General features: G+C 50.7%; 48 protein-coding genes across 48 annotated transcripts; 24 read left to right on the top strand and 24 right to left on the bottom strand.

Annotated features, from left to right (window-relative positions):
• Positions 1-2,211: 2,211 nt before the first annotated feature.
• ColSpa_12420 (uncharacterized protein) lies at positions 2,212-2,558 on the bottom strand (the record flags this gene model as incomplete). Its single annotated transcript, XM_049278632.1, has 3 exons — positions 2,212-2,242; positions 2,306-2,405; positions 2,465-2,558. The coding sequence occupies 3 exons, from the start codon at positions 2,556-2,558 to the stop codon at positions 2,212-2,214; spliced, it is 225 nt and encodes a 74-aa protein (XP_049134589.1).
• A 2,180-nt stretch (positions 2,559-4,738) lies between these two features.
• Positions 4,739-8,293, bottom strand: ColSpa_12419 (ankyrin-1; the record flags this gene model as incomplete). Its single annotated transcript, XM_049278631.1, has 1 exon — positions 4,739-8,293. The coding sequence occupies one exon, from the start codon at positions 8,291-8,293 to the stop codon at positions 4,739-4,741; it is 3,555 nt and encodes a 1,184-aa protein (XP_049134588.1).
• Positions 8,294-10,995: 2,702 nt separating this feature from the next.
• ColSpa_12418 (uncharacterized protein) lies at positions 10,996-12,248 on the bottom strand (the record flags this gene model as incomplete). The annotated part of the gene is made up of 2 exons (XM_049278630.1): positions 10,996-12,047; positions 12,161-12,248. The coding sequence occupies 2 exons, from the start codon at positions 12,246-12,248 to the stop codon at positions 10,996-10,998; spliced, it is 1,140 nt and encodes a 379-aa protein (XP_049134587.1).
• A 1,530-nt stretch (positions 12,249-13,778) lies between these two features.
• Positions 13,779-14,264, top strand: ColSpa_12417 (uncharacterized protein; the record flags this gene model as incomplete). The annotated part of the gene is made up of 1 exon (XM_049278629.1): positions 13,779-14,264. The coding sequence occupies one exon, from the start codon at positions 13,779-13,781 to the stop codon at positions 14,262-14,264; it is 486 nt and encodes a 161-aa protein (XP_049134586.1).
• Positions 14,265-14,736: 472 nt separating this feature from the next.
• Positions 14,737-15,638, bottom strand: ColSpa_12416 (uncharacterized protein; the record flags this gene model as incomplete). Its single annotated transcript, XM_049278628.1, has 2 exons — positions 14,737-15,155; positions 15,245-15,638. The coding sequence occupies 2 exons, from the start codon at positions 15,636-15,638 to the stop codon at positions 14,737-14,739; spliced, it is 813 nt and encodes a 270-aa protein (XP_049134585.1).
• Positions 15,639-17,126: 1,488 nt separating this feature from the next.
• On the top strand, positions 17,127-19,660 carry ColSpa_12415 (uncharacterized protein; the record flags this gene model as incomplete). Its single annotated transcript, XM_049278627.1, has 7 exons — positions 17,127-17,217; positions 17,296-17,897; positions 17,946-18,002; positions 18,078-18,439; positions 18,520-19,027; positions 19,201-19,284; positions 19,502-19,660. The coding sequence occupies 7 exons, from the start codon at positions 17,127-17,129 to the stop codon at positions 19,658-19,660; spliced, it is 1,863 nt and encodes a 620-aa protein (XP_049134584.1).
• Positions 19,661-21,607: 1,947 nt separating this feature from the next.
• Positions 21,608-22,405, top strand: ColSpa_12414 (uncharacterized protein; the record flags this gene model as incomplete). The annotated part of the gene is made up of 1 exon (XM_049278626.1): positions 21,608-22,405. The coding sequence occupies one exon, from the start codon at positions 21,608-21,610 to the stop codon at positions 22,403-22,405; it is 798 nt and encodes a 265-aa protein (XP_049134583.1).
• Positions 22,406-23,656: 1,251 nt separating this feature from the next.
• ColSpa_12413 (uncharacterized protein) lies at positions 23,657-24,376 on the top strand (the record flags this gene model as incomplete). The annotated part of the gene is made up of 2 exons (XM_049278625.1): positions 23,657-23,699; positions 23,721-24,376. 2 exons carry the CDS (start codon positions 23,657-23,659, stop codon positions 24,374-24,376), a joined length of 699 nt encoding a protein of 232 aa, XP_049134582.1.
• A 3,369-nt stretch (positions 24,377-27,745) lies between these two features.
• ColSpa_12412 (polyketide synthase-nonribosomal peptide synthetase) lies at positions 27,746-28,045 on the top strand (the record flags this gene model as incomplete). Its single annotated transcript, XM_049278624.1, has 1 exon — positions 27,746-28,045. One exon carries the CDS (start codon positions 27,746-27,748, stop codon positions 28,043-28,045), a length of 300 nt encoding a protein of 99 aa, XP_049134581.1.
• Positions 28,046-28,922: 877 nt separating this feature from the next.
• ColSpa_12411 (uncharacterized protein) lies at positions 28,923-29,483 on the bottom strand (the record flags this gene model as incomplete). The annotated part of the gene is made up of 1 exon (XM_049278623.1): positions 28,923-29,483. One exon carries the CDS (start codon positions 29,481-29,483, stop codon positions 28,923-28,925), a length of 561 nt encoding a protein of 186 aa, XP_049134580.1.
• Positions 29,484-33,266: 3,783 nt separating this feature from the next.
• ColSpa_12410 (uncharacterized protein) lies at positions 33,267-33,971 on the bottom strand (the record flags this gene model as incomplete). Its single annotated transcript, XM_049278622.1, has 1 exon — positions 33,267-33,971. One exon carries the CDS (start codon positions 33,969-33,971, stop codon positions 33,267-33,269), a length of 705 nt encoding a protein of 234 aa, XP_049134579.1.
• Positions 33,972-37,946: 3,975 nt separating this feature from the next.
• On the top strand, positions 37,947-38,463 carry ColSpa_12409 (uncharacterized protein; the record flags this gene model as incomplete). The annotated part of the gene is made up of 2 exons (XM_049278621.1): positions 37,947-38,308; positions 38,400-38,463. 2 exons carry the CDS (start codon positions 37,947-37,949, stop codon positions 38,461-38,463), a joined length of 426 nt encoding a protein of 141 aa, XP_049134578.1.
• A 121-nt stretch (positions 38,464-38,584) lies between these two features.
• On the top strand, positions 38,585-39,772 carry ColSpa_12408 (uncharacterized protein; the record flags this gene model as incomplete). Its single annotated transcript, XM_049278620.1, has 2 exons — positions 38,585-39,321; positions 39,406-39,772. 2 exons carry the CDS (start codon positions 38,585-38,587, stop codon positions 39,770-39,772), a joined length of 1,104 nt encoding a protein of 367 aa, XP_049134577.1.
• A 1,643-nt stretch (positions 39,773-41,415) lies between these two features.
• Positions 41,416-42,138, bottom strand: ColSpa_12407 (uncharacterized protein; the record flags this gene model as incomplete). Its single annotated transcript, XM_049278619.1, has 3 exons — positions 41,416-41,513; positions 41,592-41,866; positions 41,948-42,138. The coding sequence occupies 3 exons, from the start codon at positions 42,136-42,138 to the stop codon at positions 41,416-41,418; spliced, it is 564 nt and encodes a 187-aa protein (XP_049134576.1).
• A 2,361-nt stretch (positions 42,139-44,499) lies between these two features.
• ColSpa_12406 (arginase) lies at positions 44,500-45,641 on the bottom strand (the record flags this gene model as incomplete). The annotated part of the gene is made up of 3 exons (XM_049278618.1): positions 44,500-44,812; positions 44,892-45,475; positions 45,558-45,641. The coding sequence occupies 3 exons, from the start codon at positions 45,639-45,641 to the stop codon at positions 44,500-44,502; spliced, it is 981 nt and encodes a 326-aa protein (XP_049134575.1).
• Positions 45,642-45,716: 75 nt separating this feature from the next.
• Positions 45,717-46,094, bottom strand: ColSpa_12405 (uncharacterized protein; the record flags this gene model as incomplete). Its single annotated transcript, XM_049278617.1, has 1 exon — positions 45,717-46,094. The coding sequence occupies one exon, from the start codon at positions 46,092-46,094 to the stop codon at positions 45,717-45,719; it is 378 nt and encodes a 125-aa protein (XP_049134574.1).
• A 2,229-nt stretch (positions 46,095-48,323) lies between these two features.
• On the bottom strand, positions 48,324-50,415 carry ColSpa_12404 (beta-1,2-xylosyltransferase 1; the record flags this gene model as incomplete). Its single annotated transcript, XM_049278616.1, has 3 exons — positions 48,324-48,888; positions 48,921-49,419; positions 49,500-50,415. 3 exons carry the CDS (start codon positions 50,413-50,415, stop codon positions 48,324-48,326), a joined length of 1,980 nt encoding a protein of 659 aa, XP_049134573.1.
• A 6,841-nt stretch (positions 50,416-57,256) lies between these two features.
• On the bottom strand, positions 57,257-57,940 carry ColSpa_12403 (putative isochorismatase family protein YddQ; the record flags this gene model as incomplete). The annotated part of the gene is made up of 1 exon (XM_049278615.1): positions 57,257-57,940. The coding sequence occupies one exon, from the start codon at positions 57,938-57,940 to the stop codon at positions 57,257-57,259; it is 684 nt and encodes a 227-aa protein (XP_049134572.1).
• Positions 57,941-59,240: 1,300 nt separating this feature from the next.
• Positions 59,241-60,862, top strand: ColSpa_12402 (putative sterigmatocystin biosynthesis P450 monooxygenase stcF; the record flags this gene model as incomplete). The annotated part of the gene is made up of 4 exons (XM_049278614.1): positions 59,241-59,294; positions 59,317-59,917; positions 59,958-60,549; positions 60,601-60,862. The coding sequence occupies 4 exons, from the start codon at positions 59,241-59,243 to the stop codon at positions 60,860-60,862; spliced, it is 1,509 nt and encodes a 502-aa protein (XP_049134571.1).
• Positions 60,863-63,293: 2,431 nt separating this feature from the next.
• On the top strand, positions 63,294-63,758 carry ColSpa_12401 (uncharacterized protein; the record flags this gene model as incomplete). Its single annotated transcript, XM_049278613.1, has 2 exons — positions 63,294-63,489; positions 63,556-63,758. The coding sequence occupies 2 exons, from the start codon at positions 63,294-63,296 to the stop codon at positions 63,756-63,758; spliced, it is 399 nt and encodes a 132-aa protein (XP_049134570.1).
• Positions 63,759-64,305: 547 nt separating this feature from the next.
• Positions 64,306-66,518, bottom strand: ColSpa_12400 (diaminopropionate ammonia-lyase; the record flags this gene model as incomplete). Its single annotated transcript, XM_049278612.1, has 2 exons — positions 64,306-65,348; positions 65,411-66,518. The coding sequence occupies 2 exons, from the start codon at positions 66,516-66,518 to the stop codon at positions 64,306-64,308; spliced, it is 2,151 nt and encodes a 716-aa protein (XP_049134569.1).
• Positions 66,519-67,089: 571 nt separating this feature from the next.
• ColSpa_12399 (putative isomerase YraM) lies at positions 67,090-68,010 on the top strand (the record flags this gene model as incomplete). Its single annotated transcript, XM_049278611.1, has 1 exon — positions 67,090-68,010. One exon carries the CDS (start codon positions 67,090-67,092, stop codon positions 68,008-68,010), a length of 921 nt encoding a protein of 306 aa, XP_049134568.1.
• Positions 68,011-68,128: 118 nt separating this feature from the next.
• ColSpa_12398 (xyloglucanase) lies at positions 68,129-68,972 on the bottom strand (the record flags this gene model as incomplete). Its single annotated transcript, XM_049278610.1, has 2 exons — positions 68,129-68,544; positions 68,603-68,972. 2 exons carry the CDS (start codon positions 68,970-68,972, stop codon positions 68,129-68,131), a joined length of 786 nt encoding a protein of 261 aa, XP_049134567.1.
• A 1,770-nt stretch (positions 68,973-70,742) lies between these two features.
• ColSpa_12397 (zinc-type alcohol dehydrogenase-like protein) lies at positions 70,743-71,859 on the top strand (the record flags this gene model as incomplete). Its single annotated transcript, XM_049278609.1, has 2 exons — positions 70,743-70,916; positions 70,972-71,859. The coding sequence occupies 2 exons, from the start codon at positions 70,743-70,745 to the stop codon at positions 71,857-71,859; spliced, it is 1,062 nt and encodes a 353-aa protein (XP_049134566.1).
• Positions 71,860-72,219: 360 nt separating this feature from the next.
• ColSpa_12396 (uncharacterized protein) lies at positions 72,220-72,510 on the bottom strand (the record flags this gene model as incomplete). Its single annotated transcript, XM_049278608.1, has 1 exon — positions 72,220-72,510. The coding sequence occupies one exon, from the start codon at positions 72,508-72,510 to the stop codon at positions 72,220-72,222; it is 291 nt and encodes a 96-aa protein (XP_049134565.1).
• A 1,527-nt stretch (positions 72,511-74,037) lies between these two features.
• Positions 74,038-75,305, top strand: ColSpa_12395 (uncharacterized protein; the record flags this gene model as incomplete). Its single annotated transcript, XM_049278607.1, has 2 exons — positions 74,038-74,090; positions 74,399-75,305. The coding sequence occupies 2 exons, from the start codon at positions 74,038-74,040 to the stop codon at positions 75,303-75,305; spliced, it is 960 nt and encodes a 319-aa protein (XP_049134564.1).
• Positions 75,306-76,242: 937 nt separating this feature from the next.
• ColSpa_12394 (protein RTM1) lies at positions 76,243-77,219 on the top strand (the record flags this gene model as incomplete). Its single annotated transcript, XM_049278606.1, has 2 exons — positions 76,243-76,411; positions 76,522-77,219. 2 exons carry the CDS (start codon positions 76,243-76,245, stop codon positions 77,217-77,219), a joined length of 867 nt encoding a protein of 288 aa, XP_049134563.1.
• Positions 77,220-77,631: 412 nt separating this feature from the next.
• On the bottom strand, positions 77,632-78,264 carry ColSpa_12393 (uncharacterized protein; the record flags this gene model as incomplete). The annotated part of the gene is made up of 2 exons (XM_049278605.1): positions 77,632-78,169; positions 78,239-78,264. 2 exons carry the CDS (start codon positions 78,262-78,264, stop codon positions 77,632-77,634), a joined length of 564 nt encoding a protein of 187 aa, XP_049134562.1.
• Positions 78,265-79,570: 1,306 nt separating this feature from the next.
• On the top strand, positions 79,571-81,243 carry ColSpa_12392 (FAD-dependent monooxygenase yanF; the record flags this gene model as incomplete). The annotated part of the gene is made up of 3 exons (XM_049278604.1): positions 79,571-79,681; positions 79,742-80,667; positions 80,733-81,243. The coding sequence occupies 3 exons, from the start codon at positions 79,571-79,573 to the stop codon at positions 81,241-81,243; spliced, it is 1,548 nt and encodes a 515-aa protein (XP_049134561.1).
• A 2,188-nt stretch (positions 81,244-83,431) lies between these two features.
• On the top strand, positions 83,432-84,827 carry ColSpa_12391 (putative alpha-glucuronidase A; the record flags this gene model as incomplete). Its single annotated transcript, XM_049278603.1, has 4 exons — positions 83,432-83,512; positions 83,583-84,230; positions 84,309-84,494; positions 84,516-84,827. 4 exons carry the CDS (start codon positions 83,432-83,434, stop codon positions 84,825-84,827), a joined length of 1,227 nt encoding a protein of 408 aa, XP_049134560.1.
• A 429-nt stretch (positions 84,828-85,256) lies between these two features.
• Positions 85,257-88,670, bottom strand: ColSpa_12390 (sodium- and chloride-dependent GABA transporter 1; the record flags this gene model as incomplete). Its single annotated transcript, XM_049278602.1, has 4 exons — positions 85,257-86,306; positions 86,361-88,041; positions 88,101-88,366; positions 88,416-88,670. 4 exons carry the CDS (start codon positions 88,668-88,670, stop codon positions 85,257-85,259), a joined length of 3,252 nt encoding a protein of 1,083 aa, XP_049134559.1.
• A 1,865-nt stretch (positions 88,671-90,535) lies between these two features.
• On the bottom strand, positions 90,536-92,635 carry ColSpa_12389 (uncharacterized protein; the record flags this gene model as incomplete). Its single annotated transcript, XM_049278601.1, has 1 exon — positions 90,536-92,635. The coding sequence occupies one exon, from the start codon at positions 92,633-92,635 to the stop codon at positions 90,536-90,538; it is 2,100 nt and encodes a 699-aa protein (XP_049134558.1).
• A 482-nt stretch (positions 92,636-93,117) lies between these two features.
• ColSpa_12388 (aspyridones efflux protein apdF) lies at positions 93,118-93,848 on the bottom strand (the record flags this gene model as incomplete). Its single annotated transcript, XM_049278600.1, has 2 exons — positions 93,118-93,675; positions 93,723-93,848. 2 exons carry the CDS (start codon positions 93,846-93,848, stop codon positions 93,118-93,120), a joined length of 684 nt encoding a protein of 227 aa, XP_049134557.1.
• Positions 93,849-95,292: 1,444 nt separating this feature from the next.
• ColSpa_12387 (uncharacterized protein) lies at positions 95,293-96,504 on the bottom strand (the record flags this gene model as incomplete). The annotated part of the gene is made up of 4 exons (XM_049278599.1): positions 95,293-95,422; positions 95,477-95,899; positions 95,955-96,164; positions 96,215-96,504. The coding sequence occupies 4 exons, from the start codon at positions 96,502-96,504 to the stop codon at positions 95,293-95,295; spliced, it is 1,053 nt and encodes a 350-aa protein (XP_049134556.1).
• A 1,280-nt stretch (positions 96,505-97,784) lies between these two features.
• ColSpa_12386 (zinc-type alcohol dehydrogenase-like protein) lies at positions 97,785-99,183 on the top strand (the record flags this gene model as incomplete). The annotated part of the gene is made up of 4 exons (XM_049278598.1): positions 97,785-97,801; positions 97,840-98,899; positions 98,949-99,018; positions 99,077-99,183. The coding sequence occupies 4 exons, from the start codon at positions 97,785-97,787 to the stop codon at positions 99,181-99,183; spliced, it is 1,254 nt and encodes a 417-aa protein (XP_049134555.1).
• Positions 99,184-100,149: 966 nt separating this feature from the next.
• On the top strand, positions 100,150-102,024 carry ColSpa_12385 (uncharacterized protein; the record flags this gene model as incomplete). The annotated part of the gene is made up of 1 exon (XM_049278597.1): positions 100,150-102,024. One exon carries the CDS (start codon positions 100,150-100,152, stop codon positions 102,022-102,024), a length of 1,875 nt encoding a protein of 624 aa, XP_049134554.1.
• A 4,722-nt stretch (positions 102,025-106,746) lies between these two features.
• ColSpa_12384 (cytochrome P450 monooxygenase azaI) lies at positions 106,747-107,559 on the bottom strand (the record flags this gene model as incomplete). Its single annotated transcript, XM_049278596.1, has 1 exon — positions 106,747-107,559. The coding sequence occupies one exon, from the start codon at positions 107,557-107,559 to the stop codon at positions 106,747-106,749; it is 813 nt and encodes a 270-aa protein (XP_049134553.1).
• A 20-nt stretch (positions 107,560-107,579) lies between these two features.
• Positions 107,580-108,266, bottom strand: ColSpa_12383 (putative sterigmatocystin biosynthesis P450 monooxygenase STCB; the record flags this gene model as incomplete). Its single annotated transcript, XM_049278595.1, has 2 exons — positions 107,580-108,133; positions 108,242-108,266. The coding sequence occupies 2 exons, from the start codon at positions 108,264-108,266 to the stop codon at positions 107,580-107,582; spliced, it is 579 nt and encodes a 192-aa protein (XP_049134552.1).
• A 422-nt stretch (positions 108,267-108,688) lies between these two features.
• ColSpa_12382 (meiotically up-regulated gene 14 protein) lies at positions 108,689-109,617 on the top strand (the record flags this gene model as incomplete). Its single annotated transcript, XM_049278594.1, has 2 exons — positions 108,689-109,480; positions 109,567-109,617. The coding sequence occupies 2 exons, from the start codon at positions 108,689-108,691 to the stop codon at positions 109,615-109,617; spliced, it is 843 nt and encodes a 280-aa protein (XP_049134551.1).
• A 2,979-nt stretch (positions 109,618-112,596) lies between these two features.
• On the bottom strand, positions 112,597-114,336 carry ColSpa_12381 (lactose permease; the record flags this gene model as incomplete). Its single annotated transcript, XM_049278593.1, has 4 exons — positions 112,597-112,828; positions 112,883-112,963; positions 113,016-114,103; positions 114,196-114,336. The coding sequence occupies 4 exons, from the start codon at positions 114,334-114,336 to the stop codon at positions 112,597-112,599; spliced, it is 1,542 nt and encodes a 513-aa protein (XP_049134550.1).
• An 828-nt stretch (positions 114,337-115,164) lies between these two features.
• ColSpa_12380 (uncharacterized protein) lies at positions 115,165-115,944 on the top strand (the record flags this gene model as incomplete). The annotated part of the gene is made up of 1 exon (XM_049278592.1): positions 115,165-115,944. One exon carries the CDS (start codon positions 115,165-115,167, stop codon positions 115,942-115,944), a length of 780 nt encoding a protein of 259 aa, XP_049134549.1.
• A 248-nt stretch (positions 115,945-116,192) lies between these two features.
• On the top strand, positions 116,193-116,549 carry ColSpa_12379 (uncharacterized protein; the record flags this gene model as incomplete). The annotated part of the gene is made up of 2 exons (XM_049278591.1): positions 116,193-116,228; positions 116,304-116,549. The coding sequence occupies 2 exons, from the start codon at positions 116,193-116,195 to the stop codon at positions 116,547-116,549; spliced, it is 282 nt and encodes a 93-aa protein (XP_049134548.1).
• Positions 116,550-117,515: 966 nt separating this feature from the next.
• On the top strand, positions 117,516-118,346 carry ColSpa_12378 (versicolorin reductase; the record flags this gene model as incomplete). The annotated part of the gene is made up of 4 exons (XM_049278590.1): positions 117,516-117,825; positions 117,882-118,015; positions 118,092-118,199; positions 118,254-118,346. 4 exons carry the CDS (start codon positions 117,516-117,518, stop codon positions 118,344-118,346), a joined length of 645 nt encoding a protein of 214 aa, XP_049134547.1.
• Positions 118,347-125,292: 6,946 nt separating this feature from the next.
• On the top strand, positions 125,293-127,147 carry ColSpa_12377 (protein STB5; the record flags this gene model as incomplete). Its single annotated transcript, XM_049278589.1, has 5 exons — positions 125,293-126,006; positions 126,057-126,117; positions 126,188-126,308; positions 126,362-126,422; positions 126,470-127,147. The coding sequence occupies 5 exons, from the start codon at positions 125,293-125,295 to the stop codon at positions 127,145-127,147; spliced, it is 1,635 nt and encodes a 544-aa protein (XP_049134546.1).
• A 409-nt stretch (positions 127,148-127,556) lies between these two features.
• On the bottom strand, positions 127,557-128,015 carry ColSpa_12376 (RutC family protein; the record flags this gene model as incomplete). Its single annotated transcript, XM_049278588.1, has 1 exon — positions 127,557-128,015. The coding sequence occupies one exon, from the start codon at positions 128,013-128,015 to the stop codon at positions 127,557-127,559; it is 459 nt and encodes a 152-aa protein (XP_049134545.1).
• A 515-nt stretch (positions 128,016-128,530) lies between these two features.
• ColSpa_12375 (ribokinase) lies at positions 128,531-129,727 on the top strand (the record flags this gene model as incomplete). Its single annotated transcript, XM_049278587.1, has 1 exon — positions 128,531-129,727. The coding sequence occupies one exon, from the start codon at positions 128,531-128,533 to the stop codon at positions 129,725-129,727; it is 1,197 nt and encodes a 398-aa protein (XP_049134544.1).
• Positions 129,728-130,377: 650 nt separating this feature from the next.
• ColSpa_12374 (homoserine O-acetyltransferase) lies at positions 130,378-131,382 on the top strand (the record flags this gene model as incomplete). The annotated part of the gene is made up of 1 exon (XM_049278586.1): positions 130,378-131,382. One exon carries the CDS (start codon positions 130,378-130,380, stop codon positions 131,380-131,382), a length of 1,005 nt encoding a protein of 334 aa, XP_049134543.1.
• A 44-nt stretch (positions 131,383-131,426) lies between these two features.
• Positions 131,427-133,162, bottom strand: ColSpa_12373 (amidase; the record flags this gene model as incomplete). Its single annotated transcript, XM_049278585.1, has 2 exons — positions 131,427-133,080; positions 133,128-133,162. 2 exons carry the CDS (start codon positions 133,160-133,162, stop codon positions 131,427-131,429), a joined length of 1,689 nt encoding a protein of 562 aa, XP_049134542.1.
• Positions 133,163-133,206: the final 44 nt, after the last annotated feature.

Raw genomic sequence — 133,206 nt, 5'->3', positions numbered from 1 at the left:
GGGAAGGTACAACGATACACTCAGCCAGTCCGAGGAAAATAGAAACAAAAAGGGACACTCGCGAATTTTTTGCTGGAATGACTAGGTAGAAGGATTTGCGTGGATGCTACACAAACCTGCAGCTTGATTGGGGATTATGATCGAGGCCAGACACGACCTGGAAGCCACGCAACGGAGGTGTCGTTGCGCTCGGTCCCTTTGGATTTGTCCAAGCATTCGGCGCCCATGTTTTTTGTTTTTTTCCCGTTCGCTTTCTTTCTTGCTACGTACTCTCGCTTTTTCGTTGTCGGGTCCCCGTCAAAAAAACAATGACTGGCTATCCCGGGAGATGCGCTCGAAAGTGGCACCTCGAACAGCAACGGGCAGCAGATTTTCCCCCTGGCCCCCCTGGCCCCCCCTGGGCATCCGCGTAGCTTCGACCACTAACCGTCTTTGTCGGGCGTCCTGGAGCCACCAAAAAAAGCCCAGGCTACTCACTACTGGTCTCCGTCGGCAACCCCTGTTTTCCGGTGTCTCTCGTTGCTGTGACACCCAAGCTGGATCGGGACTGCCAAGTGGAGGAAGCTCTTGCTGTGTGAATCGTGCGTTTATCGTGCGGAGTATGCGTTCCTGTCTCGCTCCTTCTCTCTCTCTCTCTCTATCTGTCTTCGCTCTCACACAAACAATCACTCACTTGTGGCTACGGGCAGCGACGGTGGCCGCCATGGCGCATGCCGAAAAGAACCAACGGCCAATGACGGAGCTCGCCATGGCTCCCGGGGCCGGATGTCGCTGTGTTGCACCTTCCCCTGATCTGCCCGTCCTGCCGCAAACGGGCACGCTGCACGCCATTGGCCGAGTGGGTCCTTCCCCTTCTTCGTCTTTCAGCCCGTCAGCTCCCTTCCCTCCTGAGCTTGTCGATTATTAGTGTACATGGTAAGTTAGTGCTCGCCCCGACAGACTCCATCCGATCCGCGAGATGCAGGAGATAGGGGCGTCGCCGTCCACTGCACACCTCGAATGAATCAATGTCAACCTGCCAGCTGCCGAATGCACGCGCAGAGGAGAGGCAGTTCATCCCCTTTTCACCTGTCGGTCCAAACTCAATTCCCACGCCCGTCTTCCGTATCGCACGTTATTCGAGCAGCTCTCTCCAATGAGGTGCCGCATGCCATCTGCCGCGCAGGATTCTTCCCAGCCAGCCCGGAGCTTCACGATAATTGCGTGGCGCGCAGTCAGCTAGGACGAACAGGCTTTGGGGCATCGTTCCCCAGCCTGCTCTTCTGACATTGCCACAAGTTTGATCCGACATTGTCCATCTCGATCCTTATCTCTGGGACTCGGTTGGTCAATTGAAAGCATCTTTTATGAGTGCCAATTGTTCCCATCAGACTAGACATCTTGGCTCAAGCACATCATAAGAGAGGAACGAGATAAAAAGAGTAGACAAGTACGATGCTATTCTGGTGATTCCTCACCAAGTATCTGTCAGAACGGTACCCCGCAATGCCCTGAAGATATGGTTACCTACATGAACCGGCCCTCCCTGAACAGCTTGTGGGCGCGCAATGTCGACATGATGACGGACCCCCCGGGCAGTTCATCCGGCCGCCATGTCCCAGCAACTGCACCCCATCCACGTGCTCCTACGTCTGAGAGTTGAACATGTACCCCATTCTTTACTGGCTGGCCTCGACGGACTAGGTACCGTTCCGAAGGTACCTCACAAATGGACTAGCCATGCTGCCATCAGACTCTGGGTTTGCCTTTGCACACGGCATAATGGAAATTCCGTGCGTGCGCGTCACTCGAATACGCCATTTCTTCGTTGGTTTCGTGATAGCTTATCCCGCCGAGATGCAGCCGCCAGTCTCATAGAGAGATTGGCCATGCTTGAACACACCTCGGGATATGAGACTTTGATGAATTGACTTCATTAGTAGCAAGACCACGAATCATGCATGAAATCTGACTTCTGGACAGTGTTCGCTTCTCCTCGAGTTTGATGACCAGCCATCACATGCCCCTTTCCGCGAGAGCAATGGATCCGAGTGTCGAAGAATCACGAATAGCCACAGAACATCACGCTGGACATATTTCACCAACGAGTCAAAATTATTGAAGTACAAATGGTTCATTAAATTGTGTAGTTCTATGCTACAGCATCATCGCTCATGATACTATTCCCATGTCTTCGTAATAACAATCATATCCGATACATTATTGGCACACTTAGTTGGAGATCTTGGAGTTGACCTTGGATCTGTAGTCGCAAGCATGGTTAGCAAACCATCGCGGGCATATCGTGGAGCAGGGAAGCACATACCCGGTGACCTTCTCGTAGAGACCGCGGGCACCGTCGGTGATCTTCTCGTCGGTGCTGGGGTTGAAGTCGTGGCCGGCCTTCTTGGAGCCAAAGTCGAAGGCTAAGGTTCGTTGTCAATATCGAGTCCTCAGTTATCCCTCTGAGCACAACACAACTCACCCTTGTCAAGGGGGTCCTGCTTCTGCTGACCGGCAGCAGCGGCGTTGTTGGTGTTGCCCTTGCTTCCGCTGGCGAGGTTCTTGAGCTGATCCATTTTGAAATGTGGTTGTTTGTTGGTGGTAAAGGTAAAAAAGTTTGTATTGTAGTTGTGAATGAGCTTGATGTTCTGTCCTTCTACACTATTTCTGCCGAGGAATTATTCACTCTTTATATACACCTTTCACCAGGGCCAAGCTTTCCATCATCCCGGAGCGCAGGCAGGTCGAACGAAGCTTGCAAGGCGACCCCTCCCCCGCTTTCCCCATCAAAGCTTCCCACCATGACCTAATCCCGCCGCCATGTGTGACGGTTGCACACAGCCCCCCACCCCAAAGCCCGCAAATTCCCAGTTTCGGATGCGAAAAGACAGACGAGGTCCCCTACGTCATCGACCGTCAACGCCTCCGGCACTTCTGCATCGCCCACCCTCCAGGGACCAACAATCCCAATGGAACGCACATCGTAAGGGGGACCTGCCTGAGCGGCGATCCCTCGTTGGTCGGGCTCGGCCCCACCCAACGACGCAATCTGCGCTGGGCTGTCAGATAAGAACGAGACCAAGCGACCCAAGCTCCGACGGCGAGCAAAACAAGCTTCGTGGGACTGGAAACCGGTCTGGAGCTTCGCCGCCCGTCATAGGGGGTTTCTAGTTCTGGTTCCTGATAGACCGTGCATTGCACTGGTCTCCTCACGAGAGGCGAACATGTCGTCCAAGCCGCCGAGTCCTCAAGGTCCCCGAGCTTACGTCTAAGAAAAGAAACAGGGTGCCAAGAAAGAGGGGTCTTCGCACATTCGTGCCCTTCTCCCGAGATCATCGAGAGATCCTTGGCGGAGAGCTAGACGAGAACGGTGTACACCGCACCCGTACCGGGAGGCGTAGAGCATGCATCGGGCAGTTGATAGTCGCTGGATCTGGCGGCGACGAAGCCGAAGCAAGCACATCATTGCCGATGCTCGACGCCCGCTCCCTCAGATTGGACGGCATCCACCGGGACGAACGCATGGTTGGGGGAGCCGACGAATGATCGGTCCGCATTTTCTAGGATCCGAGACTCGGGCTACGTCAGACAGGCATGGGGACGGGCTCCCGGCGCATGGTCGCATGCGAGGCTTCGGTGGGCTGGGCCTTATCGCCGTGCTAGCGGGGAACCGGGACCAACATGTGACGATGATCATGACGACGGATTCGGCAGTCAAGGAGGATGTGAAGAGACTCTGGGAAAAGAACAACTTCTCCAATGTTTCGGACCTGGGTTGCCCATAGCAAGACCAGGCGCTTTTGAGGTAAGAATAAATCCACTGTACTGCCTTTGTGAACGCCATGACAGAGAAATTTGCAGCCAAATCAATAAATTCTCGCAAAATCTCCGGGCGTTGGTGAGAAGCAGAGGTCACGAAAATCAACAAGGTCAGCTTGAAAGAGAGAAAGGTCTACTTGATGGTGGAGCGGTCTCCATTGCGTCTGCTGGAAAGCCTTTCGTCGATGCTAGTGGTAGTGATAGATGATGTGATCGAACCTGATGTACCAGAACTCTTGTGCTGTATGGCTCTCGGAAGCGTGCAGGGTGATCAGGAGTATAGTGAGCGGTGCGGTGCAGTGAGCAACCACAAACTCCCTCTATAGCTACGCAAGATGCATTCAGCCAATCGCGAATCAGCTATCTTGATCAGGTCAAACCTGACATGATCAAGCTTGCCCGCGACGCAATGAGTAAAGCAGAGACCCCCAGGGTTCTTGTGTAGTTATAATCAGGGTGTTAGTCATCGCGAAAGACAGAAAGGATGTTCCCTTACTTCTCTCTTAGGACAGAAAAGTCGGTTAAGCGTGTGTTGATTGCCCAAGTCTAATCTAGGCTTCCCAAGCTAAAGAGGTTTCTATCTATGTCCCTGACCAGATTGTGCTTAGCTAAGAAACAAAAGAAAGCAACGCAAAGACCACCCCGATGGAAGCAGAAAACCCTGCCCCGTTCCACTATTCCGTCAAACACCTGCGCCAGTACACTTGGGATTGTTGATCGATATGGGCTATGTCTTTGGTGGTAAACCCTTCCAGTCGGGCCTGGTCGACATGGCGGTGCTCGTAAAGTAAGTCTTGCACGTATCCCATAGGTAAACCCGCCCAAAGCGCAATCTCGAGATGCCGCAGCCGCATGATCGCAGATTCCGTAGCAAGACGGTATGTTAAATTGCTTGATTTTTGGTCCTATAACTTTCGTTTGCAAAAATCGTCTAAGATCATGCCAAAGGAAGACAAAACAGTGCGTGAAGCCCTAACAAGTCGTGATCTTCGACGTAATCAATGTCGGTCACAAAGTTGTCGAAATCGTTTGCTGGAGTCAACCAAAACGCCTGAAAAGCCAGGCTGGCTTTGATCATGTCTGGTATTTGACTTCCACCCTGAAGTAATACCTTGACCACTCGAAGGTGAGATTTCTGCATAGCCCACACCAGTGGCGTGTAACAATCCTGGTCTTGTGAATTGATGTCCACCATATTGTTCTCAAGGAGCAATTGCACAATATCTGTATGTCCTTTACTAGCGGCCCACGAGAGTGCTGTACGGCCGTTCTTATCGCGAGAATCTGGATTCAAGCTCGCTTGGAACAAAAGGAGACGAACCGCATCCTCATGGCCCCCTCTTGCGGCCCATATAATTGGCGTGGCACCATTAATATCCTTTGAATTCGCGTCGACACCATACTCAGGGAACTTATTTGCTGCAAGGTCGTCGTCAGTTGGTACAGCAGGTGGCTTCGTCGTTTGTTGGTAAATGTTCCCAGACTGCCCGTTGTCAGAGTTACAGGTTGGCGGTGTCCGTACGTCGTTACGTATTGCTGTAATACCCATTCGCAAGTCGAGAAAAGTTCTAAGAACAGCAATTTGACCCTCTCCAGCTGCCCACGACAGCGGCGATCGACCGTGCCCGTCTCTTGAATCGACGTCGACCTTTCCTGTGTTGATGAGTGTGTTCACTACGTTGTCGTGACCGTATTCAGCTGCCCACGACAGCGGCGATCGACCGCGCCAGTCTCTTGAATCGACGTCGACCTTTCCTTTGTTGATGATTGTCTCGATAAGCAATTGATGGCCTCCTAACGAAGCTGCTTGTAGAGGGTTAACATGTATGCCGCCCTGGATGTTGGCATCTGCTCCCTTGTCGAGAAGCATCTGGACGATCTCTGTGTATCCTCCGTATGAAGCGGCCTGAAGAGCGTTGCCGTACTTGCCGCCCTGTGCGTTGACGTCTGCGCCCTTGCTAAGGAGCATCTGGACGGTCTCTCTGTGGCCTTCTAATGAAGCAGCTTGAAGAGCATTGCCGCACTCACCACCCTGGACGTTGACATCTGCTCCCTTGTCGAGAAGTAATCTAACTACTTCAAAATGGCCGCTGTCTGATGCTGAGGTGAGGGGCGTCCATCCTTTCTTATCAGCGACTGTGATGTCTGCTCCTTTGTCGAGAAGTAATCTAACTACCTCAAAATGGCCGCTGTCTGATGCTGAGTTTAGGGGCGTCCATCCGTCCTTATTAGCAACTGTGATGTCTGCTCCCTTGTCGAGAAGCAACCTGACTACCTCAAGATGGCCGTTAGTTGATGCTGAGTTAAGGGGCGTCCATCCGTCCTTTTGAGCAACTGTGATGTCTGCTCCCTTGTCGAGAAGCAACCTAACAACCTCGAGATGGCCGTTAGTTGATGCTGAGTTAAGGGGCGTCCATCCGTCCTTTTGAGCAACTGTGATGTCTGCTCCCTTGTCGAGAAGCAACCTAACTACCTCAAGATGGCCGTTAGTTGATGCTGAGTTAAGGGGCGTCCATCCGTCCTTTTGAGCAACTGTGATGTCTGCTCCCTTGTCGAGAAGCAACCTAACAACCTCAAGATGGCCGTTAGTTGATGCTGAGTTTAGGGGCGTCCATCCTTTCTTATCAGCGACTGTGATGTCTGCTCCCTTGTCGAGAAGCAACCTGACTACCTCAAGATGGCCGTTAGTTGATGCTGAGTTAAGGGGCGTCCATCCGTCCTTTTGAGCAACTGTGATGTCTGCTCCCTTGTCGAGAAGTAATCTAACTACCTCAAGATGGCCGCTGTCTGATGCTGAGTTTAGGGGCGTCCATCCGCCCTTATTAGCAACTGTGATGTCTGCTCCCTTGTCGAGAAGCAACCTAACAACCTCAAGATGGCCGTCAGATGATGCTAAATTAAGGGGCGTCCATCCATCTTTATCAGAAATGGTAGTATTAGCTCCTTTGCCAACGAGCAGCTTAACCATCTCACTATGGCCATTTTGCGATGATGCATGCATTGGCGTTTGTCCAGTTTCATTTGTGACAGTGGCGTCGGCCCCTCTCTCGAGAAGTAGCCTGGCAACCTCGACATGGCCATTCTCTGATGCTAGATGAATCGGCGTACAGCCATCATCATCTGCAATGGTGACACTGGCCCCTCTCTCGAGAAGTAGCCTGGCCACCTCGATCTGTCCATAGTAAGATGCCACATGCATTGGAGTTCCTCCGCCTTTGTTTGCGACGTTTACATCGGCCCCTTTCTCGAGTAGTAGCTTGGCCACTTCGATATTGCCACCCTGCGATCCCGCGTGTATTGGAGTGTCTCCATGTTTGTTTGCGACGTTGAAATCGGCCCCTTTCTCGAGAAGCAGCTTAACCAGCTCAATATGTCCATGGTAAGATGCCACCTGCACTGGAGTTCCTCCGCCTTTGTTTGCGACGTTTACATCGGCCCCTTTCTCGAGTAGTAGCTTGGCCACTTCGATATTGCCACCCTGCGATGCCGCGTGTATTGGAGTCCATCCATCTTTGTCTGCGATAGTCGTTTGGGCTCCTTCTTCGAGGAGCACAGCCGCAATGTCTGAAGCGCCATTGGAACAAGCTTCAAAAAGTGCCGAGCTTCCAAAGCTGGCAGTCTCATTCACATTACAGCCTTGCTCCCTGACAAGGTCAATGACCAGATTTACTAGTTGAAGACTCACAGCGTAGTATAAAGGGCCAGGTTGCTCTATCTCTGCCAACACAGGTTCTTCTTCCACATGTTCTGATTCCACCATCGTCCTCCATGCAACCCAATTTGGGTTGCTTCTGCTAAAGAATCGGACAACAAGCCTAGAAGTTTCTATATCGTCACTGTAACCAGACTTCATGTGGTGATGCCAAGAAGTGGCGGCGTAATTGCGGAAAGACACACCGTTGGGAACTGGCGATTCGAGAGTGTTGTCGTTCCAGACTCGGGAGAAGCTGATGTAGTGAAGACAAGCCTTGGCAAGCAATGTGTTTTGTAATTTCTCGTGGGATGCTTGCAGGTGCTCGTTCTGCTGAAGCCAACTCGGCGGTGGGAGGTTGGATAGAAGGTATTCACGGACAGTGAAATGTACCAGATACACCGTCTGTTGGCTTATGGAAGAGTCTGATGATTCACTTCGAATCTCTAAGAGAGGGCTGCAAAGACCAACGATTTCACTTTCGACATAATCCTCGTCCACAGCGTCAGGGAGATCGTCCAGTGGCAAGTCTTCGACATCGTCAATAAGCGCGGCTTCGGTAATTTCGCAAACCTTGAGTGGCCGAATTGCGAAAGCCGCCCAGCGCAGGAGAGCACACGCGCGCAATCTCTTCTGCTCTCCGTACTGAGTAATGTTAGTCCAAGTCTGATCGTAGAGACGATCAAGTCCGGTAGGGCTCTCTTTGATGGCCTGTTGGAGTTGTTTCTTGTTCATGCCTTTTCTCAGAGATTCCTCGTGCAGCTTAAGCCAGAGAAATTGCCCGTCGCACCGCTCGGTCATTGCTTCAGACAGTAACGACCGGACATCATCGCCTTTTTTTGGCAGCTTCCTGTCGACAATGTCCCTGGAAAGGGCAGCGGTGTCCTGACGTACATCACTGGGTGATATCCTGTGCTCTGCGAAGCCCTTAAGCGCAGTGTCTGTCAGGGCTTGACGGATCATGGGCTCGTTGCGGCTTACTAGGAGGACTCTGGTGCTCGTTCCAGCGATAGTGTCCGTAACAGAGCGAAGGAACGCCGTGACCGAGTCGCTTAAAGTATCCCGAGAAGTACATTCGTCCAATCCATCAATCACACAGATACACCCAGGAATAATTTGGAGCAGCCTCGCGAAAATCGTCATGGACGTTGCGCGTGTCGCGACTGAGTCCACATCTGCCTCCCACCTCTCACGGATGTATTCGAACGCGTCCGTGTTGTAAGACATAAGCTGAGAGATCCATGATCGTATGGCCAAGAAAGGGTCGTCGCGGGTCTCTTGGTCGGACGAAAAGAAGAAGTGAGCTACGGGTGTTTGGAAGGTAGAGGAAAGGTGCTCGACAATGCGGGCACAGAGTACCGTTTTCCCAAATCCTGGTGGTCCGTTGATCCATAGCAGTTTTGCATTCGTGCACCCTGAGGCAGCCCATTGTATAAATGCTGGTTGGGAAAAGATCCAGTCACAGGTGCCCGTTAGTCTTCTCTGAAGGGAATTATGGTAGAGTTCGTTCGGGAGGCGGTGGCCTAGCCACGAGTGGATTCCCTGTCGTGTTTCGGCTTCATGATGTTAGCTCCAGACTGAGAAGTACTAGGTTGGCCCTTGCCTCGAATCTCCCCTCGAACTCGCGCCAGGACTTGCTGCCACTCGGAAGACCAACCATGGTCTGAGGATGATCCTTGTCATGGTTAGTGGAAGAGTTTCGACCATGCTCGGAATACCTACCTAACACATTCATGAACGCGTCCGTCGACGCTGTGTCTTGTTTGTGTACTAGTCGCGTATCTTGTGCGGCGACTGGTGGCACAAGGTTATGCAATTCCTGCACTAGCCTTCCGAACAAGTCGACCTGCTCTATACGTTCTGCTCTGCCTCGAAGTGACCAATCCAGCTTCCAGCGTCTCGACTCAGGCGGCGCGCCATGACAGGTCCGCAACTGGTGCGAGCCCGACAAGTCGTCGCCTCGGGCGACGACTTGTTTTGGGCGCCGTAGCATCGCATCGCCGTCATCGCAGATAAATTTGATGATATCCCGTAAGAGGGCACTTACGGCTGCAGATATGGCTCTATTATCCAGCGCCTGATGATGGTTGTCCGACAGTCTCCCATGTTCAATCCCAACAGCGCGACCCCATTGCTCGAAGCGAGCCTTGACAGCGTTGAATAAGGTGTCTTGCACGCGTGCATCAGCCCGGGATGATCGATACGATTGCACCTTATCGATAGCCTCTAGGCAAGAGCTAAAAAGACCGGCGAGGCCAATGATACCGGCGGCCAAGCCAACAGGCTCCATGGTAGTGTATTGTCGGTATGACGAGTTGCGTCGATTAAGGGTTGTGATTCTTGTCATAAGCAGCACACGGCCCATGTTTAGGTTTAAAGGTGGTTGTTGAAGACACTCCTAAAAACCTGGGCCCGGCGGGCTGGTGCAAGGCGACTTCGAGGGTTGGTGGAAGAACCCCGCGCTGCGCAGCCACGTGCACGTCGTGGCTGCCTCACTCAGCATAAAACAACAGGCCATAGAGAGTACCATCACTTTCGTGGAGAAGGATTGGTTCGCGGACCTTCGTGCAGCACCTCTAATGCTCAGCAATACGACAAATCGAACCGAGTGGAGCATCTTCTCATCAACTGCCAATCGACGCCATTTCGGCCAAGGGTGATGGAGAGACCTGGGAGGAAGGAATTCCATTCTCAGGCAAAATCAGGCTGCAGCAGCAGCTGTCGCTGACCCGAGGTCTGGTGAGTATGGCCTTATCATCACCGAACCAAGCCAGTAAGAGCGAGGATACCAAGCACCACTAGCCATGTGCAAGAATATGATTGGTAGCCTGCTACGGCGGGTTGCCGCTCCTAGCTACCCTGTGTTGCTTGTTCACCTCTTCAGACATTGTGCAGGCACCAGAAGCAATAGAAAGTGAGCTAATGCCAAGGTGTACGCTGATTGGTACTTTAGTAGGCTGTTGTGACACAATTGTGCCTCCTGTATAAGCGTTTAGTGTATAAGCACGATTAATGTCACAGTGTGTAGTCCGGATACGGCTGCTGCGGCTGCTGGGCGACGTCCGCGTTAGGCCTTAGGTGTGAATATTGTAGTGTAGAGGGTGAATACCTATCTAAACTGTTGAAGTAAGCAATGCAGCAGTCTAACCTGGTCGAAAGTGGGACAGTGTGGGTGATTGTTAAGTTTATACCTTCGACGGGTTTGTCAAGTTAAGTCAGTTAACAAGATATCCCTTGTTGTAATTATCAATTCTATGTGTCTTTGGACAATTCCCCTAATCTGCCGACTTGCCTTTTTGCTCGGTGATAAATTTATAAGTCATTATATTTTGCATGTTTGGCTAACGAAGTCCGTCCCAGGTACGCATTCGACATTCGCCCAGATTACCCTACTTTGATCAGGGTTAGGCTGCCACCTTGCCTAATTCTGTCATGCCCACGTAACAGATATAAATACGTACTGTGTATTAGTTATTTAGTACAGGATGTGCCGGATTGGCAATCTAAACAACAATTTGCACTGCTATACTTGTAGCTGTTGCAATCATGTGGCCAAGCAACAAGAGCCATGCGGTAAGCTTGCTCTGCTCCTTTTTATTCTCCTCAAGTTCCCCCAAAAGTTTCCTCTTTTCTTCTTCAGTGTCTCGTAACTCCTTCCGACGCTTGTCGTTCTGTTCCGATTCTGTCTTGTCCCCTAACTCTTCTAGTAGTGAATCATACTTGTTTGCGTTTGCTTCAATCGCTGCCTCCTTCCTCTCTGCGGCTAGCTTTGCCCTTTCCAACTCGTCCCTGAGCCGTGATATCTCCCGACGGTACTTTTCCCTGTTTTCATCATGCAATTGGGCGAGGCTCACTTGCATGGCCTTTTGCCCTTCTTCGATGAGGCGCTGCTGATTCTCGAGCTCTTTCCTTTGCTCGCGCAGGGCCGTCTGCCACTCGAAGTCCTGTTCGTCCATGGCAATCCTGTTTTCATCGCGTAAACTCTGCAGTTGCTTTTCAAACATGTCGCGAATCTTGTTCAGCTCGCGGTCCACCTCTTGACCTGCCGCAGTACGCTCCAAACGCTTCTTTTCATCGACGAGCTCGCGCTGAATCTGCAGCGTGGCAGGGCCGTGTGTTTGCCTCTCCGACATGAGCAGGTCGATGACCTCAAGTGCCGAACCGCGGTTATGCCACCGCCGGACAGGGCTCCCCCTCGCGGCCATTTCGGCCCAGAAGCCACCATCGCCAATCAACTCGTGCTCCCGCCGTTTCGCCACGCAAAATTCCTCCTTGGACCACATGCTCGTGGTCAGAACAACGTGCCTGTACGCGTTCTCGCCACAGAGCTCCTTGAACATGCGCAGGTTCCGGAGAGCCGAGCCCGTCATGCGGTTGTCGGATATGCGATGCAGGTAAATGATGCCCGCAAGCTTCTTGCCGTCCTTGTACATCTTGGACATGCGGGCGGCAATCTCACGCAGCACCTCCGTGTCGGCAGAAAAAGTGTCATCGAAACCCGGCGTGTCAAGGAGCTCGATCCGACCATAGATTTCATGATCGAAGTGGTAGGCGGCTGTAAGCTTCGTTTCTGTCCCACGATAGCTCCGAGTCAGAGTACGCACGCCAAACAACCAACACAAAAAAAAACAAGAGAAGAGACAAACAACATGGCCCTGCGCTACGTACCAGACTTCAGGGTATGGCCTATGATGACGTTGTTGCTGCTGGCAAGCTCGGATATGAAGGTGCTCTTCCCGGCCCCCGTCACGCCCATTACTGCAATGACGGGCCTAGTAGTGAGTTAAACAATGGTGAAATATATAATTTGTGAGTCACTGGGAGGGCAAGTATTACCAATCATCGCCTGGTCCCTCATAGACGATGGGAGTACCGATGCTTGCTAATTCTTGCGTTGAACGCATGTTGATGTTTGGTGTCAAATGTTGTCGCAGTGTTGTTGACTCTTCTGTCCTGCATGATGCATCCCTCCACGTATGATCTGGCGGGGCTTGCCCAGTAAATATATCAGCTTTAATCTCAATTGGTTTCCTACTTCTGACAGCCTGCCGACCTTGCACATGCAAGCTACAAGCGAGTCTCACCCAGGTCTCTTGGGTATCTCCATTGACAAACCGCTGTTGCCATCAGGCTACGTTTCCGTCTTTACCTGCCCTGCCTGCTTACAGCAGCCAAAATTAGGACCCACCACCCATCTCTTTGAACACAGTATCGTTACAAAAGTATGACAGCATCATCTGCTCAGCAATCCCTATTCCTCGAATTCACTCCCTAGGTGTACGCCACGGACTTTTCCCCCACCCCATCAAGGATGCCGGCCAGCATGAGATGCGGCACGGTAATTTCCATACGGAGATAGCTTACTGCAGAGTCACCCAGGATGTATCCGAGCCTTGCCTTGATATAGCTCACCTGAAGTGCCTCCTTTGACTGATCCTAGAGACAAGGCTTATCAATTGGAGGGTCGGTCGTGTCAGCTGCATCCCGGAGCCTTGTACAACCCTCCTGCACGCCTTTCTATGGGGTCGAAGCCAATGAGATAAGCCGGCACGGTTGCATGGTGCTTTATCCGAAGGACTTTGAAGGCTGATTTGGATTCCGGGCGCTAATTATACTTGATTTCATCATGGTTATGCGGGTTGTCCTCCCTTGTCAGCCCCATGTAACTAGGTACTAGACGGAACCAATATCTCGAGACACAATTTGCCGTCGTTACAAGGCTGGGCAAGAGTTAGCAACTCACATCAAGACGGCAGATGGAGCTGACAGATGATCTTACGGAAATGGTAATAGCAGCGTGGCTGGGTTGGATTCTATTGGCACACAGCCTGCGAAGAGGCCATCGGGGGCGGGTTCTTGGGATAGAGGCGCGGCCGAGACCCCGTTGGCCCCCCCAAATATCCGTTGTTGCCTTGTCTTTATTAGGTCCTTGAACGTAATTGAAAACTCCAAGACGTATCGGTCATGGTCAGCATTCTTCGAGCTGATGGTTTCTTAGATAGGCAGGTAGGTAAGCACAACAAGTACTCAAAACCTCAGTACTAGTGAGTACATCTAGAAAAGGTTTTGCCGGGACTGTAGTTTCACCGACCGCTGCCTGAGACGTACGTATTCGTCCTCACCTTAGCTATACGCTTGCTGAGTGGTCTACTATATACAGGCACGCCACACACTTGTACCCCTCGACATTTTCATAGCCTGAAAGTGACCATTGTTAGTGTTGCTTTGTTGTCCTTTTCCGCAAATAAGTTCTCGCCTCTCTCTCCCCCGGCCTGCAGCTAAGAAAATGCCCTCCACTACAATGAAATCAGTACCCAGCCGCTTCCCCTTCATCGAGGCATTCTCACAGGCTGTCTCTTCTCAGGAGAGATCCGGCCAGCGCGCAAGCACGCTCATACCCGCAAAGGTTCTGGTCAACCTCTCTGGCAATGTCCACCGCGACCTCAACTACGTCTCCCGGCTGCAGGAGGACGTAGATGAGACGCTCAAAAGCTGCTCCCAGTACCACACGACCTGGATTCAAGAGGTGCGCCGCGACGCATCCCAGGCCCTGCTCGACTTCAACTCATACCTCGAGCACAAGATGCCCGCCAGCAACAACGGCGGCGCGCCTCTCAAAATCACAAAAGTAATAAAGAACAACAAAAAGATGGCAAGTCTCGAGAGAGAGTTGAGTGCCGCGCATGCCGGCCTGGTGGGTATTATGGGCTTTTTGCAGATGCTAGGGCTGAAGAGCGGAAAGTTGTTGCTCGATCCCACTCAGGCCCTATAAGGATTGAAGACGAGTTTTTTTTTGGTAGTAGAATAAGATATTGAGTTTATATGTTTCATTGAAAATGAGAAGACGTAGGGGAAGCGACAATTTATTTTCCCTGGGGAGAGGTCATAACAGTTACCTTAATTCATAATCAGTGGATCAGATTGAATAAGTCTTGTCCGTTCTCTCTCTTTTCTCTCCATGTATATCACACAAAACCCTCTTTCCCCCTTTACTTTTCTTCTTCAATGGGTAACTTGGCACTCCACTTTTATGAGAAATTACAAGACAAAGAAGGATGTTTGTGCAAGTTGGAGGAAAACTATGAATGAAAAAAGGGGAATATCCTTTACTTATTATTGACATATGGGCACAAAACAGAGAGTAGATTACTACAGATGAGGCCCGATTAACAATGCGTGTTAAGTAATAACTCAGAAAGGCAAGTTGTGGACTTGTTTCGTAGACAGTAGCGACAAGAGAAGCATTAAGCACGAACGGGCTGGACAATGACAGTCTCGTGCTTCGGCTCTTTTGAACCCGGCTGTATCCTCCGCTGTATGATGCCGGGAAACACAACCAACGTTTTCTCGGATGACCGATCACGCAGCTCGCCACTGGGTTGCCAAAAGAATCTCGTGGGGTTGCTCTGCTCAAACATGTGCAATCCCAACAGGGTGCCCTTGGCGACGACGTCTACCAGCGGGTGGGCCTCGCTGGCTGCCTCGGGCTCGGAACGACGGAGAAGCAGCGGATCAAGAGCGTCGTGAATCGTCTTTGCTGTCTCCTGAATGGAAGGGAACAAGGTACTGGTCGCTAATGAGGCAGCGGTGGATGTCTGGCACGTCGTCGATACCAGGTTCATTGTCATGGCACGCCAGATATTCTGCATAAGGGGCACGTTGGCTAGATGAAGAGAAGATTAGCTTTTAGTGGGCATACTTGAGAAAAACGGGGGATAGCTTAAGGTCGAAATGCAGCAACACAAAACTTACGATTCTGCTTTCCCCCAGTCACAATCTCATGGTATGTTCGTAAGATGTCCTTGGGAAGCAGGCTTGTCTCGGCAGCGGTCTCGGGATCGACTCTATTGGCGATTATACGAGCGATCAACATACGCATCGCGTTATACCGGTTTGTTTTGTCGCGTAACAGACGGTGCCAGGGTGCGTCATGTCCAGCCAGTACGCTCAGCTGCTCGGCCGCAAGAAAGGGTTTACCGCGAGCCCTACTCAGGTCAATGATGAGATCCGCATGGTTTTCGAGGTAGTTTTTGATGCTGATGTTCCACTGCAAAGCTTCTTGCTCGAACTGGGTATGCGTAATAGGCGCTGGGAGCTTTTCCACCAAACGCGTCAAGCTGTTGGATGACGATGGCGCTAAAGGCATGACGCCGCCAACAGCTTGGTTTCGGCTGCTATTATGGCGTCGTGCGTATCGTTTGAAGCAGAATACTCCTAAGGCCAGAGCAAGAAGGGCGCCGGCAAAGAGACAACCAAACGCCAGACCGACCGCCGGGCCCGTTGTCAGTCCTGAATCGCCAGAAGAGGTGCAGTTGGAGCCTCCGGTAGGAGCACAGGATGGTGTTGTTGACGCAGATTCTGAAGTAGAAACCACCGTGGAGTTTGAAGCAATTGTCGACGTGGCAATTGATGATATAGAACTCCTTGTGGAAGTTGGTAGTGGAAAGGCACTCAATGTCAACAAGCCACCTGCCGCATTGAATTCCTGAACAAATGAATCATTGGCAAGGCCGCCAGTGGGTGGAATTGCAATCTTGTGGTTAGGATCGCTAGTTGATGCAGCATCGTTCAATTTAAAAAAAAGAATGCACGATGGCATTATCGTTGCCGTCGGTGTGGAAGTTGTCGGTGCATCGGCTCTTAATTCCAGGTGGCCACCTGTTGCGCCCCAGCTCGTAACAAATGGAGTGGCAGGGTCTGATATTGTGCGGGTAGTATTAATCGATTTATCATACAATGTAAAAGAAATAATGCAGGATAGAGCTGCCATCGTCGTCGTCGTCGTCGTCATTGTCGACACCTTGGCCGATCTGGGCTCGGAGATTGTTGCAGAGATAGGATTTCAACGATGAAAGCAAGATGTGTGCCAAAGGAACAACCAAGCCGGGACACCAGAAGAGCGCGAGACTCGGGGGATCCAAGACTCCCCTTTCATCAGCAAGGCAAAGCCATGATGATCAGGCTGGCCATTCACCATCCTTACATGTTTGCAAAAGAAAAAAAAGCCAAAAAACTATGTTTCTAGGGTACATGCATATCCATGCCAAGCAGCTGACATGGGCTAGATGGGGAGCCTGCATCTTGTCCCTACCTCTATGTATGGAGTATCAATATTCCTACCTCTTCTCTGTTCCTCTGTCACTGATACCATCTCCTGGTAGTAGCATCACCAACTTGAGTAACATTTTCGCCCCCTCCCAACTCCCCTCACTCATTTGCTATAGTCAATCCTCTGCTCGATAACGGTATGGCTCGAAGCTACCTCATGACATTGTCAGTAAGCCCGATTGACCTGACGAGCAGTCGAGTACCCACATGTACTTCCGTTGCACCCACTGATTCTCAGTATGATGCCCCTGTCATGTTACCATTCCCATTCTGCCGCAAGTGCCCATGCACCTGAGTTCATACAAGATACGAGACTTTACTGACCTCTAGGTATTGTTAAATAATCTTTGTGCCTAAATCCTTTGCAAGGAGAGCTCTGATTACGCGCGCACCTCTACCAGTTCACTAAGCAGACATTCTAGCCTTCAAAGGCGGATAGCTGTCTGTTCATGCGCTGCCTCTGATATTACCAGCTTCCTTTTGAATCCCTCACAGGTGTAGGAGAGCCGCAGATCCAAACCACACCATGGAAATCATGGAACGATTCCATTGGCCGCGGCGTTTACACGAGGACCGTGCTCCCGATGTCATTGTTGGCATAGATGTCGGAATGTGCTGTGCGTAATACTAAACCCCCTCCTCATCATCACAACAAGCCAGAGCTAATTCATAGTGTTGTCGTTTCACATCAACAGTCACCAAGGTTGCCTACACGATTAGACAGGATGACAGTTTTGGTGTCATCAAAGCGATTCAAAACTGGCCGAAAATGGGCGGTGAAGAGGATGAGGCAAACTATGTGCCCACCTTGTTGGGTTACGAAAAGGGCCACGACATCATGCAAGATGCCCCTCAATTTGTTGGATTTCCCCGCAAGGAGGACAAAAAAAACCCAGACTTGAAGTTCTACGAGTGGTTCAAGAAGGACTTCCCCGCCAACCTCTCATCCAAGGACCGTGACCCTCCACCGTTTTGGCCAAGGATTTCTGATGATACCGAGACCCATGTTCTCTACCGAACCTTCCTTGCCGAACTGTACGCGTCCATAGAGTCAGTCCTATCCCCAATGCTGCAGAGGATTGGGATGGACTGGAACCATGCGCAAATCGAGTTTATATTCAGCGTGCCGGCTACCTGGAATCGACCCAATGAAACCTTGGGCATGGTTGCCGACAGTCTAATGATGGTTGCCAAAGAAGCCAGATTCGAAGGTGAGAAGCGCGTGGTCAAGATTGGAATGACAGAGCCTGAGGCTGCTGCGGCGTTTGCTCTCGCCACGCATGAAGATTTAGTACAGGTTAGTCGTCCCAAAATCAGAACATTACAAGTAATGAGCCAACATTAGGGGAACGTGCAGAGCGGAAAGACTATCTTGATAGTTGACGCCGGCGGTGGCACCACGGTCAGTAGCTAATCCTTTTTTTCCGGAAATTCTTCCTGATTGTTGGAATCTCTTCTGACAGACACCATCATTTAGGATCTCTGCCTGCTCAAGATGGAACAGTCCCAAGGCAAGCAGTTTGAGATGGACCCATTGAGTGCCCCTATGGGAGAAGACTTGGGCGCCACCCATATCGATCGCGGCTTCGAGGATCTGGCCGTGAAAAAGCTGACATGTCTTCACGACGAAGCGAAGATACAGAAAGTGTGGAATTTCAAAGAGATGGCTCGAAAGATGCGAGATTCGCCTGAATTCGAAAACTTCAAGGGGCTGTTGAATCTGGACAAAGCCAGAAGCGACCAATTCTTCACGGTGCCACTACCGCAATCTTGTGCCAACGACATGCCTCAGCACACACAAGTCTATGGGGTAGTCAATGCGTCGATGAAATTCAAGTGGTCAGTGATGCTACTGGACATCCTCCACTCTTTTTCTTCTTTTTCCCAGTCCAAGAACTAACCAAGAGCGATCTTCACAGGAGCGAGCTAGCCACAATCTTCGACACGGTCATCCAAGACCGACAAGTCGTCCGGAAAGGTCGGCCTGAAACGTTGCCGGGTTTGAATAAGCTGATCCAGCGAGCGCGAGACGAGTTGCGGTATCGCGGCAATAATCATGGTGGCTCCAGGTCACCGAACAATGACCCAGACGACGTTTCGGTTATCCTGATGTCTGGAGGTCTCGGCCGATCCGAGTACATCACGCAGAGAATCACCGAATATCTTTCTTACCAAGAGGACACCTTAGGCCCAGTGCCAGAAGTGCGCATCATTGGGGAACCGCAGTTGTGTGTATGCAAAGGCCTGCTGAAGAACAGGCTCTACACTATCTTTCGGACGCAGAGGTGCAACGGCAACTACGGCATATTAGAATACAAACCGTACAAAAAGTTTTACCCGACGCATTTTATAGCCAACCAAGCCAACCATGTGAAGAAAATTGGAGGCAGTCGATACAAGGAAGAAGTCAAGTGGTTAATCCAAAAGGTAAGTAAATGTTTGGTGCGGTGCATTTCTCGCCCCTCTTTGATCTCTCTCTTTTGCTCACACATACTCACTGGAGCTTCAGGGTGACAAAATTGGCGAGGAGCCTGTCAGGTATACCTGTTTCTTGGAACAGTTCCGCGAAAATAACGAAAAGCCGCACGTTACACTCATAGTCTCGGAAGACTCAAGAGGCCAGCGGTTTCCCAGTCATGGCAAGACACGTCCATATCCAAATCCCGGAGGGTGCGAAGCTGGGAGTAATTCATTGCTAACCAGCGTGTCATTCTAACCAGACGACTTTCTCTGCAAAATCGAGTTTCACAAACCACTAGATTACAATCCAAGAGTGAAGAAACTTTACTGTGAGGTAGAGCTGATATTCAATGTCGCATCTCTTAGGGTGAACTGCTGTCAGTCATTTCTTGCCTAGATATATTGCGTATGTTTTTGCCATTGACTAACCAAGACATCTAGGGTCACCAAGTGAGCCGGGTCAGCGGACACTTGTTGGGAAATACAACGGAGATTACGGTCACTTCAAAACGCGAGAGTCCAGATGATGGTCACTTTGCGGATCAGGTATGGGCAAATTTCGAGTTCATGACGCAATGGACGTTTGCGGTGGTGTACTGATAGCCTCTTCCGCGCTGGTGGGGGACTGTTGCTATTACTGGTAGGTGAATAACATTATGACCTGTTCTCTTGACTACATCGACCGCAAAGCCCAATGTCCGATAGTCCATCGATACGTAGGGCGAGAAACCTGGCATGGCGACTCTGAGAGTTTCTCCGATTTAAAGTGCCGTCAAGATAAGGAAACAATAGGGTGTAAGATTAGAGAGTGATCTGACATTCTTTAAGATCCCCCCCCCCCCCAAAAAAAAACGAACCCCTGTCATCCAGATGCATTGGCCGTTTGGTGATGAACCGATCAGGCTAGTAATGAAACCAGCAAAAGAAAATATAAGCGAAAACACTCACTTGATATGACATGGAGGAGGCTGGCTTGGAGCGTGGTAGTCTTGGCTCTCATTACCCCTGTGCAGGCGGCTCCATGAGGTCTTGCTTAGTTACTTGATTGGTTTTTCTATCAGCATGCGGTACTATTTACGGTGTACTGCGCGTATCTTAAGCATTCAATCATTGGAGGATCCGGCCTTCTCGATATAGTTGTCACGGAGCAGATGCAGCGGACATGAATCCTGAGATGGACATATCCATGTACCTCCCTACTTCTATTTTTAATCCATAGACTCCCTGGCCTCTGGCTCACCGGATGGAGATTAGCTCCGTCAGGCATACTGGTGCTCACCCTCCATTTCATGGTCTCGGTACTCAATTGGAGCCCCGTGACTCAGTCAACACCAAAATAAATTGTCCGTATGCCGACTACGATTGGCCAGCCTGATTCCAGCAACCTTCCTAGCCCCTAGATACGGAGTAAGAGCTAAGTCTGCCGGAGAGCCTGCTGGCGACTATTCCTCAATCACCTTGTCACCGAGCTGTACATTGCTACATGCCCGCCGTCGTGACAGAATCTTAGGGGGTAGTTTGACCGGACATCAGCGCAGAGGTATGTGGTGTTCAACATATTTACATCACACCTATGTACAGTTCGCAATGAGGTTGGTCGGTGTTACTATGTAACACTAGAGTCCCGCCACACTTTTCTTAGTACGCGATTATGCTGTAATTCTCTGCAATCTAAGCCTAGACGCCAAGGAAATCTTTGTTTCTGTCTTACCTGGCAAGTAATCTTGTTTGGTACCCTTTGTGCAGACTCTCAGTAGTGCAGGTGCTCTTTGCTATGTCTAAGGATCCCCCGGCGTCAAACACACACACACATACACACACACACGACTCCCTTTCCTCGACAAACCAGCGATAGTAGACTTGGGTAGTAAACCATTATCCTGGGTTTACATTGTCGCCATTTTATTGCAAAGACCCTTTTGCCTTTCTTTCATTGCTTGTGCACCTGTTCAAAGTGACCATGGAAGAGGTCAGTTCGAGAATAGAGGACGACAACCTTTCGCAATCGAGTCCGCCCACCGAAACGGATCTATCGTCAGTTCGCAATGGCCATGAGCCTAGAGAAACAGACATATTTTTGGCCGTGTTCGGAGTGACTGGGGTCGGGAAGAGCTCTTTCATTTCCCACCTCACTACTGACAAGAGCAAGCCCGAGGTCGGACATAAACTGGATTCATGTGAGTCCAAGCAGTCAATACAGTTCTACCATCATTCTACCTGTAATCACAAAAAGTCTGATGTGTTGTAATCCCATATCAAGGTACACAGGATGTGAAAGTCTACCAGTACGCCTATTCTGCCACTTGCAACATCTATCTCATCGATACTCCTGGTTTCGACGACACATACAGGACAGACAAGAGTGTCCTACGGTCCTTGGTGGCTTGGCTTTCTTTAACTTACAAGAACAACATCCGTCTTCACGGTATTCTTTACTTGCATCGCATCACCGATGTGCGAATGCAAGGCTCCGCCAAAAGCAGTGTGACTCTATTTCGCCAGCTGTGCGGAGCTGACAACCTCAATCGCGTTGTTCTTGTGACCACCATGTGGGACAAACTCGACGACGTCAAGGTCGGCGTGTCAAGGGAAAAGGAACTTGTCGAAAACAAAGAGTTTTGGGGCTGCATGGTGGAGAGAGGAAGCCAAGTTCAGCGACACTATGACACTGTTGAGTCTGCCCGAAAACTGATCGACATCTTCCTTTCGCATGACCATGAACAGTCAGATGGACCTCCACCGCAAATTGAGCTGGCAATCCAACGCGAGATGGTGGATCAACACAAGGTTCTCGAAAGCACCTCGGCCGGACGAGAAGTGTGCAACAAACTGAACGAAGAGGAAGCAGAAATCGAGACCTGCATTGCGGAATACCATGCGGAAATGCACCAAATACGGGAAGAAAGAGGCCTCAACATGCTTCAAGAGCTTGAAGATCTCGAGAAGCAGATCAGTGTTGCCAAGAGGAAGAGTGAAAGAATTTTACATCACAGGCAGGCCGAGATGAAAAAGTCAATGGAGACACTGATAAGGGATAATTTCGACCAAGATGACCTGGAGCCGGTGGAGGAGAAGAAGAAGAGGCTCGATGAGGAATACGTTGCAGGGGATCCCGATACACAATCTTACTACGCTGGGGGCCCGACATCCACAAGCACAAGCACACGCAATAGTCAAAGCAGCAATCGGTCCAGCCTCCCTAGTCTTGATCGAGTCGTTTCTCCAGACGCCTCACAAGTAATGGGACAACGGTGGTCTAAACGGGACCAGAAGGATATTAGCGTCAGCATGAGTCTACGGGGCAAGTATTGCTCCCTCATTGGCCCTGCGTACAGCAAGTCGTGAGTTCCCACCATGTTGCATCACTTTGTACTACCCGTATCTTCTTCTTCCTTCCTTCCTTTCTTCCTTTCTTTCTTCATGTTATTTCATTTGAGCATTCTTACCTTGTTTTCAAAACTTCAGTGGACAAGAAGCAGCTGACAATATGACCAAAGATATCTTCCACCATCCACAAGAAATAGTGTGGTGAGGTTGCAAGAATCGAAGAGCATTCAAATGATGAATATCGTCCTTGGAGAAAAGTCATCATACTACACCCATTACCACCAAGGAAGGGTATTCAGAAAATGCTTCTGTGAGTACTCTTTAGATACCATCTTGTTGTGCCCCTCCCGGAGAACGGATCTTGGGAGCATTCCATCTCTAAGCTAACGCAACTTCGGTAACAGACCACGGATCGCTACGAAACACGTATCCTGAACTCTACAGCTTCATCGGCAGGGATAGCAACACCAGCTGCCCTACTGGAATCTCCTTAGGTCCTCAGGGAAGTTACTTCATCAACGTGGCCGGCAGAAAGTCCATGCATTGCCACCCCAACGCAATCCTACCTGAAAACCGTTCTACTCAAGACATTAGACGACTATGGTGGGGTGTTGACGGATCATACATCCTGGAGTGGGAAGACGACCAGCTCCACTGGCAGTTATGCGGAAATTACGGCGGTCTCGAGAGCGTATTATTGGAAAGAGAGCATTGTAGGATCAAGGTCAGTACTTGCCTCGCATCGGTATAACACCCACATATGTCGTGACTATAGGCTGACAAATAACGATGGGGTATGGAAATTAATAGGAATTGGCTCTGGACATTGAAAACCCTAACGCTTTTGCGCTCATTACGACGGAGGGGTTGATTGTTAATGAGGGCTCGGCCAACGTGGTTTACAGTTCTTTTGGGGAGTTTGCAACGCAGCATTTCGGATCTAGAATGATAAATGGGGGCAACTATCAAGTCAACAGCCAGACTACACCATATGTCTACGAGTTGCCTTAAGTGAGTTATGTTTATAGAGACGTCACCTGTTCTCAATAGCACATGTATGGGAAAGTTTAACTGCGTGGCCAGCGGCAAGGTGAAATGGGATATACCCCTCGTTGTGGCTGAGTAGCTGACCCTGCCTTGCCAAGGTAGGCAGGCCGATGGTAGGCGAGGAAGCTCGAAGCTGCGTTGACCGTGTTCATGGTCAGTTTCTTGAAAGTACCTTAGAGGCGAGATTCTCGGCGGATCTTTGCCTGTGGTGAACCGAAAGAAATGTTCTTCCTTGCGGGAAGGAGCTCCCCAGAAGAGGACCTACGTTCCCGTCCCTAGTAATAAGATCTGGTGCCTGAGCAGTACCTACCTACCTTGGTAGCCACGGCCGACTGCAGCAAGACCAGCGGCTACCCCAACTGGAACGCCTGGGTGGGCAGTGCCGTTTCTCCCCACGCCGTGTCTGCTAAGCCGAACTCCAGGGAGGACCAGGTGTGCGTGGAAGGCACCGGGCCGCTTCCTGGGTTCGCGAGACTCTGTGAGTTCACCTGTGGCTATGGATACTGCACGCCGGGAGCCTGTCACTGCACTAAGCTCGGCGACCAGGTTGACAGACCAACGTGGGAGGGCATCGATGCTTTCCCTGCGGCCGGGAAGACCAGCGACTACCAGGGTCTCTGTCAGAACGCATGCAACTGGGGCTACTGCCCTTCTGTGTACTGCGATACTACACAGCATCCAACCGTCGTCGCCACCTTCTCCCCGTTCCTGCCCGGAACCTGCACTCGAGGCGAGGCTATGAGCACGTCTCCTTACTTTGACGACCTCTGCGCCTTCTCGTGCGCTCACGGGTTCTGTCCCATCGCTGTGTGCTACTGCTCTGCCCAAGGCGCCTTGGACCTGCTGGAACCCACAAGCGCCAGCGGTGCGAGAACCGTCGATGGAGCGCCCGAAGACCATGGTCTCTGCGCCTTCGCCTGTGCCCGTGGACACTGTCCTTGATTGTGCGCCTCTGGCGACAGCCACCCGGGTTTCTAATACACAGTGTCAAAGCTACGCGCTTAATGCCACCCTTCCTGTCATGAGCTCTTGAACTTCCTGTACCTTCGGTATTCCAGCATCATGGGCAAAGGATTCTGGTCTCTGTGCCTCGGCACGCTGTCTTTTTGCCAGAGACCAGTTGACTGAGATACAGGCCGGCAGATGTATGTCTCTGTGCGTTGGTCTAGCCGACCTGTGGCGAGCGAGAACAGGCTTCTTCAGGTCTGATCATCTCGTCTCAAAGTAGGGCGCAGGGCAAGAAGAAAGAGGGCGTGGGGGGCCGTATGAAGACATCGGGCGGATGACGCCGGGAATCAAGTCGTGACGTTCCGGTGCCTCTGCAGCCGCGTCGTGAGAACGGATGTAGCCAGAGCCCCATGGCCAAGTACGTGAATGCGGAGATCGTTTCTAGCATTATCAAAGGAAATTGACGCCGCGCCTTTATAAGACATTGTAGTCAACAAGCTCGCTGCAATCACTCAATGTGTCCTTTTGGGAAGATAATATATTGATTTTTATACCTCCTTAGTTTGTGATATACATCTACGCTAGCGTGGTCTCATGCTTTCAGAGTGTTTTCAGACTAAGCAGCTCACATCAAACAAACCCCTCCGTTTCTAATAGGAATAACATGCCTACAATGACTAATTCTAAGCACAGAGTAGGAAGGCATCGCTTTAACAACATTTAGTTCCTAGGGCGTCACAGCCATTCTCACAGATCTTTATTTTATTCATAGATTAGCAAACACTACCAGTACATAATTTGAGAAGATTTTCAATGTACTTACTCTGCAAAAGTTGGTAGACTCAGGTGGCTGGGTGATACCAGCGCAAATTGCCCGCTTCTCCAATTGCTCTGAGGCGGGAGCAGCCGCTGCGAATTGCACAAGGCATGCGGTAGAGAGAATAAGGATGTTCTTGAAAGAGACCATTCTGGAGGGGAGGACTTTTTGAAGTTGCGTTTTGGCTGTTATTGTAGTGATGGAAGGGTGTGAGAGGGTAGACAGAGGGATCAGCTATCCGAGATGGAAGTCTTCGTTGGTATATATAGGCAACACTATAGCATAGAGAATATAACATGCGTCTAGAGTCTAGTTGTCTTCAACTATGCTCCATATCTTCGTGAAACTACCATGACTAAATGGTGAAACTGTTGATATATTCGCTGCTACGTAACGGTAAACTTTAATCCCGAATCACCATGTCCATCTATAGACCAAGGGTATAAACTTTAATACCAAACCGGCGGTCTTTTCTTAAGGGGGCGTGCTAGTCGACCCAAACTCCGAACATTGTCTCATATGCACTGCATATTGATTACCCAGTACTAGTGCTCGAATCCTTGGTCAGAATATGGTTTTCGACTAACGAAGCGTGCTCAGAGAAGAGCTCGCCACACCGCCGCCCTTATAAATGCTACTATTGTGCAAAGGCGTAGGCCCACGCCGCTCATTCCTCCGCTCGGCTACTATACTATTTGTCAGATGGCGATCCTGTGTGCCCTTCTTGTGTTGACAGCATCTAGGCACCGCAAGTACCCTCTTCAGATACTTTTCCCAAAGCACGGGGAAAAGGGTTTTCAAAGCTGTCGTCAACCCTGAAAAAAAATTTGAGGATGTCATGGAACGAATTAAATTTAAGCAGATGGAAGTCGAAAGAACGGCGCAAATTACTAGCATGGAAATCTAAACTCGTACCTCTACGCGTGTGCAAGATCTAATCTCTATGCTCAGCAGCTTGGCGGTCCAGTTGGAGATGGCGAACTCTAAACTAGCAAGTTTGAGTGGCCATTCCGAGGCAGTCATGATTCAACGTAGGGAGACCTTGAGCGAAGCAATCATCTCTACAATGGGACCAAAACAGCGTGCGATTAGACAGCCAGAGCGCTTTGACAATCTCAAAGTCAAGGATAAAATTGCTCAATACGACTGACTGTCATCCGTTCGTTACAAACTTTATCATCTTACTGAGTCTCGAGGCCGGATGATTGACTCAAGAAAGTGACTTTTTTAGCGGCCCGAGTTATCCGGTACTTTTTGGCTACACGGACCACCAGGCTGCGGCAAAACCAAACTCGCGTGAGTCTCCAAGTTGTTTTGAAATTGGAGCCACTACTAGTGAAACTGTCGTATGCGTGGTTGGCCGCCTGATGCGTACAGTGACATTACGACGACAGGTCGGCCGTCATTGACTTTGACCGAGCACGGGCGAAAGCGCGGGCTCATCACCCCGTGTTCACCATCGCGTCGTACGGCCACTCCGGCAGCCCACCGGCAACGACGGCATCGACGACAACAAGTGCTGGCCCAGCGGCATCGTCGCCGCCGGCTCGGGCTTCTCCCCGCTAACGTACGATGCCAACTACGACACACACCTCATGCCGTACAGGTACGATCAGGCGTACGTGCAGGGCGCCAACGGGTCGTGAGCGTGCGACACTGTCTCTCGTTTTTCCTTTCCTGGGTGGAAATGCTTAGGGTTAGGCATCCGATACAACCTGAAAGCTATTAACTTAACAAGGATTGATATTTCTAGTTGCACGAGGACCAAGCGCGCGAGGCGCTGGCTCCATGCTTTTGGGGTTCGAGTTCGTTGGCACGTCCACTGATATAGCACGTCGATAATTACGTTTTGGTGCTGACCAAGACACGGGCGTGTCGCCAGTGACACTACTTACTCCCTCTCCTCCAGCCTCCTTTGCCTCTCAGCCAAGAGGGTGGTTTTCCGCACTCTGGGTTTGCACCGTGAAATTCACATAAGGTGTGGTCGCAGCCTATGAGATTGCTGACAGGCTGCCAGTTGTCTTCGTGGTTGCTTCTCCATTGGAGGTGGTAGTGCCATCGGCCGTTTTCCTCTTTTGCGTAATCCAGCATCTTTTCGAAATGCCATTCTTCTTGTTCCCGGTCGTCTGTGTTGTTGGTTCTTACCAGTTCTTTTCTTTCATTGGCCAGAATATCTTGTCTCATGCGTTCTCAGCTGTGGATCCCCGCGTTGCGTGGCCTGGCTGACGTGGAATGTATTGTTGAATTTCACGCTCTTAAGCAACAGGAAGGTAATGCATAGCTACTTGCTTTCATCACTTTACATGGGCCTTCCTATTTTAGTTCAAGTTTCTTTATTAGACAACCGGTCTTAATATTGATTATATCTACTAACAGTCTACCCCTTATTTGATACTTTAGTGGATTGTCCTGGCAGTAGTTTTTGTTTTGTTTGTATGAGTCCTTAGATAGTTTTAACTTAGCCTTTCACTAATTAATACTAGACTTAAACCAACTTACAATTGGACTGCCCGTCTGGATGCAACCCCAAGCACCGCCCCTTGGACATGGCACGCCAAGACGACGACGAAGCCTCCTGGGACCTCTTGTACACCTTGCTCGGCTACTCGCGCAAGCTGCAAGCCGTGCCTGTGTCTGAGAATCTCTGGGGTTGTCTCGACCTCGTCGCCGTTTACAACGTCAGCAACGACATCATCCAGATGGTGTACGACAACAAACTCTGCGCGAACGATGGTGGCGTCTCCTACGTCCACCATACAGGCAATATAGTCATGCCCATCGACAAGATGAAGGAGTTCTTTGAGGAGTGCGGCTATACGCACCTCTTCGAGAAGCTGCCTATTTAGGAGTGGGCGCGCCGCGCCGAGCTTGTGAGTATGCGTCCCGCGGTGGCGGCTGTCTTTGATACCGTGCCCTGCCTATCGCGCGCTCTTTGCTTCCCGCGCTTCGTCAATACCTAACGGCCATCTGAGGGGCAGGACGGGTGTATGTTGCTTATAAGAATTGTAGCTGTGGCGGTCTTGTGTCGCCTGTCTGGGGTAAGGGATGTAAGAGCTGTGGGAGGAGCCCTTGCGTATGGTTCTCGCCTACCAGAGTTAGAGCAATCAGCCTAAATGTGGCGGCTGACATGATGCAGCGCCGTGATACTTCCCCCGCCTTTAACTCGGCTGTTTGCAGCAGGCAGGCATACCAGAGCGCCCGCCGCGTATCTAGTCCATCTTAAGTCTCGATGAGTCGTATTCCAGCATCAATCATTGTTTTAATTATTGTAAACCGTTGAATAGTTGAGTAGCGTGGAGAACTCTATGTATGTACAAGACTTAATTTAGTGTAGGGAATGGCATTAACGATATCATAAAACAGGAAGCAACACGACGATCGACAGCAGATAGGTGTGTTATAGTTGGATCTTTAGGCTTTGGGGAGCTACATATATATATCAGTGTACAAAAGGAAAATATGCAAATCGCTAGTTCATAATTTAAGATGGTATCTATCAACGTAATAACCTAACTCCGACGAAATCGAGAAGCCTGCCACAAGCTGATTGTCAATGCTACTCAATCTTACCTGAATAGCACTTATGTCCGTCATCATGGATTATCCAGATACCGCCAAAGAAAGTTGTGTCATCATTAAACAGTAGCATATCCGCAGCTAGGACGAAAATCTTCAAGGTGTTTACCCTAGACTTTCCGTCCGTCTAAATAAGGCTAACTACTGTTAAGCTTCATCGCCTTTAATCGCCTTGTCACTCGCTGCTCCAACGTCTTTTCGACCAGCTGCTCCAGCTGTTTTCTTGCATGCGTTGGGGACATCTGGCGGCGCCGAAGTGGTGCCGACAGCCTTGGCGGCTGCAGCCTGCACGGCGCCCTCATTGCCGATCGCGTCCTGTCCAACAGGGGCTGGGCAGCGAGCTGCATTGATCTTGGCCAGATTGGCCTGTAGATTCTGCGGGTTCGCAACGGTATCGTTGATCGCGGGGCCAATGATGTTGAATTGGGCATTAAGGGCTTGCGCGGCTGCCTTGCCCTTGGCGTCAAGCTGGACATCCGCCTGTAAGGCATTGCTCGAGTCCCCCTCGTTCTGCGCGGCTACGAAAGCAGTCGCGGCGGCCTTGCTGATATCCGCGTTGCTCTTTAGCTGGCCGGCGGTGTCGACAAAGTTATTCACTACCTTGATGTCACCGAGCCACTGGTTGATGGTACCGAGAACCTTAGTTTGGAGGGCCGCGTTGACTGTGTTGTTGGCGTTGTGCGCTTTCTTAGCAGCGGGACTAGCCATGGCTGAAGCGGCCAGGACCACGGAAAACAGAGCGTAATGCATCTTAATGAGCAAGCTGGGCACAAGAAACAGCTTAAAGTTACTAGCGAAGGACAAACTAGGACCAGCCACAGCAAGATCTGCAGAAGAATTGACAAATAACAAACTGGGCGCCTGGCCGTAAGGGAGAAAATGAGTAAATGACAGGAAGAAGGAAAATTGGTTGGAATGAAGCAAACGAGATGTAAGGTCAATCCGGGACGGGGATTTCCACGTTATATCTTTCGCAAGTGTGCCTCAATTTTAAGTTTGTTCGGCAACGAAGTTGCCGATATAGAGTTTCAGTCATGGGTGTCGTCTGAAACTTTTAGACGACTCCATACACTAGACAGAAACTTTAAGACGACTCCATACACTAGACAAGAGCTTTCAGACGACTCCATACACTAGGCATCCCTGCTTCAGGGGATAGAAGAAGTGCTTCCTGACTTATCCAGTATTAGCCTATTTGCAGTGTTGTATCTGAAGGTTTTAGGTGTGTTTCCTAGCCTTCACTGCTATCTATCCCGAGTCTATCAAGCACGCCCCCTTAACACTATAAAGTTGTTTGAGCCTAGGTACCTGGGCCTTTGCATTATGACGTTCCCTACAGTGGGCAATACTCATCCCATTGTAGGAAGATATGGCTCCGCGCGTCCCCAAGTAGGATTGCGCTGTTCACAAGTCATGCTCTAGTTTCAGTTGTCCCTGAATACAACACAGCGCTTAAGAGCAACAATTCAATGAGTGCTGTAATACCGTAGAGTTTGATTATTAATACTGTAACCAGCCTCGGCGCGCCTAGAGGCGTCAATAACGCTAAATCAAATGATCCGCCGGGCCCGAATTGCAACACGTGGGTTGGACGCGCGAGCATACAGGCAGTTCGTCTGTAAGGTTCTTTCGAACAGTCGCAACAAATACCACCAGAGTTGCATCGAAGCTGCTCTTGCGTATACTAGCCGGTCTTTGGCTCGTGCCGCAGAATACTGTCACCTTTCAGGGAGGGAAATAGGTAGGAAAACGACTTGAATATTTCCGTGCGAGATCGCCTGTGCTAAATCGCAGAAATACATGTGCCATTATGAGTCTCAGGTGCAGCCAGATCACCCGCTGCCTTAAGGTTATAGGAACAGGCTATATTCTTTTAGGTTCCTTGCTAGTAGAATAAGATATAAAAATTGAAACAGACAAGACACATACAGAAATACTAGTTTTATATAACTTGGAGAGTAATCTATAGCATAGCTAAGAACTAGTCTAATATAGTAATACTAACTAGTTTAAAAACTCTACTATTTAGGTGCTACCTTTTATTTTATAATTTTACTTCACGAGTTATACCCTAGACATAATTTAAGAATGTACTACTGTTGGAATAGAGATTTGCACGCATTCGTACGTATCCAAGCGGTAATGCCACCTGTACATTAGTCAGCAGAATCCAGCCTATATAATAGCTAGATCTGTGAGATACCTAGGACTTAGAACATCATCGGCAACAAATACAGTGACGGTTAACCCCTATTATCGTGTGCCTCCAGCAGCGCGCGAGCTATTCCGACAACTACTCTTCTCAAGGGAGGACCTGAGACGAGAGGTAGATAATGAAAATTGCGGCGAGGTTCTGCTTTACACCGACTACGGCTTTCCCGGCTCAACATCTAGACTGCCGATCAATAATAACTGCGTTTGCATTAACATAGTACTCGGGTTCCAGAATTGTAAAAAGAAGGCCGACTCATCGATGCACCCCCATGACAAGATTTTCAGGTTAATGCTGAGGTTCATATGTCTGCCTCGGCCTGAGCTTTATAACGGATGCACACGATTGCGCCGTCCAAGTAGAAGAAAATGATTTTGCAAGGCAGTGCATGTACCAAGATACCTACGAAACATCACCAAGCTTGTCCTAGGTTTAGATCATGACGCCCCAACTGAATTGCGTGTACGCCTAGATATTCTCCCCTATATTCCGCTGCCAGCCAAAGACTCGTCATCATTCTCCCGCAGTCCCAAGTCATCAACAAGGTACGTCATGATAGTACTGCTGTGCCATACTTTGGCAAGGCGTATGAGAATATTCGTCGGCTTTGCACCGCGTTCAACGAGCCATTTGATCAATTGCGGGCTGTCACACCGGGTGGCGCGTTCAATCTGATACACAAAGGGATCAGTCAAATTTCTTATCTGAATGCATAGATAACATATCATACCAGAGTGCCTTGGCCACAAAGGGACCCTGAGGTATTGATGTCTAGGCCTAGGCCAAGGAGCGGTCCAAGCGTATCATATTGCTTCTTCTCAACTGGACGGCGGCCGCACAAAGGAAAGACGTTATCCAAAGGAAGAAGTAATACAAGGCCGTGGTCGCTCTCGTTGGCGGAGAATGTGGCGTGTAGATCAGCCCCAGAGTCCAGTAAGAGACGGTTCATTTCAGGCGCTGCAGTCGTCGCCGCACAGTGAAGGAGTGAAGGAATCGTAAGGATGTGTCCTTACTTCCAAGCCGGCGCCAAGAGCCAGGAGAAAGCCAACAATATGGCGATGCCCCTCTATAACAGCGACATGCCGAGGCGCGCGGCGGTCGCTGTAGCCTGGGGTGTGTAGTGCGTTGAGGTTGAGGTCCGGGTGGTCATGGAACGCTGTCTCCTAAGCAGCCAGGTCACCAGCTTCGCAAGCTTGGTAAAATGAGGCCAGTGCGGGATGTTCTGTGTCGTCATGCTACGCGTCATCTTCCGCCGCCATGGTCGTTCTGATCAAAAGGTATGTCGTGATGCAGGGTAGGTTTTCAATCCAGCGTGTTTGCTCGGTAATGCTGGCACTTATGTTGGGAGTTGGCGCTAGGCGGTTGGTTGACCTGCAAGATCCCATCCCATGGAACAAGCCAAGCCACCGAAGTCACAACTGTCCCTTGTTCGTTGGCTCTCCAGAAAGCCTTGGGGGCCGTCGGTTCTGTTGTTGGGGGCGATTTGGGCTAAGACTAACCTGACATTATATGTCATTAGAGGAAGCTGGGTTGGCTATAGGGGTCTTGAACGTCTCGAAGGCCGCCAGTCCAGGAATTCGCGTGGTCGTACTATAACCTGCATCGACTCCCGTCATCACAGAGGGTCGAGCTGTGTCTCATGGTGTTGAGGGTATCGGCATCGGCTTCCTCCTCCTCTCTTAGACAAAGAGTTGTATGACAAGGCGCGTGCCGTCTAGGAAAATGATGCATGTGACATGTGTCGGCGTCCAGCCGAAGTTGAAGGCATTTTTGCCGGTGTGTTTACGGCACTGAATTTAGTTGTTGCGATTCGGTTGGCAACGTAGATGGGGCCCGGGAATAGATGGTCAAAATCGCATGCGAATCGGCGTTGAAGTCCTTGAATGGGGACCTGTTCTCTACCCTTTAGTTGGTCGTCTGCCAGCCTGCGAGTAATATACTTGGAACTGTTCTCAGGTTGGACAGCTGACATTGGAGAAAGTTCAGGGGCCCAGCTCACTTTTAGAGAGGTTAGGCGCATCGGAAACAAAACCACGTAAACAACATTGCGAAATAGTAGTAAGAGACAAATGAAGATTTTCGTTGTTGAATACGGAGCTAGCTAGATTGAAGAGAGTCTTCAAGTTGGTGAAAGAAATAAAATCGGCCCCTTTACAACATTCGCTTTTGACTAGGCTCGGCAACTTCAACCAGACATACCGAGAACACCTCGAACAACCAAAATGCTTAGGTGCGCAAAGAACTGATAGGCGATCTACGGCGCCGACCCCAGTAGTTCTTTACTGCTTGAGCAGGACAAAGTGAACAATGTAGCCCTGAACAATACGGGTGGTTTGGGCGGCAGGCCCAGTGAGGCCGTTGTAGGTGGTGGTGGTGACGTTGATAAGCTGGGGGTTCTGGCCCTCACCGGTGGGAAGCTGGGCCCAGCGGAAGGTGTAGGAAATGACGCCGTTGTGGACAGTGGCGTTGACGAGTCTGAGGAACTCCTCGTTGAATGTGGGTACAACGGAGATCTTTGAATCCCCCTCGGCCTTGGCAATGATAGCTGTGAAGGTGGTCTCACGATCGGCGGGCAGGAAGATGTTGATGGGGGTGAGGACGCTGCCGATGGGAACGCTCTGGACCTTGAGATCAGTGGTGAAGTCTACGCCAGTGGCGGGGGCGACGCCCTCGAGTCCGGTGTACTTGATCTCAACAGTTTTGATGCCGTCGGCGGTGACGACAGAGACGCTCTTGTTGTTGAAATGAGGGATAGGGAGAGAAATGGGAAACTTGGTCGTGACATCCTCGGAAAGTTGCTTCCCCACCGGGCCAGGGCCACCAGGAAACCCCTGGAGAGAGAACTCGAGGCCACCGACGAAGCCCTCGACACGCTCGAAATGGGCTCCGATAGGTAAACCAGAGACCTGAGCCGTGAGAACGAGCTGGCGAATGTTGCTATCGTAGACAGCGCCGAGCTTTGATGCAGAAAGGAGGGAAGCCATTGTAGAGGTTTGGAGTTGGAAATTGAGAGAGGGAAATTGAGTGGGATATTGAGGTTTGTTAGAGATGAAGAAAAGTGAAGAATCTGATGGTGATGATGAGGAAAAGACGAACAACCCAGCGGGAACATCTAAAGCTTTTATACAAATGGGTCTGGAGGGTAGACGTGATAAGTCTTCCTGCTTGATCACTCAAGGCCATTCAGCCGCGTCCGAATTCGGATTGGAACATCACGGAAGAACCAAAAACATGCCATAACTGCCCACCACTGCCGCAGCTGAAGATGGACATTGCCATTGGCATGCTGGCTGGCAGATTACCTGCCTACAACAGTTGAATGCAGTTCAGAAAAAAACGCTCTAGACTTTGCCTTCTGCTCCTGTCACAAACTAATGGCCCTCGAGCTGAGAATTACAATACCTAGCTGGCGTACGGTGAAGATTGTAGTAAGATTTGCGATACATGCCTTTCTGTACTTCACCACGATGAGTGCTAAGATATCTTTCAACTCTGCGAGTCTGCAGGTTCTCCCTGTACTGGTAAATTTAGATGATATGTGCTGTCTATTTTTCATAATCTTATCAGCTTTCCATCACGAATAACCGCAAAATCTGGGAGCCATTGTCACCGCTATGGCGGCAAAGTTCTTCTGGCATCAAACTGGAGCAGTACAGCTGACGGTATTCGCTAATGACGGCTTTACTGCTTTTAACACACACAGTTATGGAATATGTGGCTGGCTCAAAGACTGTGAAGGGAAACACCGCTTCGTTCCACAACCAATAGTCAGCAGACGTGGCTTAGCAGCGAGCATGAAGCTCAAGCAACGACTAGCGTTCCCGTACTCCATCACGGGCTATGAATTACGAAAGAAACACAGCCCGAAAACCTTACATCGTCTGGTGGTAGCGCTTGGAGTGGAAAATAACCCACGGGACCAACCATGATGGCGTTCTGAGGCGACATTCCTCCAGCTGTCGCCATCTCTCCCTGCGCCAGGACGGGTTGCTAGGGCGGCCTACCTTCAGCTGCAGTCATTAGCGCATTGCATCTATGGCCACCAGTGCCGCCTCTTAATCGAGAACATTTCAAACATCTTACACGGAGGTTAGCTTGTGTCACACCATGGGGCCATGTGGGCCGGCGGAGGAATGAGGAAGGGTGCTCCCGCGGCAGGCCGCTGGCATGGTGCCGAATGAACGCCGCACGCGGCATCTTAAGGTTTGAGACATTGCGACGGGCGCCATCCAGCCGCAAAATCGCTCTCGGCCACGCGAGCTTTCAAGGCTCATGATTGAGAGACATGTGTTGAAACGGGAATAGTTTGCTTGCAATAACGCCATCCAAGTGGGAATGTAAGGGTCCAGCTTCACACACGATCACGTCTTGATGGGTTGTTTGTCACCTCGGTAGATTTTCCCAGCTCTCAGCCAGCTGGATGATTCGAGAGGACGATATCTCCTGTACATACTGGGTTGCTTCGTGACAGAGGACCATGAGTCCTCCAGTTGGAGAAAGCCACGATGCTTCTCTACCCTGATTACGACTATGAACGGTGTTATGTCATTTGGTTGCCCAATTATGTGGATGTATGGCGCAAAAAAACTGTGAGACAATGTTTTGATCGAAACAAGTCATATGATGCGTGGAAATGATGACTAAAGGGAAGCATGCCAACTACTGAGATGGATTGCATCAATACTTTCAACGCCAACAACATCCAATTTGCTGTTTTTCTCGAGGAGCTTAACATCAACACCGTCGCACTTAGTTCAAAGCACATGCATCAATGTACATCTGGGATTACTTCCATCACATATCCATGTAAGTTAAGAAGATTACTTCCCATATCCGCTTTACCTACTCGAGCACATCATCAGGCACATCGATATCGTTCATACCCACATCCGCATCCGCATCCTTTGTCATCAATAATACCATTACTGCTGTCGTCATTAGTAGCAGACGCCCTTAGTCAAGTATTCATAATACTCAAAGGACGAACACTTCTAAGCTAGGGAATGCTGAGAATAGAAGTGTATGTTCTGGTTGTAGGAACTTGATTGCGTGCACCTTGGCGATAATCACGTCTTGAAGTACTTTGTAGATTGAAATCCAAGTTAGGAATCTTCCGAACCATATCCCAAGAAACTAGTCACTCTGCGTATTCAACGTGATGCTGTTCAACATTATTTAGGCATGCACCTTGATTTCAAGCTGCTCTAAGTAAAGCGAGACCAGCTCTTAGTTTTGCCCAGAATACTCGTCAAAGTACGCTCGTCTGTTTCCCAGACGGCATTCTATCAAAAATCATGCTGCCACTGGACAAGGCCGATTTGTATACGATGCGTTAGGTATTATACACATTGTGGCACATCTATCACGATCGACATTTATCAAAGATCTTTCTCAAGGCGACTTCCCACACAACGAGACCACCACAACACACGCAAGACAGAAGGAATTCTGCAGTGAATGTTTTCAAGAATGAGACTCAGTATCTCGCAAGCACCGAGTGTTTCCTCTGAGGAGCAAGATGTCTTACTCCTGCTGCAACATATCGCATTGTCGACTACAATTATCCCTATAGCAGCCTCAAACCCCATCTAGACATCTTCGATGTATCATATCCAAGGCAAACCGTTGTACATGTGAGTGATTTTTCTGTAGATTGCCGTCTACAGTGCGTTAAAGTGGCCAATCAATTGCTTGCCGACCGCGACGCACCTCTGATCGGCAATCGCTGCGTGTCAAACTTCATCAAAGGACAACCGCAGCTTCAGACGTCCGCTCGACCTAGAAGAGACTAGTGAGGGTCGGATCAGTAGTTGAGTCGGTGAGGATTAGCGAATACCTGGTGCTGTATGCCTTTTTGTGTTCCTGATACTTTGGTTTCATTTACTGGCGCCGTTATATCCTTGAGCGATGAGACCTCGTCCCGTGGGACGGGGGTTGGGTCCCTTGCCAAAAACCCTTGAGAGCTAGATGACAAATACTTCTAGAGCGAAAGCCCCAACTGCAGCAAGGCTACTGACATTGCATTATGTCACGAATCTCCCTTCTCTCAATATAGGTCCACAGCACTGTTGACGTACTTGACCGCCGGATAGAGAGTCTCCGGATTGGGAGCCTCAAACCCCTAGAGCGAGAAGAACTACCACAGAATAGATTTTCAATGCCTCGAGAGCAATTGTGCCGCACCTAGTGTGCTTGGGAGCTACATGGCGCCGGTGACGCAGTTTCCTCCACCACTGGGCACCTCCACGAGGCAAACACAACAGATATGAACTGATGGCAGAAATTCTTCTAAAACATTTGTAATAAGATCGGACTAGGATTACAATCCCGCTTGAAAAGTGGCACAGCATGCCAAGATGCAGTCCCCTGGCCAATTTTCGTATCTGTAATCAGCCGTAAGCAAGGCTGCAGAAGGAAGTTTGCTTCACGCGACAATCAAATAGGAAGACACGATCTTTTTGTATTTTTGACAGGAAATCCTTTGAGGACAACAGTAGCTAGCAGGATCAGAGCTTTAGAACTACGGATACAAGTAACTTCCAGCTATAACACATTTAAGTACGGCATTGATGTGGTAATCCTTACATGCCCATACTTGTCACCTACATCTTTAATGCGCATAGGCACCTACGGCTCTACTGATAGCAATAACAAGCCCTTGTATGGGTAAAATGCGGCTTTAGGTACGGTTCAGGGGTCTTATGCATAAGGTTATCGCATACATGCATGTGTAGAAGCCCAGCGCACCTTCTCCGCCTCAGCCCGGTCCCGACTCGAACAGATAAGAAGGCCTTGCTGCCATTTGTTCACCCGGCACTCGGGCATTGCACGCTCATACTCAGCGACATTCTGGCAAAGATCCCGCGTGCCACCTTCACAAGTCAGTCGCCATGTCAGCCTCGGAGAAGGAGGGGGCGTTGAAAAGCCAACAACTATATGTTTGGAAGGCTCCGTTCACAATGTGCCTCAGTATGATGGGCGGGGTCGGCTTTGCAGTCAGTCATCACTGCTTCTACAGGAGCCTGGCCGGAACGCAGCTCTCGCCAGAAACCTACCACGCCTTCGGGGCGGTGGGCGGCGCCACCAGCCAGCAGCTTAACATCGCGCTGGGGACGCTGTTGGCTTCCATGTCCAAGATTCTCCTCAGCATGGCCGTGTCCACGGCGCAAGAGCAGCATGCGTGGAGCGTTATCAAGGCCCGTCCTTCGAAGCTTCGTTCGATTGACGGCTTGTTGGCTTCCAAGTCTAATGTTCTGAGCATTTTGGATGCCAGGCTCTGGCTGCGTTACCCACTTTCCATGTTCTTGTCGCTTCTCTTCTGGTAAGTAATTGACTCAAGAAGTGTTTCTGCCCAAAATCTTGTCCTGACTGGAAACCTAGGCTTCTCCCGTTTGCTCCTCTTCTCACTCCAGCCACCCTGACCGTCAAGGCAATTGTAGCGAGGAGTGTAATAACTGGACCAGTTCCCAGTATTAGATTCGACAGTGGGACTTTTGCACGGTTCAGAGATGGTTTACGTACCACAAGCTACACGGGACCTAGTGATGGAGTCAGAAGGGCAGCAGTAAGCTCCCTTATATCAGGCATGATCATCCCGATGGCTTCCATCCACAGCAACGCGAGCTGGAGTCTGGATTTCGAAGGCCCAGCCCTCCAGTGCTCTGCTTTGGGTGCAGATGACGAGCTACGCATCAACGTTACCGAATCAGCAGCCGAACTTTGTTGGGGTTCTGGTTATTGCTACCAGTACATGTACTGGATGCCGGGATCAACCATAGATCTTTCACCCTTCCAGCCGGATATGAACGGATCCACCAGGGACGATATTCATGGGCCTCGGGATGCCCCGATCTCTTTATACGTTGCCGTAAAGAACGGGCAGTTTACTTACCCCGACTTTGTTTTCGATTCGTTCACGAGATGCATCTTGTACAGCGCCTCGTACCATAGCGAGTTCAATTATCGATCCGGAGTCCAGGACATTAAGACCGTAACGACATTGAACAAGCCAAACGACCCTTGGTTCCCGACCATAGCTTCCATGTCGAGTTTTGAAGACATAACGAGGTTCAGAAACGGCGTTGGCGTCCCCTTCCAAGCGGTCACGAATGCGTTCTCCTCCATGCTGGTTGGAAGCGTACATATTTATCGTGGTGCTCAGGGAGCCCCGCAAGTCATTCAGACACAGGTGGGCATGACAACTCTGGCAAAAGATTTGGGGTTCTTTGAAAACCAGACCAGCAATCAACCAGAAGGCGGTCACGAAATTCCCACGTTCCTGGAGGAAATGTTTCGCAACATCACCTTGAGTCTAATGTCGCAAGCCGAACTGAAGTAAGTTACCCGCTGAGTGAGCTGTAAAATGCAAAATGCTATGGAAATCGGCCCTGGGGACTATCAACTGACAACATTGGGCAGTCCAGCCGAGCCGATCCAAGCCGACATCGAGACGCACGCGTACCAGAATATCTACATTTACTCGGCCACTGCCCTGTGGATAGCCTACGGGGTCGCCATGGGAATCACTTTCTTGTCCATTACGATCGGGACGTGGGCTGTAGCCGCCGCAGGCTCTTCGTATAGTAGCAAGTTCTCGACGATCCTGCGCCTTGCCTTCAACGTCCACCTGTCCGAGTATCTCGAGCTTCGGGACACTGGCGGGGAAGACCCGCTACCGGATCGGCTGGAAAACACAATTGTTGTCTTTCCCTCGCGGAATGTAAAGGGCGGGGAAGGGAGAGGCTCACTGTTGGGTAATAATGAAGAGGGGCCATCAGAGCTTTAGTGAAGTCAGTGGGAAAGGCTTTTGTCCTTGAGTACTCTTGACAAGTCGTTGTTGTTCTTGTAATATTCAATGCCGGGGCGATAATCCCTACTGAGGGCAAAGGGCGCTTGTCGTTCTATCTGCGAGCTTCTACTAGTCTTCCTTGACTTGACACACACACACACGCAGGTAGACTAGGGAATTCACACATGGTTTAATCAGCCCAGTGAGCGCGCCGACCAGATCTTCCGCCTTCAATCTCTTGGTTCCAGTTCTTTGAGTCAGCCCGGGTCCAGCTTTGTAGCTGGACCTGGGCTGATTTTTGAAAGTCTTGAAGGGCAGTAATCAACGCACATTTCTGTTCTGTCTTGTTCCCAAGACGCTGTAGAGCTTTGGGTATCCTCAATAAGCGCGTAGATCTTGCGATGGGTCTCTCCTCAACCAAGAGGGGCATGAAGTTGATCCGTTCACGCGATGCATCTTGCAACGCACCTCACACCACACCGAGTTCAGTTATCGATCCAGAGTCTAGGAATCTAGGATCATAAACTCTCCTGATTTGATGACGCACGTGGTTTTGTTAGTTCCCTAATTGATATTCCCGTTTCAGCTATATTAATTAAAATCGTAAGCCACGTAGATGATCAAGTGAGCTTTCCCTGAAATAGCAGTCTATCTTGCTATAACCGTTGGCCATTATCTAGTGTACAAAGTCAAATTCTATTGTTGGTATTTCTAGTGGCTATTCAATAACCGCAACTAACGTGGAACAGAAAATCATTGGTGGGGTTGCAGTTTCAACAAGACTCGTCATCTTAACCAGTCAAAGGCTAGTAACCTGAGATTCAGCTTCTGTTGGATGAAAAACCTGTGTGTGCGGTTCTTTGATTCTTGACTTTAGTTGTTTCCGAGATCCACAACCATCGGTCAAATCATCCAGAAGTCGTCTCTTTCACTGTTGCAGCCAGCTTGAAATGAACCACCTCCCCAAACACACTTATAGCCCAATAGAACGCTCACAAGACACGCAACAATGCTTACTAAATCCATCGTCGCCATCGCCGCTCTGTCACAACATGCAATCACTGTCTCTGCCCAGTCGCCCCTGTGTGAAGGAGCCATCGCGGGTGGTGGCTGTCCGTCAGGGCTAACTACGTCAACGGTATAAGTCGCAGCCCTGATTTCATAATTTGAATAGGCGTTTCTCCATACCATATATGCCCTCTACTCACGTTATGGCTTGAATCCAGTGTGATAAAAGTAGTGGTAGGGCGTGCTGGGATGATGAAAACGTTGATGAGGATTGCCGTACGGATGGCAGTCAAACGTACCTCTACTGTTACAAGACGCAGGAGCATAATTGCAAACAGCAGGACGGATTGAGGAAGGCATCAGAGGAGCAAAAAGCAAGGGTGGCACCAAATCAAGTCTGTACAACAAGCCATGGAATGAATTCCCCACATAACGTTGCGCCCCAACCGCCAAGTAACCTAGTCTTGAGCTTCACCTTGGACTGGTTTTGACTTGCTTGATATCGTGATTGTATTATTTCATAGCTGGTAAATAGATGCTTGGAATCGGAAAATATTCACTCGGTTGCAAATATGCACCAAAATTACCACAGACGCGCCAGATGGCCAGGAACACTCCCCTCGCAGCCCTCATCATGAATTTGCAAACACCTGATACGCCATGACCATGATCCACAGCAGGAAAATGGCGCCAACAAGGGCAAACGAAAACACCGCCTGCCACGCTTGGCCTACACGCACAGTCAGCACTCCTTCATCACCGGAAAAATACACGCAACGCAACGCAAAAAAAACAAAAAAAAACTCACATATGCTCCGCTGCTCCAGCCAGGCGAGGGTGTCGAGGCTCTGGCCGGTGGGGCTGCGGTTGAAGACGGCGAGGTTGCAGTTGCTCGAGACGGAGCCGTCGGGCCCCCAGAGCTGGATGCTCACGACGACGAGGCCGACGAACCACAGGATGAAGAGGATGAAGGCGCCGATCATGACGATGGCGGGCAGCAGGCGGCGCTGGTAGACGAGCCAGAGGAGGAGGCCGACGAAGAGGATGACGAGGGAGGCGACGGTGATGTAGTAGGGGAAGTACCTGGACGGGCGTGTTAGTCAATGTCGCCGGGTTCAGTCCGCCCCGAGACGGACGGCGGCGAGGACGGCGGCGAGGACGTACCATGGTATCGGCAGCAGGAGCTGGTTCTGGATGTCGATGAAGGAGGCAAAGACGCCGATGATGAGGCAGGATGCGACGAGCATGATGAGGATCCAGAGGTTGAGCTGGATGCCGGGCCACTGGTAGCGGTGGACGCGCTCGACGACCCGGCGCTCGTAGTAGGAGCTGTCCGTCACCGTGGAGGCCACCATGGCGGGCGGTGTCGTGGGGGTTATCTGCCGTGCGGCTCGGTTCGGGTTTGGAGATGGGCTGTTGGTGACGGCGGGATGTGTTCGCGGTCGTGAGGTTGGACCCGGTGGATGATGCGTCTAGATCGTGGTCGTAATCGGAACCGTCAATCGCTTATCGCAATCGTGACCGGGTGCCTCGCGGGGGGTATTTAAACCGTCGCTCCAGAAACCCAACGAGATCGTGGCGTCGAGTCGATCCGCTCGGGGCGGGGGGGGGGGGGGGGCCCTGTAGGTAATGGAAGTCGAGAGAAGTGCGCGATAAGGCTGGGCCGGTCCGGGCTGGGGTCGCGCAAGAAAAGGCGAGACAAGGCGAGGGAGTGAGGCGGCACAAGGCTGGGGGGGCGTGGAAGCTATCGCCGCCGAGTCGTCCGACCGTCGCAGCCCAAAGATGCACGATTACGATTACGCGCAGCGGGCAACGCCGGCTCCGTCAGTGGCTGTTGGGCGGCGTGTTCGGGATTCGCTGGTGGGGGAGGAAGTTCGATGCGCGCCGTATGTTGGGCCGGGAAAAAAAGAGAAAAGCAGGTACAGAGGACGCCCAGCAGCAGTAGCGCCAACGACGGACGAATGTATGGATTAAACTGGTGATTTTTCCAGTCTGCAATTCGTCCGGTGAGGGGAGGGGGGTTTGCAGTCTTTCCGTCTCTTCTCGTTCGTCCTGTCAGCGTGGCAGGCGCGGCAACGGGAGCGGCCCCTGGAGTTTAATTGGGAAGAAGAGGAGGGGAGGGGCGCTGTGGTGTCGTGGGCTCGGGCTCGGACTCGGGGGGCCGGCGCGACGATTGGTGGATGGCTGGGCGGCGTGTTTGTTGGTGTTGTTGATGTTTGGGCGGTGGTGACGGGAGTCTACTGCAGGTGTACAATGCGCCTCGGGCCCGGGGTGGTTCGGGTTCGGGTTTGGGTTTGGGTTTGGCGTATGCCACGTCAAAGGTGCCAAATACGATGCGGCGTGCTGCAGACCCCCTGGTCTCTATTGTTGTCCGCGAGGTCTGGTGCCGTCGGGCTGCGACGAGAGCCGGGGACAGAAACAACACGAAACCCGCGATGGTGGTTTGCTCGATTGCGTCTCGCCCTGCTTTGCGTTTGTCGGTGAGACGCTCCCCACCGAGACGGCCAAGTTTACCACGGTTGGGTGCTTTGCTTGGGTTGCGACTGAGCTGGCGGCTTGGGAGCGGCGGTGAGATGTGCGCTGCAATGCTCGTGTTGGGCGCTGCGTGGTTCCGCGATTCGTCCGAGGCGGGGGGGGATGCGCCGACCGCGAGAGATGTTGCGATGAGATCGAGGTATGATTTCGCTAGGTTGTTGGTGGGATGATGGAATCGCAGATGTTCGAACGCGTTGAGGCGCGTCGAGGGGCCAGAGTTTGCGGTAGGTGACGGTGGTGGGAAGTCGCAGTAGAAGATTGGAAAGAAACCTCCGAAACGATTCAAAAGAGACTCGGCCCGGGATGGCAGCGTTGCATTCCCAAATTGCGACAAAATCTTTGAAGCGCAGCTGTGTGGTTTGGCTGCTCGATTCTCGAGATCGACACCCGTACATATATAACAGGCAGAATGCAGCAATCAAATACAACGCTCGACGCGAGGAAAAGAAACCGCCCAAAAAACCCAAAATCAAACCCTGACGCGATCGCGTTGCTTTTGCTCCGGCGGCATCGTCGGAACCCTCGATTCGAGGAGGCTGGGCGAACGAGCGTCGCCCATTTGCTTCGGTCCCCCTCTGTCGCATCGCGGAAATGTCGATGGCTGGGCGACAAAGGCCCGCCCGCGCCAGCGCCAGCGCCAGCGACTCACTCGCTACCCAACCCACCCGACGCGGCGGAGGACCTGGCCTATCTGCAGTGGGGCCCTCCCGCAGCTGTCAGGCACCCGCGCCGGCCCCGATGGCTCGACCCGCCTTTTCCCCCCCACCGCCGGGACGCACCCGAGCCGCCGGCTGCCGTCACCGCTCCTTCCAACACGTGTCAGCGGCCAGCCCTGCTTGAAGATATGCAGACATGCAGACATGCAGAACTGTGAAGATGACCTCCCCCTCCCCCCCTGGCCCTGCATAACACGGGTGCTTGTTGAAGAAAAAGAAGGCGGGCAGGCGTAAGTGAACATTTGCTTTGGTATTATTCATGTAGAAGCTGGGCCGCCCTCTCTCGGACGGTCCCCGTGGCTCATCTATCCCCGGCCGTCCCATGCAGTCCCGGACCGTGCGCCGAATCGATCCCGCCTCCGACTCGTGTCTCTGTGTGTACTTTTTCCGTTCCTCGCAAGACCCCGTGCTCCTGGTTGTGCTCCTACGCCGCCTCCAACCGTCCCCGATATCGACACCTCACACTCACAGCAACGACTCGCCCAGGGCGCAGCGCACCAGCGAGCAGCCCGCCCTCACCGTCTCGGACGCCGCGCCCTCCTGGTCGGCCGCCAGCGACGGGTTGACCTCGACGAGGTCGAGCGCCACGAGGCTGCCCGTCTCATGCACGCACTCGCAAATGTAGTCGCCCTCGCGCAGCGTCAGGCCGCCGCGCACCGGCGTGCCCGTCGACGGCGCCCACATGGGGTCCAGCGCGTCCACGTCGAACGACAGGTGGATCGGCGTGTCGGTGCCAATGTGCGCGAGCGCCATCTCCATGACGCGGCCGATGCCGTATCTTTTTTTTTTGGTGTCAGTGGCGGGCTCCCGGAGACGCCCCGAAGAAGGGGGAGGGGGAGGGAGGGGGTCAACCGTACCTGTCAATGTCAAACATGCTAAAGGCCTTGACGCCGTTCTCGCGCAGGATGCGCTTCTCGCCGGCGTCGACGTCGCGCAGGCCAATGTAGACGAGCTTCTTGAGGCTGAGCATGTGCTCGTCGCGCAGCCAACCAAAGTAGTCGGGCTTGTCCTCCTTGGCGAGGCCGGTGACGAAGGCGACGGGCATGCCGTGGATGTTGCCGCTGTCGCTCGTCTCGGGGGTGTTGATGTCGGCGTGGGCGTCGACCCAGATGACGGCGATGTCGCGGCCGAGGCGCTCGCGCGTGGCCTTTGCGGAGCCGGCAATGGTGCCGATGGCGATGCTGTGGTCGCCGCCGAGCGTCAGCGTCAGGCGGCCGAGGCGCGACTGCTGGTAGACCTGGTCGGCGATGCGCTGCGTCACCGACGACACGGCCTTGGGGTTCTTCATGTTGCGGTAGGGCGGGTCCTCGGCCGGCACGAGGTCCGTGTAGAGGTGCACCTCGTCGTCGCCGTGCAGCTTGTAGCCGAGCTCGTCGCGGAGCTGCGTGAGCAGGCCGCTCTCGATGAGGGCCTTGGGGGCGGCGTCGACGCCGGGCTTGCACTGCGGTCGCGGGCGTCAGCGGTGTTGTTGGGGGGAGCTCGCAAGCTGAAGAAGAGGAGGAGGAGGAGGAGCTGGAGCTTACCTGACCGCCGGAGAAACCGACGGCAACGACGCCGAGGTCCTCGGGGTTGCTGAGGAACTTGGACTTGACCATTGATGTGTGCATGATTGCGATGCGCCGCCGGGGTGCTGACTGGATGAGGCGGTGGTGGTATTTGCTGAGAGCTGACGTTGGCTCTACCTAGATCAAGAGGGAAGACGTGGCGGAAGCGGCAGACGGGAGGCTAGGAGAGGATGGAGAAGGGAGAAAAGAGAGAAGCAAGAAGCTGGCGAGAGAGTTGGAAGTAGAGAAGTAGTAGTAGTAGTAGTAGTAGTAGAAGAAGAAGAAGAAGAAGAAGAAGGAGGAGGACACGGAAGTCGGGGTGGGCGATCGAGGTATGTTAAAAGCCTTTTTTTTTTCCTCCTTTCCCGCGGCATCCCAAGCAAGGCCCGGGGGAAGGACGAGGGCCACGACTGCCAGTCCCGGAAGCTGGGATGAATCGAGGCCAATGAGACCAAGCAAGGTAGAGCCACCGCGCAGCACAGCAACGAGAGGAAACCGGGGCTTGACTCGGCTCATGGCGGTTGCGGAGGGCCGCCGAGACGCAGCGAGAAGCGTGTCCTCCTCGTTTCCGTCGATTCGCGCATTCCAGACACGAGGTTCCGTGGGCCGTGGGATGGGCGCAAGTGGCAGGCGGGAAGCTGTGCTGCGCTATGCTGTGTTGCGCTGGGCGGGATGGCGGGGTATTTTCTTTTCGTCTTTAGCGTAACAATGGATAAAAGTACATAGCAGTATCTTGCTGTCCTCGGAGCTGCCCCTCATGTACCTCTCCGCAGAGATATTACGGGAAGGTACTTGTGTCGGAGACGACGGCGGCGGCGACACGGCCATGACACCAGCGTTCCAGCGTGCGGACCCCTGAACCCCCCCCCCCCCCCCCCCCCCGGAAGATACAGTAGGTAGTGCCCACCGCGGGTAGACCTGCACTTAGGGGAACATCAGTGGGCCCCCCCCCGATACCCCCGTGCGACGTTCGCAGCAGCAGCACCAGCGGCGCGTCGTCGGCGTGGGGCCCCTCCGCTGGAGCACCTGCGCTTAGGGGCCTGGCGCACTCGGAGCTGTGCCACTTAACGGCAGGTGGGCGCCGGAGACGAGGAGCGCCAGCCCAGCCCAGCAGCGCGAGGCATTATTTAAAGGGCCCCGTGTCCCCCCCCCCGTCCCCCCGTCCGCCGCCCGCGAGTCTGGCGATGTTCCCTAATGGCAGGGCGACGCGAAGGGGCATTACGCTTGACCAAATCACTCCGGCCGGACTCGGGTCAATGAGGAGTTTTTTTCTGTTATTTGTCTTCTATCCTTTTCGATTTTTGTTGAGGAGGAGGGGGGGGAGCACACCACCCACCCCATCACGGCTGGCCTCTTGTTCTCTCTCTCTCCGTCTCTTCGTTTCCTCGACGGGCGTGTCATCCGTCATTTTCGAAGAGTGTCGATTTCTCGAGGTTCGCGCCTTTCTCCCGATACGCGACTTGCCTTATCGCTCGGTTTATCGCTTATCGGCCCCAGCAGCACACTCACTGTCTCCCAGCGCCCGTGTGGCAGCGTGTGCCAGTGTGCCACAGGTGCCGGCGGCCCACCTCTGCGTGCTTTTGAGGCCCTCCACCAGGGGGGGGGGGTGGTCCACGGCTTTCCAGGCCCCCGCCCTCACCGTACCCACTCGCCAATGCCATGCCACCTAGTGTATGCGCCTCATCTCATCTCATCCCTCTTACATCAGATTCGCCGCATCGGACTAGACCAGACCGCCCATCCGCCGCGGACCACTCACACACGACAATCTCCAGCCGTCGACAACCACGACGCCCTCGATCCCGTTACTGTTCGATTCCTGTTATCAATCAATATCGGGGGCTCCAGGTCCCATGACGCCTCTCGCCCGCCGTCCTCGTCTTTGCCCGGCGCAAACCGGAGGAGCACAAACACAAACACATGCACGCACGAGAGTTGGCGCCGGAGAAAAACACTTACTGCAAAGGTCCTCTGCACAGACATCAACTCGGCACTTGCAAAATCGTACCTTCCAGGTCCTCCTCGATCCCGGAGCAAGGGCTCTCCCTGGCTTTACGTAAAACGGAGGCTTGCTCGAGTCTCGGAACCGTCTTTCCCATCGCGTAATGGCCAAGGCCGCCTCGCCTCTTGACTCGTGGGCGCCCCTTCAGGATCGCCCAATGACCTCACCCGGCATACGGGGGAGAAAGTCACGAAGCAAGAGTGTCGGATCGTAATCCCGACATTGGCCAAACCGTGTCGGTGTCGCGGTTTCCGATGGATGTCACCAGACCCGGTCTCGCTTGGCTCCTCCGCCATGCCGTCGGCTTTGGGCGGCCTTCCTCCTCGGCTCGCCGACGCTGGACACTGCTCTCCGAGCGGCGGTAGCCGTCCACGTTGAATCCCATCCCGCCAGCAACGTGTGCCAGTGTGTCCAGCAAACTCACGACAGCCTCACTTCCTCCCAACAATTGCTTCACCGGGAGTATCACCCGTGACGAGACGTGACGTGCTAGACGTTGCTGAATATTGCTATTGCTGCTAAACTGTGTTGTACAATGTACCTGTGACGATTTCATGCTCTCGACTTTTTTTCCCCTCCCAGTTCGAGAGCCCAAATGGTATACGTAGACGAGGCCTCCACACACGCAAAGAAAACAAAAGAGAACCGTGTGCCTCGGCCGAACAAACTCCCATAACGCCAATGCCCGAGATTGCCGCGCCCCGCGGTGTGTGTGGTTGGTATCCTCGCCATTTCCCTCAAAGTCATGTCGACGTCTGCTCGGCCAGCAGGTCGTCCACCCACCCCATCCTCTCCCTCCTCTCGTCCGTCACGCGCGCGTACTCGAGGAGCAGCCGCAGCGTGTAGATCTGCATGTCCTCCTTGCGCAGCGCCTTCTCGGCCCACGCCTTGCCGGCCATGGCGATCTTCTCCGCCTCGGCGTCGTGCCCGGGCTTGTCGTCGCCGTACCCCAAAAAGTACTCCATGATGCCGTAGTAGTCCCCGAACCGGCTGTCCATCGGCACAAAGTGCTTCCACGCCACGAGCCGGCTGTCGTGCCACTCGCGCCACAGCGTCGCCTTGATGGGCAGGCTCGTGCTGCCGAGGAACGCGAGGTACCGGCCCGAGAAGCTGTTGCCGTCAATGTCCGGGAGGTACTTGGAGTCGTACATGTCGGTGAGCATGACGCTCTCGGTGAGGTTAAAGTGCGGGCTCGTGTAGTTGCACGTGCCGCCCTTGCCCTCGGGCTCGCACATGAGGTCCGTGAAGCCCACGTCGGCCCACGACCGGATCCAGTCGGCGAGCCCGCCCACCGCCTGCGCCGCGAGGCTGTACATCTTGTCCGGCAGCGAGAAGTTGACGGGGTCCGCCGTGCCCCCTCGGCGGCCGCGACCTTGGTCGCGTTGTTCATGGCCACGAACCGGTGCCGCTGAAACCCCTGCCAGTTGTCGACGCGGTTGCGCCCGCCCGTCGCGACGCCGCGCCAGATGACCGAGTCCTTCTTGTCGGCCCAGGCCCCGCCGTGGTACCCGCCGCCGCTGAAGCGCTCCTCCTCGGTCCAGTACATGGCCGCCGGCAGGAGGATCTCGTTGTTGACGGCCAGCTTGGACCCGCCGAACATGGGGAACAGCACGGGCGTCGCCGACGTGCTGAGGGGCTCGATGAAGATGCCGTTGAGGCCCTGTAGGTCGGGCTGGTGGCACAGCTGCGTCGACAGCGTGTAGTTGGAGACGAACCCGTCGCGCATGTGCTCCTTGGCGTATTTCGTCGAGATCGTCGGCGGGCTGTTGAACTCTCTTTGCGTCTTGGCCAACCGGGCCGGGCTGTCGGGGGGCAGCCGCGGCGGGCAATGAGCCAGTACTGTTCTGTAGAGGGTGCCGGAGTTAAAGTTGATCCATATTGTGGATGGGGGAAGGGAGGGGGCAAAAGCAGCCACGTACTCGTAACCTTGTCCCAGTGCTTGCTCAGGACCTTGACGTTGCGGTCGAGTTCCTTCTTGTTGCTAGGCAGCGCCTGGAATGTGTTCATGACCTGTTTCGGCTCCGGCATGCTATGTGTCAGGGCGGCGTCCCTTAAATACTGCTCCATGTCCTCGTACGGCACCACCATGCGCGGCTCGTCCATGGGGTTCAGCGCGATGTCCATGTCGGGCAGCAGGTTCTCAATGGTCTTGATCATGTTGGTCCAGTGGATGGTCCAGAACCAGTCGCTCGTGCGGGTGGCGCGGCCCTTGCGCACCTTGATCACCATCTCCCACTCGGCGGCCTCCTTGCGGATGCGCGAGGCCTCGACGCCCCAAAAGGGCTGCAGGTCGTGGTAGATCTGGTCGAAGAAGTCCTCGACGATGACGGCCTTGCGGTCCTGGGCGAACTGGAACCAGGCGTCGAAGCCCGGCGGCGGGTGGCGACCGCGACGCTCGCGGTAGGCCTTGGCGGCGGCGGTCAGCGTCTTGGACTCCTTCTTGAGCATGTTTTCAAACGTCTCGTCGGCCTCCTTGATCAGAGTGTCAATGGGGTGCTCCTTCGACGAGCCGCCAGCGGCGGCGGTGGCGGAGGGGGGTCTGGAGTCTCCCGCTGCGGGCTTGGCGGCGTCATCGTGGACGGGCGGTAGTATGGGCGTCGACTCGGGCTGGGGAATGGGCTTCTCGGACCCGTCGGCATGGGTAGGTGGTGGGACTGGGTTCGGAGTCTGCGGCGTCTGCTCGGGCTTCTCTGATTGCAGATGCGTCATCGGCACTCTGGGGTATCGCGGGTCGAAGTAGTAGAAGAGGGCGACGACGAAGATGACGACGGCGGCGTAGCGCAGGAAGCTCGAGGGCCGCCGCGGCGCAAAGGAGGGCGTTATGAGCTTGACCATGGTGGGCGGTGGTCGCGCGCAATCGCAGGGAGCGATGGGAGGTGGTCGCAAAGGGGTCTGTCGAATGGTGGTCGGCTTCGAAGACAAGGGAGCTCGAAATCGACGAGGGAGATTGGACCTGGCGGCCGGCTCAGCCAGGCCAATTCAGGTTGCGGCGAACAGTAGCGGACGAGGGTGCGGCTTCGACGCGCAGACGATAGTGGTTGGAGTCGAGCAGGGGGGGATCAAGGTTGTGCGGAGGCTGCTTTCGAAGGGCGATGCGAGGCTTCGTGGCCCGAAATCCAAAGGTGGGAAAGGACACTGGACGCTACGAGATGAGGTTGGGGTTGAGGTCGAAGTCGAGAGAGTCGGGTGCCCGCGGAGGGATTGGGACGAAAAAGAAGGGGACAGAAAGCTTGGCCGAGAAAAGAGGGAAACGGCAGAGGAGGGGGTTCAGAGGAGCGACATTGAACAAAAAGAGAGGGAGGTGGAAGCTCGAGCTCAAGGACGGGAGCAGGGGGCGAGGCGGCTTTGCGCCGAGGGCTCGTTCGTCGGGAGTGTCAAAAAGAACGACGTCGGTGCGGAGGTTGGGGCGATGCGTCCCGGGGGAGAGAGATGACGACGCTTGGAGATGCGAGGTGAGGTGCGGTAAGGAGAGATGTGCAGCAGCGTCGATGAGGAGGGACGAGAGGTCGAGGTCTAGGTCGGGGTCGAAGTCGGGGGTCGAGGTCGGCAGAGCTGGCGGTGGGTTGGACGAGGAGCAAAAGTGGGATGGGCGGGCGTGGATATGGTGATCTGAGGTGGATGGAGCGGATAGACGGACGGGCGAAAAGAATTGATGGAGCAAGACGCGGACTGTGGATATGTTGTTGTTGGTGGTGGTGGTGGTGGTGGTGGTGGTGGTGGTGGTGCTGATGTGGGAGGGATGCTTCTGCTGGTGCCGGGATGGAGCTACCGGTACCACCAGCTGGACCGGGAAGTTGCAAGTAGGAGGAGGAGAATTATTATGGCACTCTGTACAGTACGCGAGTCCCTTGCTGCGTCGGTGTTGTATTGTATTGTATGTATTGTACCCGTATTGGTTTGGCCGTGTGGGAAGAGACGAGGATCGGGATGAGGATGGGCGAGCGAGCGATTGGGTGGAGAGGCTGACGCCCAGGCCAGTTTCAAATGAGCATGGGGATCCTCCCAAGGGTCTCGGGGGGGGGTTCCTTTCCTGCACAACTGACAAGAGAGTCTCTTGGTGGCAGGCTTGGAGTTGATAGTGTTGTTTAGCCTCCCTGCAGGCTGTAGTTCCTCTCTGGTGTGTCTCTGAGTTTCTTTCCCGTGCAGTCGGACTCGGACGGACGGCAGGCAAGCAAGGGGAACCAACTGGCCGTGGCTCGGGTGCGTCGACGGTGGTTTTTGTTCTCGTGCAACGCAGCGCAGGTGCCTCGTCGCGGTCATTGAACCACCGCAAGCTTTCGACTTGTTTCGAGGACGGAGGAGTCAGCATGGAGAGTCCCCGGTGGGCGGTGGGGAGCAACTCTACGTCCGGATGCGGGAGAAGAAGTCGATGACGATGATGGATAGGGGTAACGACACCCGGCCAACCCCGCGAAGATGGCTAACGGCAGTTGAGTGAGGGCCAACTATCTTGATTACTGCGCTCGATACTATGTAAACTAGGTAAAACACACGAACCCTCCCAAGAACTATCTAGACTGGAATATGCATACAACCGAGGCAGGGAAACGGCGTAGGAGAAGAACATCGAACAACAAATTAGAGAAAAAAAGAAAAAAAAAGCCATTGGCAAACGCTAAACCGCGCAGCCAGGGGAACAGGTGCGGGAGGCTGCGCTAAGATGCATGGAAACGCTCTTCGGACCAGTTGGCCAAGCTTTGGCGTTTGCGCCCCCCAGGTTGGCGGTTCCTGAGTGACATGACCCGGCGTTTCGAAAGGGGCACGAGGTTGAGGTACTTTCGCTTTCAACTTTCACCAGCCAGCTAGCCGTGGTGATATCTGTACGCACAAGTACAGGTACGTCCCCCTCATCGCCCACCCAGCGATGGCTGGTGCTAATGTAGGGGGTTCACGATGCTGCTGGCGCTCGGCATTGGAGCTACGCCCCATTACTATGTACACTACACTACGCTACGCTCTTGGGCTAGCGATTGGCACAGCGCGTCAACTGACAGGCTGTCAGGCAGGGGGTGTCGACGATCCGCCCGCATGTGCTCACTGGGTTTCTCTCTCTCTCTCTCTCTCGGGTGTCTTTGCACTCGGAGCGGTCTCATCTCAGCAGCGTCTCCGCCTTGATTACTGAGTGAGAGTGAGTAGTGAGTAGTGAGTGAGTGAGGGAGTGAGTGAAGGAGGGAGTGAGGGAGGGAGTGAAGGAGGGAGTGTCTCTCTCCCCTCCTTGCATGCAATGTTCGGAGTATCGTCAGCTTCATGTTCGTCCGTCCCGTCCTTCATCCCTATCCAGGGCAAAAAAAAAAACACACGGCAACGTGGCCTCTGCCCGTCACATTGCCTCATCTGCCATACTGCAACTCACACGAGGCATAGCCAGAGCCAGAGCCAGACACTGTACTATGTAGCATACACCGTTCTCCCGTTATCCACCTCGCTCGCTCGCTCAAATCACCGCATCATCTCCCACAGATGAAGGCCAGATCACTCTCGTCCAAACACACCCGTCGGCCGTGGCCTTGGCTGTGTGTGGCTGTGGGGGATGGGATTATTCAGTCTCGGACGAGTACTACATGGTACATAGTACAGGTATACGGGGTTCTCTGGAGATGGAGAAGACCCGTCCCACCGCGCAATTGAGACGCAACCAAGAGCCGAGATTCAGATGAGCCGTCCTCCACCCTTCCCCAGTCCTGCTTTTCTCTACCAGGTATGTACACTACATAGTGTAGTTGTACCATGGTACCGTTACCACGCACCCAAACGCGGATCCCCAATGCATGACAACCCCGTCCGCCGCTGACTGGACGGCCGTGGATGGCTGTGCCGACGTTGTGCTGATCGCGGCTCCATCGTCTCGAAACCACACGTGGAATCAGTGTCGGGACTGAAAAGGGCTTCGGCCTGCGTTGTATATCCCACACCCAGGCCGTGGAATGCAAGCGCACGTGTAGTGTGCAGTGCAGGAGGAGGAGGGCTTGCTGAAGAATCGAGCCATCCCGCCATCGAGTCAGGCCCAGTTCGCCCACCCGCGAAAGCTCGACTTTTGACCCCCTCGTCAATCTGTTTCCTCTCGCCCAAATTGCGATGCCGCAAACTTATCAACCATCTCCACGCCTCTCTCAATCTTGTCCAAACAAACGCGCCATCTGCCCGTCAAGCTCGGGTACCCTCCCGTCTCTCTCAATCTTGTTCAAACACACTGCAATAGTAGTTAGTCTCGTCTCATAACGGTGTCGTCATGGCCATCTATCTGCTGTGCGCTCCCCGTCAAAACGCGAAGCAGGCTTGCGTGTTCCCTCCTTTCGCCATCCGTCCCCTGTCTCGCCTCGTCGATCAACCACTCCCCGAACCTCGTCCCATCCCAGGGTGTGCCCCCCTCGACCCTGAACTCGACGCCGCGTCTGCCAAGGACAGATAGATTAAGTCCCCTCTTTTTTCTTTCTGGGCTTCCTCGTCGACCGTCCACGGCTTACTCAGGCCCGTGCCGCTCCACCTTCCCTCCCGTATGCCATACGCCGCCGTACAATGTACGCGGCTCAAGTGCGCTGCCAGACCTCCAAACGACGACTTGCAAACGGACGGAGCAAAGGAGCCGTCGGGTATCCGCAGACTCCGGGTTGGACACGGACGCGGCCATGGTCGCAGGGACGGACGGATGTAGGAGTGTCTTGGTCCGCGACACAGCTGCTTCCATCGCACGTCGTGACGGCGAACAAGATTCAAGCACGCAGCTCTAATTACAGAGTATCTGCGATGCGCTCCAAGTGCACATTTTGCATCCAACCGCCCCCCGGCTTGCGAGAACTCGGTCCCCAACACACCAATCACCAATGGCACCACCCCTATACGGCCGGAGGCCGAGTGAGGGCGCACTGCCATGCCCGGGGAATTTCCTTCTCCCTACTCATCATCGAGCGGACGAACGCCCAGAAACGAGCTTGGCCTCATTATTTCACGTCCCGAAGTTGGCCCTGGTTCACCGTAGAACCCCGGCCGCCGACATGCACTCCCGCAAATTACAGACCACAACCGCGTCGTTTCTGGCGCACCGCATCTGGCATGGGCTTTACTATGGTACACTAAATTTTACACGGCGCATGCTGTTCTACAGATTACGGGCAAAACGCCCCATCGTGCATACATACAATACATGTTATACATACATACTCTCACGCGCTCGTACAGTCGGGCCGGGAAAAGGCTGCCCGCGTCTCCGCAGTCCCCAGGTAGGTGTCCTCCGCCCTCATCGTTACGATAACATGTTGTCCGCCGAGAAGCTGCTGCCGGCGCCGTTGTTGTCGTCGTCACCGGTCTCGACGTCGTCCGCCAGCCGACCAATCAGCTCCTCGTACGACGGCCGGAAGGGCCACGCCATAAAGGCCTCGAGGATCTCCGTCCACTGCTTCTCGTTGAGCACCCGAGCGCACACCTCGCCGTGCCCCGTGCCGGGCAGCCCGCCCTGCTCCGGGTCCAGCAGGCTGGGGCAGTGCGGCAGGATCCCCTCGGCCGCCCCCGGCCAGATGCGCTCGATGGACCGGCTGACGGGGTCCAGGCTCGCCACGAGCATCGACCGCTGCAGCAGCTCGAAAATGTCGCCCGCCCGCGACGTGCCCGGCCCGTCTGCCGGAGCAGCGGGTGCATCGCCTTGGGCTGGATGTCGAGCAGCGCGCACTCAATGTTGGGGAAGAACTCGTCGGCCCGCACGGCCAGCGGCTCGTAAGGCCGCTTGTCCCAGTGCAGCACCGGCGGGTCCTGCGCAAAGAGGTGCAGGTTGTCGCGGATGAGGCGGAAGTCGATGAGGAAGTTCTTGCCCAGCGCCCGCACCTTGTCGTTCCACGCCTTGTCGCGCGCCGCGAGCTCCTCCTCGGGTGCCGCCTTGCTGTGGCGCAGCCGCGCAATCTCCTTCATCTCCTCGAGGAGGGCTCGGTAGTTCTCGGCCTCCTCCTCGTGGCGCTTCGTCTGGTGCCGCAGGTAGACGAGGCGCTTCCACTCCCGCGTCGCCTTCTTCTCCTTGACGATCTTGCCTTCGCGGTACGCCTGTTCGAGCGCCTCGAGCTCGGCGATGAAGGGCCGGCTCAGGTGCGGCACCCGCACGCCCGCCTGCGGCCCGTCTTCCGTGATGTGTTCCTCGATCCGCTTCGTGACCTCCTGCTTGCGGCCCTCGGGTATCTCGAGGCCCTGCGCCTTCATCCTCGCCATCGTGTTCTTGGCGCTGTCCACGTCGATCCACCTGTCCCGCATGAACCATGTGTCGGCCTTGTTGTCCAGCTGCACGTTCCGGCTGGCAACCTCGGCAAGCCACTCGCACGCGAACTCGGCTTCCAGCCCCGACTTCTTGCGCCCTTGTATGTTCTTCGTCAGGAAGCTGCGCGGCTCGTCGGGGCCCATCCAGACGAGCATGCGCACGAGGCCGTACTTTTGGAAGAGCGTGCCGTTGCGGATGCTGCTGATGAGCTGGTAGAGCACGAGCTGCGTCACTGAGTCGAACGCGCGGTAGCGCTTCTTAGGGTAGTACGACAGGTTGGCCGTCACGAGTAAGGTGTCGTTGCGCTCCGGCATTGTGTCGGGACCGCGGGGCTTCGGGGTCTGGTTCTTGATGTGGCTCAGCACCTCGTTGAGCTCTTTCCAGAGAATACCCGACTGGGGGAGGATTTGTGTGTTTGGTTGTTCGAGGAGGGGCTCGAGGAAGGGTCGGTAGAGGTCTTCGTCGGGTTCCATGAGGATATGGGAGCGCGGTTCGAGGAAGTCATGGAGCTTGCGGCTCCAGACGCCGGTGCCGGGGTTGATGTCGACGAGGTCGCAGCCGCGGTGCCGCTCGAGCGTCGGGCCAATGTATTTGATAATGTCATCTGTGAGGACGTCCAGTCAGCATGCTTAAGGGTTTCTTGGGCGTAGACCTCAAGGGTTATGCGCACCGCACAGCTTCTCGTCGACAATGTTGACGCGTGCCTTGTCGCCGAGCGGCCTCTTGACTGTTTCTTTCGGCTTTCCCTTCCCTTTCGGCGCCTTCCTGGCTACCTTTAGTTCCGCCGCTCTTTCGGCCGGCGTGGCCCATACGCCTGTCTTGGCGAGCTCCTTCGCCGTTGGCGTCTTCGTCTGGAGGATTGCCTTGCTCATTCTGGAAGTGGTGCGGGTGCTCGCCGCCCGCGCAAGGAGGCGGCGTGTGAGGAGAGGTTTTTCCCACGCATGGCGGAGGGCAAACATCTGTGTGAGGTGGGGAGTGAGTCGGTGATTGTACAGCCACTAGTTGGCGTGTTCTTGCGACGCTGTGAAGCTCGAATTGCGACGCCGCGTGCGAAGAGCAAATATTTTGCCAGTGTTCACCGCCCGGTCGGGCCCGCTTCGGATTATCGATAAGAGGCCGGGTGGGGCCGGTGGTCGATGATCTCACCGGCGGATGATGGGTGGTCTGGCTCGGACGCCCGACATTGAACCCGCTCGCGGTTGTTCAACGGGGCCGCGAGGGCCGCGAGGGCCGTAAGCGATTTTTCTTGATGGAAACGTGTTGATTAATAATTGCTCTATTGTCTCAGTGTACTGGCAAGCGTGACTTGATTATTTCTTGCAAGACACAATACAGAGCTACCACCTGAAGAACCGATGCAACATATGTACCAAGAGCAATGGAAAGCGTGATTTAGTGATCAGCTCTCAGAGTAGCGTGCTGGACTACGGGCTACATATTTCATGAAGAAGATTCATTCAGGCCCAGCACCGTCTTCAATAGACTGTTGGCACTGACGACTTCTGCAAACTCCCCATCCAAACTAGCCAAACTGACAGCATGCACTGTTTCGGCGTCAAATCCACCCTTCTCATACGTAGCGATCGCATCACGAACTAGCACGATGCCGTGTACACCCTCTCCGTTCCCGTCGGGCCCACCTCCATCTCCCAAGACCTGCAGGTTGGCCGCCATCCTCGCCGTGGTGCTCACGCAATGATCCGTCGTCAGCCCCACAAGCACGAGCTGCCGGATCCCAGCGGACCGCAGGGTTGACTCGAGCTCCGTGCCGACGAAGCCGCTGTTGAAGTTCTTGGTGAAAGTGGGTTCCGATGCGAATGGTGCTGCAAATGACAAAGGCGCGACGGAGGGCGTGGAGGAGCCCTCGAGGTAATGCGACGGGTGGAGTGCTGATGTAGGTGAGGTGGAATGGTGGTGGACGTGGATAATGAGGATCGGACGTGTCTCGGATGGCTGAGAAGACTCTACGGTGCTGTTGTATTTGCGAAACGATTTGAGGATTGTTTCGACGTTATGCTCGAACATTGGCGTGCTGCGTGAGTTACCCCAATGTGTTGGGTGTTTGAAGCCTTCTTGTATGTCTATCAAGACGAGAGCAGTGGGGTTCGTGGACGCGGGACGCATGGTGGGCAATGGGTTACAAGAGGGAGCATTCCAGTTACTCACTGCCACATTGGCGCTCCAAACTGTATTATGTCTTTTGGTTCGGAATCTGTTGATGAAGATGGTGAGTGACTCATCTCATTCTAATGAGCTGACTACAGGTGCTTGGCACTGTTCGAGGGAAAACGTCTGTTAGTAGTGCAGCCAATCATCCGAAGGGCGTACAAAGTGGGGCACATAATGACACCTTGCTAAGGCGCGAATTGACTATCTCAAAACCCTCAAGTTCGTTTCGAGTCTCCTGTTTTTTTTTCCGGGGGGTTTTTTTTTCAAAGTGCTTATAGATTGAAAGTCATTTAGCATCCAGACGTTAGCACTTCTTCAACGTTCGGTTTCGAGACCGATCTCAAATCTCTGCCGAGTCATAGACAAGACTCAACAGCCATGCCGAAACGTAAGGCCGGGGACGTGTTTTTCCATGAACATGGCGTTATTCATGCTGTTGTGATAACTGCACCATGGCTGTGGCATGCCAGGCCTTGATCACATTGCAGAGATAGCTACTCGCTACACCTTCCCATCCAATTACATAGGCGACGTCTTTGACAACCTCATAAACCTAGAAGGGCCCCCCTAAGATTTGAGCCGCGGCTGGAACAGTGCTGATTACAATTTGCATAAAGTATGGAGTCGTCGCTGAAGTCGCCTACAGGATATCATATCGTAACAGCAATCGGTAGCAACGAGTTTCAGGTATTCGCAGCCGTGGGGAAGTAATTGGACTCTGTGATTGGCTTCTGGAGGAAACATTGTGTGATGAGGCCTTACTCCTCGATTGTTGGGCCACATGCCAGGTGCAGTAAATGTAGAGAAGGGAACCTGACAGCAAATCTTGGACATTGACGCAGTGGGAGACGGCCGTATTTCGTGGGAGTTGAAGAATCCACTCGCACCAGCAACTCTCGGTGTTCGGACATTTAAGCGCGGGCCGTCGTTTAGTCAAGCTTACCCCAGGTGAAACTAACCCACAACGGACTGACCTACCACCCCGCGTCCGACTGGGGTAATGTCTATCTGTGTATCCTGAACGAATGAGACGAGGGTAAGGATCGAAGTTGTCATCGACTTATAGTCCGCGGCCGGCAGAGGAGGCGATCCATCCCCCACCGGCCCGAGTGGGATGGCCGAACCCCTCCCACGGCTATCATTCTTATTCAAAGATGAGTGATTGGCCACCCTGAAACGAGATTCTGCTGCCCAAATCAACTACAACTCTTCAGGTGCTTGGTGTATCAAGCTTGGCTCAATGACTGTCCTCAATATGCAAGCCATGGGTTACGGCCTATTGGCCATTCTTACGGTCTTTGTCGCACGAGTAAGTTTGCCCCATCTCTCAGCATGCTGCTCTCCTCCAAATCTCATGGTTAATGCTGTCTAAGATTATCCTTACCGGAGTCACGTGTTCGATCGGCCATTTGCCGGGACCATGGTATACTCGCTTCTCTCACTATGCTCTGAAGCTCTATACTCTCACCGGTCGACGCATGCACTATGTGCACACACTTCACCACAAATACGGTCCTGTTGTCCGCATTTCACCGACCGAAGTTGCAGTCGCAGACCCCGAAGGCTCCGCTGCCATTCACAAGATTGGTGCTGGGTTCCTCAAGGGGCCATGGTATTCGACACTCAACCCCAAGGTTGAGCCAGGCATCTTTTCCATGATTGACCCGAAGCAGCACGCGGCTCGTCGGAAGCTTTTTGCCCGTGCATTCACGAGTGCGTCGTTGCGTCAGAATTGGGAGTCTATCGTTCGGCAGAAAGTTGAGAGGGCGGTGGAGCGGATCAAGACGGATGCTCTCAACGGCAAGGCCGATGTGCTGAAATGGTGGACGCTCATGACCACCGACGTCATTGCCCACCTGTCTTTCGGCGAGTCCTTTCAGATGTTGGAGCTGGGCGAGGTACCACCCTTTGATGGCATGACTTTGACACGTCGTGATGCTAATGAAGAGACAGAAAAACGAATACATCAAAGCCTTGGAGTCGGTTTTCGTCATGAGCACGATTCAAAACGAGCTGCCGCTTCTGTACCATCTGGCACGCTTCCTCCCAGTCAAATCCATTCAAAGCGTGCTTGGCGCTCAAAAGGTTGTGGATAGTCATGCTGGCAGAGCAGCGGCGAACCTACGCCAGAATGGACACTCGGCAAACCTTTTTGGCAACATGCTCGCCGAGAGCGAGGCGGGAGAGAAGTCAGACTTGACGGAGGACAAAGTTCAAGCTGAGGCGGGAAACTTCATCATTGCTGGATCCGACACGACGTCGGTTTCCTTGACCTATCTGGTCTGGGCCGTTTTGAAGAGACCTGGTCTCCAGATTAGATTGGAGGAAGAGCTGGCGGGTATCCCTGATGATTTTGATGACGCTAGCCTTGAGAGACTCCCGCTACTCAACGCCGTCATTGATGAAACCCTTCGTCTCTATGGGGCGGCTCCAGGCAATCTGCCGCGATCTGTACCTCCGAACGGAGCCACCCTTGGCGGCTACTTCATACCTGGTGGCACTGTTGTCGAAACGCAGGCATACACTCTTCACCGACATCCAGATGTTTACCACGATCCCCTACGGTGAGTTTAATTAAATCACATCATCCACAAAGCACTGCTAACCGTACTCAGGTTTGACGAGACTCGCTTCTTGAACCAGGATTCGCTCTCGAAGCAGCAGAAGCAACTGTTTTCGCCTTTTGGAGCGGGCACCCGCATTTGTATTGGGCTGCATCTTGCACGGATGGAACTTCGTCTTGCTACAGCTACTTTCTTCAGAAAGTGCCGTGGTGTAAAACTTGCGGATAACATGACGGACGATATGATGGAGATGCAGAACTTCTTCTTGATCAGCCCGGCCGGACACCACTGCGATGTGACATTGAGATCGTAGTATAGCTAATAAAGCAATTCTTTCAACACTTCATGGCATATTGTTATCGCCGATGCCAAGTCACAAAACTTAACTTTGCTAAGGTGATTGATGAAGTAAATCTATGCCATCCGCCAAAACGAATCGGATAAGGATTAAGAATGTAAAGTCCGTACCAACGCCACCTTCATTCCTTTGATCGCCTGCTCAAGGAAGTTGAGAAGCCCACGGTCGTAGGTCGTTCAATCCGCTCCTCAACCAGCTAGCTGGTACTTACTAATGGCATAGACAATGCATACACAGTGCCTATGGGTACGAATACGAAGACGGCAGTCGGCTCAAGGGAGGCAGCGACAATCTTCTCGGCGCAGCTTGACCCCATCTACCTGTCTAGCTACGGTACTGCGGGGTTTAGTAAAGTTTATGGTGAGTAAACCACGCTTCAAAGTATGACATAAAAAGCAAAAATGGGGACCGGATACCCGTATTCATACCTTCCGTCAGAAGTGAGATTTGTCGAATAATATTCTCGCTTGAACAATTACATGCACGTCATCGTTTTCTTCCGACGCTTCTAATGTCTCCCGTCTTGAACACGTTTCCACTTACCAGTATGCAAAGGACTGTCCCTATTTCTGACGAACCTCAAATGCCTGTGTACATTTCAAGGAATAACACAGCAGTAAAATCGTAGTTGATTGCTACTCTGGCTATCAATTTATCCAGGTAGCCGCAAACTCATATTTGAAAACTTTGAACACTTTTAATCAGGCTCGCCTGCCACTGCGCTCCGACCACAATCAAGACCTTGCTCTTACCCCCCTCTCACCTAAAGGCCGTTCGACTCTTTCCAAGTACTCGGGTTGCATAGGAATGGTGTGCCTGTCTCTGGCTGCGACCGACAGGGGTCTGTGAGTACATACAAAAATTGGCCGCCCCCCTCACACGTTTCTTATTCCTGCATGCTGTGTGCACAAGCCCTATGAGATCGACGAATGGCTGGGTCGAGGTCCAATCTCAGAAGGCGTGATTTCGAGGCAGTTACATGCAGCTACCAGAACTAAGGAGCCTTTCAAGAGGGGCCAGCATCAGTCTCATGCCGGCAAGCGGCCGCCGGTTCCGGAGACTGACTACATGACAAGTCTTGGCTTAGCTCCTTGGGAACAGGGCAAGGAGCCAAGATGATTCGTTCATGGTGAAAGCTGTCATTTTTGCATTGATGATTGTTCAAAACCCTTTGACATGACAGGTTGGGAGCTTGTAAGTTAAAGGATTATACCATCACGACAACCCCTCATTTGACAAGCCGATGGCCGAAAAACGAGCCAGTGACAGACTGACACCGCGATGACCAGCAATTGCCACTCGAACAAGACAGAAGCTGAGCTGTATGCATCAAGTTAGAGGTATCCTAGTCGAAGCTCCCTTTCTGCGTGACTTACAATCCCCCTGCACTAATTCCAGCCTCAATTCCCTTGGCAACGAGCTGTTCCGTCTCGCCTCGAAGGTCATGTTTCTGAGCCAAACACCAACGCCTAAGACAGCATAATGCCTAGGAGGATTTTTACAAACGAAAGGTCCTGAATCACTCTACTGCAGCTCTACGCCAGCCGAGGATCTTGACTACTGTCAGTATCATGTTGGCCAGAGTACGCTCTCTGCTTGAAGATTCGCAACGATCTCTTTGCAACCCGAACGCAACCCCTGAACTACGGCGGAAAGGTCTTGCCATCCTAAGAGAACGCAGTGTGAGAGGCTCAGGGAATCCGGGTCGCAGCTACCGACTGCGATGTCTTTGGTTCCATGCATCTGTTCTCGAAGTCCCAACATGTGCTAGGGCCAAATTTGATAAGTTGTTTTCTTTTCCAACATGTGGAAAAGGGCCCAGAGTGTCTTCATCGGGAACAGGTAGGTTCTTCTTTTATTGATGTGGCCCCCAAGCTTGGTGCCCGGGGGCACGGAAAGCTTACACCTCATCTAAACACACCCGTCAGCGAAGCCATGGCGCTCAGAACACACGACTTAGGTATTCCATCTATGCTTGCGACAAGAAGCAACTCTTCGGATACCCAAATCTTCATTAATGTCTCCAAAGATCCTGCGCCACGGGTGGTGGCTTCAATATGGGTCATGATCTCTATGGCATCCGTTTTCCTGTTTCTCCGGGTCTATTGCAAAAAGATTAGGTCGCGGGGATTGTGGATAGATGACCACATTTTGATCGTGTCTTGGGTAGGAACCTGAACAGGAAACAACGTCAAATATCATTTCAACTGACGCTGTGTTTTACTAGATGTTCCTGTTGACTTCTACATTCCTCACCACGGAGCTCATGAGACTCGGTTTCGGGAAAACCATCGATTTCACACGGCACATGCACACCCTTTCCTCCGTCAACGTCGTAATCAACAATATCGCATTGGCTCTCAGCAAGACCTCATTTGCAGTCACCATGCTTCGCATCTCGTCGGGCGGGCAGAAAGTTTTCATCTGGTTTATGATCATATCAATGAACACGATCCTTGCGACCGGCGCCATCACGGGTTGGAAAGCCGCTTGCGACAGACCAGCGGACTCGTACGAAGCCGTACTTCCGGGCTCTTGTTGGCGAGTTCAAGATTCAGTAGTGATGGCGATGGTGTCGAACGGTGCGTTGAACGTCCTACGACATGTCCCCATACATCTATTCGGACTGCACTGACATAATATTAAAGGCTATTCTGCACTCGTCGACTTCATCCTGTCACTTCTTCCATGGTCTATAATCTGGGGGCTTGGGATGAAGCGTCACGAGAGAATTGGCGTTGCTGTAGCCATGAGCCTGGGCATCATCGCGGGCCTGGTCGGAGTCATCAAGGTCGTCAAGATTGTGACCATAGCCGAGGTTGCAGACATTCCGTGTGGGTATCGCCGATGATTCGTTTCGATTGTCCAGCTAATTTGAGAGTACAGATCATCTTTCTTTACTTTTTATCTGGGGGCAAGCAGAACCCAATGTCACCATTGTTGCCTCGTCAATCCCAGTGTTGCGAGTGCTGTTTACCGAAATGTACGATACTTCGAGGTTGAGTAAAAGAGGCGGCTACTTGAAGTCGAACAAGCAAAGCGGGTTTCCATCTGATATGGGAATGAGAACACTTGAAGAGGGCCGGAAGATCGAAGAAGAGACTACCCGAAATATTCTGCAAGCTATGGGGCCATCAACGACGACGGACTCCAGCATGCGTGCTAGGGAGGTTGAGGTTGGATATGATTCAATGAACGAGATCACGCAGGATACACATCAGTTTGTTTTGCGGAACTCTGAGAGCTATGAGAGAGTGCTGAACTAGCGAAAGTATCGAGATAATCGAGGCACGCTCTGTTCTAAGACTGCAATCCAAATACCACTACCCTCGCTTCAGAACTAGACGCAAAAGTCTTTGATAACGTTCTCCAAGACGGATGTCACTTCTCGGAGACTGTCAATACTGACCACTCCTCCTTGCCATGGATCCCATAGCCACTGGGTCCATACACGATAGATGGAATGCCAACCTCATACAACAACGCGGCGTCGCACCAGAATGACAATGCTGAGGGGCCGGGGCTTTGCCTAGCGTTCTTGAAACACCCGCCACAAATGTGTTGACAAAATCGTCTTCTGCGTTCAGGCTAAAGGACGGCCGCGAAAACGTAACGCGGGGAGGAGAGTACGTGAACTCGGGGTTGCTAGACCCGATGCGCTTCAAAATGGCCTCGACGTCGTGGAGAATGGAGTCTGACGTCTGTGACGGAATGGTACGAAACTCGACCGTGAGAGTGCAGCGCGCTGGATAGCTCGAGGGCTCCTCACCGCCCTGGATCAGACCAGCATGCAACGAAGCCTTTCCCAGACGGGGATCTGATGGCAGTGTCTTGGAATATTCTAGGAGTGCCGTCTGTACCGCTCCTGCAAGCAGTATAGCATCCACGCCTTGTTCAGGCATAGATCCATGAGCCGCAACGCCAAGAATCTCGATCTCAACCCAGACAAATCCCTTGTGGGCGATGATGATCTCTTGGGACGTAGGTTCTGGGATGATGGCTGCATCGGCTCTCCATCCAGCTCCGAGGACCTCTTCTGTACCAAATGAGAAGTTTTCTTCATCGGCTACAGCAGCCAAGATCACATCGCCACGTAAAACCGAGCCAGAAGATGAGTTGAGCTGAGCCATTGCAGCCATGGCAGCAGCGACGCCAGACTTCATATCTGCGCTCCCGCGTCCAAAGATTCGTCCTCCCCCTTCCGGTCTCAGCTCCCCACTCAAGGGATCAAGGTCCGATGAGTAGCTTGACAGACTGACTGTATCAATGTGTCCGTTCAACATGATAGACTTGCCGCCTCCCTGACCGCGGAGCACACCCACTACCGATGGCCTGCCCGATTTCTTCTCCAACCAGTGAGCTTCGATGTTGCGGTGCTGCAGCCAGGCGGATATGTAATTTGCAATCTCTGTCTCTCCCGCGCCTGAAGCCTTGGACAAATCTGGGTTCGAAGAATCGATGGAAGTCAGAATCTGTGTCAGCTTAACTGCGTCATCAACCGACACGTCCAAGGGGTCTTGTAATTGCGCTGGCCCTCCGTGTTCAACAGTACCACCACGGCGTCCTTGGAGAGAAAGCTGGGTCGCGGACTGACTTCGGCAAGGCGTCGAAGTGCCGCAACTGTCGCACCACCACAAGGCCCGCTCTTGACACCATTGTTCCTGAGATACTCCACGGCCTCGTGGGCCTCAAAGTCGGAGACAGTCGCGCTGGCGTCAATACCCGCCTGGAGATCATCGAACGCTGTAAGCGAAACGGTGCCACAGTTGAGTCCTTCCATGACGGTTCGGGATGTGTGCACCGACACCGGTTTGCCGGCCATGAGACTCGTCCAAAGACATGGTGCAGTATCAGGTTCGACGGATAAAACTGCACAGTCCCGTCCCCCAGACTTGCAATGGGATACGACTGCGTGGGCCAAAGAACCAACACCGACAGGCGTAACCATCAAGGTCGGTTTCAGCCCCTTGTCAGCAACTTGCTGTTCGGCCTCGAGGACAAGAGTTGAATACCCCTCTACAATCCACGCGGGAATCTGCTCGTAGCCCTCAAACGCGTTGTCTTGAATCAATAGTCCGCCGGCGGTTGACGCTGCAGCTTTCCATGCTTCCAAGACGGCTTCGTCGTAATGTGAGTCGGTCACAATGACAACTGCGCCCTCGGCTGCGATTCGTTTAACAGTCTCATCAGCCACGCTGCTGGGGATGTAAATGTGCGCAGGAATGCCCAGGATCTTCGCCATAGCTGCGACAGCTCTGCCGTGGTTACCCTCAGTCGCCGCGTATAGCGAGATGGAGTGCTGTTGAGCGGCCTTGGCGACTTGATCCAGTGACAAGTCGGCAGGCAAGTTGAGTTCAGTCGTGATGGCGCGGTACGTTCCCCATGATGCCCCAAGAATCTTGAAGGCAGGGAGTCCCAGCCTGTTGCTCTCGTCCTTCAGGTACACCGCCTTGACGCCCAGTTCTTGGGCGAATTCATCAAGAGAAACGAGTGGTGTCCTTGCGAAAGAAGGAAGCTGTTGATGAAAGACTTGTGCAAGGGATCCGTTGGCAATAGGACTGACTTTCCCGAGTTTATCGTTGAGATATACGCTTCTGCGTCCGTGGGCCATGATCAGGGTTTGAAAATGTGATGACGTCGTTACTTCGGGCTGCGTACTGTCGAATTGCATACAATTTCAAGTCAAGGTGAATGGGGGTTAGCAGTAAGCCTTTATAGCAGATCCTTTCGTCCAGGAGCCTCCTTCTCACTGTGTTTCACAACGCGTCGATTGTAATGCCACTGTATAAGGCCATTGTCGTCAATCGCCTGGTGTTGTTGCCAAGTCATACTAGACTCGGAGTTATCAGCCGGTTGAGGATGCATGTGTGGACACTGGGAAAACGCTTGACGAATTAGAAGTCTAGTTGCGGCCGATGGTGGAGCAGCCTGTCACGAAAAGGCGCGAAAGGCGCGAAAGGCGCAAGCAACGGGAAGACATTCCAAAAAGGACGCTGCTTAGTGAGTCAAGAAGAACACAGATCTGGAGACTTAGACCGTTCTACGGTGACTCATTCGTCGTTGGTCAACTCACTAGCACGGCGGCTCATATAAAGTTTGTCTGGTCAATCTGTCGTTTGAGCCTTATTGACAACCATTTCCCACCATCTTTATTCTGCAAATCCGCCCTAAAACGACACAAAATGGAGCTTCCTTACACAACCGTCGATGTCTTCACCGACAAAGCCTTCGAAGGCAACCCATTGGCCATCGTCACCATTCCTGCTTCCATTTCCCTGACGCAAGAACAAAAGCAGGCCATTGCAAGGGAGTTCAATTACTCAGAGACTACCTTTGTACACGAGGTCGACGACCCCGCATCCACGGAGAGGCGCTTCGACATCTTCACTACACACGAGGAACTTCCCTTTGCGGGCCACCCAACCGTCGGCACGGCCGTCTTTCTAAAGCCCCGAGGCGTGAAGAAGTTGATCGCCAAAGCCGGTCCAATCGCCATTGATGAAACTGGCGCCGACTCCGTGCGGGCTGCCATCCCCCACAACACCCGCCTTCACCAGAAGCGCCTGAGAGACCTTGGTCCGGGGCCATACAGCGACTCGGTAGAGGAGCTCGCAAAGGCCGAGGTCGACGCGCCCGTGTTTAGCATCGTTGACGGTATGACTTTTGCCCTCATCGAGCTGCCCTCACTGGAATCTCTGGCGTTGGCCAAGGTGGGGCCGATGAAGTTCCACAAGCATGAGCTCCTGGATGAGGGTTGGCGCAACTCTTTCATCTCGAGGTACTACTTTGTGCGTCTTGGGACTGAAACTGTTGACGGCCGCATCGTGCAGAAGATCAGAACTCGTCTGATTGAACCTGATCTGGAAGATCCGGCTACGGGTAGCGCTGCCTGCGCGCTGTCTAGTTACTTGAGTTTGCACGAGCTCTCTGATGAGTCGCTCAGCTTTGAGATCACTCAGGGCGTTGAGATGGGTCGCAGAAGCAACATCTATATTGATGCCAAGGTTGGAAAGGGCCCCGAGGGTGTACGCAAGCTGGAAACCTTGCATCTGGGAGGAAAGGCAACAAGGGTCATGAGCGGCACCATATTTTTGAAGTCATGAGCGACGCCACTAAACGCCCTCGAGTTTAGGGGAAAAGCTTGACATACGAGGTCAATGTTCAAAATTGTAACCAAGAACAAAAGTTGTAAATTCAATTCGCCAAGGAAAATCGTCCTGCTTAGAGGTTGATGTTCAAGCCGAGGGTGTTATTGAAAGTAACAGTTCCCCAGTACGGTTCTTGGCCAGCGTTTCCTACGTTGACATAGGTGCTATTAGAAAAGACTCCCTGCTTCGCGAGCGCCAGGAGCCAGTCCTTGATATCCCCTTCGAATGAGCCTCCCTCCAAGTCTCCGAACTGGTTGGTCTCGGGGGCGAGGAGCGAGGACACCGTGATGCCGGTGTCAGTGTTCTTGCCTTGGTACAGCTTCCATCCGTTTTTACCGAACAGCCCGTCAATCGTCGCTGTCGGTCCCTCAGCCCAGCCGATGGGCAGCTGCCCGCCCTCCCAGCGAAGCCAGAGCATAAGCTCCTGGGCATTGCTGGATGTGCTGTCGCCCTTAGTATCGGAGGTCATGAAGTCGTAAACAACGTTGCCTGGATATGAGGTTAGCGAACATGTTCATGTAACAACAATCTCACACACCCGGCTTACCCTTGTATGCAGAAGAGTTGGAAACGGTCCAGCTGTACGTGCTGGGGATGCTCCGAATGTCGCTGAGTTTGGTCTCCAATTTCTGCGTTAAACCAATGAACGAGTAGCCCTTGACAACGTCCTTATTGATCGTGGGGTCAATGTCCCAGATGCTGCTCCATTGGATGCGCTGCGCGTCGCCGGTGCCGGATGTGCCGGAGTAACCTGTGCAAGCCGATCCGCTGATGGACTTGTAGTTGTAGTTCATGGAGTAGACGATCCACGGTGTGCCCATAAGGACCTCGAAGTCGTTGGGGGCGCCGCAAAATGTCTTTTCGGCGACCACGGCGGACGCGAAGACGGCCGGAGCCAGATAGCGAGAGACGTGCATGGTGCTTATCAAATCTGTGGTGTATTCCGTAAAGACTGAGAAGCAAGCAGGTGCAGGCTTGATGCGACAAAATAGACGCGGTGTTTCGCTTTTGGGGCCAACGTTTGTTATTATCTACATTCTGTAGTTTTTGTCAAAGAGTTAACCCCCTGCCGAGAACATTTGATAAACTTACTGGAGAAGAAGGGGCATCTAATAACCAGAGAAGCAGACCACAATGTTGCCGTAAACACCGGACTAAATTGCACTCATCAATCTGAAACTAACCGCCGATCTCACAACCCTGGTTAAGACGGGAGATTTTTGCCCAAGCCTGCATGTCGAAACGGCATTGGCACTCTGTAAGGAGCTCTGGAAGGAGAGCGAGCTAAGAGTTGTCACCCTAGTGAGTCTGTTGGCTAGCCCCCCGCGCTAATCTCTACTCGATGGTGCGGGATCTGGTTTTTAGATAGCATTTGCTCTCAGTTTAAGTGCGGAGCGGCGTCAGCTGTGGGATCTGGACTGTCATTTTGGAAGCAGTCCCACAAGTAATGAAAGCCACTATGATTCCGGTTGCGCCGACTTAACGAGACTCAAATATCTCAGATGTCCTAGTAACTCTTAACGCTCATTACATGTTTTATGCCTACGAACATGCATTCGTTCGTATGTGACGATTCGATTATGAGTTCACTTCATACGTATCAGAGTATAACACCTCGATCTACCTCTGAACGCGCAGGAAAAGTGGACAGGAAATACATTTGGCGCGGCGGGATGATGGGAGTAGGCGATCCCTTAGAATCGAAATCAAACACTGGGACTTGTATTGACATAAGGCTTTTTGCCAATTCCGTCACCTCCCCTCAGCGTATTGAAGCGATCAATTATCGCAGTAATAAGGCCAGAAACAAAATCAAGGCGGATGTTTATTCGGCCTGAGCGGATGGGTGACGACCACATGCGTTTTGCGTGGGGTGACCCCCTTTTCGGCTGGCGGTCAACATGGCAGAAAGTGATCAATTTAGCTCTTACCCGCATGCCGCAACCCTCTGGAGGATCAGCCTCATGACCCTTTCAGGGCTTTCAGGGGCTCATTTCACAGTAAGCTGGCTATTCCCAATCCGTCCTCAGCGTCGAGCAGAAATGAAGCTATTCCCAACCTCTGGGCCTGCCTGTTTCTTTCTTCTTGGCCATTGCTACACTCACCTCATCTGCCGTCGCGCTCCACAAAGGCTATTTGTAAGCTTGCAGAGATTTCGTTCTCCTTAGCCTTCAGAATGGATACCAAGGGCAGGGCGCCTAGCCAAGATCGGTAATCGAAACCGTCTTACCAATCACTTACTGGAGAACATGAGGGCATGTCCATCGCATCCATGACCTGATCGTCGCGACCCTTTTGGTCAAACCAGCGTTAGCATGGCATTTCACGTGTTGCTCTGCCAAAGCGACAGCTGGATCGATAGCGAATCCCGAACAGTCCGAAAAAAAGCGGAGAGTTCACTCCGTATGGGCGGATTGGTGCCCGAGCAGGGGCGTTACGACTGCCGAGTCAGTAAGAATCGGTCAAAGAATGTCGCATTGCTGGGCCCAGTATGACGGTATGAGTAGCCATTGCGTCATGCAGACACTATTCGAAGCAAAGAGCTCCAACCCCATGATTCTTCGAAATCTCTATTGTTGACTATAAGGACGGACGCTGCACGCGGGTTGCAGACCAAGTACAACAACTTCAGGTTTGAATTGCATTACACTCTCAAATACCAAATATTATCACAATTATCATCCATCATGGCTCCCACAACCACCAACGCCTGGTCTATCACCGGCATCAACAAGAACGGCAACAACTGGGACACTCTCGAGCTGAAGAAGAACGTCCCCATCCCCAAGCTAGGCGACTATGATGTTCTCGTCCAGATTGAGGCCGTCTCTTTGAACTACCGTGACTTGGCCATCCCTAAGGTTAGTACGCCCACAACGTAGACACACCATCATGCGGGTCACTAACACGAACCAGGGTCTCTACCCCTTCCCGGTTAGCTTCCCCCGCGTCCCGGCATCCGACGGCGCCGGCCGTGTTCTCGCTGTCGGCTCCAAGGTCACGAATCTCAAGGAGGGCGACAACATTGCCACTCTCTTCAACCAGCACCACCAGGCCAACCCCATCACTCCCCTTGGCGTGAAGAGCGGTCTCGGCGGCGCACTCGACGGCACCCTCCGTCAGTACGCTGTGTTCCCCGAGCACGGCCTCGTCAAGTCACCCAAGACCCTCAGCTCCGTCGAGGCTGCCACCCTGCCCTGTGCACCCCTGACCGCCTGGAACGCCCTCTACGGCCTGCAGTCCAAGGCCCTGAAGCCCGGCGAATACGTCCTCACTCAGGGCACCGGTGGCGTCAGCTTGTCCGCCATCCAGTTTGCCGTTGCTGCCGGCGCGATCGTCATCGCAACGACCTCGTCTGCCGCCAAGGGAGAGCAGCTCAAGAAGCTCGGCGCCCACCATGTCATCAACTACAAGGAGACGCCCAACTGGGGTGAGGTTGCTAAGTCATTGACCCCCGACAACGTCGGCGTTGACCACATCATTGAGGTCGGCGGCCCCGGTACCGTTGCGCAGTCTCTCAAAGCCGTCAAGCTCGAGGGTGTCATTTCCATCATCGGCTTCCTGTCCCACGGCGACAGCCCCAAGGACCAGCCTACGCTGCTGGACGCTCTTGCCAACATTTGCACCATTCGCGGTATCTTTGTCGGCTCGAAGCAGCAGTTTGAGGAGATGAACCAGGCGATCGACGCCAACAAGATCAAGCCTGTCGTCGACAAGAAGATCTTTGGCTTTGAGGAAGTCAAGAACGCCTACCAATACCAGTGGGACCAGAAGCACTTCGGCAAGGTTGTTATCAAGATTTGAAGGATGCATAATGAAATCTTTGTACGTTAGTTTGGTATAGGCTCGCATGCATTCGTCGATAAAGACGTGCATGTTTGAGCATACTTAATGCAGTTATGACCACAATTAAACGGTTCCATCGAGTTCCTATTAGCCATTAAATAAATCAATGTATTTTAACATCAAGTGCATCAAATGAGAGAATGATTCGGCATGCAAATGTAATTCAGCTATACTTAATCATACATTGTCCGATAGTGATTACGCGTCGTCGCCCTGCGAAAGTCCATCGTGACGCTCAGTAGGGACTGCTTTAGATCCTGCAAAATAAATACCCCTCCCAAACTCCAAGTTTTCAGCCCAGATCCCATAAACATCTTCTCAAGAGCTCTTGCTTTCCTCTTGCTCAGACACGTCCTCGACACGTCTGTCAAAGTTCGTGTGTCCTGAATCGCTGTTGCGAAGAATCCGCCCCTGGGGAATGGGACGGCCAGAGGAGTCGTAGTCCCGGCGTTCTGCGTAGATCGGTTCTCCTGTCCGCATGGATGCAGTTCGAATAGTGGTGCCGGAGGGGCTGATCTCATGCTTGCGGGCCCATCGCTTTTCCTCAGTCTTACCGTTGTGGCTGACTGAGGAGGAGATGGAAATCGATGATGAGAAGGAAAAGGGCATGGTTGATGGTTTTGCTTTTCGCAATTTGATATAGGTTCAGCCTAATGTGGTTTCGTGATGATATTGGCAAGATGAGGTTAAGGAGAATGACAATGTCGCTGTCCTGCTCTTGGGGAAGAAGCAGGTCGAAACATTGGAGCCGGCGGTCTCACAATGAGCCTACATCATCACCCCACTACTACGTCATGTAAGGTGATAAGAAAATGCTTATTCAGCGTGCATGAACGGACACAACCCCATTTCTTCATACAGTATGCGGGGCTCCGTGCTCACGTACGGGATGCAGTTTAAAGTTGTGCAATTGCTCTGGCCGCCCTTGCTCAGGCTCGCGTCACCCGTGCTAAGTGCTGTTCAGGATGTAAATCACCACAACCACCCCTCCTTGGACGCATCCAACTGTTCATTCAGATTTTAACCCTGCTTCATTAATCCTTAGGCATTGTCAACTTTACACGCTCTTTACTAAATACGAGGCCTCAGCCGCTGCCGCCTGCCGTAGGGCGCTCTCTGGTCCTCAGAGGTCTTAACGGAGTCGTAACCTATAGGTACTTATTATCAAGCCACCGCAAGAATAACAGGCTTTTACACCACCTCACTAGTATGCGATTAACGATCAATAAAAGTCTTTAGTGAATCCTGTCTCGGGAACGTTTCTTTGAGCTGTTGCAGCCTAAGGGCGACGTGGGTTTCCCGATCGCGGTCATCTAGCGCGTTAACGAGGCATTATCGGAAACAAACTGAGCCGCTCACATTTTAGACATAGAGAACTAAAAGTATGAACAAGTAGCCTCCATTTAACCCTCTATCTATCGATATCTTGTAGAAAAAGAGCAGGATAATCCCAACTCTAGATTTAGCAGCAGTGAGGCCCACACCTTCTAAAAGCCATCAAATTGTACGAGAATCACCCTTCCCGAAAGACAGCCGATGGCTACTAACGAACCGCACACGGAAGATGCAAACGCTGGTCGAAAGTTAGGTGGTAACCATAGGAGATGATTCCCACACCAAGTTATCCAGCTGCCATCCTTGCTGATACCATAACCTTGGCGAAAAGCTTCAAACTCTACCTTGTATACGTCCAACTGACCACTAATAGAAATTGCACCCCCATCAGTAAGAATAGATGAACCGTCTGGACTAAAAGACAGCCTATGAGACACGAATCCTAGGTTAACTAACTTCGGCTTCCCGCTTTTTTCCACCGACCAAAGCTTGACGGAACGATCCAGATACGTCGATGCCATCAACTGGCCATCGGGCGAGAAGGCCACCGAGGTGATTAGAACTGCTAGCATCTCACCCTTACGCTGGTATACTCCCGTAGCCACCGACCAGAGCCTGATGGTGCAATCACCTGACGCTGATGCCACGACCTGGCCGTTAGGCGAAAAGGCGACTAAGTTGACCCTATTTTGGTGCCCCTTGAGCGTCTTCTGGCATATACCTGTTGCTGCCGACCAGAGCTTGATGGTCTTGTCATGTGACGCTGACGCCACGACTTGGCCATCACGCGAGAATGCCACTATGTCGTTCAGGTGCGGCCAGATCACCCGCCGCCCTAAGGTCGCGCGATCGGGGTGAGTAGGAGTCTACACATAAGCTTACAGTGTCCCCCCCCCCCCTTCCTGATGGTCAGGTTAACTATGTCCTTATGTTGGTCGGACAGGGGAAGATAAAGGGGGCCTAATCATCATCAAGATCGCCCCTTGCAGGTTGAAATAAGCTTACATTGATTAAGCGACTTAGCTAAGACAGGTGGCACCAAAGTTCTTTTCCCTCTTCCAGCTTGTTTGCTGTCTTCTCGCCCTCGCTGTTCATCCTTTTTCTTTTCTTTTTTCAATTACAATTGTCCCAACTCTCGGTCAGCAAACACAACTCTATTCAGTTCATTCCAAAGCCGAGGCAAGATACCGGACACAAAGCTGAGGATCCGATCCTGGACCACAACCCACAACCCACAACACGAAGACGAGATGCCGGCGCTTGAGCAAGTCAAGTACTCGCAGGGGGCCACGGTCGCCGCCGTGACCGACTTCTACGCCTTCTTGACCAAGATGTACCTTCCCGAGTCGGCCGTCGTACACCCGCCGCCAGAAGGGTGGCCGACGCTGGCCTCTGATCTCAGCAACCTCGGCAAGTCGGACGAGGTACTCAGCCTGCTCTCGCACCTGCCGTACGTCCGCCAAGACGATCTCGACAACACCGAGACACCGGAGGTCACCCCTGGCGGCCGCTGGATCGACTGGCGCCAGTCTGGCATCTGGGTGCGCGAGGGCGGCAGCGACATTGACGAGCTGCGCACCATCTCTGAGGGCCCCGCTATTATGGAGAATGTGCCTGAGCACGTTATCGGGCTGACGATGAGCGAGCACCACGTCTTCTTACTTGACACGGAGCTCGGCGTCGTCTACTGGCCTGAGTGTCCCAGCCGGCTCCGCGACGGGCCCCACTGCATCGAGGACGACCCGTACGACTATTGCGACGACGACGAAGACGCGGAGTGGCGTGCCGACGGCGCCGCCTGGTCCGTCGCCGACTTCTTCAAAGTGCTCAAGGCCCAGTACCGCTCGCTGCGCTGGGTGCCGTGCAGCGAGTATGAGGTCTTGGATTCGGAAACCGAGATAACGAAAAATCCAATCCCGACCCTCCAGGGGGTTTACCGGCGCCACGGCTGGCCTGATTTGCAGCAGTATCGCAAGGAGGAGTACCTCGAGGAGGCGAAGGCCGTCAGAGTTGCAACGGAGCAGGGAGGGGGAGGGGATGAGGAGGGGGACGATGCAGAGGGCGCTTAGAGTGGATGTGAAATAGGGGTGTTCGGTTGACTGGTTGTCGGCCTGGTCCTACTGCATCTCGCATTGGAGAATGATGGCTCCCCATATCTATTTACGATGGCGAGCACCTAAACTTGATTTTTTCCTACTTGCTACCGCCAGGCCTGACTCTCGTCCTCTCGTTCTGCTTTTTTGTACCTTGTATTATTGTCCAATCCCAGTGCGAGATAGTGCGCGAAAGATCGGGGTAAACTAATCAGACCCCCGAGATATACGATCCTTCCAGGCGAAAACAACCAAGCTTCTGTAGAGGTCGCAGTACCTCGATTCCAGTAGATGTTACCATCAGCCACTATAATATGTGGTACTCTGTTGATTGGACACGCTCGTTGTCTTTTTTTTCTCGATCTATGTCATGGATGCCTACTACAAGCTGAACCGTGCCAAGTTGGCGTGTAGTAGTAGCCTCATCATTCATGGCGACTTGGGGTCCTTGCCTCGGGTTTGAAGGAATGTACTCCACTTCGCACTTCGCACAAGCTCGGAGTGAAGTCTAATTCGCCCATCTGAGCCGAAGGAAGGCTTAGATTAGCGCGTCATGGCGTCTCCCCAATGCGCTTGGCTACTTACCTGCTGTCAAGGGGGTTCCGACGGGACGGCAAACTTGAATCGATAACAAGTCTAAGAATAGGAACTGCGTCGTACCCTGCCTTTCATGTACAATAGGAATCCAATGTATTGCCTCATGAAATTTCACTTTGACGTGTCAGCTCTCTAGATCTTTATATATTTGTTGATTTTGAGACTTATCCTACTTTGAAATATTCGGTCGCTCATCCGAAATTCCTTGAAAACCTTCTATTAGACATAGCCGCGACCATTACCAGAAAATCATTATTCAGCTAGCTACTGCGCGGTGAGCAAATTGTTTTCAAATTTCCAGGTTTCTTCGCTCAACATGCCGGACCTCGAAACCCATAATGGCAAGCTGCTATGGTACTACATCCCAAGCCTGCCAGGAGGAGTCATATTCGCTGTTGCTTTTGGACTCCTGACCATCCTGCACACCGTTGCAATGTTGAGACACAGAATGTGGTTTTGTTTGCCATTCGTCTTGGGTGGAATTTGTAAGTCAATTTTGCTCACAGTTTTCAGTCAAGTAATTGGTAATTCCAAGAGACTCACATTTTGGGTTTCCTTTTAGTCGAAGTAGTCGGTTTTGTTGGACGAATATTAGCATACAACGCGACCGACGACCTCATCCTTTACATCATGCAGTCCGTTCTCTTGCTGCTAGCACCAATACTTTTCGCCGCAACACTCTACATGACTCTAAGTCGTGTCATTATTGCCGTCCATGGCCAAGAGAGTTCCATCATCTCAACACGCTGGTTAACGCGTTTCTTCGTCTTCAGCGACTGTTTCAGCTTTCTAGTACAGGCTGGCGGTTCGGGATTTCTCGTCAAGCCAAGTCGAGCACACATCGGACAGGTCATCGTCGTCACTGGTCTCATGTTCCAAATCGTCATGTTCGGCGTATTCATCGTCTCAATTCTGGGGTTTCACCTACGCTTCGCCCGGCACGTCGACAATCACCGTGTTAGGCACGTTCCGTGGCAGAGTACGCTGACCATGCTGTATTTGACTTCTATCGCGGTTATGCTGAGGAATGTGTATCGCGTGGTTGAGTACGTCTTAGGACGGGAGAGTTATCTCTCGGTAAACGAGTGGCCTACCTACATCTTCGACGCCTTGCTCATGCTTTTCACCATGGCTGCTTTTTACTGGTGGTATCCGAGCAAAGTGTGCCAAAAGGAGCATTATAGGGATTCGGAATCAGAGCTCATGTGTCGATCACGTCGTGCTGCAGCCAAGAAAGGCTTATACAGCAACATTCCATCTTCTACACAGCTTGAAGGCGTTCACTATACATAAGCACGGCGGGATTGTGGGGGATTCAGTGAGGGAGGCGCGGAGCTGGGGTTTCATACGAACCCTTTGTCCGGATACCTATGGCAGATGCGTCTTTTAGAGAAGACCGGAACTGAGATACGGATATTCTTGAGTCGGGTTGTTTCGATCAAGCCAGTGGTATTTCGATATCATACATTATTGAGAGCAAGATAAGAATTCACTTTCTGGAGCAAGTCTTCTCAATGTTTGTTGTTACCAAAGTCCTTGCTTGATTAGTATCTGGCAAGGGCTTGAGATACAAGACTATGGCATCCAAAAAACCTTACTCAGTATTCGTGGAATTACATAAAACCTATCAATATTGCCTTAAATAAATAAGAAGCTTTCTCATTGTGTGAACTCATATAGCTTGTGCTGTAATAGGATACAGGCCTTAGTTAGCCTTCCGTTGGGGTATCCATCCAATCTCCTGGATCGGCCACCTTATCCAGAAATGATGGACGTCATCCAGAGCTGTGTAGATGCGCTCAATCAAGTGTACGCCCCAACCCTTGAGCCACCAATTATATTCCAGTCGATGGAGGAGCACACAGAAGAAGGCCAGGATGCACAGGGCGTTGCTGTTTCTCCGTCGCAGCATATCAATGTATTCATCTGGAATCTTATACAGCCAGGTGAAGATGCTACGAATTTTGCCCTCGTCGCAGAGTTCCTCTCCGTAGAAAGAGGAGAAGGCTCGTCTTAGGTCTTGGAAAGTGTCGAGCAAATGCTGTCGTGATTGCTCGTCTTCCAAAGTGCTTGTATTAATGTAGTTCTGGAATTCTTTCAGAGCGTCATGGTCTAGCTCCTTGGACTCCCAGGTGTCGTTGACATCAGGTCTAGGGCGGAAGAGGAATGCGATGGATGATGAGAGAATGGCACGGCCGTTGGCTTCCAATATCGTGCGCACGCCGCGGAAGAGGGTCAGCCAGCTTGGTATAACGTTGTTTGCGTCAAAAAAGAGATCATCAGCTTATCTGAGATTGGCGAAAGAGATAAACATTGTAAGAGTGCTGAAGCAGTACATGGGTATTGAGTTTGCTGCCGAGATGTTAGAGAGAAGAGGTGCAGCTATAGAAGTGGCGGCTGTATGGCGGGCTGTGGCCTCGGCGTAGTAATATTGTCGGGACTCTGGTCGGAAGTGCGCCAGGTGAGATGCTGCCAGCGCCAAGATGGAATAAAGTACATATGGATGCGAGAATCCCAATTGCGGAACGTTCACAAAGAAGTAGTTGCGGGTGACCGGGTCGGAAGACAGCGTAAGACAGGTTGATATGCTGTAGTGATGAAGAAGCTCCATATCCAGAACTGTGAGGTTCCCCATCCCAGCACTGCCATCACTAAAGAGCGGCGCTCTAGATAATGGCAGGGTAGTCCGGCCACTACCAGACGTTGGAGCTGGAGACGAGACTGTAGGGCGAGCCGCTGGAGTACTTGGAACGACGGGTTCATCCAAAAGGTCACATAACGCCCCGCGCCTTGAACAATTCCGACAGGATGGGCGCTCCTCGCCGCACTATTCAGCATACGTCAGCTGGGAAACCCTCTCGATTCAGCTGCCTGATTGACTCGCACCTTGACCTTTCTTTTCTTGCAGTTTCGGCAGCCGCTCCTAGACTTGATGTGGGGACGTCGAGGCATCTTTGCTGGTGCGTCTGGCGCCATGTGGAGTAAGTTACGAATAACCCGGGTGATCGTGTCTTTTTTGTTATGATAGATGTCGCTGCGAAGTTCAGCGTCGCTACCGCTCTCACAGAGTAAAATGAAGGGAATCGATCCTAGTCAGGCTCTCGGACAAAATTTAGTGGGGACCTCGGACTATCGCCCAGAGCCGAGGTTTTTGCGAGGGGTTGTGCGAGCTTTGTGCGGGGCTCATGCTCGCACTTCCTCGCACCACATTCGCACTACACTCGCACTCCCTCGCATCTCGCACTGAGGCGAAGGATTCTGCGCTAGGCTTGGGGGCTGAATGCTGGCTGAGTGCGTGTATTCCATATTCAGCCTGCGAAGCCATGTCAGTATGCCGATTACCACTACTTTCGGCTAGTATCTTCTACCTCATGGACATCAGGAATGAGGAAGTTGACCTCACCATGGGCCAACCTTCTGTCCAGCCCAGTGAGAACTATTCTCTCTTGGCGCGAATCCTCCAATGAGCGTCATTTGCAGTAACGTGGCAATGCAAATGTTGGCTTGATTTGCCGATTTCTGGAAGACATAAATAGAGGGCCTGCCGTCTGACTATGTAGCGAAGATAACAAACAATTCACTGCAGAAAGCGTTTCATCTTGGTCAAAAAGTCTCGCAGATTAACGATTTTGGATCTCATCACGATGTTGTCAACCAAGAGTACGGCTGCCGCGCTACTATCGCTGCTCATGTTCGATGGCGTGCAAGGACAAGCCCGAGTCAATCATACGCATAAACTTAGTGGTTTCGCACCAGTACGCAATCCCCTCAGTCCCTTATCAAGGAACCATACCTCCTTTCTGACACCCCTGTAGTGTGACGCCCTTATAACCGCCAACCTATCCCACGCCGTGCACCTCCCGAGCTCCCCCTTCTACTCATCCCTCGTTCTTGGCTCCTGGACCCTCGACACGCAGAGGTCCCCCTGGTGCTTCGTTGTCCCCAGCACCCCCGCCGAGGTTTCTCAAACCCTTACCGCTCTTCGATCCGCCGGGGATGGCGCGGGAGACTGGCATATAGCCATCCGCAGCGGCGGACACGGGTCCGATAACGCGAACAGTATCGAGCAGGGCGTGATCATCGACTTGTCCCACTTGAACGCCACAACTTATGACGCGGCGACGAACGTCGCAAGCGTTGGAACTGGAGCGCGATGGGGTGATGTCTATGCTGAGCTGGAAAAGTCTGGGGTCAGTGTGACGGGCGGAAGAGAGGGTGCAGTGGGTGTTGGCGGGCTCCTGCTTGGTGGCGGGGTCTCGTGGCATACGGCGCGAACGGGATTCGCCTGTGACAACGTCGTCAACTATGAGGTGGTGCTGGCGAGCGGGCTGATCATCAATGCTAATGCGACGGACCATTCGGATTTATTTCGGGCGCTGAAGGGAGGCGGCAGCAACTTTGGCATCGTCACCAGGTTTGATCTTGCGGCATTTCCGGCAACGAATTTGACCATCGAACGAAGAACCATCGGCGTGGAGCACGCGGACGAGGTTGTTGACGCGGTTGTTGCGTTCACAGATCTGGACCAGTCGTTTAAGGATAACGCAATGCTTGCAATCATGACCTACGATCCAAGGGCTGAGGGCATCACCATAACGGTGACTGAGGTCAACACTATGAACAATGCCAACAGCACGGCATTTGACGCCTTTAGTCAATTCCCCACACTGGCTCCAGCTACGAAGGATTCATTGACTCTTTCTCAATCTGCCAATAGTTCTCAGCTGCCCGGGAACACACGGTAAGTTGAACGAGAACGTCTGGTTGCCGTATGTGGGTTCCAGATGACTGATCTTTTGCTTCTAGGAACGTTGGAGCTGGACCCCTGACGATCGCCAACGACCCAAGAGTTATGCGCTACTGCATTGAACAGCATACCAGCCTTGTCGAAGACCTGAAAACCACCCTCGGGCTGCAAAATTTCAGCATAATACTTGATTTCCAGCCGCTCCCTTCATACTTCGCAGATATCGGCGTACGGAAGGGAGGAAATATGCTTGGGCTAGAACGAAACCTGCGGAACAAGGTCCTTGTTGTACCGGGGGTCACTTTGCAAACCTCAAACAGTGAGAGCCAGTATCCAGGGGTCTACCAACAGGTGGCGGCTATGGCTCAGAGAATCCAAGCATTCGCAAAGTCGGTCGGAAGCAGCGAGGACTTCACATATCTAAACTATGCGGACACAACCCAGGATCCACTCGGGAGTTACGGCGCGGCCAACGTGAAGCATATCAGAAAAGTTGCGAACAAGTACGACCCTTACAGCTTTTTCCAGCGCAGGGTACCAGGCGGCTTCAAGATCGACAGAGTCGTTTGAAAGGATATAGCTGTATGGCTTCTTTGTGTTTACTTTCCTTACAGACGCAACAGATATGGACCGGGGATAATGAAGCACATCTAGCCAACAACAAGAGTTCAGTGACGGAGCGTTGAGGATACATGACATAGAGAATTTCTTTCACAATTTTCTTAACAGACACTCGCTACTGTAGTAATACTTCTAGGCACAAATACCGCCCATTGGTGAGGCCTTCAGGACTTGACGACTTATTGTGGATTCTCAGTTGAACGGCTCAGGTATCCAAGTCATTACATAGTAAGCTGATATAAACCCTGTAAGACCACTAGGGTAATGATTGGCCCTGGTAGCGTTTGTTACGCTCGTAAGGAGGTTGACTCGCAGGGGTGGACGTATCCTTGCGTTGGATATAACGAGACATTTCATAATCTTTCGTTTGGTGCGACGATTTACTGAGGATTAGAATTGTAGCATATCGAGCAAGACAATGTACTTAGGTTTGATGAGAGCACTGAGACGAAACCCCATATATATTTTAGGTTGTGGTGTTGGGAATGGAAGACGCTAGAATAGCCACCGAGCTTCTCGTTGCTGACATGTAGAAGGATTGAAATGAGGGTGCACGGGGTATTATTGACGTGGCAGCAAAGCATCAGTATAACCTCCACGAAAGTAGGGCAACCTGGACTAATGTCAGATACATAGGTAGGACAGATTTCACTGGCCAAAAATGCAAAATCCAATGGTACATGCATTCAGCACTAAGCAAACGGCAGGCACATGTAAGTGAACTATTGTTAAACATCTGCTTTAGATAAAGCGAGCCACTTGGTAGCTCAAGTCTTCTGCTGTGGATTTACTTCGTGATATCACATAAACTTACACGTAGATATATCTCTAATGACTTGACTTTGACCGTGGCGCTCGTAGGAAGTGATAATTTTGTGATACCCCAGTACAATGATATAAATGCCTCCATACGCACCCTTACGCACCCGATCCGATACTGCCAATCAATAACTCATTTGAGGTGTCTATGGACAACCCGGGAGCCCAGAAGTGACAGAGTACATGCTGTTTAGAAATCAGCTCAGTGTATCCCAAGTTTAATCTCATTTACCCAGTGGATCCGCGCCAATGACAGAAGCGGCCAACCCCTAGTCGAGAAGTAAGCACCTCGACCACGTCTAAAAATGGACGAAGTGGGGGGTATAGGAAATTAAATACGGGATTGAAATCATAACCAGCCCTTTACATACACTCACGCTAGTTTTCACATGATCATCTTTCCTTGTGTTTTAGGAAAATAGAACATGTCGATCCAAGTTCTCGAACTGGATCCTATATGTGTCTGTTTGGTGATATTGGTCATTCGTGAAGACCTCAACGTCTTCTGCTTCGCGTCTAATTGCAATGGATGACAGTGCTACCTGGCTAGACACATCGTCAGGGATTTGGATGTTGTTGGGTGGCGGGTTGCGCAAGGCAGGTAGAGCGATTGGGCAACTACTACCACATACCCCTCAAATCATGCGATGAACTCAAGGGTCGACGGCTTAGTGCCTGGCCTGTCATTTGTGAGTTGAGTTCCTCTTTGAATGGAGGGGAAAATATTCCCCAGGACTGCGCGCCGTAGCAGTGTACCATTGTACAACAAGTATGGCCTGACACCTGCCACTATGCCTGACAGGGCAAAGCTTAGCGCATACAGGCTATAGCAGCATGGATGCGGAGCTGGGGATCCGTTGCATTCAATGGACCAATTTTATAGAAGCGAGCCAGTTAAGTTTAGACAGGCGATCTACTTGCCGCGCCCCGCACGATGCACTTTCACTTCCGCCGGGTTTGCACCAGGATCAACACTGGGAAAACAAGACGACTGTCAATCACTCTCAAACCAATGTCAACTGATCAGTCCAGTCGAATCCGAGCTCCTCGGATTACCAAAATCGCAAAACAAGACTGTGGAGTTCGTCCGGTCTATACGAGCTAATAGTCATGCTGCGTTGAAAGAACAAGCAGCCATGCCGAGAACCGAGTCTGTATATAAAGGTTGGCATGGAGCCGTCGATTGAAGTTGATCATTCAAAGACATCAGGAACGCAACGCCATAGCATCATTACCTCACAGGTCTGCCACCTAGACAAGACGGAAAATCCCAACCACGATGCATTCCGCAGTTTCGGTATTCCTCTCTCTAGCCGGCATGGCTGCCGCTGGGCCTATGTCCCTTGAGTCTCGCCAGCAGAGCGTTGGCCAAAAGCCAGCTCTGGGCTGGAGCGGTTGGGTAAGTGTTTACCTTGTGTCTCATCCGCAAGGGATCCGGAAAAGCTGACTGTAACGACCGTTGAACTCAGAATCAAGGAGGATGCAACGCCGCCAGCGCCAGTGTCGCCTTGGCAACGGCCCAATCCTTCGTCAGCCGTGGGCTCAAGGACGCTGGTTACACTTACGTCAACATCGACGACTGCTGGTCCCTCAAGCAGCGTGACAGCTCGGGGAACCTCGTCCCTGATCCTTCGAAGTGGCCCAATGGCATCAAGGCCGTCAGTGATCAGATCCACAACATGGGCCTTAAGTTCGGCTTGTACGGCGACAACGGTCTCATGACTTGTGCCGGGTATCCTGGCAGCCAGGGCTACGAGCAAAAAGATGCCAACCTTTTGGCCAGCTGGGGAGTGGACTTTTGGAAGTATGACAACTGCTATACACCCTGCAATTTGGCCGGGCCCCCGCAGACGTGCCCTAATAACCAGGCGCCAAACTCGCGCCCGCGGTATGAGACCATGCGCAATGCTCTCAAGAACACAAACCGGCCTATACTTTACTCGCTTTGCAACTGGGGTTATGATAAGGTCTGGACTTGGGGCGCCGAGGTTGGCCAGATATGGCGGATGAGCACCGACAACTGGGGTGGATGGCAAGACGTCGTCAACATTGCCAACTGGGCTGCACCCATTGCCAATTACTCCAAACCGTACGGCTTCAACGACCTTGACATGATGGTTCGTACTCTGATTTCTCTCCTCTTATTTTCTCAACTATCCACGGTACACTAGTTGACTCCTTACAAAACCCTGCAGATCATTGGCAACGGCAAGCTCACGGCGGCGCAGGAGCGCACCCATTTCGCTATCTGGGCCATTGCCAAGTCGCCCATCATTTTGGGAACTGACATCAGCAAGTTGAGCAGTACACAGATCGCGCTCGTCATGAATAAGGTTCTGTTACTTTCTACAATCGGGCATGTCTGCCTCTTTCTGCTTGGGGTTTGCTAACGGTGGTGACAGGACCTTTTGGCTGTCAACCAGGACTCTCTCGGTCTCGCAGCGACCACCTTCACCCCCCGTGGCACCACGCCGCCTGGAAGCAGCAACATGCCTCCGTACTGGGCAGGCACCCTGTCCGACGGCATCGTTGTCGCCCTAGTCGCCAGCACTGGTGCCGCTACCATGTCCGTCAACTTCGCCGATGTGCCTGGGCTTGGTTCTGGAACTTTTACCTGGAAGGAGCTTCTCACTGGAAAGCAGGGAACTGGAACTTCAGTGAGCGCACAGCTCGCGCAGCATGACGTTGCCGTTTTCAAGGTGAAAAAGGCTTAAGCAGGATAGGGGAAGTTGAGTAAGGGGTTTATGACACAGTAGTTATTATACGGAATCAACATTCAAAGTTCTCTCTAGGCTCGCTCAGACACGCTGTTTTGAAGTGAGGTGGGGAAGCAGGGTGGGAGAGCAGAAATCGCCAGTTACACAGGAGTTGAAGAGCCTGCCTAAAGCTTAATTGAAAATACGAATGAAGTTCCGGCCTTCCGTGCACGTCAGACAGAATGGAAAGACGAGTGAAATCCGCAAAGTTGCCCGCGCGATGGAAAGCCTTTCCTTTAATTGAAGAACTCCACAAATACAGCAAGTAGGTGTGCTTGGTATGACTGAATGGATACCGACCAATGTGCTTGCGCGAATATTAAATTCTTGCTTGGCAGATTACTACTGACTGGCTTGAAATCCGACGTGGGGATCCCCCAGAATTATTCATTTCTCCAAACCCTCCTTCTCGATGTCATGGTCATAATCGCCAACTTCCGTGTGGTGATCATCATCGGAAGGGCCGCCGAGATACTCACCAAATACCCTTTGCTCAATGTCCATATCTTTCCACGCTACGCCTAGTCTCTTGCGGCTCTGCTTCCTGAAGTAGACCCGCTTCCCCCACTTCCAAGACTCGACACCGGCAAAGAAGAGCGCCGCCGCGATGAACACAATGGCCCATTCCCACGAGATTCCCTTGTGTTTGAAAACCTCGGTATTGATGACCGGGATATAAAGCAACGGAAACAGAGTGACGAAACCGATGATGATTGCCCAGAACAGGAACTTGTTCCTCCAGACATCAATCATCCACTGGGTGAAGTACTTCTTCGACCCCGGCTGCATGCGGAAGAACGACCGGCGCATGTCGACCATCTCCCACGCCAAAAAGAGCGCGAACCACGTCAGACAGGCAAACGTTGTAGCCCGGGCACGAAACACGGTATCGCAAGTCTCGTTGTAGCTCCCGTTGCAATTCTCTCCGAGCTCGCCGTTGCCAAAGCCATAGACGACTAGCGAGAAACTTGAAAGACAGAGGGCCGTGATCCATAGGCCGTACACGACCATGTCGATCAGGAACTCCATGGTAAAGATGCCCGTCTTGAGCGATTGAGGCGGGCGGCGCATGATGTCGGGGACCGCTCGCTCGAAGCCGAGACCCATGTCGGGCATGCCGGAGGTCGCCATGATGATCCAGACAATTTCAACGGGGGCCAGCGGAAAGACTGACAGTCCCCTCGTGTCCTTGAAGGTGAGACCGACAAGCAAAGTTCCGGCTTGGGCAATATTTTCCGCGAGGACGTGCAACACGAACTTTTGGATGTTGTCAAAGATTCTTCGGCCTTCTTCGATGGCGGCGACGATGGAAGCGAAGTTGTCGTCGGTCAAAACGATATCGGACGCGTCCTTGGCGACGTCGGAGCCTGACTGTCCCATGGCGATGCCGACGTCGGCGCGGCGAAGGGAAGGAGAGTCGTTGACGCCGTCACCAGTCTGGAATTTGTTAGCGGATACCTTGGAAGAAATGCACGATATTTGTGGACTTACCATGGCGCAGAACTTCTTGCGACGATGAAGAGCCTCAATCATCCGGACTTTGGTGCTGGGGGCGCATCGTGCAATTACGAGTGGAAGGACAGGCAGCCTGTCCACCTCATCGTCGGTCAAAGCATCAAACTGGGATGCCGTCATAACCATGGCATCTGCTACGTTGCGTGCGACACGCTCCATGCGAGTCGGCAAAATGCCCACCTCGACAGCAATAGCCTTTGCAGTTTCCGGATGATCACCTGTAAGCATATGTACCGAAATGCCAGCTTCATGACACTGTCGAACGGCGGGCGCGGACTCCGGTCGAGGTGGGTCGTACAGACCGATGAGACCACGGAAGACCAGATCACACTCGACCGAGGCACGGTTGACCTCATCACCCTTGTTGAGTGTCCCGTTGTAAGGTTTGCTGGCAAGTGCGAGTACACGCAGACCGAGACCAGCAAGAGCTTCCATGTTGCGAAGAATTTCCTCGCGGAACTCGGGCGTCACATCGACGAGCTCGCCGGAATCTTTAGGCGTGTATTTGGTGCAAATCTGAATCACCCTCTCAACGGCACCCTTTGTGTAGGCATGGAACTCGTTGGTCGCGTTGTGCTTCATGATGACGGACATGCGCTTGACATCGGAATCAAAAGGCAGCTCGGCGATCTCGCTCCATTCGGGAGTTTCACCCGTGGTCAAGCGCAGACGATTCCAGTCGAAGCGGGAAGCAAACACTTGAATTGCGATCTCAGTCGGGTCACCTCGCGCAACCCATTGGTCATCTTTCTTGTTGATCGTGGCAAGGTTGGCGAGGGATGCGACGTGGAGAAACGCCGCAAGGGTAAACCTGCTGCTTTGCAAGAGCTGCTCAGTCTTGACGATTGAACCGCATGCATCGCCACCTCTCTTGAAGTTGAGGTGTCTAGGCGACCGCTCATCGAAGCGGATGTCACCAGTGGTGGGATCCATAGGCGACGTCGAGTTCTCGACTGTGTACGTGCCCATGCCAGGTAACCAGGCGCCGCGGGCCAACATTTTACCCTGTGTCAGAGTGCCGGTCTTGTCAGAGCAGATATCCGTCACGGCACCGAGAGCCTCAAGAGACTTGAGGTTGCGCACGATGACGTTGCGCTTTACCATGCGCTTGGTTCCGGCAGCCATGGTGATGGTGAGAACGACGACGAGACTAGCCGGAATCATGGACAAGCCCGTGGCGACGGCGTAGATGATGACCTCTTGTGAAGCGTCGAACTTGTTGGCGCCGAGGACAATGATGGCACAGACAATAGCAATGCCGAATAACAGCATAGCGAGCTTGGACAGTTTCTGCTGCAAAGGAGTGCCAACATTGACACCCAAGAACCGGCCGATAGCATCGGTCAAGGTCAACGTATAGGCCTCAAGGTAGCGGTGCGGCTTTGCGCGTCCATCTGGCTTGCGCTTGACCTCGCGTACCTTGGAGTCTTTCTTGCGCAAGGCCGATGCAATAGCGCCGATTTCGGTATACACGCCAGTGGCGAAGACGATTCCCTTGGCGCGGCCCTTGGTGACGTTGGAGGAGCTGTATGCGACGTTGAGACGGTCTCCTGGGCCAGTGTTGTCCGGAAAAGTGCTGCCTTCATTCTTGCGCACGGGGAGGGACTCGCCGGTCAATAAGGCCTCGTCAGTCTCGAAGTTGACGGCCTCGATCAGCCTGTAATATCATCAGTTGCTCTGCTTGGTCCAGACGGGGCTGTTGATGGCATAGGATACCTGACATCTGCGGGGATGGTATCTCCCGTCTTGATTTCGACCAGGTCACCAGGAACGATCTCGCCGGACGGTACGACCATGGTCTCGCCGTCACGAACGATGCTGGCAGTTGGAGAACTCAGTGATCGGAGGGAGTCCATCGTCTTCTCAGCGGAAAACTCTTGGAAAAAGCCAACGATGACATTGAGAAGAATGACGAAGGTGATGACACCGCCCTCAATCCAGGAGCCGATGCCGAAACTAACAGCCATGGCCAGGATGAGGACCTGGAAGGTGTTAGTAAGCGACGCTTTGAACAGGCTAGGAACAACTCACCATGGTCATGGCATTGGCGACCTGGGCGATGATGATCTTGAAGGGCTGGACGCCCTCCGCCTCGCCAAGGTCATTGTGGCCATACTCCTCTAGACGAGTCTTGGCATCGGCGGCGGAAAGGCCGTGATCAGTGTTTGCACGAAGCTCCTCGGCCAGCTGCTGGAAGGTCAAGGCGTGTGCTGGCTGGGAGAGGGGCTTGTTGGATTGCCCTGAGACGTGACTCTCCGCAGGCTTTGCAGCCTTGGACTTCCCCATGATGGGCGAGGGCGGTTGGTGATGGTGGGGTCACCGACGAGTAGTCTTGAACGAGGACCGATAGTTAGGCCTCAACACCGACGGTGCTCTATGGATAGGATGATAAATGGCAATGGGCGATGAAGAGGTTGAGCAATCGTAGTGACGTAGTGCAGGACACTTCTCACCGGATGTGTGAACCGAGTGCAGCGCCAAGATGGTGTGGAATAAATCAGCAGGGACTGGTCAAGGTAGCGACGCAGAGACAAGTTGTAAGTTGGGTTGTCATTGCACAACATGCAAAGTTGGTGATGGTTCGAGGAGGATGATTGTCTCGAGATGAGAGAGGGCGTCGTCTCCTTTTGAGTCTTGGTCAAGCGCATTGCCCAAACAAGACAGACACTGAACGGTGGGAGCATTTCCCCATCTTGTCTACGAGCTGACTTTATAGCTGGAGTAAAGGTTTCTGCGAAGATTTTCTTACTGGTGCAGACAGTTCCGATGGATCCATTCACCAAGCGTTAGAACCTTCTTGGCCTTCTTGGCCTTCTTGGCTCAGCTTGGCGACAATGACGCTCGCTCTACTGAGTGCCGAGAGACGCAGAAACCCGAGGTTGATCTTGGGAAGGAAAAGAAGGACCGTGAAGCGGACGGCGGGGAGGAAAATGCCAAGAACAGTCACATCAGACGCCGAGTCCGCTTGCACTTACATGGAGAGATGGCGGACAGTGGGAGGCAATGGACCGGATCAGACTAGCTTTGGCGGATGTTGGGGTAGGTAATAATTATGAGGGGAGGCGTCTTAAAGAGAGCCATGACGCTGATCGCTTCCCACTTCGGTAGCGGCCTGCAAACAGCGAGCAAGCCGCTGACCATCGCCTACCGACAGCGGTCAAGCGCTTGCTGAGTTTTGTACGGGCAGTGTCGGCTATGATTCCAGCGCCAAGCGATTAGCATGCGGCCGTTCCGCGGCGGGAGGCAAACATGTTTGTTACATGATTACTTATGCTAGAGGCACTGAGAAGCCGGAGCTTGTTCCGTAGCGGACAAAGGAAAAAGCCTGGAGTACAGGGCTTGGCTGGCAAGGCTGGTTAACATGTGCTGCAGCCACCGCTTCTTAGTGGCTGTCGCCGCCAGGGATCTTCTCCAGGACCACAATACATCGCGTTTCCCTGATATTTCCTCTCGAGACTACGACGCTTGGAGACGAGAACGCTTGTTATCGAACCGCTGTGAAGCTCGAATGAGAACAAGAGCAGACGGAGGATCCCTCAGAAATTCCGCGTGCATGTCGCGTGCCCACTTTCCCGAATCTGAACCTTGCATCCCGAGACAATGGGTCCTCAAGGTCAATGACACGGGCCCGGCGCCGGACACGCCCCACATCGGTGACGCTGAACCGGGAAGACGCGACACCAGCCGAGTTCAACAGATGAATTCTTCATGCCGAGACAAGCAGCGTTGCGACACGGGGTAATGGCGGCAAATCAGCGGACCTTGAGACGGCAAGACGTACGAGACTGTAACCATCGATACGGTGAGCATACTACCGTGGTTTCAAGGAACCGAAAGGATTTATAATGAAGAAGACACAATAGGGGAGTGTTGCGCCAATACATTGAGGAGACCTATCGTCCATGGTGATCCGCGCAAGCAAGGACAGAAGTCTGGACTAATCATTGGGACGAGACCACGTACTCCAGATTGAGTTTTGTGGTTAGTAAAGGACAGCATTCAGCCATCTTATCTCCTTGATAGATAACATTTTTGTATGGTGGGCTGGCACTCTTGGTTTTGACGAATACAAACGAGAACCGGGGTTGTTTCGAGAGCTAACACTGATGCGTCTCTATGCTATCTCTCTTGGCATAGGCGTTGTTATTGCGTCAACCTATGATGACCTGCCTCCTTCTCAATGTTACGACTGGGTCAACTTGTTCGCCATCATCCAAACTGCTGAGCTCTTCCATAAGATCTGACTCGCCCATGAGCAGCGCCTTTCCTGCCAATTTCCATGCTGCCACTCCCTGCGCATCATTCGCTAAAACCAACAACCACGCCCTGGTCCAGGCGCAATCACCTCGAAGCAGGTCCGTCGGGACCGCCACGCGTATCTGGGCCTCATTTTCGTTGGCTAGAAAGTCTTTTGTAAAGTGGAAGCCCGTCACGAGCGCCTGCTCACCATTGTGAGTACATGTCATGCGCGCCGAGAACGCCGAAATCCAGTAGGTAGACCGCGGGTCCGTAATCCATGTCAGAAGGGCGAGAGCCGTCTCGTCTGTAATGTGGTGCCTCTCGTCAGGCTCTTTGGCCCCATTCTTGGTCAGAGTCTTCAGGAACTCGGCTGCACTGGGACGAAGGTTCTCATTGACCGCAAAGTCGGCGAACTTGCCCGTGTTGTAGTTCAACTGCACCACCTCGCGTTCGAGCTGCGTCCAGAGACGTTCAGCAAGATTGTGTCCACCAGCAATGACGGCTGCCAGAAACCGTCGGCGATATAAGTCGATGTCTTCATCGGCCGCGGATTGTGGTGGGTGTCCCGTGCTGGCTTTGAGAGGTGGCGGGGTGCTCTGGATGACGCTCGGGAATATGGCCCGAGTCTTGAGCAGCTCCGCTTCAGTGCATACCACAAAGGAACGTTCAAAGAAGACCAGGTCTATTTCCAACCTGTCGACGGAAATGTTGTGTATGCCTTTGATGTCGCCGAGATTGAACTTTGGAAGTGTCGTGTCTGCGTCCGCGATCGATCTCGCAAGCCATGATTTCTTTCTGTCGATCACCAATGACTCGGTGTTCGTAAAAGTCAACGGGACCTTCTCCCCAGCCGCGAGCGACAGCATGGAGGCGAGGTAGTACACCTTGTCCGGAGTCGGCTGCTCGGTCTTGTAGTATGCCAGACCAAGTCCGATAAGATTAAGACATACGCTCAGCCTATCTCCAGGCATCGAGCAACCTGTTTGAGCGACGGCGTTGAACCGCGCCATAAAGCTGGCCGTGATTGCTCCAGCCTTGCGATCGCGGCTGTCGAGGAGTGGCGACGTGCGGTTCGCGAACCCACTTAGAATCGGGTAGAGATGCTCGCTCTGGGGTGTTTGGTGGCCGAGCTGTATTATGACTATTGACAGGATCGCATGAAGCGTGATCCAGTTCAGAGCGAAGGTCTTGTCGCTCCCAAATCCCATGATGAAAACAGTGTTGTGTACCCGCATGTGTCTCTTGTCGCTCCAGGGTTCGGCAACGACAAATTCGTGGAAGCACCACGCACGCTGCCACCACCGCGCCGCTGCGATTTTGTCGAACAGTGAGACAAGACAAGCGATCTCTTTATCATCTTGAGGCTTATGATCGAAAGCTTGGGAAGGAGCTCTCTTGTCATAATGCTCGCACAGTGACGCTTCGTCCTCTGTGAGCTCGACATCTTCGAGCAGCACCACCAGCTTGCGGCATGATTTGTAGACCGCATCCATACAAGCAATGGCCCGTTGTTTCTCATCTTCGTCGGATTGGTTGATGCAGACTTGGTCAATCCAGACACCTTCGCGTGGGTGTCCCCTCTGCGCTAAGATTGCGGTCGCGAAGTGCTTGCCAACGGGCCATACCCCGCCTGGCTCGGGATCCGAAGAGGGTGTGCCAGGCCAGTCTGCATTGTGCCAGCTATAGCTCACGGCCAAGTATTGTCTGATCGCGAAGGCCCCGTCTAGCGGGATTCCAGTCGAGCTTGAGCAGATGAGCCGAAACGGCGTATTTAGGATGATGTCCGATGTCCGCCGTGAGAAGTGCCCCGCAGCCTCCGGAGACCATGATTGGAGGTTGCGGAGGATCAGATCCGCCTCTTCGCGGCCATAGTCAAGCCTCTCAATGGCCTCTGAGAAGACGTTGGCCTTGTTGCGTCTGGTCAACGTGAGCTTGAAGAGGTCGCTTGAGATCTGGTCAACCAGCAAGATCTCTTCTGCTTGCGCAAGGGGGAATTCGATGAGCATGCTCATGGTTCTCGGTGTGTCGATAAATAAATATTGAGGTCAAGCAATCAGCCCATCCACGGTCTACGTTATGCCGGGTTCGGTGCTAGCTCCACACACCCTTGTCGGCTATTCAGCGCCTTTAACTCATTTATGTATAGGCCATAAGCTGGTCCTTAAGCGAGGGATCCTGTTTTGTCTAAAATGTTGATGTGTTTGTGTGAATACGCTACGCACCGCACCGCACCGCACCGCACCATCAGAGTCCTGACCAACCTATACGCTCTCAGTATTTGAATAATTATCATCTATTCTAACTAACAATGTTACTAACAAGGTAGGATCACCCAGTTTATTCTATTAGTACGAGCCTTAGCTACCAATTGGCAGGAAAAATTGCCGCTGAACACCGAATCCTAAAACCCCGCTGCAAGCTTTACGATTCTGGTCTTATTTGTGAGCAAATTGGATATCTGGGATCTCGACCCCCCTTTGAGCAAACAAAGCACTCAGACCTTGATCCAAGCAATCGCGCCAACTCCCATCTTTCGAGTCTTGCAGACTCTCGCCGAAAGAACAAAGATCATACCCAAAATCATGCAGCTGCCTGCAAATGCTTGGGCACCTACATAGCTGCCCCCCATGGCATTGATTATGGCGCCAGCAATTGGTGATCCGGTCAGACACGCGAAGCTTACCACGGTGAAGACCATACCCATCCTCGTCCCTTGCTTTTGCGGATCTGCAGTCAAACTGCTGAGGACAGAAGGAAACAGCGACTGGACGCCACCAACAGCAAATCCGTAGAATACTGACCAGACGTACAGCCCTGTGATACTGTGAACTCCGATCCAGCAAAACATGACAGTGCCGGTCATGAAGGCCATAGGCGCAAATATGTTGATCGTACCAATGACGTCGCCAATCTGAGCTGGGATGATGCGACCGAACGCACCCACACCATTGAGGACAAGCAGAAGGTCGAGTGAGTCCGTGTACGATAGCCCCATAATATCGCGTGAAAATGCAGCAAGATAGTGGAATGCAAAGTACGTTCCCCAGAAACACTGTTTTATGTCAGAGCCTCATCTCAGGTTGTTGTTGGACATCTTACCATGAAAGCTCCAACCGCATAAAAGCTGTACTCAGATTCCTTGAAGGCGGCCCACTCTACAAGTGGCGCAGCGCGTCGGGGCGGGATCCGAGTTTTGATGAGCAGTCCGGCCACGATCAAAGTCATTAGTTGTATTAGTGCTATCGAACGGATCGTCCAGCCTAGTCCGATCTGTGGCAATAATTGTCGGACCATGCTCGGAAAGGCCAGCCCACCGATGACAGCTCCAGCCGCAGTGATGCCGAATGCCAACGAGCGGCGCTTCGCAAAATATGTGGATGTGACTGCCATGCAGGGGCAAAAGAGACACCCGTTTCCAAGACCCAGGCAGATACCCTGGGCGAGGAAGTATTGCCAATACGTAGTGCAGAATGAGGCTGCCACCATCCCCAGGACAATCAAAAAAAAGCCCGCGATAAAAAGGGGTCGGAAGTAGCCCATGTCTGTCCAGCGCCCCGTGAAGGTTCCCACAAAGAAGAGCAGAAAGACTTCAAATGAGCCGATCCAAGAGATATCGGATGGGGATCGAGAGAACAGAGAGGTGAAGTAAGGCTGGAAAACGCCAAAAGAGTTCGCGACGCCCCTATAAGCTTTTTAGTGCTGTGACTCTAAGGCGCGGAACTAAGTCTAGAACACTCACCAGGTGTTCATTGTAACAAGAAACGTGCCCAACACTAGATGTTGTCAAAACATGTACTATTGTGCACAACGATTTAATTTAATTCAACTAACCAACCATCCATGCTCTCAAGCCTCCGTCTGGCGGTGCATCAATGACCAAGTTTGGCCGTGAAGTAGTTCTGCTGTCGCTCCTGAAGCTTCGGTTCGTGGAAACTCTTTTTGCATCTGTCTCGGGGCCACAATGCTGATTTGGGGGAGCGTTTTCAGAAATCGGCAACCGGTGCTCTCGTTGCGCTGAGTCTTGTTTTTCTGACATTATTGTAGACGATTGATAGTCCTTTCTTTTTGACCTTATGAACTTGGTGCGAAACTGAATGACACTCGATGAAGCAGTTATGATCCGTACACACAGACTGGAAAGTCAACTGGAGTATCGTGAGGAGATCTGATGTTGCAACGGCAGGTCGTTCCGGGCTAGACTCTGGGAGTTCTGGTTAATAAGGGATCTCCACGCCAAGCAAACGCCGGTTGGGGATCATCGGCAGGTCTCCGAATTCGGCCCATGGGGCTTGGAGTTCGCTATTCGCATGGGTAGCTAGTCGTCAGATTCTGACTTGGACTAGTTATTTCAGGGCGTAGGCCGCCGCAGCATCTTATTAGGTAATGCGACTCCAAGGCTCATGGTTTTTTTTCCTGTTTGGAACGCCCTTTGGTGACTGGCGCAGCGGGCGTCGGGATTCAATCGGCCGACATGACTTCTGAACCTCGTCACAAAGGATTTCAATTGGGTAAATGTTAGTCCACCAATCCCAACATCCAAACGTGCTGTTTGCTTCGATTATGAATCTGCTTTTGACTCCAGTATGCTTAATAATGTTATTTCTCCATTGAATATGGACTGTCGTGTTTTACATGTGTCATACGTTGTAACTAACTACAGCCAAGACCCTCAGTATGGGTTCACCCCGGCCAACTGAAGCAGTTTGTCCGTAATTTCAGGCTTCTCGAATGGCTCCTTGCGATATTTGGGGCACACCTCTCCGTTCCTCTTGGGAGGATCTTGTGAAGGGCGGATGTTACTATGACTAATTAGCATACGCAGTGTGTCAAAGAACAGATATTGGAAAATTTACCAGTGAGGCCAGTGTGTCGTCCCAAACCAGTTCTCAAAACAGAATTTCTTGGCCTCCAAAGCCTCTTCCGTGGCAAATTTTCGTGGTGTCATGCAGATATACTGAACGTGTCTAATCTGGTCGCCCTCGGGAAAGCGGGCGTAGTGCATGGTGCGCGAGTCCCAGAGGACAAAGTCGCCAGGCTCCATGTTCACCTTGAACAGCTCACAGCCTTTACTCTCAAACCATTTCACATCCTTCTTGCTGAAGAGAAACAGATCCATGAATTTGATCTCAGGCGGAGGTGCGTCCTCGTGGTCAGCGGACTCGCGCTTGTGGGCGAAGAACTCGTCGAAAAGCTTCGCAGAGCCACGCATAAGCATTAGGCCGCCATCTTTAGGACCGTTGGGAGCGAAGTTCAGGAGTCCTTGGACAGCCTGCATGCTGCTAAGTATCAGTGCTATGATCCCGAGAGGTATCAATAGCCGTGGTGGCTTACCCTTTTCTTTCAGGGTTCTGATCGCAGTGTGGCCAAGGGCTCCATGTGATGTCTTTACGGTTTGGCAGGGAGACGTTCAAGCCATCAAATGAGGTGATGAGTTCGCTAGTCTCCCAGAGTTTCTCAAATGCGTCGATTATCTTCGGTTCCAACCGAGCTTCCCATGCCATATTCTCATGGGGTGCACCGTATGCGGAGTACATTCTAAAGCTGTTAGCAAGCCTCATTTAATTCTTAAAGAATAGAGAATTCAAGCACACCCTCCCTTGAAGCTGACGGGAAGATGGTCAGCGGTCCATGTGGATGAGTCGTTCTCATCAAACCCAAGGTCAAACTTCTTGAGCCACTCGATCTGCTTGTCGCAGTAGTATTGGGCGCGTTCCTTGCTGATTACGTTCTTGATTACGACACAGCCGTTTTGATGGAACTCGTCTCTCCAGTCTCCATAGTGCTTGTTACTGTCAAAGGTGACTAGGTCTTTGGTTTCGAACTGGGTGGCGAAGGTTCGTTTGACCTCGGCTGCCGCAACGGTTTGCGTCTGCGTGGCCATTTCAAAGGTAGAAAACTGACTGGTAGGAACGGCAATCAAGATGATGATTATGATAAAGCGCTCAACTGGAGACGCTCTAGATGTCGGTTTGATGAAACCTCTGGCCAACGTTTGCTTAGTCGGTAGCTGCCTTACTTATAGCTTCTGTCGTATGGAAAGACCACATTGGTTGGCAGCTTATGCTCTTCTAAGTGGCCTTAGAAGAAGTCGGCCCCGCGTGAAAGTGCCGGCCCGGTGTTTCGGTTCGGGTCGGTTCGGGAACTCAACACAAAGCCGTCAATCATGCACCTTAGTCCTACGCTGTCCATGCCGATCCTCCACGTTTCCCCGGAACTAGTGCCTCAGGTTCATTTGAAGAATAAAAGCTGGAGACTTAAGCTATGGCCTCAAGTTCTTGTCATCAATTGCAGGCAACGCAGTACAGTGTGCGTAGCTGATTGTATGAGTGGTTGTGATAGGTCCCCTGGCAAGTACGAGGTCTTGGATGCTGTGTCAGTACTGTAACCTATGGGTTTAATGGTAGCCAAAAGTGTTGAGTAGGATGGACGATGCAGGCTGTTACCACAATACACCGGTCAAAAAATCAATCATACATACATTTTGTGCTACTTGATTCATTGGACGACAGCTCAAATGGCTGGGTCAAGCTTTTAGATTTCAATCCTGCTGCAGAGTTGCAGTAGAATGTTCCACCACCGCAAGAATGACGCTGCGGATTCGAAATCACATCAAATGAATCATGAACAGGCAGCAAGGCTCTCAAAAGACGCAAGACAGTATGCGATCATAGTCGTGACTTGTTTGTGTTCGATTGGTCTCGAAGGTGCTCTTTCGCATAATCATCTTAAGCTAGCTAGACTGACAATTAGAGGGTAAGCGGACCCGTCGAAGAATCCAGAATGGAATGAAGCGATTTTTCTGATTTGCCCTTCCCGCACTCGAGTGCAGCAAAACAGGACTTGAGTGGCGAGAGCATCCGATATCATGCGTTTGTGACTTGGACGAGTGGAATCTAGGTGAGCACGGTTTAGCAAGTGACGATACGATGACTTCAGGTCTCCAATCATGGGAGCCACTGCTGAAAGTAAAATGACTGGAGCACTCCGTCGCGATGCAACTCATACGAAGCTTAAGCTATCGGCGATAGAGTCGATTAGTTCACACATTCAGATATAAAAGTCTGCATCTCATATCGATATTGTATGCCGAAGCTGCGACATTCAGAATTGCTTAGAAATTTGTGCACAATCTCTACCTCAAATCGTGTCTAAGACTAAAACATGGCAGCAGTAGCAAGGTACGCGATCCTATTTCTAATAACAAAGAACGACCCAGATTGACCTTCTTTAGTCCCATTGCCTCGACGGCTTACAAGCCTCATCCGACAGAAAAGATGAAGGCTGCAGTTTTCCAAGGCTCCAAATCTATTACTATTGAGGAGGTGCCGAAGCCGATGATCACTGCGCCCAAGGACGCCATTGTCCACATCACCCACGCCACCATTTGTGGCTCCGATTTACACATGTACTCCGGCGAATTGAACCAAGCCATGAAGAAGGGGGATATCATGGGTCATGAAGCCATTGGTATTGTCGATGAAGTCGGCCCGGAAGTTAAAACCCTGCAGCCTGGAGACCGGGTCATCATCCTTCCAGTTATTGCATGTGGTGAATGCTTCTATTGCAAACGCGAGGAGTACTCACTATGCGATAAGACGAACCCTTCAAAGGAGATGGAGAAGATCTACGGTCACCGGCTATCTGGCATTTTTGGATACTCGCACCTCACTGGCGGATATCCCGGAGACCAAGCCGAATGGTGTCGCGTTCCCAACGCTGACCTTACCTGCGTCAAGGCCCCGCACGGAATCGACGCGAAGAAACTTGTCGGGCTTGCCGATGTTACGACCACGGCCTGGCATGGTTGCGAGCTTGCAGAAGTGAGGGAAGGGGACGTCGTTGGGGTATGGGGATGCGGCGCGATTGGTCTTTCTATCCAGCGGCTTTCGAAGCTCCGAGGTGCGAAAAAGGTATATGCTATGGATGTCGATCCAAACCGTTTGCAAAAAGCAAAGGAATTTGGAATGGTCCCAGTGGACGTATCGCAGCATAAAGATGTCGCAGAGTACATACTCTCGGTCGAGGCACTGGGCCTTGATCGTGGGATTGAGGCAAGCGGATTTCGGAGTGCCCAGTCTTTTGCGCACAAGAGCATGCGGGCTTTGGGTTTGGAGGTGGACAGTGGGGACACATTGACTGCCTGCATCAAAGCAACCAGGAAGGGTGGCAATGTTGCATTGATTGGCGATTTCTTCTTTTCGACCAACCAGTTCCCCATCGGCATGTTGATGGAAAAGACCATCACTCTCAGGGGAGGGCAACTCATGGCTCAGAAGGTATGTTTTGCAGAACCATGGTTCTAAAGTTGAATTGACATGAGAGTAGTATCATCCGTTTCTTCTCAACTTGGTCATTGATGGCAAGTACGATCCTTCTTGGATGTTTACTCACGAAGGTATGTAGCCTAAGGTCTGGCGATAAAACATGCCCTGTTAACAAAAATGCTTTCGTAGCCAAGCTCGAGGACATCGATAAGTGGTACAGTTATTTTGACAGACATACTGTCCCGGGTGGTCTCAAGGTTCTCCTTACAACGGAGTTTGGTAGATCTCTGAAATGAAACCTTCTCAGACTAATACGAGATGAGTGGCATGTAGCGAAGGAAGGAAATGACGTGGTCTGTCAAATGGAGACAATGAGAATCTTGTGGGCAACTATGGTACACTCCCTTGTAGTGAAAATTGTTCAAAGTAGTTGCAACAAACGAAAGATCTGTGAAAACCATCAAATATACCGGAGCTTAGTTGGTAAATCACATCATGCCCAAGCGTGAAGAATGCGGCCCAATTAATTCCTCTCAATAGCGACTCAAATAAGTGATAGAATTACAGACGGCAGTAAAGATGTTCAGCCGGCAATCATGCATGTAAGGCACCACTCAAGATTTTCCCGCCATTCGGGAGAGCGAGGTGTGCCCCTTTTGACCTTACTGCAGCTATCGATTTGTGTCATGAGACTCGTTAACGCTTTGCAGGCCACATCGTTTCAGTCATCCACCATGGAATGTAAAAGGTCTTGTAAGAACAATCCGGTCGATCTATGTGCTAAGCTGGAGTTCAATAGCAACTTCGAATGAGACTTCGTTCGGATAGACAATTCAGGAAGATCATCAAGCTGGCAAAAGCTTAGATGTGCCGCGCCAATCGGGTCGTCGCCTCGTCTACCCCGACATGCAGGGATAATTAGCCGGATGTTTTCTCGGCTCTGCCGTGATATCTAGGCATGCGATTGATGGGTGTAACCTCACCTCCGCCACTGGGCATGCGCGCCAGTCACTGCCCGAGATCTCGGTGGAGCGAGGCCCATTGCGAGGCTTCCCTCCGTCAGATGGCTCAAGACTGTCCGGAATCCTAGTGGAGAACGGCCATTTCTGGTCTTCTTGCCATAGACTACAAGACTAATAGACATCAACCTTTGCAACTTAAGTCTCATTCGACTGTTCTTTCTCAGACTCAGAGATTTTGTTTGACTCCTCGTTCTTACACCAGTGCGTGGCTATCGATCTTAGCCTTCCACGACCGCCATCATGTGGTTCAATGCAGGAAGAATCCAGGGGCTGGCAACTCTTGCCCTAGTCACTGCCGTGCCCTGTTTGAGCGAAGCTCAAGCTGTTCCGCCTGCCATCCGGGAGAAGGGTGTTTCAGCTTGGGCTTTCGATATGAGCCAGGTCACTTTGAGCAGCGGCCGCTTCTTCGACAATCAAGCTCGCACTCTCACTTATCTAAAGTGGGTGGATGTCGAAAGACTTTTGTACAACTTCCGTAAGAATCACGGCCTATCTACGAACAACGCACAAAAAAACGGCGGCTGGGATGCTCCGGACTTTCCCTTCCGCACTCACGTCCAGGGGCACTTCCTGAACGCCTGGGCTTACTGCTACGCTCAACTTCGCGATAACGAGTGCAAGAGCAGAGCCACTTATTTCACGGCAGAACTGAAGAAATGCCAAGCCAACAACAGCAAAGTTGGTTTCAATACAGGTTATCTCTCTGGCTTTCCCGAGTCTGAAATCGATGCTCTCGAGAAGCGGACCCTCACGAATGGGAACGTGCCGTACTACGCTATTCACAAAACTATGGCCGGCCTGCTCGATGTCTGGATCCATATCGGTGACACGAACGCTCGCGATGTGATTCTTGCTATGGCGGCGTGGGTTGATCTCCGCACGGGAAAGCTCACGTATGACCAGATGCAGACCCTGATGGGCACTGAGTTTGGAGGGATGAACGAAGTGTTGGCCGACCTCTTCCATCAAACAGGGGATCAACGCTGGCTCACTGTCGCTCAACGCTTCGATCATGCTGCCATTTTCAACCCTCTTGCTTCAAACCAAGATAGTCTTAACGGCTTGCACGCAAATACTCAAGTCCCCAAGTGGATCGGTGCTTCACGCGAGTACAAAGCGACGGGAACCAGTCGTTACCAGGACATTGCCCGAAATGCGTGGAACATAACTATCAGCGCACATTCGTACGCTATTGGCGGCAACAGTCAAGCGGAGCACTTCAGACTACCCAATGCGATTGCTGCGTTCTTGAACCAAGATACATGCGAGGCGTGCAACACATACAACATGCTTAAGCTCACGAGGGAGCTGTGGCTGACCAACCCAAGTACGACAACATACTTTGACTTTTACGAGCGGACATTGCTCAACCACCTCCTCGGGCAGCAAAACCCAACTGACAATCATGGACATGTCACCTATTTCACTCCTCTCAACCCCGGTGGTCGCCGTGGTGTTGGTCCGGCTTGGGGTGGCGGCAATTGGAGCACTGACTACAACTCATTTTGGTGTTGCCAAGGTACCGGCCTCGAGACGAACACAAAGCTGATGGACTCGATCTACTTTTACGATAACGAGGCTCTTTTTGTCAATCTTTTCATCCCTTCTGTATTGAAGTGGACTCAGCGCAGCGTTACGGTTACACAATCCACCAATTTTCCACAGAGTGGCACCACCACACTAAAGATCACCGGTGCTGGCAAGTGGACTATGCGTATCCGCATCCCTTCGTGGGCTTCTGGGGCTCAATTCCTTGTCAACGGAAATGCTGTTAATGCAGCAGCAGGGACATACGCATCAATCAATCGTAACTGGGTCTCAGGGGACACCGTTGTTGTGAAGTTGCCGATGAAGCTGCAAGTTGTCCCTGCTAATGATAACCGCAACGTTGCAGCGTTAGCGTTCGGTCCTGTTATCTTGAGTGGCAACTATGGAAGTCAGACTCTTTCAACTACACCTGCATTGGATTTGAGTACTGTGAAGAAAAGCGGAACCACCGGGCTCACTTTCACGGCGGCGGCGGGAGGCAAGACGGTGAATCTCGGTCCTTTCTACGAGGCGCATGGATTCAACTATAACGTGTACTGGTCTATTAGTGAGACATTGCCTACGTGAGACGATGAGGCTATGGTTGAATGAGTTGTGTCTTAAGGATATTGGGCCGTTTCTTGCTGTACATATTTCATTCACTTGTTGTTCTTGAGCTAGGCTTCAGTATCATCGGCTGTTCTCTACGTTTTCATACTTAGGCTACACCTGCAAATTCTGGCCAACTCCGGCTGCTTTCACTCTAACACAATATGCATTGACTTTGAGGTATTTAAAATCCGAGCTCCTCATCTGGGTGGAGGTTTACACAGATCTGCCAAGACAACTCTAAATGAAGACCCTTCCAACAAAGACGTGAGGTTGCATACGAACACCAACCCAGCAAGCAGGCGGTAACCTCGTTAGTGTTCCTCCAGGTACGGTGCAATTAAATCGGGAATCATATCAATCATACGGACCGGAAAAAGAAGACTTCAGTAATTAACAATGAGGGCAAGCAGAACTGGGATTGGGGAGTGGGATGATGGACTAACAGCTGGCAGTCATCTGTCCGGGTAACGTTCACCATGTAGCCAGGTCTGCTGCAGCAAATGTTAATGCGGAAAACAGGATTCGGTTTAATTGCAGGATATTTCATAGTCATAACTCCTACGTGCCCTTGAATAGATGCTCCCTTAACGGAACCGTATTTTGTCAAGATTAGAGAAGCTCTTAGCAAAGGCAGCCCAGGATACCCAGTCTACAGGCGAGACATAAAAAAAAGGACTGGTACTCGATACACTAATGTGATGAATTCTTACTCGATCAACAAGCACAGTTAAACAAAAGCGTGATAAGTTCTATGGTATAAAAGTATGTTGTTACTTGGTATCATAATAATCTCTACCTCTCCCCTTTCTAATGCTTCCCCGCAGGCATGCGTCTAGCTTCGGTCTTCAGCAGCGCTTCTTTCAGAAAAACCAGCCCAACCAACAATTGAGGTAAACTCCCATCATCTCAACCAACTAACCGTTGTTTCCGTAATTAAATAACCAACCAAGTATCAGGTTAAGATTGTATCTATTTGTGTCGAGTGAAGCGCTGGCCTTCAGGCCTTTGAGTTCCCCAACTTACGGATTTCACCTGAGTACCAAGCCTGGAAGAACTATTGTTAGCAAATAGCGAAGTCAATTAGAACGTAAAGACCATGTAAGCATACCGACTCAGCACCAGCACCGATGGCCTTCATGCCTAGCTTCTGAGCAATCCAAGGTGCCTCGATCTTCCTGGCGTACAGCTTGGCGTCCTCGTCCTTAACATTGGCGGCAAGAATTGTGTTCTTCGGCAGTGCTGGGTTCAGGACAGCAGGTCTTCCCAAACCGATTAGATCACAACCTTTGTTAGCGAGTGCCGCCTCCATGCCCAGGCGCGAACGGAAACCACCGGTTACCATCAAAGGAACATCGGGGAAATCGCGTCGTATGGCCCGAGCGAACTCCAAGAAGAAGGCTTCACGGGCCTTGGTGCGGTCTGACTTCTTCTCGTCGGCGATACCAGTAGACATCTAACAGGTGAATTGAGGTCAGCTCTTTCTCGAAACTGAGCAATGAAAGATTTTCATTTTATCTCTTACCACAGGGTCTTCATAAGTACCACCGCTAACTTCCAAGAAGTCAACGCCGGCTTCGGTGATCAACTTCAGCTGCTCGATGCAGGCGTCAAGCTCGGCTTGTGACTGGTGGTCAACAGAGTTGAACTTGATGCCGACGCAGAAAGTCTTCGGCACGGCCTCGCGAATAGCGCGGATGATTTCAACGATAATCTTGACGCGAGCGGCTGGAGAACCACCGTACGCATCGGTGCGCTTGTTGATCTTCTCAGACATGAACTGGGCGAGAAGGTAGCCGTGTGCACCGTGGATTTCAACACCAGCGAAACCCGCGTCGGACGCCAACTTGGCCGTCTGCGCAAAGCGGCGAACAACATCCTGTATCTCGGCGACAGTCATCTCGCGGGGCGTGCCGAAGAGCAGAGAGTTGATGAGACGAGGAAGGAAACCGGCGCCAAGGTTCAGCGGTACAGCACTGGGAGCGATTGCCTTCTCCATAATACCACGCTTGCCAGCACCAAGGGGCGATTGGCGACCAGGGTGGTTCACCTGCACGATGGTTGGCGTACCATTCCGGTTGCAGACCTTCGCCCAGGCTTTCCAGGCCTCAAGCATGCGTTCATAAGGAATCGTGTCGTTGTAAACGATATCCTTTGGTGAGCCGAGATACTTGAGATCAACTTCCACATTGCCTTTGACGCACAAATTAGGTCCCTCATGAGTCTCAGTCCTGCTATTGTGAACTACTTACCGGTCATGACGAGTCCCCAGCCACCGTCTGCCCATTCGCCATATGGTCCATATAATACTTCTGTAGGCAAGCCTTCCTTATCGGCCCAATTTTCCGCCATCGCGGCTTTGGCCAATCGGTTCGGTAGTGTAAGACCGCATTTAAGCGTCAACGGCTTCGCAATCGCAGAGTTGGACATGATGTTTTGACTTTGCGCCTAAGTACTCAATTTTTCTGTAGTTATGGTACGGTGAGTAGCTAGGGAGAATTGTTTGTGCTGTGCAGGCGGTTTGAAAAAAATTGGTGCGACTGTCAAGCTTTGTAAGTACCAGTGGGACGGATGGCATTCATCAACAAATTTGTCAAGTCCATTGTCACAACGGAACAGAACGTGATCGCACGGCCGGAGACCCACAATAGGGGAGGATAATCCTGGTTTGATTTCGAAACGGGACTGATTACAAAGGCACAATGTCCATCAAAACGCAGGATCCATAAATCGGGCTAGAGTCAGTCCGTGGATCGTGTGCTTGTGAAAGCTTGTGCCAAGGCACCACTATTTATTCGCGCCCTTGTCTACGCAATATCCAAATCCCGGAGGAATAGTCCCGCCGAACTGTTCCTCCGACGGACAAAGCTCATTTGACAAGGGGCGGAGTTTGACAGTCGGCAAATCCCCAAAAACGGACTTTGGCCTTCCGACATAAATGCCAGGCTAGTAAACTAGCGCTTTCAAAGGGGCTTTGTGAGGTACAATGCCTTGATCCGAGAATTCCTTGCGCCTAGGTCTAAGATATAACAAAAGAGCGCCAGAGTGCCTGGTTGGCTAATTGATGATTAGTTATCATCGAATCAGATACAAGTTCCTTGGCGGACTATCGAAGGGTATTACTTCAGATTTCCTTTTCAATTCAACGATTCATTAATCATTGATGATGTTTCTTTCCTTACCAGAATATTGGCTATCCTGCAAACAACGCCAGCATGGGACACTACCGAGACACTTGTCCTGTAAGTAGTATGTCTTGTGCCTTATCGCATCAGACTGTGAGACTGTTATAAGGCTATGATACACAGTGAAAGTAATACTAGTTGTTAGCTTAGAGTCCAGACTAACGATCTCGTCGAGGGGTGCTCAGCAAATTGTTGGTTTGCTGAGTCTAAACCAAAATGCAGCCTTAATAATGGCGATATTATATCTGGCTTTGGCAACCGATAGGCCATAGTGTTACCGGTAGTACCGTTTTTAAGAGTTTATCGTAGGCTCACTTAGCTGTAAGTGTGTATGTGACACTCCTTAGAGGCCTCTGGGCCAGGCCATGGATTATGGTCCAGGCACAGCTGGGGATGGGCAGCGCTAATGTCGAGGAAGCTGAAATAAAGAAAAAAAGGAGAAAAAAAGGTAATGGAACCGCACTACATGGATGATCTGCAACGGATGTCTAGGCTATTCCACTTGAGGTCGGGTTTGCACAAAGGGATTAGTAATATTAAAACTGATTTTGAATGATTAAAGTTCCAGGGTAATTGAACATATCCATATCTACCACATTGGCTCTTTTCAGCGGGGAACTGCAATTACCTATGTGTCGCTGGCGTCTGGTTATCACCGAAACCGCGAGATATCCAGTGTTCTCGAGTTCTTTATAGCCATCTGGGCTGGGAATCACAGTTGGACTAATTGAAGACTAAAGTGAGTTTCAGCCGGATCCACGTTAGTCATATGTACACATGTTGTGATGGATTAATAAGTATATGTTACATGCGTTTCAATCCCTTGAGGCCCTTCGCCAACGCTGTTATTTGCTATTTAGGTCACGGCTACTCGACAAGATTATGCCAGCAAGCCTCCAGTGCCACCTCTTTCCTGACCCTCAAGACGCTCTAAGTGACTGGGACGGCTTATCAGCCCACTCAGGATGAGTACCGACGAGTTATGTCCTAAGAAGGTGGGTCAGGCTGGGACATCCCGAACTGCGGATGAGTCCATGCCCCGGGTTCCAAGCAAAAGGTATCACTGGTTAAAGACGGTGATTGCAAGTTGTTACCAATGTTATGCATCTTTCTGGTCCTCTGATGACCAGCCGCAGAGTTGTTAAGTTGTAGGACACGAAACCAGATTAAAGCCACGGGCATACGGCACGTCCACCACGCCTTGGTTGGCGACGTCCCTCAAATTCTTCTAACGAATCATTCCCTTTGCCGTTTTGTAAAGTCGATCCAGCACTCATGCTCCTATCGTAGAGGTCAGTAACAATGCTGTAGTCCATGACCATCTCGCTACTCACCTTAGCTTTAGCAAATGTTTCGTCGGAGAAGACTTCAAATCGGCTTGTGATGCCGGGGCTTACGTTCTTTTGCCTGTCTTGCTCGCTAGTTGTGTATCTTAAGTAAAGGGCTGCTAGGAGAGTTGTCATCTCGGCCATGGCAAGACTATGAGCTCCTTGTTAGCGTCCTCCACGCGCGAATACTATCGGATAAAGATGAAGACATACTGGATGCCAATGCACATTCTTCCACCGCTTGAGAATGCCCAGAACCATTTCTTCATCTCTGTGACATCCCCGCACTCCCCCAGCCATCTTTCTGGCTTGAACTTGAGAGGTTCCGGAAACACAGCTGCATTACGGTGCAACGTGTACGGTGACATGCTGACGACCGTACCAGCAGGAATGTGATATCCGTCTATCGTGGTGTTGATAGGCAGCGAGCGTGGCTCCGATGCCGGTAACGGGGCATAGAGTCGAAGACCTTCTTTGATGACTGCATCGAGATAAGGTAATTTGTCTGCAACTTCCGCCGTTGGATTTCCATCTTGGTTGCAAGAGTTAGGAGGTATGCAATCCAGCTCCGCTATCAATCTTTCCTGATATTTCTTATTCTCAGACCTTGAGAGTGCCCATATCACAAACATCAAGGTGTCGCTGGTCGTGTCGATCCCGGCCAAGAAGTGATCTGCAACCTCCGATGCGATGTCAAGGCCATCGAGCCGGGATTCTTTGTCGCTCTTACTATGTTGCCATAGCTTTGTAATGATTGCTTTATCATCCTGTGACCCGTCGTCTTTGACGGTACTTGATTCAAATTCTTCCCATGACCGCAAGCCGTGAGCCCGAATACCCGTGTATGTCGCTGGCTTCTTCATGGGAAGAAGATGCAGAGCCGTGACAAGCTTCTCCATGACGCCGGTTCTCGTGTAGAGCCAGTTCGTGTATGTTTTGAGGTGAACAACGAACCAACTGAGTTTTCTCCGGCTAGGGTCAATGATATCGTTGAGCATCATTCTATCAGCCTCATTTCCTCTCAGTGCATGAGTTCCCCATGCTTGTCTCCATATAGAAATCCGGTAATGCTGTCAAGGCTGAACCAATGCAAACTGTGGAAGATCTCTTCTGCAACATTCTTCTCCTGTTCAAGAAGGTCGAGAAAACTCTTGACGTTCTTCTCCACAAGGGGCCTGGCGATGCCAGTCCACGACAGAACCACACTCTTTGAGTAAGCATGCGCAAGTAGCTTCTTCCTCTCGCCGTGCTTTCTCCCTTCGGCAAAGGTGAACAAGTTTTGTCGCCCATAAACGTCGAACATGCGATAGAAGTTTGTCCGTTCAAACCCGGAGCCGGCGCCGTAGATCGTACGCAAGGCTGAGAGAGATGAAAACGAGACCTCGTCGGGACTAATACGAACGGCATTGCCGTAGTTCTGATGCAACTTATGTATTTTCCGAGTTCTTGTGCCGTAGTAGTCGTCCAACGCAAGACGCCATTTCGTCACCGCGTAGACTTTGGAGCCAGGTATAAGCCGCAGTGGAGACACCGCCAGTGGGTTGTAGACGTAATGATATACAACGCTTCCAATGGCTATGGCTATGAGAAAGGGCACCGGATTGCTCGCAACAGATTGCGCCGCTAAATAGAATAAGGTCAGGACGACTGAGTGAGCTCGTTTCAAATGAACTTGTCACTTACTGTCACGAAAAATACTACGTGCCATTTTCAAGGTCTTGTGACTAGTTCCTTCGTTGCCACTGTCGTCGATCAACAAGCAACGTTTCGCGGTTCAAGAATATTGAAAGAACGCCAAATGACCTTGGATAGTTGGTCATCTCTGCTATCTAAGGGTGTCTTGGTGTAAATCACGGCAGTCTCTTTTCCCCCGCACTGGTTGCGGCTTTTGTGGGGCGTCGGCACTCGCGAACTAACTTAGTTTCCCCCTCGGCGGGGAGCACGATGATGTCGGAAGCTCCGAAAGCGCCATTTGCATCACCGTGCCAAGAGAATATCTAGCCAGCCATGAGACCTGACTGACGGTGAAAAGTATCATCTCCCACCAGTTCACAAGCCAATTCGAATCCAATAACCAAACTCAACTATTTCTCTAGCATTTGAAGGAGCACATAGTTCAAAGCAAACGCAATGGCGCCCTCTGCAGCCGTTGATCTGCTCCCTACTTCGTCAATCCCGGCTTCTACCAAGTCGCAAGCTGTCAACGCCATGTCGGCGATGGCTCACCGAGGCAAAGCCCTCCCGTTGATCCCGAAATTTGCCTCCCATGCTGAGACGCGCCAGTGGCAGCTGGAACACATGGCCGGGGCCTTCCGCGTCTTTGCTAGCGAGGGGTATGCAGAGGGTATCTCAGGGCACATCAGTGTGAGAGATCCGGAATACGAAGATCGATTCTGGATCAATCCCTTGGGCGTCCACTTTGGGATGCTAAAGGCTAGCGACATGATATGTGTCGATCTGGATGGTGAGGTTACCGGCGGCAACATTGCTGGCTCGATCAACGCTGCTGGATTCCAGATCCACAGCGCTGTGCATCGTGCCCGGCCTGACGTCCATGCCATCTGTCATACGCACTCTGTTTATGGACGGGCATGGTCGGCCTTCTCGAAGCCGCTCGAGATGCTGAACCAAGACGTTTGCTACTTTTATAATGCGCACTCGGTCTACACCGACTATGGTGGTATTGCCAACGAGGCCTCGGAGGGCCAGAAGATTGCCGCCAGTCTGGGGACAGGGAAAGCTGTCATTCTGCTGAACCATGGGCTTTTGACTGTGGGCCAGACGGTTGATGAGGCAGCGTTTCTGTTCTGTTTGATGGAGAGGAGCTGCAAGGTACAGCTCGCAGTCGAGGCTGCCGGGCTCGAGAAGCACCTTGTGCCCGACGAGGAGGCAGATTACAACTTTAAGATGGCAAGCACTCCGGTAAGTCGACATTAACAATGAGTATTGTATTTCTCTAACTAGCGGACCTGTCTGGATTTTAGGAGACGCTGTATTGTGAGTTCCAGCCTCATCTTAAGTACGAAGAACACAAGTGCCGAGGGGACTACAAGGCCTAGATTAAAACAAATATATACCTTTTGACTTTTGAACCGCCCTGGTAGCCAAAGAAACTAATGTCCGAAGCACACGGTAGTCGTTGAATTTCGAATTCCTCTCAATGAACTTTGCAATTCACCAGCGATTCAATGTTGTTATTGACTCCGACCGCCTGATTCTCAATGTGACACATGCCATAGGCCTGCAGCATCAACCTTCACCAAAGTCTTTAGTAAGATCGCTTCATCTTCGTTGTTTGTAGAGCTTGTTCGGGCAAGCCGACAAGAAGATCGGATACTTCCCCACTTCGGGTGCTAGTCCGACAGTACCTTGGGTCGGGCGATACCAATGCATTTTCCATGCTTAGGCGTCCAATCCCAGACAGTTCGCAATCAGTGCTATCGTGATAAGCTCCGCGGCATATCTGGTGTCTACACTAGGTGACCGAAACACTTCAAGGGAGATGACAGGGTAACGAAAGTTGTCATTTATGGTTGACCGAACGCACCCTCCTAGATGTTTCCCAATCCCACATCCTAAGAAGTTCTGATCTAAGCAAGAGAGACACTACTCTCAACTTATGCCACCATGGCTGCCTCAAAATATACCGAGAAGAGCCCTCCTGTCACTTCTGTGGACAATGAATCGGGGCACAGCTCCAACATGGACATCGGTGTTGGCGATATTTTGGACTCAACAGCCGGTTCCCAGGCGCTGCATCGCAAGCTTCGGGGAAAGGAAGTCCAACTATTTGCCATTGGTGGGGCAATTGGCACATGTACGTTCAGTCGCCCAGAATTCCGAGGACTCGTTGATTTCGACGACCTCGTGCTGACCGCAACCTTCAGCTCTCTACGTGCAGATGGGCTCTGCTTTACCCAAGGGAGGTCCTGCAGGCCTCTTCATTGCCTTCATCATATGGGGCTGCGTTATGTGGGCGGTGAATGAGTGCTTCGCTGAAATGGTAACCTATGTGCCCGTGCCGTCACCCTTCGTCCGCTTCGCAGGCGAATGGGTTGATGAGGCGTTGGGCTTCGCTATGGCCTGGAACTTCTTCCTCAACATGGCAATCCTCGTACCCTTTGAGATTGTGGCTATGAGCATCATGGTCACCTTTTGGACCGACACTGTTCCAATCGTCGCAATCATCATACCCATGATCGCTCTATATGCCTTCCTCAACATTATTACCGTGCGATATTTCGGAATTTCAGAATTCTACCTGTCCATATTCAAGGTCGTATTGATGGTTGGCTTGTTCTTCTTTACCTTCATTACTATGGTCGGTGGAAATCCGCTTCATGACGCGTATGGATTCAAATATTGGCAGAATCCTGGGGCATTCGTGGAACACAATGCTTCCGGTAATACGGGTAGATTCCTTGGTGTCTTGTCCTGCATATACCAAGCCAGCTTTTCGTAAGTTCTTTTCATTGATGCCATCTTCAGATACTCCTAACGTACTATCTAGGATTTGCGGACCTGAGTACATTTCCATGGTCGCTGCTGAGACGGAAAATCCTCGCCGGATCCTGCCGCCGGCTTACAGGTCCTTTGTATGGAGGATATTGTTTTTCTTCGTCGGCTCCGCCTTATGCATGGGCATAGTGATTCCCTACGACGATCCGACCCTGGCAGCCATCCTGGGAGGCGAGAGCACCGGAAGCGGCACTGGTGCGGCGTCGTAAGTGAAAAACATCGACATTATCAAAGAGAAATTGGCTAAGAAGCTAATGTTTCTGGTGCAGGCCTTACATTATTGCTATGAACCGCTTGCAGATACATGTTCTTCCCCACATTGTCAACGCTCTCATTATGACGTCCGTCTTCAGTGCAGGAAACGGCTTGCTCTTTTCTGCCACGCGCGTCCTCCACGGCATGTCCCTCACGGGCTACGCGCCAAAGATTTTTTCCTGGTGCACTAAGGGCGGTGTACCACTATACTCACTCCTTTTCTCTCTATCTTTCAGTTTGCTAGCATTCCTGCAGCTTGGTAGCTCATCTGCAGAGGTTCTGGTCTATCTGGTGTACCTGATCACTTGCTGTCAGCTTCTCAATTACGGTTTCACTGCGCTGACATATCGACACTTTTACGCGGCACTGAAGAAACAAGGGATATCACGGGACACTCTGCCTTACAAAGGGAGATTTCAGCCGTATACTTCATACTTTGCTATGGGCGGTACCTTGTTCATGCTTCTCGCTGCCGGATACGATTTGTTTCTAACTGGTGGGTGGGATGTGATGTGGTTCTTCTTGGACTACGGCATGATTGGCTTTTTCATTCTCGCCTTTATCGGCTGGAAGCTTGTCTTCAGAACACACTATGTCAGACCTGGCACTGCAGACATAAGCCTGGGTGGCTCCAAGGAAGAGATTGATCAATACGAGTCTTTGTATGTAGCTCGGAAGCCAGGAAGGGTTGGAAGGTTGATTAATAAGGTGTTTGAGTGAAAGGATGGAAATGAGTAGTTAAATGAAGGTCTTTACACTAGGAGAGAAATTATTCCACGCCCGGCTTCCAATACTCAAAACAACAAGTTCTTGAATAATTTTGACACTACAAATTGATCAAACAGTATTTATGCAAGGATGTGGATCAGCTCCAAGCTAGGTGTAATAGGGTGGCAGACACTGAGATGACAACTGTGCCTGGAGCCTACAATCGCTACATTTTGCGATTTGGCTCGGACGGCCTGCTCCTTAATCGGCGTCATACCGCTGGCTGCGCCACTGTTCGATCTTTCCAATCACTCAACATATCGAGCCACAACTATAGGTATTTCAGTAGCATGTGCAAAGCCCAAAAAGACCGAGTAATGCCCAAGCGTTTTGACCCATGTACCACAATGATTATGTGAGAATAGTGGATGGAAAAAAAAAGCGTGTGTCGCAATAGAAAAGGTTCCTAGCTTGGATTACAATTTCACTGTCTCAGGTGCTTAGAGCAGGGGCGTCGCGAAATTTCATACTGGACGTCAAACCACCCCTACGAATATTCAGGTCTTGACATCCGTGGGGATTATCATAGCCTCGGATTTGTGGTCAAATTCGTCCTCCGAGATAGGCTTGCCGCCATCGTATGCCTCAATCACATCATCAAGTTGATCGCGCGGTATACCGTTAAATCGCTTGTCGATCTGCTCCAGGGTAAGACCTTTGGTCTCCATGTAGGTAAAGTAAATCACCAGAGCCATAAGGGTATTCCAGATGACACCAACAATGTAAAAGCTGCACAGCCCAGTCAGCCAGGGAACAACACGTCAATGAGGGAATAGTACATACCGCCAACCGATGCCGGCGAGACCAATAGGAATAACGTATTGGTTGAAGAAACCGGCCGAAGATGTGAAGATGCAGTAGAATCTGTTTCATGTTAGTAAAATAGTCGTCAGGCTATGTGGAATCATCAACTTACGCCATGCCTTTGGCGCGGATGGTAAAATTCAGAACTTCAGCGCAGTACGAGAAGGACAATGGCGTCCAGGTAGAAGAGTAACCCATTTGGAACAGAAAGACCATGGCAATGATTCCATTCCTACCAGCTGCGTTGCCCGTCTGATCAGCCGTAAGTCCAGCCATGCATGCCAGAACAGCTGCGCAGAAAGCCGTGCCAGCCGTCAGCATGGGCACCCGACCCAGCTTGTCAATCAGACAAATACCGGTAAGAGCAGAGACAAAGGCAACGCAGTTCTGGCCTAAGTTAATGGCAAACTGCTCGCGCTCTGATGTGATACCCGCGAGATTCAGCACTTGAGAGAGGTAGAAGGTGATGATGCTAGAACCGACAGTCTGCTCAAAGATACCAAGGGTCAGGAGGATGAAGCTACGGTGGCGGTTAGATTTTGACTTTGCAAAGGCTTTCCACCACGCGGCATATGACTCGAACTGGCTCTCCTTCTCCAAGGCGATGGTCTCGTTGATTTCACGGAACTGGGCAGTGACCATGGGATGCGTGGCATCACCGTTGCCGTGGTACTCAGTCAAGACTTCGAGACCCTTGGACACTTGCCCCTTGGAGATGAGCCAGCGAGGCGACTCGGGGATAAATGGCAGCAAGGCGATGCAACCTAGAGCCGGGCCGGCCATGCAGATGCAAATCAGTCTCCAGGACCATTCTCCGGCGACACTGCGCGCACCGTACCCAACGGCTGAGGAAATTATGGCACCGAGTAGCCAACAAGCCCAGTATAGGCCACCGACGAAGCCGCGGGAAGAGGGCGGGGCGAGCTCGACGAGGTAGGTAGGCACGGCGGCGATATCAATGGCCTTGGCGACGCCGACGAGAACACGGCCGACAAAGAACTGGGCGCGAGTGGTGGAGGTGGATAGTAGGATACAGGAGACGAAGACGAGGGTTGAAGAGATAAAGATGCCGCCCTTGCGGCCCCAGCGGTCGACAACATGGCCTGCAAAGAGCCCGCCAACAATGCCGCCCAGGTTGGACACGGCGGTAAGGAGGCCGAGGAGGTTGGTGGTGATGCCGAACTCTTTCTTGAATGAACTCTACATAGTGACCATTAGTGAGCGTCCAGCACAGGGGCAATAGAAGAGCATTGTCGTTTTGTATTGTCGGAGATAAGATGAAGACTTCATACCAAGATGTTGATGGAGGACATCATGCTGGAATCGTAACCAACTGAGGCGCAGTTGATCGCAGCTGTGAGACAGACCATGACCATAGGCTTGGTGAGACCAATGCCTTGGGACTTCTGAGACACCTCAGTTACCTCAGTCATTTTGAAGATGAAATCCTGACGTTCCTGTCTTAAAAAGAGATGTTGTCTTCCCGAGGGTGTCTACAAATTCATTTACCACGGAACTTGAACTCTTTTTATTTTTTGTCTCTTCTGCTATCTCCAACCCGGGAAACAACGCCGGGAGTATGGGTAGTCACCTCTAATTTGGTATTCAAGGAGGATTGAGATAAGCTCAATCTTGGTATTTGGTATCAGGGTTGCAAGAGATGCGATAAGAAGTTTAGGTCGACGTGGTAAGACCTATCGCTTTCATACCTTGCAATTGTCGACGCCCGCCGAGCTCAGAAGGGAGAACGACATCTCGCGGCCGGACCCACTGATGAAACAACACCATGGCCATGGAATTGGATGGTGTAAGTGAGGTAGGTGCCTTGTGGGTTGTGGCTTACCCCATCCAGTGTCACAAGATGCCCAGGGTGGGGTTGATAGAGCCGATAACTACAGAACCCCACATAGAACACAACTCCGCGTCGGACTTTCCGAGGAGGTTTTACCTTTGCCGATCATTAAATGGATAAACGCTATCTTGAAGGAATAGATACCGTTGTCAAGATGACGGCCGACGAGACGTGTGGTCGAAACTGAGTTTCTCGATCAGATAATCATATTGCTGAAAAAGATCGATTCGCTCCAAAATTAACAAACTTATCATCAGCCGACGTTAAATCATCTTAGCTGTAAAGTGTTTCAGTGTAGGTAAAGATTCGATAACATTATCTAAATAATCCATGCTGAGGGAATTGTTATTAGACTTCACATAGGGCAAGCTTAACTACTAGGAACTGTCGTCATTGCGCATCGATGACCATGCCTGGAAGACTCCTAAACTGGCCTGCGTGGCGAGAGTACGAGAATATACCCGACAAAATCGCCTTTGAGGAAGACTTTGCCAACGCCAAAGCCGCCGTCATCGCCGAGTATGGCAAGGAAGCGCTCACCAAGAGCTGGCTCAAGGTCTGCAAAGAGCTCGAGACCGTCACAAACCAATTAGCCAGCCAAGGCAGCGCCGCCGTCCCCGTGTATGAGTACAGCGAAATTGGCAACAAGGGGTTCAGCGAAGAACAAAAGGAGCAGATCAAGGCACGGGGTTGCTGCATTGTGCGCAATACCATACTCGAGGATAAGGCCAAGTCGCTCTTTCAGGATCTCAAGAACTTCGTGACGGAAAACAAAGGGGCCATCAATGGCTGGCCAGTTGAGTCCCCTGCTATACTACGGCTTTTCAACTCACCTGCGCAAATCAAGATCCGCACCGACCCGCGCCACATTACTCTACAACGCCAGCTCAACGCGCTCTTCCATGATGCCTCGGGTGAGACAAGCCCCGAGCCGTTGAGTTACACTGACGCAACGAGAATTCGGCCCCCCGGACAGACCTTTCTTGGCCTCGGTCCGCACATTGACGCGGGCAGCCTGTGCCGCTGGGCGCATCCTCAGTACCGCAAGGTATACGACCGCATCTTCTCAGGAGAGCCGGAGGATCACGACGCATACGACCTCGATGTGCGAAAAGATGCGGACCAATACATGTTTCCTGCAGGAGCACACTCGGCCGTGTTCCGCGCGTTCCAGGGTGGACAGCCTTGACACCAGCGAGTCCTTCATGCGGCACGTTGATGCTATATCCCAATGTTAAGACGGTCATTGCGTACGTGGTCTTGAGGCCTTTTTTCTCGCCGCCAAAGGACAAGTGCGACGTAATGAATGCAAGCAAGTGGATATTTGATGGGAAATCGCCGTGGTTTCCAGGCACAACGGTGCCGGATAGTCAAAGGTTGAGCAACTCGTCACATCCACACCTGCGGCTGAAGGACTGTCTTATGCATATTCCGAACATGGAACCTGGTGATACAGTCTGGTGGCATACCGATGTAAGCAAAAGCCCCATTTCTTTGCTGCTTCCGGTGATTTTATGGTTTCGTGACAGAAAGTGACTGACGAAACAGATGTGTCATGCGGTCGACCCAGAACACAACGGTGAGGGTGATGCGAGCGTGGTGTACATTGCCGCATGCCCCACTACAAAGACCAATAAGGACTATGTCAAGAAGCAGCTTCAGGCTGCGCTGGTGGGAGGAGGGCCACCTGATAGGGTTGGGCTGAAGCTCAATGAGTCGGCTTTGAAAGGGTACGAGGGGTTCGATGATGTATCTGAGGAAGGAAAGGTGGTGCTTGGGTTCAACCTGTTATAAGAGACTCATCGAAAATACATAAGTGTATGATATATCCCACTGTGAACTCCATCACCTGCGCTAATTACTCCAATGCATACACGTGCCTACTTTCCTTCAAAGCCTTCCATGAATCCCACCTCCATGGTCATAGTGTTATGCTGCCAAACATCACAAGTGTTACGTCCGCCGTATTGATGGCAAGACCAATGACCCTGAAGAGCAAGGATGTTCTCCATGACTTATGACTCAAATGAAGAAGAGGCGAGCCATATGCTACCTAAATCATGCCTTTGATGGTATATCAAAGTCTCTGCCTTCGAGGGAATAAGAACAAGAACATGAGAAGACGAACGGGAATCGTTTCTCCTAATATGGTGTTCTGTCAACAAGTTGATCTGCACAGAATGCCTGCGCCATATTGACACAAATTCAGTCAGGGAACTGGAAACTTATTTATCCCTACGAAACACCACAGCTCGAACACTTTTGCTAACTAATGAAGGACAAGAATCTCTTTTGCTCCAATCAAAATGCACATCTAAAACTGCGATTCCGTGCAGCCGACGAAAGCACTGGCCTAAAAACAACCAAGTCATATTATACTACGTTTGAGCTCATGATTGTCCCAGGGCCACTCTCAAGGCGCTATATTCGTGATCATCGACTTCAAGTGATGTACTACGCATCATGATTTTCATTCACAAAGTTCTATTTCAGTTTGCAGTCGGCCACAGATTGTCACTCTGGCGCCAACTGCCTGTGTGTGGCCAGTAATGTCGGAAGGTCCGATCCAGTCAGCGTGGGTGGAGATAGCCGATGTCGGAAGGCGCGATGTCACAACGATGAGGGTACACAGGTCTCTTGCATCGTGCCGTGACCATCAAAATCCGTTATCTTTTTACCTCAAACAAAGCGGAATGCTACATAATCTATCGAAGATAGAAATTCCAACTTACAACTTACAGCGCGTTCACAACAATCACCATGAGTTCAGTACCTGTTGCCCTCATTACAGCCGGGAGTGCTGGCCTGGGCGCCGCAGCTGCCCGTCTATTCGTCAAAAACGGATTCAAGGTGGTCATCAACTATAATAACAATGTGGAAAGGGCGGAAAAGTTGGCCGAAGAACTCAAGAGGTCGTCAGGCTCAGATGTGCTTGCCATCAAAGCGGATTTGGGCAACCGCGATGATATATCAAAACTTGTTGAAGAAACTATACAGAAGATGGGTCAATTAAACGTTGTCTTTTCGAATGGCGGATGGACACACTTTCGGGACATCATGAACTTGGACGGTGGGTACTGCTTGCTGCGGGAAATGCACTACACAGAAACTGATTCATTGGTTTAGACAACGTTGTAGAGGATGACTGGGACAGGTGCTTCAACATAAACGTCAAGTCACATGTTTGGCTCATGCATGCCGCCAAGAAGCATCTGGACGAGACAGAGGGTGCATTTATCACCACGGCATCCGTAGCTGGAGTTAGTTGCAGTGGAAGTTCTCTGGTAAAGTTTTTCGTCTGTCACTGCCTATACTTCAACGACTTACAGAACCTAGGCATACTCTGTAACCAAAGCTGCTCAGATTCACTTAGCCAAGGTCCTCGCGGTCATCGCGGCTCCAAAGATTCGAGTCAATAGCATATCGCCAGGTTTACTTCTCACAGTACGTATGCTTAAAAGTGCACAGGAAACCACTGATGGCTAAAATGGACCATAGGATTGGGGTGCGAAGTTCTCAGATGATGCTAAGGCTGCGCATATTGAAAAGACCAAGATTAAGAGAGCCGCCACAGTCGAGGTACGTGAATGATAATCCTGTGTGGCAGAGCGAAATACAAAACTGACACGCAAGAAATTCAGGATGTGGCTGAACAAGTGTATACACTTGCGAGAAGCAGAAGCATAACGGGCGTCAATGTTGTGATTGACGGGGGCTTTACCTTGTAGGTGCGAGCGTGGGATGAATGACTCCATGATAGAACAAGAGAGGTGCCTAGCAATCAATTCATGATAAGCCTCCCATCATCGCACTGTGAATGTTGTTGAAACACTTTACATCACTTTTACTTCTGGTCAAGCTGTTCGTTTTGCTATTTCTTGACCGCCTGGGCACGAAGGTATGTAGATATTGCCTGCCATGTTCTGGGCTTTCAAGAAGGTTGGAAGTTGTCGAATCACACCGCATCTTTATCTCAGCGAGCGTTTCAATCCCAGGGAAAAGTAGGCGAGTCATATTTCGTTATCCCCGTCCTGGGATAGGGCCAGTTGTTGGGGCGTGATCGATGACTGCGGTAAGAACTGAAATGTGCAATAAGAATTTCAAATGTGCAATAACACTAGCCACAAGTACCCTCTGAACTCAAATTATGTCGCACTAGGCCTAAAACAGGAGGGTATATCATGATTATAGTTCTAGATTATAGAACTTTACGTTATTACATATTTGCTATATACTTTAGTAAAAAAAGACTTTATATAATATAAATTATTAGTTATTCTTTATTTTTTTATATAAATTCTTATTATATTTAAAACTTATATTAATATTACTATAGTTATTATTATACTTTAAAAATTACTTTTTTATTATTTATTACTATAATTAATTACTATAAATAATTTATTATAAAATTTAATTATTTTATTATAGTAGCTATATTTAATATTATTATAATAAGATATTAAGCTAATAAAAATAAGAATAAGAAAAAGGTTATTAATAATAATAGTATTATAACTATATACTAAATATATTAAAAGCTTCTCTCTAATTTAAACTACTATTTCTTATACCTTTTTTACTTTAGTAAATAGTAATTTTAAGTATTATTAAGATAACTTATAAATAATATACCTTTATAGCTATTTTAAAACCTTTTTATTAAGTAAAAAGTACTTATTTATTTATTTATTTTATTTTATAGTAATAATTTTAGCTAATAAGCTATTATTTACTTTTTTTATATTAGTTAATTAACTATATCTTTAGTCTAAAATAAAGTTTTATTATACTTTATAAAGCTTTATAAAGTATATATTATTCCTTATAAAGAAGCTAAAGTCTTAAGAGAAATTAAGGGTAATAAAAAACTAAGTAAATATTTTACTAGTTATATTAAAGTAATTAATAGTATACTTATTAGTATATATATTCCTACTACTATTTAAAAAAAGTAGTATAGTTAAAAAAAAATAGTTTCTTAAAATATCTTTACTATTATTTATTTTAATAGTAGCTTTTTATTTATACTTATTAAAGCTAAAAAATTAATTTATAATACTAGTTTAATTAATTTTATAAATATTAAAGGGTTTAAAGTCCTTAAAGGCTAGTATTTTTTAAAAAATATAGGGTTTAGTACCTAGAATAGTATTATTATTCCCTATTTAAAAACCCATTACTATTTACAAGATTTTAGAAATATAAATAAACTACTAGAAATAGCTTAAGAGTTATATAATCTTTAATATAGTTATTTTTAAATAATTATTAAATAGATATTTAGCTACCTAAAACAAAAATAGAAAATAATTACCTCTTTAGCCTTAAAGTATAGCTTAAATATATAAATATAAATTATTTATATAATAATAAGCCTATATAACTTTTTATTTTACTATACTAAAGATAAAAAGTATGATAATAATATAAAAAACTAGCCTAATATAAATAAAGTTAGTAAAAGGGCTAATAGGTAATATTTAGGTTAAAGTATAAAATAAATTCATAAAAAAATAACTAAAGCAATATAAAAATAGTAATAAACACAAAAAAAATAGGAATTACTATAACTAATTACTATAATTCATACCTCTCCCCTTCAAATATCTTTTACTATTTCTCTAATAAAATCAAAGTTATAAGCTTATATAGTCTTATAAGCTATACTAAAAACCTTCTTCTAAAAGGTTAGGTATACCTTAATAGGTAACTAAAGCTAAAGATAAAGCAATAAAACCTTTTATAAAGGCTTAAAAGCCTTTATTATTAAGCAACTAAATCCTATAGTTACCTCTAAGTTAAAAGTAACTTTATTTTATATCTTTATAAAACTAGAAAAAATCTCCTCTTAAAAAGATAAAGTAAAAGAGCCTTAAACCTATATTTATATTAGTAATTTATAATAATTAGTTATAGTAATTAGCTTACCTCTTTAACTAACTACTTAATAGTTAACTTAAAGTCCTAAGTTAAGCAATAACGTTAAATAGTATAAAAGAAACTTCTATTCTGTTAACTTATAGTAAAGTAGTATTAAAAAGCAAATTACTTAAAAAATAATTAATTAGTAAAGTCTATTAGTTATAAAATTTTAATTTTATTTACTTTTTTTTTTAATAAAAATAAGAAATAATTTTTAAGAATTTATAGTCTCTAAAAGTAAAGATCTTCTAATACTTAGTTAAAATTAACTAAAAAAGAGATTCCTCTTTTATAAAGATATCTATAGTAGCTAGTAGACTTTAACCAGGCTAAAAAAAGCCTACTTTAAAAGCAACTTTAAAGTAGATAGAAGGTTAAACCTTTAGGTAATAGACCTTAGTAAAAAGCTAATTAAGAGCTATATACTAGTAGTTAGTTATATAGTAATACTCTTAGCAAATAAGATCTTAGTTTTATTAGTAATTTATAATAATTTTTTATAGTAATTACTTACCTCCTTATATTTAATAATAAGTATTTATATCTTTTATTAAATATTAATGCTTTTAATAAAAAAAGAACTAACCTTAAAGTTATAATAATCTTTAAAATTAGTTAGCTTTTCTTCTATTTACTCTTCTAAACTAAAAAAAAAAATCTCCTCCTAGTTATTATCATTATTATTATTCTAAATAACTTAATTATTATTATTAACCTAAATAAAGGCTTAGCTCCTAGAAGAAGCCTAATAAAGACTAAGTTATACAGTAACAATTCTTAGATAATTACCTTTTACTTACTTATTTTTAAGGTTAAAAATAAGTATAAAATAAATAAAAAAAAGGTTATTTACGCTATAATAGTAATATTATTAATTACCTTAGCCTTTATATTAGCCTTAACTAAAGCTATACTATTAATATATAGCTAAGACTTCTTAAGAGTAACTAGTTTATAATTTTTCTAAATAGTAAAGGACTTTTTAGCCCTCTTAAGCTCTTTTATTTTCTCTATTATTTCCTTAATATACTTATAAGCTTTTTTAGTATATATATTCTTAAAGTAGCTATTATTAGCCTTTTGCTTTATACTAGCACTAGAGCTTAGTAAGTAGCCTAGAGAAATATTAGTTAAGTTACTATAATTAATTACTATAAACAGATAAATATAAATAGACCTTATAAAGGCTAAGAGAAAGATATTCTTAATAGTAAATAAGAAACTAAATAAAAGTTAAAATACTTTTAGAATAAATAAAATAATTAGTTTTTTATTTTTAAATTAATCTTTTTTTAGAGTTATTATTATTATTATTAAAAAAAAAAAAGTAAAGTTAAAAAAAAAGAAAAAGTAAAAATAGGTTAAAAATAATAAGTAGAATAACTATAAATTACTTTATTTTTTATATTTTCTTTAACTATTAATTATATTTACTCTACTTATATTTTTTTACTTATTTTCCCTTTTTCTTTTTTTTTAACTTTATTTTTTTTTTTTAATAATAATAATAATAATAATAATAACTTTTATAAATTATTTTTTTTTTTATTCTATTTTTTTTAAAAATTATTAACTATTTAAACTTATTATAATACTAGTAGCTTAAGCTTTTTATAAATGCTTTTTAAAAAAGGGTACTAAAAAGCCCCTTATAAAAAAGAATAACGCTAAAAAGTCTTTTACTACTAAAGCCTTAGTAAAGAAACCCTTAGCTAAGAAGGCTACTAAAAAAACGCCTAAGAAGGTTATAGCTACTCCTTTAAAAAAAAGACATTAGAAGGCTAATAGTAAGTATTTATTTAATTACTATAAGTAATTACTATAATACTAATTTACTTTTAGTTATTACTCTTTATAAAATCTATAAGTATTAAAAGTTAATTAACTTTTTAATAATAAAAGTACCCTTTTAACGTCTTTATAAAGAGATTATATATAATATTTCTTAATAAAATAACTTTTACTTTTAAAAAGTAATTATTCTTATACTTTAAGAAGCTACTAAGACTTATTTTATAACTATATTTAAAGGTATATAATTACTATAATTAATTACTATAATAACTAACTTATATCTTTCTAACTATTTAGTTAGCTATTATCTATATTAAGAGAATTATTATTATAAAAAAGAATATAAACTATATTAAGTTTATTTTTTTTATTATAAAGCTAATAAGTAAAGACTAGTACCATTATTAACCTCTTCTAAAGTCCTTTTAGTCTCTTAAATAAAAGCTATTTAGTTTTAGTTTTAGTTTAGGTAAAGGAAAAGGAAAAACTAGCCTAACTACTATATAAAAGCTTATATTTAAGTAGTACTATAAAAGGCTTTAGAAAGAGAACTATAATCTAATAAGGCTTTAAGAAGAAAACTATAGTCTAATAATTAAAGGAGATACTATAAGAGAAAATAAGAATACTACTTAAAAGATATTTCTATAAATAGACTAGTACTAGGAATTACTATAAAGGATTACTATAAATAAAAAGATCTTACTACTAATACTTAACTTTTTACCTATAAACCTCTATATAATACGTTTTCTTTAACTTATTACTTAATAATAAATTCTAATACTTTACTCTTAAAACTATTAGTTTTTTTTCTTTTATTATTAATTAGTTTAAAATAACTAAATAAACATTATAATTAAAATCTTTTTTAAACCTTATAAGGTCTTTTATTACCTTATTAACTTTAGCTTCTTTTTATAATAGTTACCTTTTTTCTCTTTCTTTCTTCTATAGCTTTAACTCTAATACTTCTTTTTTATTACTAAAATATTTATTCTTAAGCTCTTATATTAATTTACTAACATAAGCGTTAGCCTTAGTAATAGTAAATCTTTTTTTTAGTAACTTATTATTACTAATAAAAATATACTATTATTAGAATTATTTATTAGATTACTAGTTTTATAAAAATATAAGAGTACTAAGAAATAATATAAATAACTATAATAGTATATAAAGAAATTAACTTTCTTATATATCCCCTAAGTTATTATTATTATTTTTATTATTTTCCTTATTCTTATTTACCTTAGAGTTAATCTCCTAGCTATATATAACCTTATTAACTAATAATATAATATTACTTTTCTTAGTATTTATACCTTATATCTCTTTATATAAATCTAGTAGTCTTAACCCTTTTTTAAAAACCTACTTATACTTTAAATAAATAATTAAAAAGTTCTTTCTTACTTTATTACTACAAAAGACCTTTCTATTATTTTTATTAAATATATTACTTAACTTATAAGTAATAAATATTTAAATAAAAAACCTTTTTTTATTATTATTATACTTATTTTTTATTTACTTATTAATTATAAGACTAATAAACTAGCCCTTAATATTAATTTATACTATAAGATCTTTAAAGACTAGCTTTTTTATAGTAGCCTTATTAGTATTAAGGTTTTTATTATAATATAAATTAAAAAGCTTCTTTATAAAGCAATAAGTAAGCTCTAAAGTCTAAATAGTATAAGAGCATATTAGTATTTATTAACTAAATAAATCTTTAAGAAAAAGCAATATATTATTTAAAAATTTATTATTAACTTTATTATATTCTTTATTATTATCTTTATTATAGACTTTAATAACGTCTTAAGTAACCTCTTTATTAAGCTATTACTTCTTTACTAGCTTTTTTCTTAACTAATATAATAAGTCTTTTTATTTATTAGTAATAAAAGCTAAAGTAATTAATTAAATAATAATAAAGCCTTTTATATTAATAAAAAGCCTTTCTTTACTCTACTAGTCACTTATTATAAAGGTATAAGTAATTATAGTAATTATTTATAATAATCTAATAAGAAATAATAATATAAATAAAAGTAAAGAAAAATAAAGCTTATTTAGCCTAGAGAAAAGGGAAAGTAGTAAAGATAATAACCTCTACAGGGATAACAGTAATACATTACCTAATTTAAGCCTTAATAATACAGGAAACTCTACTTAATTTCAACCTGAGGTATTTTTTACTACGGTACGGCCGTTACCGCACTTATAACGCAGTCATCGATCAGGCTCTTGATAGCCAGACATTCCCCACACTTTCCATATGTTTGTCTTATCTCCCGACCTTCGGCCTTTGCACGCCTTGACAATACCAGGGTCGTCGGTTCCCCGCGATTATTCGCAGATACACTACAGAAACCCCGTCGGAGACCCGTAACCATATTGCGAAAGTAGAAGTGCACCTTACGGCCATGCCGCTCCCTCAGACGCCGACAGCAGTCGACGGCGCTGCCGCCGTCGCACCAGCAACAATACCCTGCGAAGCTCAGGCCCGGACGTCGTGCCAACGCTGCCACCGGCGCAAGAAGAAATGCGACCGCGGCTTGCCCCAGTGTGGCAACTGTCGCATGGCCCGGTTTCCGTGTAGTTTCCTCAACGACGATCAGCAGACGGCGGCGTATCCGATCGCGTGGGTTTATTTCACCTCCCCGCCCCAATCAAATGTTTGCAATCGGGCTGGTGTTGATGGAAATCTACTAGGTTTGTGCGTTCGTTGGAGGACAAGGTCAGGAAGTTGGAGGATGAGTTGGCGGCTGTATTGAAAGATGCTCAGGCCGCGGCTCGTCCGGACACGATGCTCGAGGATCAGTTGATGGAGCCGTCGGGTTTGGAGTTTCCGGTCCTACAGGCTGCCGTAGATCAGTCGCCTTCGCAAGCCCGACCCATCACGGCCACAACGACGCTTGGTGATGAGTTGCGGTTGCTGTCGCTCGAAGCTGCGGCAGAACGGCACTTGGGATCTGCTTCGGGGATATCGTTTGCCAAGTTGACGCAGGCGGTGCTGAGGAGGCTCACGCCGGACCGTGCTGATTTCGTGTTCCACAAGGAGCTTGAGGTCGAGTCCACGCAGCAACTTCTTTATGGATCTCCTGTTGATTTGCTCGGGTCGTCCTTGTACCACGGCTTTGACAGCTCGACTGCATTTCATCACCCCTTCTTCTGCGGCATAACATTATCCGATATCACAGATCCACAACCATCCCTTGTGGATGTTCAGCTACCGCCGCAGAGTCACCTGCAGCACCTGGTGGACTTTTACTTTGCGCACTCTCACACGCTGTACCCAATTGTGCGACGGCGCGAGTTTGAAGAGACGCTGGGCACGATACTGAGTAACCCTCAGGATCCGGCGGCGCAGTCGCCGTTGTGGCTATTTAGGCTATGGATGATACTGGCAATTGGGTCAACCACGTACTGCTCGGTTGCCCTGTGTGAAGAGTCTGAATCGATGCTGTACTACAACAAGGCGCTAGGTTATATGGAGGATGCTCTTGGGTATGGCGACATGGTATGTTGCACTGTGTGATGGATTATGAAGCAGAGCTTGACTGGTAATAGGTCGCACTGGAGGTCATCATGCTCCAGGTATCATACTCCTTCTTCAACCAGCTCGGACCAAGTACGTCCCTCTCTCCTAATATTCATCTCACGGTATTGACCCGTGGCTCTAGATACTTGGTTTCTCGTAGGCCTTGCCGCGAGGTTATCGGTCGGCATGGGTTTGCATACATCGTCGTCATACGACACGCTTCCTGTCGATGTTGCCGAGCATCGGAAGCGTGTCTTTTATTCAGTGTACATGATGGATCGGTAAGCTACAGCAGACATACTATCAGCCTACTTATGTGCTAAACCATCTCAAGAGTCGTATCAACAGCACTCGGACGACCTTTTGCCTTGCACGACGATGACATAGATGTCGAGGTTAGTTGCTTAGAAGACACCACTCGAATCATAGCTAACATGGACAGCCCTTTGCCGACGCCGACGACGAAGACATCGATGCCACAGGCATTCGCCAGCGTAACCCCCTTCAGCCCTCCACCATGGCAGTCCCCCTCCACCTCCTCCGCCTGCGCCAACTGTCGAGCAAGATCGTTAAATCCGTTTACTCTAACAAACGCAACGCCAACATGCCCATCTCCGAGCGCGAAGCCATCATCTACTCCCTCCACCGCGAACTGCTCGACTGGCGCCGCGGCATGCCCTTCCCCTTGCCCGACACGCACCCGCAGGTGCCTCATTTGAGTAGCAACTGGTATGACTTTAACTACTATATGCAGGTCGCTATGCTGTACCGCCCGTCGCCGCTCTTCCCGACGCTTGATCAAGCCCGCGTTGAGACGCTGGGCGACGCCGCGGGCAAAGCGATTCGAGAAGCCACCACGATGCATCGACAGCAGCGGTTTGCGTACAACTGGCTAAATCTGCTGGCGCTCTTCACGTCGACGTTGTCACTGACGTATGCGACGACGGCAAGGCCGGAAAACCTGGCGGTAGTTTTGAGAGAGAGCAAAGCGATCGAGACGCTGCAGCTGGCGATTGAGCTGTTTGATACATTGAGCGCAAAGTTCTCGGCGGCCAAGAATATCAGGAGGATGATTGAGGAGATTGTGGCCCGGTACACGGAGATTGACTCGCAAGCATGATCACAGCTGAAGGGAATCAAGTGTTATGCAATGGCCAGCTGTTATGCGCGATTTTATTGTACATCTTGTGACCAACCTTTAACGATACGGTGCTATAATGACCTTTAACATCAATTGCATTGGTATATGCCGTCTCCATCTGGTCACCTTGACCTGAGTGTTACGCCCACTCACATGGCTGTTGAACCACTCTATCACTTTGAGCAAACCGTTTGATTCCAGGGTTCTCTGGTCTTCCTAATTAAGACATGTTCACATCTCAGAAGAGCGCGGACAGTTCAATCTGACACAGATCCTGCTTGTTGTTGGCGATATCATCGTCTTGTGATACCAAACTTCACAGATTGAGCTTAAATGGTTCTTCTGACGAAACGCTTCTTTCCATGGTATTAATTGATGGCTGCATCGTTTACATTTCAACAACAGCAACACCCTTGATCTCTACCAACATCCTTGGATCCGGCAGCTCCTTGACCCCAATAGTCGCCCTCGCCGGTGCCTCGGCCCTCGTTGCGAATACCTTGTTCCACTCCTCGTTCATGCCCTGGTAGTCCCGCTTCATGTCCACCACGAATACAACACTGTCAATTAGGTTCTTGACGCTGCCCTTGCCGCCAGTCGCCTCGCGGATGATGAGATCAATGTTGGACAGCGCCGCTGCTGTCTGTACCCGCACGTCAAGCTCGTACGTGCCGTCACCGTTGTCCTTCGCACCTGGCCACTCGCCGGTCGCAGGGTGCACGCAGGCAATGCCCGAAATGTAGATGGTGCGGTGCGAGCCGGCAGGAGCGAAGCGAGCATGTGCGTAACGTGTGGGTGGCTCCGGGCCGGAGGGGTTCATGACAAAAGTGTCGCCGTTGGGAGCCATGGTGTTGTCTTGGTGTGTGTGCCCTAGTTGTAGTGACTGTGGCAAGTTGTGGTCTTACGAGGACGAGCGATAGCACGACTTGTGAAACTCTTGCTAGATGCTTGCTTGGAAACCAGTAATCTGCTTTTGGGCGCTCTTCATTATTTCAAGGGCTGTATAAAGAAACGACCGAGGTGATTGGGCGGCAACCGGCGAGGGTGCGGCCGACACGATGGCGGGCAGCCCGACCGGACGGTCGCATTGGCCTTCGGGATCTCCGCCTCGGTTCTGGTCGGCCGCTGCTAATCAGCTACTTTCGGGAAAGTCTACTAGGTGCATGTAAACAAGTTCCTCGAAAGTCGGCTTGACACCTTGTTCATGCTGTCCCCGGGCTGTGACCGACCTCCGCCTAGAACCTTGGCTTGGGAGTCGTCAACATCAACACGCCATGGTTAGCCTTTTTATTGCATGGCATCAACCAGCAAAAAAAGCTGCCTGCATGTTGATAAGGCGTGATACCTCATCAAACTAACCAGATGGGTGTTTCCGAGCTTGACAAGGTCCCCGAGGCTTCCTCGTCGTCCTCCTTAACAACAGGAACACCAATTGGTACTGTCTCTGACGCTGAACCCATCAAACAAACATTCATCACCTCCAACGGCAACGATGAACCACCCATAACCTATACCGAAGGTGGCACCACCGCCTGGCTCGTCGTCCTCGGCAGCTGGCTCGCTCTCTTCTCCTCCATGGGTCTCATGAACAGCATCGGCGCCTTCCACGCGCACATTCAGCGCAACCAGCTCGCGGGCCATACCCCGTCCTCTGTAGCTTGGATTTTCGGCGTCTACTGCGGCCTCGGCTTCTTCTGTGGGATCCAGGCTGGGCCCGTGTTCGACGCCCGGGGCCCGCGCGCCCTCATCACCGCGGGCGGCTTAGGCACCGTTGCATTCCTGTTGCTGATGGGTGTCTGTACGCGTTACTGGCACTTTATGCTCGTGTTCGGCGTGCTGGGCGGAACAAGCTTGTCCCTTGTGTTTGGGCCGGCTGTGGGTGTCGTTGCGCATTACTTTTCCAGCAGGAGAGGGCTGGCAACGGGTATTGCGTCGTCAGGGGGGTCGGCTGGGGGCGTGGTATTCCCGCTGGTGTTGCAGAGGCTGTATCCTCTGGTCGGCTTCGCGTGGGCGACGAGGGTAGTTGCACTAGTCTGCGCATGCGCGTTTGTCGCGGCCGTTCTGCTCATCCGCAAGCGTTTCCCGCCGAAGCCGCTGTCCATGGCGCGGGCGCTCCCGGACCTGACGATCCTGCGGAACCCGGCGCTATGCTGTACGGCCATGGGGGCTTTCTTCATGGAATGGGGCCTCTTCGTGCCTCTGTCATACTTGACCTTGTACGCGCTCGCTCATGGGCAATCGTCGTCCTTTTCGTACATGCTCCTTGCGCTCATCAATGCGGGCGCCGTGCCAGGCCGCTGGGTGCCGGGGTACCTTTCCGACCGCTTAGGACGGTTCAACATGCTAATCGCCACAATCCTTGGGTGCGGCATGTCTCTTGCTTGTCTCTGGCTCACGTCAGGATCCAGCCCTGCTCGACTTGTCGCCTTCGCAGTGGTGTTTGGCTTCTTTAGCGGCGGTAACGTGAGCCTGGCTCCGGTGTGTATCGGACAACTGTGCACGATCGAGTCTTATGGGCGGTACTATGCGACGGCGAATGTGCTGGTAAGCATAAGGTGAGTTTGCCGTTTCGCTGCGAGTCCCGTGTAGTTAGTTTTGGGCTGACGGGTTGTGCAGTACATTGACGGGTATTCCGATTGCGGGAGAAATCTTTGGCCGGTCCCAGGGCAGCTTTCGGAACTTGATCATCTTCACTGTTGGCAGCTACGCAGCGAGCTTTATCTGTCTAGTAATTGCCAAATTGTTGTGCTGTGGGAAGCGTGGGCTATATGCCAACTTTTGAAGCCTCCATGTATCCTGGAATGGATATGATCCGAGGCTTGCACGTGCCTGATACGATTGGATCGATCGATCCAAAATGGAAAAGTGCGGAATGCGTTAACACATGTATAGTTGCACTCCAGCCGATTGCGAATCAATTAGACAGCCGTGTTAGATGCGACACCTCGCGAAGATTTGCAGTTCGGGCAGTGACATAAATAACATTTTACTTTGCTATACAGATAGATGCTTACAACCTGGCTCATTTCTTTTACTTGATGAAGGTTTCCTTGAGTTCTTCTTTTGTGGCTTTGCAGATCGGCCCCTCCGATCTCCCTACATATACCGGTCCCCCGCCCGATCAGTAATTACCGTGACCCGTCCTCAAAACCACGAACATCAACAAGTGTCACCCTTCATCACCAAACCTCGATGGTGATATATCCAAGATGGTCCAGAATCAATACCCAGTCCATCACTTTGACCTCCCTAACTTTGTCTTCACCGACGGGACCTCTCTGCCCCTCGCCCGTCTTGCTTACCTCGACATAAACAGCACCGCCCCCAAGGTCGCCCTCATCCCAACTTGCTTCAAGGGCACCCTTCAATCAACCCTCAATTTCTCCTCCGGCGCTTTGCAGAACCACAGGATCATCGTTGTCGCCCTCTTCGGCAACGGCGAGTCTTCCAGCCCCTCCAACACCCCCTCATTCCCCGCTTCTCTCGACTACCGCGACTGCGTGCGCGCCCAGCATGCCTTGCTCGCCCACCTGGGTATTGATGTCGTAGACGTCATATTGGGGTTCTCTATGGGCGGACAGACTACCTACCACTGGGCCGTCATGTACCCGGCCATGGTTCGCAATGCGGTCATCATTTGCTCATCGGCGCGCACGAGCGGTCACAATAGGCAGTTCCTCGAAGGCCCGTCCGCCGCCCTCGAAAATGCGGTTGACTACACGGGAAAGCCTCAGGATTATGCGCCGCGTGGTGTCCGCGCGTTTGGCAAGGCGTATTCTGCGTGGCTCACGAGTGCGGAGTGGTTCGACCAGCATCTCTACAAGGACATGGGATACGACAGCCTCCGCGCGTGGGATATGGACACCACGGGGTCGCGGTACGATGGCTGGTACCCAAACAACTTGCTCGTGAAGCTGCGCATGTGGCAAAATGGCGATGTTGGCGTTTTCACAGACAGTGGCGGGTTGGATGAGGCCTTGAAGCGGATTGAGGCGCGGGTGTTGCTGATGCCGTGTCAGACGGACCAGTACTTTCGCCCTGACGCTAGCGAGCGTGAGGTCAATATGCTGAAGAAAGCGAGCTTGAAGGTGATTCAGTCTGTTTGGGGGCATTTAGCGGGTGCAGGGTCAAACCCGGCGGATGTAAAGTGGATGGATGAGCAGATCACTGCCTTCTTACAAGGTGCAGATGCAGAGGTAAAGGCAAAAGCATAGTCTGAAGCAGAATAATCATTTCTATTCTGTTCAGTAACTTGACTTCACATATGTGCCAGCCTCTTCTGTCCGGCTTCAAATACTATTGCCGCCTTCATTACCATCTCATCCACCCACCTCCTACCAACAACCTGCATTCCTACTGGCATCTTCACACCCGGCCTCTCCGTCAGCGGAATCTCCCCACACGGCACGCTCATCGCCGGATGTCCCGTAATATTGAACGGGCACGTATTGCTCGTCAGACCGATGGCGGGCTTCAGCCTCTCCAGTATCGACGCACCCGGGTCGGGATGGGGCTTGGAGACGGTCGGCGCGCAGGGCGTGACCAACACGTCGACCTGCGCAAAGGCCGCGTCGTAGGCGGCGCGCAGCTGGAAGACTTTACGGTGGGCTTTGGCTTCGACGGACGGAGGCAGATGGGATTTGTCAAAGACTTGGCTGAGGAGAATGTTGACGACGGCCGGGTTGGACTGGGTAAGAAGCTGGTAAGTGTCCTGATCCGGAGGCCACTGCGCCTTGATGTGAGGCGATAGATACGACAGATGGCCTGATGGCTTCCCTTGAACCAGACCCAGAGACATGGATGGACGCGTGGCAGCCGTCCAGATGATGGGGCCTTCAGAGTGCATGGGGACCGAGATGTTGACGACCTCTGCGCCGGCGGCTTCGAAGCCTTCTCTCGCTGCGTTGCGCACCAGATCACGTACTTCCGGCGACAGACCCTGCACGTCGAACGACTCGGTCAGTAATCCCACCCTTATGACAGGTCGTCCACCCTCGGGGTTTGCATGACGGTATTCGGCGACTAGGGCGGGATAGTCCTTGACGTTAGCCACGAGAGGCGTCTCAGGCGTCATCCGGGGATCGATGCCGTCCCATCCCGCCATGACTTTGAGTAACGTCGCAATATCTTCTACACTTGACGCAATAGGACCCAGATGGTCAATCATGGGCGTCATGGAAGCAGCACCTGTGTACGGAACGAGTCCAAATGTCGGCTTCAGCCCGTAGATGCCCGTGTAACACGCCGGTATGCGGATAGAACCTGCCTGGTCGCCGCCAATCGCCAGCTCTGCCGTCTCCCCAAAGACGCCCTTTCCTAACCTGAGCAGAGCATCTGAAGAGACGAGGGCGCATGAGCCGCTGCTGCTGCCGCCTGTCGTATACCCGTGCAGTAGCGGGTGATGCACCGGTCCGGTGACTGACGTACAAGCCAAGGGCGAGGCGCAAAAGTTTTCACACGTCGAGGAGCCCTTGATCACGGCACCCGCGCATAGCAAGCGCGACACGACAGTTGCGTCGATGGGCGAGACTGGAAGAGGTCCGTCCTTGGACAGAATCTCGGGATGCGTGCCCAGCGTGGTGGGCAGGCCGCCGACGCACACATTGTCCTTGACCGCGACGCTTCGATCCCTGAGCAGACTACTACTTGGTTGAGCGGCAGCAATGTCGCAACGGTGACTCCAGGCATTCAAGGGGTTATCCTTGGCATCCGGTGTCCAGAATGAACGAGGTTTGGTGGTGAGCACTGGAGTTAGGGCGGGGTGGACAAAGTCGTCGCCGGTGTCCACTTGATGCATGACAGCCTCAAATGACTTGAGCAAGAGGAGGTACGACTGCGCATCTTGGGAGTTGGGTATGGTGAAGCCGAGTTCGGCGGCGAGGCGATGCGTTTCTTCTTCGTTAAGAACAGACCTGAAGCTGTCAGAGAGGGTTAGAGTTCAGACTAGCGGTGTACGTACGGTGCGTCTTCGCTTGCTAATGCGACGATGGACATTTTTCTTTTGTCCAAGGTTGATGTGCAGAGTGGTCAGGAGCTTT

This window comes from Colletotrichum spaethianum (assembly GCF_022836535.1).
Source record: "Colletotrichum spaethianum MAFF 239500 DNA, contig63, whole genome shotgun sequence".
NCBI classification, from domain to species: Eukaryota; Fungi; Ascomycota; class Sordariomycetes; order Glomerellales; family Glomerellaceae; genus Colletotrichum; species Colletotrichum spaethianum.
This window is presented reverse-complemented; position numbering and strand designations above follow the sequence as displayed.